Raw genomic sequence first — 144,179 nt, 5'->3', positions numbered from 1 at the left:
GTTTCTGCCTGTGTAATCTGCTTGCAGAGTTTTGTCTTCATTAACTCCTGAAATGTCAGGTCCTGCCACGTGAAAATACCATCAGTGACACAAAGTGCGGGCGCTCGCTGCAACGTGCAGCCGCTGAGAGTCTGCTAATACCGCTTCCTGCTGCTGTGGATCATCGTGTTATTACATAATGTTCAGGCGTAAAGATTTGATCCTCTGGGTGGGACACTTTATTAGAGAAATGGACTGAGATGAAGTGTTAATATCTCTAAGAGACATCACCACCCATGACAAAAAACCTGAGATGCATCAGTTGCATGCGACTAGTTTGGGTCTCCTGATTATAGCCAACCTCTCCATGGTTACGGAGAAGAGCTAACGAATTGTTAATGTTCAAAATGAACTGTTCACAATTTTCTGATTGCTTCTAAATTTTACTCTCTACAACAAAACATGTCCTCTGTGAGTATGAACTACATGTCCTTTCGTGCCCTTAGATCTTAGTCAAAATCTGTCAAATCAAAACACTGAAAAGATGAATGAAAAGTAAAAAACAAACATGTTTCCAGCTTATTTGTAAAGATTGTCTTTTTAATTATTTTATGTGCAAGGTGACCTCGTCCGCCCATGCCATCTTGCAGCAGCTGATCACTGTCTTTCCTATTCAGATCTCAGTGTTCGGTCAACGTGAGCCCTTGCAAACAGGATTTTGACCCAAAGTTAACGTTGTTTTCCCAAACACATTTCTCCCTTTGAGATTTAATTTAGAACAAGGCTGATGGCGTCTTGTGCTGGTGCTATTAAACCAAACTGATGTCTTTTCAACTAAATGCAATCTCTGCACTGACCAGTGAAAGGCTAAATTTATTCACTTTTTAAATTCTTATCATAATGCACTTTATTTATAGAGACATTCCTGACCCCTCAGCGAGTGTTAAAATACAATTTAACATATTAATAATGATGATGATAATTTAAAACAAGAAATTTAACAATTATACTTTAATTATTTACCAGAACTACAACTTTTCAAAGAGTGTGTGTAAATATCTGGTCTCAAATGTATATGTTATTGAGTGAGAGCAACTAAGGTAATCAATCCACCCATGAAACACAACTTTGCTTCCTCCTCCAGATAAGTGTTTTATTTGATAAGTGTTTTATCCTGCTGCTCTCTGCTTTTCATGCTCTGTTGATTCCTGCAGACCCCACACCACCGCAGCAACTCACTTGTGCTTTGAGGTCAGAGACCCTCTCTTTGCTCCCTAACATATAAAAAATATGTTGAGAAGGTAGAAATGGTCTCATGATGAGCAGCATTACGAGACCGTTTAAAAACCCAGCCTTGAGAGTCAATTCAATTTCATCCACTTCATGTGGATAAATTCTTCATTATAATAAAGTTAAAGTTAAACCTTCATTCATCCAAAGCATGTGATTCTACCCACATGCTAAAAAGGATTAAAGTCTTTTGGGGGTGGGGGAATCAGAATGGTGAAGTTTTATTTGCTACAGCAAAAAAACTAAAATTTGTACAGGAATTTATTTCATTCGATTATTTGCTTCAGTTTTGTTTGAAGATCCAGCATATTTTAATGTGACTCTCTTATTTTAATAAAAGGAGAAGTTAGGAGGAATGAACTTCATTTTCACAGCCTGTAGGCTCGAAATGAGGCTGAACTCCTGTGTTATTCTCATCCTCTGAATTGGAGAGAAATGTGGGTCACAGAAGGCAGAGAGCAAGGGAACAGTTGTGAATGAATGGGATGTGTTGCTCCATGAATACCTATGTTAAAATCCAGTATTAAAAAAAACATTACAAACAAACAAAAATTAGGAAAATAAATAATTTTTCTTTAATAATGAGTTTTTTTCTGACATTTCAGGTCAGCTGTGTCATGCAGTATAATTATTTTGGCCAATATCCCTACAACCTAACCACATTTAGCAGATGGCGTACCAGCATTCATCCATCATGACTACAGTTTACCCACAAGAACATGCAACATGTTGCATGAACCACCCACCAGCAACAACATAAATCAGCATTTCCAAATTATTGTTTTTTTCCCAATACTTTATCTTAATAAGACTTAATTATAAAAGCAAAACTTACAGATTTTTTCAAGATGCTGCAGTTAGGTAGCGTTTTGCACTCTTAAGTTATTATTTTCATCACACTTCAAGGAAGCTTAAACTTTTCCTTAAAACCTTTGCATTTAATACTGCTTGAAGGAGCCTTGAGCGACCAACATGTCTGACACTGTGGCATAATCATTTTGATTTCCAGCCAAGCCAGGCTCTCACAGACTTTTTTTGTCAAAATCTTTAGAGGTATGAGTACTGTAACTTTGAAATGCAACATGTTGCTGCATATGCACCACTGCTATGGAATTTATGCAAGTTCTACTAAGATATTTAGCAGCCACAACCCAGAATCAACATTACTATTATGTTTTTACTTATATGTAATTTTAAGTTCACCAGCAGAGGATAAGGTAAACGTAGCAGGAGTTATTCTAGAGGGATCATCATGACTTATTTTATTGTCATTACACTTAGACTGTGTAGGGAACCAGATTTTTCCAACATCTTACTCTGTAAGGCAAGCAGCAGATTATTATTGTTATTATTATTATTATTATTATTATTATTATTATTATTATTATTATTATTATTATTATTATTATTATTACTTTTTATTGTTGTTGCAGTTATTGTTTGGGGAATATGGTATGTACTTTACTCTTGAGTCTGTTTTGTCTGTTTAGTGTGTGTGCTTTATTAACTTTATTTATTCATTGATTTATTTATTTGCTTGTTCCTTCCACTGAATTATTCTTTTTTTTTTTTTTACATGTTCATTTTCCTTGCCTAAAATTTTTAAAAAGTTGTTGAGGGTGGGAAAAGGTGTAGTTTAAGCGTGTACTCTGCTGCTATGTTTGCATATGTAAGCGACCACTATTGTTATCGATTTCTAAAAGCGACATTTTTATTGTTGTTTTGAAACACAGGAGGGTTTCCTAAGTGTCTGGTCTTGGAAAACATTATTTAATCTCTGTAACATGGGATTTCTGTGGATTGGGCTTTTTGTTCCATGCAGACAAAATTAGATCAGATTGGTGTTTAGTGACCTTGGAGGAAGGAAGAACACATCAGATGCTCCTTTGTGTTATTTGCCAAAGTAGTGTCTGTTAGGACCCATATTTGTATGAGTGTTTTGATGATGTAATAATTCAATCAATGGCTAATAAATATGTTTAGTCATTAAAGTTACATATAACTATGAGTAGGTCTGCACAATATTTCATCTCATTACTGTCCAAGGAATGACAGATTTTAGGTTATATCAGTAGAAGATTGAACTTTAAGTGGATGAACAATTTTTAACTCCTGATATAGTTGCTGGTCACAGCAACTGGACTTTAAAACTGGTAAATTAGTAAATTTTTAATCTAAAAACATATATGGTTCTTGTTTTATACACACATATTGCATTATAGTAAAACCCATCCAGTTTTAAATGAGATTTTGTAATCCAGGTCGCTCTATCAAAGCAAAGTTGCTTGCCTGTTTTCAGTTCTTGATGATTCTTTTGGTGCTTTGTGTGCCATAAATTTAATAACATTTAACCTCAGATGCGCTGTTTATCCCCTCAGCACTCACACTGAGCCCAAACCAATGTTAGTAAATGATCGGTACTGCTAAAGTGGGTCAGCCTGATATTAGCTGAGCAGACGTAGTGACTGACCCAAGAGTGACCGATTTGGTGACGCCTGTCTGATTTCTCTCAGGTTGGAGATCTGTGTCCATGTTGAAGATGAAGTCAGACCTTGTTATGCTGGGTATAGAAATAAAATCTACTTTAATAATTTTAGACTGATTAATACTGGTTTTTGGCTTAAATCTACTGTGGTAAACATAAAAAGTGAAAATAATCACTGGTTTCGTTTTTCAATCTGAATCTCATAAAATAAAAAATCCTGTTAAATGTTTGATTTTTTCCCCCCTCTACATGTGTCCTCAAAATGAAACATTGGTGTGTAAAAAGTTGTGTTTTGTCAGACTTTATTTCTATCAATAAATGTTTAAAGAGCTTGCATGATTAGATTTTCTGACAAGGACGGAAAACAAAAGCACAAGTCGTTCTCCATGTGCGGATATTCAGCTTTGTTCAGCTGACCCCCTCTGCAGATGTTTCCTCTCTCTGTTGTTGTTGTTCTCCCTCAGCACTCGGGGTTCCCCTCACTGCAGCCTCTGGCCAAGCTACCATCTTTTTAAGGGAACACAGGTGGTTATGACAAATCATATAAAGATATAGTTGTTCCCTGAAGCCTTATTAGATAATCTGCTTCTGCAGGACAGGAAGTTACAACCTCCACACTACTCAGTTTTTCATACACTCTATTAGGAACTTTTCCTGCTCCATAGTCCAGGAAGTTGCACTTTGGAAAGAGAATGTTTGCAGGTTTTGGCATGAGCAGCTTTGAGCAGTATAAGTTACAATGTAGATACATAAAGTATTTTACTAAATTAAACCAATGAATTAAGATTAAGCTTAAAAAAAATGTGACAATGTCATCTATTATTTACACAAAAAGGCTTACCACAATATTTTGCATATATTTTTCAGCACACTGTCACTGCCAAATTTAAGGACTGAACTGAAAAAGCAGTCAATATTCAAGAAGAGAAGTTTCTAATAACTCCATTTACTAAAGACAAAAATCTAATCAAACTAACTCGGCTTTATGTGAAAATATAATTACCTCTTAAACGTATTAGCTGTTTGTGCCGCCCTTGGTGACAATAAATGTGGTTAAGTGTCTGTGGTAACTAGTAGTGAGGTTTTTTTTGTTGTTGTTTTTTTTTTTACCTCGCCTTTAAGGAAATTTGGTCCACACTTCATTGCAAAGTTATTTTAAATTAATTCAGTTCCAGTTACATTTAGTTCAGTTTATTTATATAACGCCAATTCACAACATATGCCATCTGAAGACAAAACAAGTCATTTAAATTCAGTCATGCATTTATTCCAATTGATCTTGGTTATCAAGCAGTACATTAAGTTTAGTTCATTAATCAAATTAGCCACATTGAGAGTTTGAGCACATCGGTCAGATTTCAGTCAGGATTTTGACAAGAACACTGCAGGATTTTGTTTTTGGGAGTTTATTTAACCTTCCACAGGTGGACAGGCTAGTGTACTTCAGGTCTTTGTCCTGGTGCCTTAATAACTTTGTACATTTTCAAATTCAGTACCAGATAACATTTGAAGTTAAAGTTTTAATACCTGATTGTGATCCTCTGTTCTTTACTTCATCTTCCATCTAAAAGGATTAATCCCCAGGAATAGTTTTGCAATGTGAGAGCCTGGGTGCACATGTCCTGCTCTGTCTACAAATGTGAGTGTTTTTCATGTTTTATATTTCAGTAAAGAGGACATGTTGCCCTTTTCCTCCCTCACCTTTATCAAATTTGCCAAGTCACATGGATGGAGCATGCAGAGGGAGCGTGGTCATAAGGCAAACTAGGCTACAGCAACACCCAGAGTCAGTTTTTATTCTAAGAATCCACATCTGCCTCTGTGGAGGTAAATATAAACCTTCTTTAAGTATTTATAGAAACCATGAAGGATTTTCTTCTGCATCAGTCGGGATGCGTCAGGACCAAGTGCTTCTAAAGATAGGCTTCACCAGCTGTGTGTAACAAGGTGGCCTGATTTTCTCCCACATTAGAAACGGGGACACTCTGGTGAGGTCACAAATGTGTGCCTTATACAAGAGCGTGTTGTTTGTTATTTAAAATAATTGATCATGTTCAATTTATTGCAAAACGTGGAAGAAAAAGCAGAATTATCTCTTGAATTAATTCAGACTGATGACATCTTTGTCATTGCTTATTATTTATTCCATATCTAACAAAAAAACAATAATTACTATATCAGATAGGTATATATAAAAAGATAAAATTATTGTAAATAAAACGGACAATAAATATGGACTATTACTTTTAGATATTTTGAGGCAGCATGTTTTTATGCATTCTCTTCCCACCACAGATATCAGTAACTTTCAATTAAATGTCTGCTTTTTCCCACTCAGTTTAACATTCTTGTGATTAGTATTTACTCATGTTCCTGCATTTCCCCATGTTTGTACGGTTCAATTATTTTGCCCATGTTTCTTTGAGTTACTTTGGGATTTTCCTTCCTGTTATTTCTATTCTCAATAATCTGCTGCTCGGCAGAGCAGCAGCAGATTTTGTTAATTAGACTCACCTGTTCTGCCTGCCAGTTATCACTTTTCCCTGCATCCATAGATGTGTCTAAATAAATTAGAATATCACTAAGAGTTAATTTATTTACCCGGTCCGTGATACAAAATTACCAGCTTCCCACAGTGACATAATCACATGCATATTGTGCTGGTTAAAATCATAATACAGTTGAAACCAGAAGTTTACATACATTGAATTAAAAGACATGCAGCTTTTTTCTTGCTGTCTGAAGTTAAACCAGCTCAATACTCACTTGTCTTAGATCAGGTAGAATTACCAAAATTATCTAAATTTGTTCTATGGCACTATAATGAGAGAGAGAATACATCAAAGATATATTTAGTAATCACCCAGATAGCACACGATGTTAAATCAACGTTGAAAAATAGTTAGAATCGTTGATTCTTGGTTGAAGTCGACAAATGACGGTGGATCAACCATCAAACAACCATCCAATCAAACCGTTGAAACTGTGACATTGAATCAACGTTGTTTTGTGGTTGAAATCTGATCACTGAAATGCCGAAGTCGGATTAATGGTTGATATCTGGTTGAAGACGACAAATGACGGTGGATCAACCATCAAACAACCATCCACCTCTAGCCAAGTAACCAGTGTTGAAACTGTGTCATTGAATCAATGTTGTTTTGTGGTTGAAATCTAATGACTGAAATGCCGATGTCTGATCAACATCTGATCAATATTGAATCAATGTCAGCTGTTTTGCCTCACCCCTTCCCCTCCTCTCCTCCTCATCAGAGCTCTGGGTCAGAGCATTTTATTACTGAGCGGGGGTTATCACATTTAAATTAAGCACTGTAGAGGATAGTGGGTGCTGATTCCTTTCTGTACATTTTCTTACTTGTTCATAACAATTCTCACTGACTGTGTGTGTGTGATATATTGACACAAAAACATCTACAACTTACTAAAAGGAGTGGAGCGGTCCACCCCCACCGTTTACATGAGTGGGATAGCCCAACCACACAGCTGCTTCGCTGTTGGCTTGTTGGAATATATGTTAATTCAATGTTGAATTACCATCACAAAGGTTGCATGTTTGGTTGAGGTCGACAACTGATGGTGGATCAACTATAAAACAACCATTCAATTCTAGCCAATTAACATCCATTGATTGAAATGCCAAAATTGAATCCAGTGTTTTTCAGCACCGGCACCAGGCACACTGCCCTGCAAGTTTTAGGCATTTCCCTAATTCAGCACACATGATTTTAATTGACATCTAATTAACAGGGTTTTGCTGAACTGAAAACACGCAGGTCAGTTTGATTGAGGACAAGGTTTGGGAAAGAACTACCCAGATAGCACACGATGTTAATTCAATGTTGAATTATTATCACAAAGGTTTCATGTATGTTTGAGGTCGACAATTGATGGTGGATCAACTATAAAACAACCATTCAATTCTAGCCAATTAACTAATGTTGAAACTGTGTCATTAAATCAATGATGTTTTGTGGTTAACATCAAATAAATGAAATGCCGCCAATGTCGAGTCCAGTGTGTTTCAGCACTGGTCCTCCAGGCACTACAAGTTTTAGGCATTTCCCTAATTCAGCACACATGATATTAATTGACATCTGATTAACAGGGTTTTGCTGAACTGAAAACACGCAGGTCAGTTTGATTGAGGACAAGATTTGGGGAAGAACTAGTAATCTAAATGTTCTAAAAGTGGAGGAGTGTTTATTACACCCCTCCACTTCACTCTCACATTCTAACCCCCAACCCCTCTCCCTCCACCCTTCACCTCTCACCTGGCTTGTCTACCCCTCAACCTCCCTCCCCCTTTCTACTCTCCTCCTCTCCTCCTTTGACTCCGGGTGAAACTACTTGTATTTTTTGTGAGGGTTACTCACATTATAATTTAAGTAGTATGTGTTGGTAACATTGGGTTGTAATTCTGTCCTGTACATCTTCTTACTTGTCTGTAAATGTTATGACTGACTATGTATGTGTGATATGTTGACACAAAAACACATAGACGTCACTAAAAGGAGTTAGGTGGTCCACCTCCCCCATTTCATGACTGGTATGTCCCAACCACATAGCCCCTTTGCAGCAGGATTGGTGCAACCTGTTTCTGAATTTAATTATTCAACCCCCAGCACTTTTGTGGTAAGTGTGGCCAATCTACCTTGATCTTAACCTATTTATTATAAACCAACTGCATTGTGTTGCGCTTAAGTTGCAGCTTGGTAGGGAAATAAGCAGTGATGGCATAATTATGTTGAAAAACTAACTTTAAATCAGATTTTGATAACACTAAAGTTGGGTTGTACACTTTGTGAGGTCTCAGGATGCTTGGTCCTGCTATAGTGAGGCATTTGCTTATGCTGGTATTTTAAAATGAACAGTAACTTTCGCATTATAATAATTGCCTTTCTTGATATGGATCTAATTGTACAAATATGTTTCGGCTTGTTTCATCTTGCATATTAAAATGCAGCATCTTATTCTGAATCCCTTCATCTCCTTCTTTTATTTTTCCAGCTATATTTAAATATAACAGCTTTAAAGAAAGAAGACAATTGTAGGTAAACAGGTGCAGTTTGTCTACATTAGAGTAAAGCACCACCACACTCTTTAAGATGTCGGCTTCTTCTCGGGCTAAAAGACGTAGAGTTAACAAATTATTGAAAGAGACAGAGCAGCAAATCCTCACCGAGTATAAGTTAATAGTTAATGCTAATCCAAGGAAGAAACAGAAGAAATATCATGTTGCAGCCTCTTGTCAGTGCAGGTTGGATGTACTACCTTTTCAAGATATTTCAGACTTGCCACTAAACAGACGACTAACTATCAGTGCTGTGAATGAAAATACTGACTTGCCAGGTGAGTCAGAAGCACATTTTGAAAGTATAGTGGAGGATGAGCTTGACAGTGATGACAATAATGATTTGCTCAGGATAAGTTTAAAGTATTGGGCAACATCCTATTCAATCTCTCTGGTTGCACTGTCATCTTTGCTGTCTATTTTGACAATGTTTCACCCTACCCTACCAAAAGATGGGAGAACATTGCTTGGAACACCCAGAAATGTGCCCATCACTACAATTCAAGGGGGAGATTATTATCATTTTGGAATAGTCAAAGGGGTGCTTTCACGGTTGGCATGTTTGTGTGTACCATCAACTATGACTACTATTAATATCCAGTTTAATATGGATGGCTTACCTTTATTTAAAAGTTCCAAACTTCAGTTTTGGCCCATACTTGGATGTCTGACATGTGACTACACAAAGTCCCCATTTGTTGTAGGCATTTTTTGTGGTCTAAGCAAGCCAGTGAGTGTTTTTGAGTACCTGGCTCAGTTTGTCAAAGATCTTCAGAATGTATTGTGTAATGGCATTATTTATAATGGTAAGCAATTTAATGTAGAAATTTCTGCCTTTATTTGTGATGCGCCGGCAAGAGCTTATATTAAGCAGGTCAAAGGATTCAATGGCTATTCAGGTTGTGACAAATGCTTTCAGGAGGGTGTATGGATGAATAAAATGGCATTTCCTGAAACAAAGCATAAACTTAGGACAGACTCCAGTTTCTCTGACATGGTTGATGAGGAACATCACATTGGAAAGAGCCCTTTATCTGGTTTAGTTAAGATGGTTTCTATGTTTCCACCAGATTACATGCATGTCTGTTGTCTCGGAGTTACAAGGAAAATGCTTCATATATGGTTAAAGGGGAAACATTTAGCAACAAAGCTTCCTTCCCAAACTGCAGCAGGCATTTCAGATAAACTCCTAAAGCTACGTTTCTACACGCCTTCTGAGTTTAACCGTAAACCAAGGGGACTGTCGGAGATAGATCGGTGGAAAGCTACTGAGTTCCGATCCTTCATGTTATATTGGGGTCCTGTTGTTTTGAAGGATTCACTCCCCAGTGAGCTGTATGACAATTTTATGTTGTTTTCCGTTGGAATGTACATGTTGCTGTCCCCTAGTATATCTGAGGAAATGTTAGCCTTTGCACAAAAGTTGATGGTTGCTTTTGTTGAACACTTTGGGGAATTATATGGAAAAGATGAAATTGTGTACAATATACACCAGCTTACTCATTTGGCTGAAGAATACAGGAGGTTCGGCAATCTAGATAATATATCAGGATTTCCTTTTGAGAATTGTCTTGGTCAAATTAAGCATCTTCTACGCAAGCCACATCAGACTCTACAACAGGTAGTTAAAAGGTTGTCTGAAACCTCACATGTTGGACCCACATGTTCTAGAGATTATCCAAAGTTGCTTAACATCCACATTGATGGTCCAGTCCCCACACAGTTTATTTCTTCACAACAGTACAGGAAGGTCTCCACTCATCGGTTTACTTTGTCCACAAAGAAAGGAGACAATTGTGTTGAAGTTGGAGATGGATTTGCATTGATAGAGAATATTATTAAATCAGAAGAGGATACATATATAATCGTCAGAATGTACGGACACAAACAGCCATATTACATGTATCCCTGTGAATCATCATACATTGGCACATACAAAGTCAGTGGCTTGAAAGAAAATATAGGGGTAGTTGGACTGGCCTCTATCAAGCGCAAATGCCTTCTCTGTCCAGACATGGATGGTGCCATTGTAATACCACTACTTCATTTAGCATAGTCATGCTGCCCTGCCAAAGTGCAGTATCTGTAACTGAGATGTATATCATGGCATAAATTACCTAAAAATAACATTTATCTAATTCTTACCTGTGCAAATAACATGTTTGACTGGCCAAAAACTACAATGTCTGTAGTGCACTTTGGCTTTGAAGAGTGAAATGGGGATGACCTGTAAGGAGATATCATGAGTAGTTCTCATTTCATCCCTAGCCCTTCGAAGATGAGTAGAGAGGCACTGTGGTCAGTTGTACAGTTCCCAAATGGTGGGACAGCAGTAGTTCTAGAGAGCTGGTTTAAAGCTGAGGAACAGACGCTGTTATGGCCCCCAAAACACATAACACTCAAGAAAGCCCTTCGAGACGGAATGCAACCAGACGACAAATGGATCACCTATACGGATGTACGAGTCCTCATTACGTGTGGTGAGTAACTGGTGCAACACATGCACAGCTGTTCTACACAGTCGTGCTGTCATGTTATAGATAAATCAGCTCAATATTTCCTTCTTTTCAAGTATGTTTATCTATTGGGACATGACATTACAGATGCAAAAGTTTGTTTAGGAGGCTACATTAAACCAAGTAAACAATATATATAATTATAATAAAGCGCTGGTACCTCAGAGGTCCAGCTGAGATGTTTTGTGTATGTAAAATCAGAGAAGACAAATGTGAGGAGGCAAATAGTGATTGGCCAGAATGAGATGATGTATGATAGTAGCGCTTCACACAGGTGTGATTGTTCTGTTTTTTGGGAGTTGGGAAGGAGCTGTTAGGGTAGTTCTGCACTGGACTGCAGACATGCAAATTGGCATTTACCCTCTGCTCTTTACAGAGACCCTTGATGAGGCGAAAAAACGAGAGACAAAATATAACACCACAATGTGTCCAACATCTGAAATTGAATCTCATGATGAAGGAGCTATCCGCCAAAAAAGAATATCCAGGTACATTACTAACTTTATCACAGTGATAACGTTCCCTAGGGCGTTGCAACTAGAAAATAACAACCACTGCTAAAAGGATGGCTCAAAGTGGCCAGAGTGTCCATGTATTCAGACGGTAGCCTTGACTAATAAGTGTAGTATCTTAACTACAGTTGTAATATTCATATAGTGTATTATCATAATGTTTTGTAGGCCAAATCAGCAGTTTATGCATTCTGATTCTGAAGACCATCAGAGTAGCAGTGCAAAAAGAAAGCGTTTTGCCAAACCACCTGATGTTGGATGTCCAGGTATTGTTTCCTTTATATTGACACTATGCTCACTTCTACACAGTCAAAAAAGGAATTACATATAACAGTGTACCAATAAAAGGACATTTTAATTTGATTGAAATTGTGTTTCTTGCTGAAATTGTGTATAGTTTTAGCACTTAGAGCTAAAACTAATTGTGTATAGTTTTAGCTCTTAATTATTTCCTATTTTTCTTAGTAGATCTTGTTGCTAGCAACTACCAACAATCACTAGCTGATGAAGTTCTTAATGGTGAGTCGTCAAGCAGTCTCATAAGACTGTGATGTCAAAGCAATGCTTTAAATATAGAGCAGTCAGCTGAATGTAAGTCTCACATTTTCTCATATGGAAGGTTACAGTAATAACCTCACTGCTTTGTGTATTTCCTACTTTGTGTTCAAGCTGAGATGCCAGGTTTTGCTACAGCCCACTGTGTCCAGTACCACAAGTTGCAGAATCCACAGCGACAAAGTACAAGTATTGGTATGATACTGTACTCTTTCAGTAATAGTGATGGGTATCTTAGTGATTCTGGCTAATTAGTTAGTTTGATCAAACATTTAGATTATGTATCTTGTGTTTACACTTGTAAACTATTGCGAAATGTAACTATATCTACAGGGTTGTCTGGATGCAGCTCAAGGCAGTATAACCATCGCCCTGGTCTCTCACAATGTGCACAAAATAGGCTGCCATTGGATATATCACAGAGTAACCCACTTTACTACATACATATACAGTGATCTGTGTTGACTAATGAATTCACTTTAGCTAAGTTTTTGCATTTCTTATTCACTTAAAAGCAAACTCCGACCAGAATGATGTATTGGATTCAGCGCCTAATCAAGGTTTCGAAGGTATCAAGACAGTCATCCAACATTTGTAGACATTTTGTGATCTGAATGTGTGAGGTTGTGTCTATATTTGAACTGTGGTCATTGCTCACATCTGTGTGAGCAATGACACCAACTCTTTAAATGCTTTGACACTTATGCATTATTTTTTAAAGGCAAACATAACACAAAGCCCTGACAGTATTTTCTTTTTGCCATTGTGATCTTGTGTATTCCACTCATCAGTGTTCTCTCCTGATTAGATGCAGAAATGTCCTTATCTATAAAAGATCTGTAGGAAACATTTCACACCTAAAGAAAGTCGGTGTCATTTTGGCACCTAACCTTTAAACTTCTGTGCATGAATATTTGTGTTTTGCAGATGCAACCACACAAAGGGCCAGCAATAATGGGCAGCTTTTGAGAGGCAAGTCTATTGGACATAATGTATTTGTAATGTGTCATTTTCAGGTTATTTTGATGTTGCACTTAAAGATTCTTAATGTTCTCCTGAAGACCTCGCTATCCATAAGATGACATCGATGCTTGCTGAAGCTCTTGTGATTGTGAAGGATCTATCCAGAGATGTCCAATTCATTAAGAACAATTTGGCTCAGAGTAACATTACACCAGGTAGCACACAAGGACCAGCAAACCTTGTACTCCCCTTCCAGCTGCCAATTGAAAGTGAAGAAGATTTCAGTAAAGCAGAGTCATTACTGATTGAAGAGACAGTGCGTCAAAAGATGGTAATTCATTTGAAAGACTGATCAGCATCAATGTAGATTATGTCAGTGTGAGTCTTTTTCTAAGGGCAAAATGTTAGCTCTTTAGCTACTTGAACACAAATTGTAATCTACAAGTTCTGAACATGTCACAGAGCTTGTAGATGTGCTATTTATGAAACATTTTGCAATTATTCACATAGATGATTTAAATTTTGACCTAACCCAAATTGGGACCAGGATGGTTAATAACGCTAATATCCATGACCATGAATGAACACTATGGAGTGGAATATCAGTGCATAAGCATAAATACAGTATCAAAACAAGGTTATGTCTCTGCTGTGTTTTTAATTTACATGATATAATGCTGCTGTGTAATGCTATGCCTTCATGTACTTGTCTCTGATGTAGATTGCTCGACTGGCTCTAGTAGGAGGCACCAATTCAGCCAACATGATAAGAAGAATGTTGACAACTTGTATGAGAAATGCCCTGGCAAGTCAGTTCAACTGGGCTGGGAAGAAACATAGGCATTCCCAGAGTAAAAAGCCATTCAAGGACACAATCCTGCAAGAGTGCATATTAGGTGAGCTTCCTCTACTGGAAAAGGGCTTTGAATTTTAATTGTAGGAAATGAGACTGTTGGTGAATCAGAATCTAAACAAAGTGAGGGTAGGGGATAATAAGAAATTTTATGTGAGATACCCTCCATCATAATGATGTTCTTTTGTGTCTTTCAGTTGCTGCTCGTCAATTCGAACCAGGCCTAACTGATCAAAATTACAGCGAAACAGTAAAGAAATGGTTTCGCTATGCACCAGACCGGGAGGGAGGCATTGAAAGGCAACCAAAGGGACGGCCAGAAGACTGAAATTAAATAAAATATTTAAGCAAGGCCATGGTGTTTTTATGTGGTTTATTTCAGGATGATGGTTATGATGGTTGAATAAACATTGATTGAATGCAGAATCAACACAAATGTGCGTGCAGAACCACGTTCAGATGAGTGTTGAATCAACATTGATTCAATGTAGAATCAACGGAAATATGTGTGCAGAACCACAGTCAGATGACTGTCGAAGCAACATTGATTCAATGTAGAATCAAGACAATTCCGGATGCAGATCCACGTTCAGATGAGTGTTGAATCAACATTGATTCAATGTAGAATCAACGGCAATATGTGTGCAGAACCACAGTCAGATGACTGTCGAAGCAACATTGATTCAATGTAGAATCAACGGAAATATGTGTGCAGAACCACAGTCAAATGAGTATTTAATCAACATTGATTCAATGTAGAATCAACGGAAATATGTGTGCAGAACCACAGTCAAATGAGTGTTGAATCAACATTGATTCAATGTAGGATCAACAGAAATCCGGATGCAGATCCACGTTCAGATGATGGTTGACTCAACATTGATATAATGTAGAATCAACATTGGTACATAACTGATTCAATGTACTATCAACACAAATATGCATACAAGTTGACATACAGATGATGGTTGAATCAACATTGATATAATGTCAGTTATGGTTGAAACCCTAACGTTGATTCAACATACAAGTCACCGACCACTTTCAATGTTGTTTCAATGTCAGCGTTCAACGTTGATTCAATGTTTCTGGCTGACATTGATTCAATGTTGTTTCAATCATTCTGTGCTATCTGGGGCAATTATGTACAAAAAAGAATAAAGTTGAATGCAGCTGGATCAAAGCTCAGGTGATGATCTGAGATGCTGTGGTGAAAGTGAGCAGTGAGGTAAACCTTCCTCAGATTGATGTCAGAAACTGGTAGATGGCTGCAAGAAGCATCTCACTGAAGTTATTTTACCCAGAAGTGGTAAGACTAGCAACTACTACCTTTTTCATTTGCTAGAAAATGCATTTTATTTTATATCATATGTTTCATGAATAACAGAAGTGTAATTTTTATTTCTTGTACTCTTTCTTTACTGTGTTTTATGTTTGGTTTCCATGCGTTGGACATGTACATTTGTGGGAATGAATTTGTATATCAGTTGCACACTTATGACGTCTCCGAGGTTCTGTGGAAGTACAGATTATGTAACTGTGGTATTTAGCAGAACATGGCCTCAGGTCTCTTTGGTAAACCTACAGCGCAGACCCACTGAGACCAACCAGCTCAGTGTGCGACTCTTTGTGTTCTCTCAGTGGACGGCTGTGACAGTTGGCATTAGACAGAGTCATGCTCATGCGGCTGGACTTCCTCTGTCCTGAATATAACCTGCAACCGGCAGAGAGGCGGAAGCAGCTGTAAGTTTTTAGAGATGAATTATTATCACAGGAACTACTGTTAGAAGTATCCCACTGCTACAACGTGTGCAAAGTTTACCCAATAAATGATTCTTATTATATAATAATATTGTATCCTTCTGTAAGGATGTTCAGCCGTCATTTTCTTTTCTTACCTTTGCCCAGACAACAGATGTCAGCAAGTTTGAAGCAGCTGGTTACATGCTTATATTAATGTAAAATGGAGAGTAATTATTCAAAACAGATGAAGTGAATGGAAGAATAACCCCTGAATAGTTGCCTCTGGAGATTCAAGAATCTCACTAGTGCATGAAAAAAATCAATGCTACTCCAAGGGAATAACCTTGTAGCATAACGTAAAGCTCGGAAAAGTCAATTTTACTTAATACTGGCCCTTCAATTTTAAACAATTTATTCCTGAAAGATTTTTTTTTACAATTATGTAGCTGTGATATCATGGTTATCAGCAGCTGATAACATTAAATTTTAGGGTCTATTCTCTACATGTCCCACTAATAACTGAGTTAAGCCAACAATCTAGTCCACAGCAGCTCTCATAGTTATTCATGTTTCCATTTAGGAAAATTAATTTGCAGTATACTGTGATTCATCACTTAAACTAATCTACCTGAAGATAAAAGCTAGTATTTAAAAATATTCTCTGCAAAATTGCACCTTTGTGACAGAAACTGAAGAAAAGGGATAAAAAAAACAATTAACTTTTGAACAAATAGTGATTTTTTTATTTATTTATTTATTTATTTGCTAAATATACAACCTCAAGATTTGCATTTTCTCTTCCAGAAATCATACTTACTGGACACCAATTCTCTCTGAGGCCTGTCAGGATATCACAGAGAGTCTTGGTTATTTTTTTTCTCAGTGTGTTTCCATGGTTTTTCTTTGGCTCTGGCAGGATGCAGATGTGTGTTTGGAGGTCAACTCAGACCAGTGAAGTGGCCACATTTATCACAAAAGGACACAAAGACAGCAGGGAGGACTGGAATATAGCTTAGGTGTCAGCAGGAGTTAAAATATCAGATGCTGAGCTCATTTCATGTGGCCCTTTCATTTCATGGTCATTTCATCATTTGAGAACAGAATGCCATTAAACAGTCAATAATTTGGGTTATTAAGCCTATTTTACAAAAAATAGGGTTACTTTTCAATGCATTATATGAACAAAAAAGAACATTTGTTCATTTTGAGTCCTTTTAAAAATCATAAAAGTCTTTTTAAAAATCATATTTTTACCATGTTATTCATTCAGTTATAAATGTCACAGTTCTAAAATAAATATTTAGCCAGCCAACTAAATATTTAAGTAAATTCACTTGCTGATAAGAGGAAGAGGATTACCAAGATAAAAGCTGGAATCTAGGTTAACAAGACCTATAATCTAGGTTAACAAGACCCAGCAAGAAATAAAGTGATTCAGTCTCTCCAGCTGGAGAGACTGAATCACTTTATTTCTTGCTCATTTTACCTCTTTATCAGCGATTATTTTTCCCTCAACATGTCCGACCTTTCAGTTTAAAACATAGGATGGCTTGATTTAATAGCAATACAGACATTGACCTACTAATAGATCAACAGAATCAGCATTGAAGTGATTTAATTTTATTTTTGGTAATCCACTTCTGCTATTGGGAAGTGAATTTGCATATTCACCAGCATCCTTGCATATTCCAATTTGAATAATATGGTGATAATATCATTTTGAAAAATCAACTCCCATTTTTCCTTGTATGACAAACTAAATAACTCAAAGTATTTCTGCTAAGTTAGCTTTTGACTGTGTAACTTTAAAAATATCAACCTTTAGATGACTGTCCTGAAGGTTGAAATATCTAACTTGCCTCCTCTAAGTGTTCTCCGATTGCAGAATCCCAGAAAACGTTGGAGGCTTTAACAATAATCCCTGCAGGAAACTTAAAGAGATCCCCCAATCAGCATGAAGATGGAGTCAAACCTCTTACTCAGTGAGTTTAGGGAAACCAGTTAGCCAAACTTGCTTGTTTTAGAAAGCAGACTTGTGCATATGAAGATTAAGCAAATTATTGTTACTCAAACCACAGACCCTCCTACTGTGAAGAAATAAGAGGAACATCCACCCCACTGGGCTTTTAATCATTTAGGCTCTCATAGCTGCTTTACTGCAGCCTGAGTATTACTGAAGTGGCTGTGTGTATCAGGAAGTTATGAGAATTACTTATAAATATCTTACTTGCTTTTATTCAGCAGAGCCATTTTGGTTTTGCAATGCATCATCTTGTTGCTCCTAGATGGATTAGCTGTGTCTTTTTTGAAGTTCTGCATTCAGAGTCTCCCAGCAGAACAGAACTATCCAAATAAGTGTGTTTAGCTGGAAAAAAATAAACATGTAAGAGAAATTCTTCTTTAAAAATGTGAATACTCCTTCCTTTCTTCTTATATCTCGACCTGCTGAGGGGTGAGGGTGGTTGATTTCAGTAGATTACATCAGACCGAGACAGAGTGAGTGGGTGTAGAGTTGTGTGTGCAGCATCCTATAAGGAACACAGGTAAATCCCCAGTGGGGATTTTAGGTCCAGTGGAGAAGCTACAGTTTGATTACTATGGAAGAGTCTGCTGAACTGTAAAACTAACTTTAGAAACATATATTTTCTCAACCTCTCGCAAAAAAAATCCTTGACCTTTTTCACATTTTGTCCTTACATTCTTTATAATTAAAAATATGAAAAGTGTGGCTTTCAGTTGCATTTCGCTCTCTTATACTCCTAAATGATCTATTTATTAAAATTGAGTGCAACCAGCTGTAATGCAGCCTTTTTGAAAGAATGACAAATAGAAAGCTATTGTTGAAAGAGAGATAAGAAGTCTCTTTTCCATTACATTTTTGAGAGCTACAATGTAATGGCTAAGATCAAAGAATAATCGTGTTTGATTATTCAAAGTCAAGAGCTGGTATCGATTAAGAATCTGTAACAATAAAGGTAAACTATTCAGTATGTGAAAAGCAGATGGAGATATACCCATTAAGACTGGCAGCTCTTCTCACATCAAAAGTTTGCTCAATAAATAAGTGAGCCAAACAAGTTGAGCAAAAATGCATGGCACAGGTTTTAGATCTTTTTAAATCACTGATTAGTCCAGAATTTATGCTAACAAGACATTCATGCATGGGTCTATTTTTACTGAATGAATATTCAGTACAATGGTACGAATGTGTTATAGTAGTTTTCTGTAGTTTGAACAAAAATAAAACATCTAGCCCTTCCTTTCCTACTTTCTTATTACCTACCATCCTCACACTTCCTGCCACATCTTTGTATTTTTGATGAGATTTGAGCATCTGTTTTATACTCGAATTTATTTCTGCCGGAGGAATTTTCAGCCATGCAAAGCTGGTCTCATCATACATACATATGCGTTATCATCATAAATGGTGAACTTCCCAATAGTTTTTACAACTGCAAAAATAATCTAAAATGCATGATGGCAGCCATAGAAACAAAAAAGATACTCTTATGAATGGTGTGTGAAGAAGTTAAATCTTTGAATCAGCCTAAATATTTTCCACTTGATATTGAATTAACTTTTATTTATGCAAAAGGCATTGCACATAAATGAATTTGATTTTAAAAGTTGAGTCTCATCTTCAGGTTTTTTTAAACAAATGTTCAATATGAACTCTCTAAATGACTGTTATGGTGGCCTCTTGATGAAGCCTTCCTCTATGACTGACCTTGCTATTTTGAGGCTTGGGTGTGATTTCTAGAAACAAGATGTATTATTTAATCTCAAATCAAATACTAACTTTGAACCAGACAGTGATGGCAGCAGCTGAAAATGAAGTTGAGAAAATATTTCCTACGAGTTTTTTTTTTCTTCAATTAATCATTTGCACAAAATAATAAAATTAAAATAAAATACTTGGACTGCGACCCTCATCTCTCTGTCTCTGTTTGTTTTTTTGATTAAAGCTGGATAAGATGTGGAGATTTCAGACTGCAAAACAGAGTGTTCCTGTCCACATCCTTCTTGGTAGCCAATCCAAATTGTCTTTGTTTTTCTCTTCAGTGAGTCTGGCTTTGCAACTTGCTCAGACTCTAGCTCTAACTTCCTCTTTTGTCTGCACGGCCATAAAATTCTTTGCAATTTTTGTCTGGCATGATGTTCCCACACATCCATGCTGACAGCTGCAAACATGAAGCAAAAACACTGAACAAAAGTTTACAGAAGCTGGGCTGAGTGAAAACATGGGTCACTTCCTGTTTGTGTCTTAGCTGTCCAGTTGCCGCTCTGGTATTGTCCACTGATCATGAAGAAACAGGAAACGGATGCAGCCTTCAAGACTTTTTTTTTTTGAATTGTGACTATTGGGGTGATCACAGTCTGCAGGTAAGAAGGTGAGAGGAGAAACTATCCATAAGAAAACCTTAGAAGTGGCTTTGTAAACCTTTCCAGACTTCAGGGCATATGTTGCTCTTTAGCCTCCTCTATTTTGTAAGATGTTCTAATTCAGTAAAATCTTCATTGTGTAGGTTTAGTTTAATAGTATCTGTGTGAGACTACTGTCACTGAACCGAATCTATAAAAATTTTCTTCATTACCTAACAAAGACCAGGTGGGTTTGCAAAATGTTTTCTCTCGTTGAATGACATCATTGCTTCAAAACAGCTATTTCTATTAATGCAGGTTATCTTCAGTTCAATTCAATATCCAGTGATTGAAATAGTATTTAACCGAACCCTGTTTCTTTTATCAAAACATCTTGAAAATAATCACTTATCTTTTGTTCATGTTCAAGACAAGATTATTGTTTTTATGCTTTACCATAAAGTGGTCCAGCAGCTCTTCCTACTCGGCTTCTTATCTGTCTCTGATACAACAAACATCTCTGTCAGCCAGTGCAGTGAGCGCAAGGTAAACATAAACAATTTGGTTCTACCGATTTGAGCATTATTTCTATCTTTTGGAATTAATTTCACAATAGTTTAAAAATCTTTCATAGAAGCCTTTTCCTAAATAGTGAGAATTTTTTTTGCAACATTAAAAAAAGAAATCTCTCTCTATTGTTTCATTTTTACCTAGAATGTAGCAAAAGTTAATAATTTGAACACTTGGAGCTATTTACACTTCTATTTAAAAAAATTACATTCTTTACACCTACACTCGTCTTTAAATGTTTAGATAAAATAATGCCTGAAAATGTATTATGCAGTTTAATGAAGGAGTACACTATTACAAATGTCTGACAGAATTACTTTGTGATGACAAACCCTTATTAAGACAGAATATAATTACATCCCACTGGGTCACGCAGGGGTTACTGTAGTGTTAAAAAAAGATCACTCCAGTCACTGCCCGGCAAAGATTACACATCACTTTCAGCAGAAAATTGGCAACTCTGACAGAAAGCAAGGTGGAATCTGAGAAAAATAATCCTTATATTCAAGGCAAAAAGTGGATTCAGAGCTGTCCAAAATATATGAGCTGATTGTTGTAAAGTTATTTTCTGGAGTCTTAGTCTCTTTCACTGTGAGAAACGAAAGCTAAGAAAGCGTTGCCTGTCACTGTGCGTTCGCCAGTAGGTGTTACTGCTCAGCAGACTTGCAGCAGCCTGTGAGTCAGCTGGCGCCGAATCAAGGCGGTAACAGTGATTACAGAAGTTTTCTTATAGTCAGCAGATTGTGCAAGCAGCCAGGGGCAGTTAAACACTAAAAACTCTCACACAGGTTGATGAGGGTCTCTGCAGAGAAATCTGTTCATCTGGATACAGTTGAATACAGTTGAAGGATAAACCACAGTTTTTTGGAGTTATTCTCCAGAAGTAGCGAAAAACCTAAGAAGGGTCAGGTGTAAGGTTTGTGTTTCTTTGACATTTGAATCTTTTCCAAAATGATTCTATTTTCTTTTTTCTTTCAGGAGGAATAGTGCCTATAAACAATATTTGTCCCCTTGGATGTTTTACCATTTAATTGCTTTTACAAATCAATCATGATCAACAATTTGCTTTTATGACAAAAGCAAAATTACAAAAAACCTTTAATGTCACAAAACGTATTTTACAAAATGTGATGAAATTCAAGGGTGTGAATACTTCTTTGAGCACTATGATCTACTACACACTGTAACTAAACTGCAGCTAGTTGAAAGAAAATGAGGAAAATGTTTCTTTTTGTTTTGTCTTTTTATCGGTTTTCCCACGTTGAATCACCCTCCTTCCCAGAAATAGCTGCAAAAACAAAAAAAAAACAACTTGAGCGAGAACTGGACAATAGAGCAATGTAAGAAGGAAGCCCGAAGTGGAAGTTTGGTTTTAGAGCTGCTCAACTCCAAAATCAAATCAAGTACAGGTCAGATGAGTCTCTTGCAATCACCTTTTCTCCACTTCCCATTTGTCCCTTCAGTATATCCTGTGCAGTATGTTACTCTCCATTTTGACAGAATGAGATCTTGAACCTTATTATGTATCTCTGTAAATGATATAAATGATAACAACTGTTGTCTGTGAGTAAAAGATTTTTAGACTGAAAATGCAAATAATAAACTAATCCGTCTCTTTACTTAATCTGTCAGTGACGTTTAATTACAAACATAAATAAATTCAGAAGGTATTTTTAAAGCAAGTCTGATCTATACATTTAAGGGTTTTACACGCCCAATCAATTCATCTGGGACTTTTTATTGATCAGCCCGGTCTTTATTTATAGAACATTTTTCATACAGTGAAGACAACACAAAGTGAGCTGAAACAGGAAACCAAAAGATCGGTGACATATAAAAGAAACAATGAGATAAACAAGGACAAAAAATTCAAAAATGTACAGAAACAAGTAGCTAAAATTCACTTAGCTACTCATTATAATAATGATTAATTAATTTTACAATAATAATGATAAATACAGTGAAGAGACACAAAAGATAGGCAAAGATTTTATAATCCTATTAAAATAATTTATTATTTATTGTTAAAGTATTTAGAAAGTGTGACGGTCAAACAATAATAAATTCATTTATGGCAGAAATCGTTGATTCTGGTCCTGGAGGGCTGCTGCCCTGTCATTTTTTTTTAGATGTGTCCCTCCTACAACCCTGATTCTATCAACTGAATAACCCTCTCTACCTGGCTGCAAGTTCTTACAGGAACTTTGTTAATAAACCATTCAATAAACTTGGATGTGTTCAAGCAGGAAAGAATCTATGTCATGCAAAATACCAATCATTGAGGACTGGGATTTCCCATCTCTGATTTATGGGATATACAAAAAATAATAATAGTATGAAGTTGTTACAGATATTGATAATAATAATTAACATACCACAGCAATTGCATAATTTTTATCATACGTAAGCAATAGATTCTTCAAGCCATGAGCAATGTTCCTAAGAAGTAGAAGGGAGGTAATGCTGACTTTTTACCAAGATTCTCCAAGGATCTCTCACCACCACCTGCTCTGCTGCTCACTGACACTGATAAACATCTACTATGTTAGTTTGTTAAAATGCCTGCAGCAGAGTGGAAATAATCAGTTGCTCACAGGATGCAGTCAATTTTCCAAATAGAAAACATGAGAAAACTGTAAAACAGATCAACTTTTTCTAAATATTTCTTCATTGGATTAAGATTTATAGCATGAGAAGTCAGGCCTCTTGTGCTTATCCTTGACTCTTGGTCTTCTTAACCCGAGCTGCTGCTAAGAATCCTATATTTAGACTATGCAAGCTTTACCTAGGAGACACACTCAGAACTGTGACACACACACACATGCACACCCCCATTTCCTTGGATTACTAGGATCTTCTTGTGAAATGGTCGGTTACCAAAAGCAAAACCACAAAGAGCAGAAATGGAAAAATATTTAGATGTCACAGACAGGATGTAGTATCCTGTATAAAGATGATGACAGAGCCTAGTTCTTCAAAGTAAGTATGGGTTTTTATTTTTAAACACAAATTACTCAGGAAGACACCTGCTGAAGCAAACTATTTGAAACTGGAAAACGGAGGCAGTTCCACAACACTTGGGGAGGTTTGGTGCCATTTTATCATTTTATCAAAATATCATATTTATTATTTAAATATTATATTTTATTGATATTTTATCATTTTATTTTATATTTTATTTTCATTTTATCAGCATTTTATTTTCAAACATTTTTCATTGGGGCGGGGGGTTATTTATTCAACATTAAACAAAATATTTTTCTGAAAATATTTTCATTTAATTATATTATTTACATTTAAAAACTGACTACTTTTAAAAAATATTTGATTGGATTTTTTTATTATTATTTATAAAAGATGAGCAGAAATAAGTAATGACCAGATAGATTTTACAACAATAAAATCACTTTGAAATGTTCAGTTTTGGTTTTGAGGGCTCTTTTAATAAGACTGTGAAATTATATTTAATTCATTTTGGAGTTGTTTAGTCAGCAGTACACGTTGTACTTGAATTTTTGAATAAAAGCGTCTCACCTGTCTATCCAAATGCAATGTGCCGTGCAGCATTTTAGACTGGATTAAATGCTACATGAATGTGCATTGAACTTTTTATTATTTACTGAAATGTAAGAGGTCCATGATTTTTGAGGGTGCATAGAAAACTGGTTTAAACTTTTAAAAAAATCTTTAAAGAGTTCAATATCTTCATAACACTGCATAAAAGGATTTATATCTGACTGTCAGAATGATTCGACTTACTTTGAAAGTTAATACTATTGTGTATTGTTGTATAACTAAATATTAAAAGAAGGAAATGAATGTAATTTTACAATCAGTTTAGGTGCAAGGGGTTAACAATATTTCCTCAACATCAAAACTGCAGTTCAACAAAAAAAAAAAAGCTCTGAATCAGCTAAACTGCAAAAGACATCACCTTGCAAAAACATCCTGCAACATGAATGGACCTTTGTGTAAAATTTGATCAAAAAGAGCAATCCATTACTGTCCCCTTTCAAACAAGTTTCTGGAGTTCACCACCAGGTTGTTGATTTCAACTTTAAACACCAGCGGGGTCTTTTCCGGAGTCAGTAAGGACATGAGTCAAAAGCTGTGGCAGAATAAGAGTTAGAATCTACTGCGCTCTCTCTTCTGCCTCCCTGGGCTGCAGCCCCACGCTGCGCAGGCGGGAGGCTGGAAATAGCCCAGACACACAGGCCAAGTTGGTGCTCAGCGCCTGTGCGGCCATCTCCTGCAAGACTTCCTCAGCTGTGCTGCTAATCAGCAGAGACAAAGGAGGATGCAGAAGCCAGACACAGATCAAGCTCCACAGGGCGGGGCAGGCGACAGGCGTGTGTGGGGGGTGTCTGCGTGTGTGTGCAAGTATGTAGCGTTAGTTATCTCCATGTCTCTGCTCGTTTTCTCCATGTTTGTACTCATGAAAACCAGAAAAGGGAGTGGCGCTGTTCAGCTTTCATCTTGTCATTCTCAAGACGCCTTAATAAACACATGGAAAATAATTCACTCTGACTAACCTGCATAACTATTCATTTTCTCTTGATATTGTCACAAAATTATCTATTCCATTTTACTCTAGAACACACCTTCAGTCATATCGTCAGAGTAAATGTGATCCACACATGCAGCTACACCTACAGTTTTGCTGAAAAGTTATTGGCTCCAAGCCCATTTTTGTACAAATTGTGTCACCAGCAGGTCCTGAAAGAGTGTTGATAAGATGTATGAAGCTTCCAGCTGGGATTAATGCACCAAATTTGCTTTGATGTTGAGGTGCATACAGATTACTGCCGTTTATGGCAGTAAATAAAGGTATCTAAAATGTGGGACACTGCGTAGGACACAGGAATGTGTAGATACTGTACAGAAAAATTCTCCATTTGTGCAGGGCAACACAGGAGTGATGGTACTATGGTTAAAACCAGCACAAGAAGCAACTAAAAAGTAAATTTCTCCTGCCTACCTTAATCAAACAAAGTTAAACAATGTGTGAACTTGGGAAAGCTCTTTTTTTGTGACTTCCCCTCATTTCTAGTGGTATCTAGGTTACTAGTTCAAATAGAAAGATGGTTCTCAGTTATAAGTTTACCTGCTGAGACCAGAAACATCTGGTGAGTCCGTCCTGCTGGGTCAGATGCAGGTCACAAGGCTTTTTCTTTCCATTCCCCCAAAGGTCATTACGCCTTCCTCGAAACAGACAAAACCTACCAGCATGAGCCAGCATTTTGTGTTGTGTTTGCACATAAACAGGTAGCTTTGCAAAAATCACAAAATTGCTTTTTTTGTTACATGCCACTTGTCCCATAACACATGCTTTAGATCTTACCAACTTTCTCAAGTTGGTCTGGCCTGTAAAACCTGGGAGGTTCTACAGAAATAAAGAACTGGACAAAAAAGGGAGATATGCTCTCTGAGCATTCTTGTTATGTGAGCAAAATTTTTTAATTTGTTTCAAACTGGTTTTGTTCAGAGGTCTGAGGAGAGGAACAGTGGCGAAACTCTACAAACATTTAAATGTTAGAGAATTCAGCCATGCTTTGTAAGGTGATTTTTAGTATAATTAGTGAAATCTGGAAAACCAGAAAAACTGGTCCTTAATGGTGTTGAATTGATGATGCCAGAATTTGAATAGCAATATTTGAACAAGAAGGTGTGAAAAGATGTCTTGAGATCATTGGCATACTATATTCTTATATTCTCTGTTTCAGCTTATTTGTCAATTTATTTGTGCAACAAATATGTAGCCATATCTAATTTTCCCCACGAAATGCAGGGAAATAAAACGCGACTTACAAGTTAAGTGAACCTTTAACTTGTAAAAGGTTCACTTAACCGGCATGCTAGATGTGATTTTTGATTGGCTCATAACTTCTTTTTGAAATTTCCTGACATAGATTGCTTATGGACAACTTGTCTGACAGCTGTCTGCTGCTGAGGCTCAGTCAGAGTTTCACTGGGCTGTCACACCGAATGTGGAAATGAAATATTAGCTGCTCATAAAAACCAAGCTACAGCATGAAAACTTAACACTTAAGTCACTGACAGTTTCCTGTTGCGAAATATAAATCAGGTGTTATGTTTTACAGTGTTAAATGTTACATTTATTTAATAATTATTTGAGACAGTAACAAAAACCTTCCGAGAAAACTGTTTACTGGGAATATTTTTTGCATTTCTCAGTATTTACATGTAAATATTTTGTCATCTATTAACAGTTTGTATACACTGTGCACTCCTTGTTTATCGGAATATATGATGCCTGCGTTTCTGTTTTCTTGTTTTTCATCTTCAATACCTGGTAATAAGGTTCTGTTTGTAGCTGTGTTGTTTTTGTCTAGGTAACGATATGTGTTTGGGTCTTTTATCATCTTTTGTTTTCCATTTTTCTTCTGAACTCGAAAGGAGATGTTCAAGCTCAGCTTAAAGCCTCGCAGGCATGAATGACACTTTCACACTGCTGTGAATGATCTGCTGGGAACAGCTGAGGTTGTGTGTGTTCACTCTACTTGTTTTTAAAGCATCTGTTCAGTTTGAATTTAGTAAAACATAATATCTATTTGTTTGTATTCATATATTTTGATTTCAATATTCAAGTATTAAATGGATTATCTGGGTTACTTTCTTTTGTTTGTTCGCTCTTTCTTTTTTACTTCCTTTCCTTCAGGTTTTTATGGGGAAACTGCAAGATATTTGGACCTTAATAACACTTATTTTACTGATTTTGTCATAAGAAAAGTGTTTCCAGATGCCATTTTCTTTCCTCACAGTAGCCATAAAAGACATAAATATGACTTTCTTTCCCAGATATTTCATGTGAATAACATAAACCAAATTAGTCAGACCCTGGCCATACTGTATGTGTTCCTAAATCTGATTGATTCATCACACAGTTTTAGCCCAAGTGTTAACACTTGAATCTCATGGCAATCATATTAAAATCATAAAATGGTTAGTTTTAGGAAGTGTTGTAAAATATATTTGATTGAATCGTTATGCGTTTTTCCATTACATCCACCGTATTCTTGATCTTTGTATTTTTTTATGTTTTTCCTCAGTTGCCCGATCTCTAAAATAGTTCTTTTTATCTGTGTATGTTGTCTTATATTTTTAACCTCTATACAGCACATGGTACACTTGTATGAAAATAGATTTATTGATCGATGCTGCGTCTCCTTGTTCATTTGAAAAGGCGGCAGAGTTTGAAAAACAACTAGAACGAGGACAAAGACTGAGCAAAGTGGACACAAACCCATTAACACTTGAACACAGATGCTAAAAGACGCGCGCTTTCGCTCACAAGGACAGGAAGGGTGATGAATAAAGAGGCGTCGTGGCGGATGGCAGTGGGGCCACAGCAGACTGCTGCACGGAGATGTTTCCCTTTATTTGGTGACCTGTGTTCTTCAAACTGTGGCGTGATGACTGACCTTCCACTAAATATAGAGAGAGGACATTTTTCTTTCTTCTGTTTTCAAAACTTGTCTGGAAAAGGGCAAGAAGGAAACACTGACCCTCTGCCTAATTTCCTGAGCTACTGCTGTAAAGTCAACATTCTTCATAAAACAGAACCATGTGGCACAACATACAGATTTCCCTGTAAGAACAACGGAACTTGGTGCTAATTATGAAAACAATAAAATATCCAAAGACAGCAAGAACATGCACGCCAATGTTTCAAGAAATGGATAAATGTGAAGCATGTTGTTCACGTTTGCTAGCAGAGCAGAACCAGAAAAAGGAAGAACCAACATGAATGACTAACTTGAGTGTTACGACTCTGAACTGCTCTATTGTTAAGGGTGAAGTCCTCCGTTTGAACATCTTGCAGACAGAAATAGCGAACAGGACACCGTAAACAGGAAACAGGACAGAAGTTTTCAGTATGTGTTTCAAGTGAATCTGTTTGTGTGTTACTTCAGCTTCCTGCCATCTTTCATTCACCTCTCCTCTCACATTACTGTTTTCACTTTTTTTAAACAGCATTTTCTAACCTTCATGTAGCTGTGATGCAGTCAAAGGAAGTCAGGATATCTCTTATTTACCACGGCGAAACGTTGTTTGCCTGCAGACGGACATTTTCTGGTTCTGCTTTGTTGACAGAGGACATTTTTAATATAATCTAACAAAGATGGCCCGACATAATACAACAAGCAGTCTGCAATTCATAATTTGAATTTCAAAACAAAAAATAAAAAAAATAAAACTCTGAAGTAAAAACTGATCTGAAAAAGGAAACAAGACCTGAAAAACCATTGAATTACATTCCAATTTAAATAAATTTAATAAAATAAAAACAGATGAGAAAAAATGCAATTGAAAAAAACAAATAACAGTATAAAAATGGAGCTGAAGCAGAGCTAAAACCAAAAGCAGTGCTGAGCAAAGAGACACATTTCAAAACCTTTTGCAAAATACGCTTTAGATTGGCAAGTCAAAACTAAAACGTTTTGGAAGGTGTGCCCCCATTTTGTGTACTGTAAAATTAACAGAGCATTTTGGTAGAAGCAGCCGTCATGCCTGGAGATGAGGTAAAATTTCTAGTTTTTGGCCTTAAGCTGAGGTGTACCTGTACTGTAGAAGTTTTAGAGCAGCCTAGATAAAGTCGAGATTTAAGTCAGATTGAAAAAACACACCACGGTGTTTGAATAAAACAATTTAACAAAGAAGTTGGGGCCAAAAATCCTCCAAAGTGATGCCAAAGACTCATAATCAGTTACTGATTGATGTTAATTGTTGCCGCCAAGGGGAGGCACAGCCAGTTAATAGTCTTTAGAAACTGTTAAACTTTCAACATTTTGATTTGAAAGCCTCTTTTTGTATTTATTTATATAATCTTTAAGGTCTCAAACATTTAAGTGTGTCTAAAAAAATTAAATAATAAAAAAAAAGCACAAAGTACCCAGTCAGACTCCGGGAAGATGATTAACGTGTATCTCAGAACATTACAAGTAATATTGTAGGAAATATTTGCCCAAATGCTGAAAAGTTAATCATCTTGGAGAACAACTGGGAGGGAAGTGCAAAGGAGCTCTTTAAACTTTTTATCTCTGTTTTTTTGGACTACCATTTAGTTCACAGTGTTATTTATCAGAGTGCAGCGGTGGAATAAACACCTCTGTGATTAAGCATCTGAGAAGCAAACAAACAAATCAATAAATGATGAAATGCATCCTGCAAAGCTTAAAGTAATCCAGGTTACGCGCAGGGACTGCGCTGCTCGATGCAGCTGTCCCAGGTTTGATTCCTAGGCCTGGGTCATTCACTGCATATCTTTCCCTTCTCTCTCTGCCCTTCTTCCTCTACAGATAATAATTACTAAGGACACTAATGTCCCACCAGCTGCCAGTACAGTGTAATATGATGTCAAATTTACATGCGACAGAGGAGCAAAAACTGTAAAAATCTTCAAGGGACCAAATACTTTTTCCCAACCCACTATTTATGTTTTACTTTTCATTCATTGCTCTTTTTTTCACCCCCTAAAATTATCTCATTTGGTTTTAAATGTGCTGTCAAAGCCTGCATTACATCACTTTGGATAAGCTCATCTCAGCAATTCAATTTATGTACACACAAAATTACACAAACGACACACTCTGCTGAGGGCAAATCATCTCTTTATCATCTAAGTCTTCATACCCTATTGAACTTATTAAGGGAGTGATGCATAACAGCAGACTGGTGACAGCAGCTAAAGTATTAATTTAAAGGGTGGGACTTCCTCATGAGCTGAGCAGCAGACTCCTGTCTTCTGGTTATTGTTGTCATCTGCACTTTGAATTTGCTTCTGCATGTTCAATACATGGAAAAAATGTTTCTGATCTACTTTCACCCTGTTTGTAATCTTGTTCATCTGTGACTACCTTTTATTTTTTTTATAAAAAGGAAGAAGGAAGCAGGGGAGGAAAGTGGGTGGTTTGCTAAATGTGCTAAACCATGAATAAAACTTAAAAGGCCTCATCAAAGCCTAACTGGGACTTGCCCCGACAATCGGTGAACAAATGTGTCAAGCTACTTCTTCAGATTTATGTAAAAAAAAAAAATTACAGTTATTTCCTGGCTCTAAATTTTAGCCTGCATAAGATATTTGCACCAAATAAAATGTAAAGCCTGATACTGTTTGATATGCCTTTTTTAATTGAAGTGTCGTGCATATTTTGTAGAGATCTTGTTGTTTCAGGCTTTGTGAAAGTGGACCAATATCTGACCAGTGTTGATTTAATAGCTGCTATTGCATTTTGCCAGAAACAACTACTTGATTTTTTGAGATGGCTAATTGCTTCTAGTTGAAGTCTCTCTGAGGTAAAAGAAGATATCATTGCTACTCACGCTTTACAAGCAGTAGGTGGTTCCATCGGTCTTTACCAAAGCAGCAGACCAGTGAGGAGCAGGAGATGTTTACAACCCCAGTCCAAATAGAAAATCAATTGTTCATGTGCAAAGATGCCGCCCAGCTGACTGGGATGCATATGTGCTGTTTTTCTTCGTATAAAATAAACAACTGCATGAAAGTAGAACATTGGGCTTTATCTTTTAAATCCTGTCTGGGCTTTTTAGTTGCAAATGTGTCAGTATTTCTTTCTGTTATGTGATTGTGTGTCATGTTTTTATGTAGTTTTTTTTTTTTTTTGTCTTTTTGGTGAAAAATCCTGGGTAAGAATGCAGGTGTACAAATAAGCTCGCTTTGCTTTGCTACATATTTCTGTTTTTACTGAGTTCTTGACTCTCTCATGACATCGTCTCTTTTACATCAACCATTGCACTTCCATCATGGCTATTTATACAAATTATATCATTATGCAAGTGGTAGGACGGCCACTAGCTACTTTTTCTGCTGAGCCATGTACAACAGTGAGTGATACTCCTAAGAGGTTAATTCTCAGAGCACCAGAGGCCTAAATTTAAAAGTTCAAAGTTCAAATTGAACCACTAACCCTATTGTTAAAGCTGCTGTATCAGCCAAACTTCAGCTGCTGATTTTTTTAAGTCTTACAACTTTAAAACATTCACTTATGTAACCACATTCTGCTGATTTTGGACAAATGCTGATATTAAAAACAGGTAGATTGTTGGTTCCCAATCAACATCTGTTTTTTAGATTTTTTTATAAAATGAAAATATAAATATTTGGGTTATGCAAGATATCCCAGTTCCGTTACTAAATTATTGAAAAACATTTTAATGAATGTCCTACAGAGTCAATATTGTTTCTTCAATTTTACATTGCACAGTTTAACATCCCCTGAAATTATTAAGAAAATAAAGCCAGAACCAATTAGTTTTAAATCTACGTTCTGAACCACTTCCAGTTCTTGCATTTAGTAGAGTCACCAGTTCAGGAGAAATTCCTTCTCCACTCTATAAGCTCTTCTTTTTCTGGTCTGATCCTATTTTCCTTTTTTTTCTCTCTTCTCTTCTTTTCAAGTTATAGAGGAATGTAAAAGTCCTCTGAAAAGCTACAGGCAGCTTTGCATTCCAGTCTGTATGTCTGTGTCAACAGGTTAGACAGGCTGGTGGAGGCTCGTGACTTCTCGAGTGACAGATGGGAACTGGACCCAGAGCAATGACCCTTTGTCTCCACAACCTCTAAACCTCTGGTCAGCTCAGTCCAACACTATGAGAAACTCTTGCAAAGAAAAATGTATTTCATTTTTCAGTCTTGGCTTGAAAGAAAACTTGTAATAGAAATAGTTTTGAGTACTGACTTGATTCTGATAGAGAAATCTATGGAGAAAGTTAAAGATTGGGGTGATGCTAAGAAAACCTTCCAACTTCAAAGATTTGTGTTTGTCACCAAAGATAAATAATCAGGTTTGATTGCACAAGAAAATAAAGGGCAAATGCTATTTTTCCTTGGTGATTTATGTGGTATTTTTAAACTTGTTTTATTGTCTTTTGAGAGATGTGTTTCTCATTTCCTTTCAGACACAAACTCTCTGGTTGATGGAAATTATTATTATTATTATTATTATTATTATTATTATTATTATTATTATTAATCAACCTGGGATGTGAATGATTGAAGATTTTATATTTTTTGACACAAGACGCTGCTCTTGAGGTATCCTGTTTTGATGACGGTGTCAGCTTGCCGGGTTGGCTGGCAACATCGGAGTAGAGAAGTACTGGAGAACCCTCCATCACTCTTAAACTGCTTATGAGGGAGTATTTTGGTTATTCGGTAGAAAACTACAGACAGTATGAGCAATCTGTATGAATGTTTTCATTGGCGTCATGAAAAATCCTGAATGCAAGCCCACGGATATATTTACAATAACTTCTAAAGCAATATTAGGCTAACAGCTGATATTTTTCTGGTTATTTTAACATTTATTGTTTTTTGTAAAATAGAAAAATCAGACTGAAAAAAAATGTGGAGGGAGTTTTAAAAAGGTCTGGTGGTATGTAGAATGACATTGAATCAGCAGTTAAGATGCATGTGTTTTCCCCTGACATTACATCTCCCACTGTTAACCAGCTTGCTTTTTCACATTTACTAAATTTCAAAGCACCTTAGACTTTTTAAAGACTCTGAAACCCACTAAATTTAAAGCTCAAAAATATATAAAATATAATGTATTTATTGTGCTTGACAATAAAGTAGACCACGACTTCCGGTTTAATTTTGATGCCAACTGTGCAAGACATTCACAAAATGTGGGAATCTGAAGAGCAGTTATGAACAAAAGAAAACAAACAGGAGTTGTTTTGACCTGTACATTAATCAAGATGAGATTAAGTTCTTTTAATCTATTGAAGGGTGTGTGTTTCTTCAAAACACATTTCAAACATGTTCAAGCGCATGAGGCAACTTGAGTATGTCGACACATTCTGTAAATCCAGTCAACAAGAGCTGAACTCTCGATTAAGCAGGAGAGAAGTAGTTCAGTGATTTCCAGATTCACTCTGAAACAAGATTGCACAGACTGACACACAGAGCAACAGTCTCCTTCAATAACAGGAATCCTGACTGGGAGCATTCCTCTCACCCAGTGTTAGCACCATTTGCTTATTAGAGCAAACGATGGTTTCTGTCAATTTCATTTTCGTAAGCTGAATGATTATAGAGCTTATCCTCTGCATCCAGTCCAACATGTTGCTTTCCCACATCCAGCAGGCAGGAGTGATGCATGAGACTTTATCAAAGGAGCTGCCTGATTCTTTTAAACTCTGCTGCAGATGCTTTATGGACTTTTAACACAAGCTGTTTAATGCTGCAGTGACAAATGAATTAATGTAATGCAAACACAGAGGAGTTTGCGTGTTATTTTTCAAAGGCAGAGACGATGTGAAAAAAATCTCCCTGCTTAACCTTAGGCACCACTGGTGCTTCTGTTTACACGACGAACCACCCTTGCAGGTTTTGTTGCTGCATTACAGCTGATGAGCCTCAGTTCAGACCTGCTCTGATTACTCGCTGCACCAGAAAATCTTCCCTGCTGTGTCATTTTTACATGATTGCTGACTCTTTGTTATGAACTCAGTAACTCTAGCTAAAACAAAAACAATGCACATGGTGCCTAAAATAAGGGTTGAACAAGTCAATATTTTTTCACTTTAATTATTTCAAATGGAGTCACTGATATGAGATTCACAGCAGATGCAGCATCCCAACAAATCTACACATACAAAAATTTAAATAAAAGCAAATTAGTGTGTGAAGAGGAAAATAAAATTTGAAATGTGGAAGTGAAATTTAGAAAGTGTTCCTGCTACTGCGTTCAAATAAATATATTGTTTAATATTATCTGATAGCCCATAAAAAAGTTTCTCATTACCAAAGCATGTTATTGAGTGGACCTTCATAAAAAAACTCCCGCTGTTGCAAAACTTTGTTATGGCAACGGTGGTAGCTGCAATGTTCAGGTAAGTGCCACTGGAGTCATAATAATCCGGAACTGAAGAGAATATAATTTCACTGTAAACCAGCTGCAGACAGGTGCTCCTCTCAAGAGTTTTGGTGGAGAATTTAAAAAAATAATCAAAAGTTATTTTTCCCAGAGCCAAGAAGCTTCAGCAAGACCTTGAAAGTCAGATAAAGTTTCTGCCGTGAAGATACTGGGCAATACATTCAACCACAATGGCCTTGTTCTCAACAAGATTTTGTTGAAACTATTCGAAATCGATCCCAGGAATGTAATATACACTAATATCACAACATAGCCAAAAACATAACCCTAAAAGTACGTTTTTGTCTTGCTTCCAAAGATTCTTAAAAAAAACAAACTTAAACTTAAGTCTGAAAAATAAATCATTAAATTGGAACAAAAGTATCTTTCTTAACATTTGAGTCAAGACTGGTGCAGCATCGCTGAAATACTGTTGTTTTCTTTTCTTTTCTTTCCTTTTCTTTTGAGGGTAAAAGGTATTCTGCAGCTGCAACTACATTGTGTTAGCTTGTTTTTGTCTTTGTCTGTGTTCAGAAGTATTTTCCTATGTGAGACGGGGACTCTGCGAGGTTGTTTGTGTGTTGTCTGATATTGTGTGTCTGTGTTTGTGTGTTTCCAGGAGGAGGAAAGAGGGGGCAGTTTGCAGCAGGAGGCCATCGAATGAAATGAAGGAAACGGGAAGGAAATGACAAATGTTTGCTCCATGAGACTGCAAACTGCCGTTCTCTCTTCACCGTCCTGTGTGGAAACTTCAGCTCACAAATACATACTTCCACACTCTGTTGTTGTCAACGTAGAAAAAATCAACACAGTCTGAGGCATTGATTGAATGATATTAAGATTTTGATGTTAGGAAAAAAGACAGTAGAGATATGCAGAGATAAAGTGGAACTGAAAGACAGACTGAAATAAAAGAGAGACTGAGGAACACATCAGCAGATAAAAACGGAAGAAAGATGATACAGAAAATGCTAAATGTGGTTTGTTTTTTGTCACCAATAGTATGTTACATTACAAGTCTTGAGTATAGTTTGTCTTTCATTCAGCAATCATTTAGTTGGCCTCACAACCACATAAACACCCATCAAAGCTGCTTTCACGTTTTGTTCTTGAAGACATATCTCAACACAACCGGTTTGGTGAAACAATCATTTAGCAAACATTTAGCAGCCTAAACAACTTCTCCTCAAGCCTCAGAGCAAGTCAGTGTAGGAAGCGAGTTATTCGACTCTGATAACCCAGAGATCAGCAAAAACATACTGACAGCAAAAAACACTGCAGCTCTGGATCAGATACAGCCTTGGCATATTTGCTATTCTTTGCCTTAATGAGCCAATAACACCCCATCAGCTGCGCTGGCGATTTAAATCACAGAAAGGCCGGCCTGATTCAATAGGACTTCTCTTTGACAAAGCATGATTCATCCAAAAAAACGCAGCCGAAAACAAGAAAGGAATTTCAAGGGAAGGTGAAAGGTCACTGAAAGAATGTCATCAGTACTGTTGTTATTGCAAACCCTTACATGGATGTGCATAACTTTGTGTGTGTGTGTGTGAGCATGCAATCACTTAACAATGTTGTTATGATTGATTATCTCACTCCTCAGACAGAGCTTTCCTCATTCCTGTATAAAGGAAGATAAACAGATGATCCCTCTGTTTGATTCAGATGTAATGCTTCTCATGTGCCACCACATTCAGGTAATGTTTTTGTTTTGGGTGTGTCAAAAACAAGTTGCACATTTCCTGCAACAACCACAGTATGATTTGCAACAGAATATTGGCTTCAAATTAAGCTTATTATTGGCAAACTTAAACACTCAAGGCTTTTTTTATTATTATTTGACATCAAAGAAGAGTTACTTTCATGCACAGGTTTGTAATTGGATTAATTACTGAACTTTGACTGGACCACCTTAACACATGAATATGCTTTAATCTAAGCCATTCGATAGGTTAAAAGTTTTTTCACTGTTTTTATGAACTGCATTTGATCCACTGGAGTACAAAACCTTCAATATTTAGATTAGTTGAACCTGAACTGGTTGATCTTCTACACTGAGCAGAGATTCTTGATTCACAGCTTGAGATTTACAAAGACTTTATCCTGTTATTGAAAACACAAAAAGATCATTTTAAATGGTTTTTTACAGCATGGAAACCACAATGCATATGCATTAAGCCTGGCCTGTATTAGTCTACACTGATTCTGTAAGGTTCTTTTTAAACCTTACAGTAAAGGTGAGTACAGTCCAGTACTTTACCCAGTACAGTACTGTACCCACTGCAGTACTGGACTGTACTGGGTTTATAGTCCAGAAAACCCAGTACAATTGAGGAGCCAGTTTGTCTTGGGCTGCTACATTCTTCTGGTCTGAGTTTACTTTCACAATACCAGCAGTGGTAACAAACTTTCATCTGACCACATTTCTTTACTCGCATTTAATTCACATTTCCTCCACATATGATCATGAGTCATTTCCCCTGGCAGCCTTACTTCATGTGTGTTTGCTTTGGTTGTGCTTATCCATGATGCATTGTGTTGTAGTCCACCTCCTGCATTAGAATCTGTGTAAGAGGACCAAGTCCTACATTTTAGGCAAACCAGATTTTGCTTATTTCAACCAAACAGACCAGATTTTCCCAGCAAATGAAGCAGAGAGTGAGTCAACAGCGCTAAATCAAAGTGTAATCTTTGACTTTATTTGTAAAAACAAAAGTGGAGGCGTAGCAGAAGCTTTGCCAGGGTATCATTCATCTAAGAATCACAATTGTCTCCACACATAATTTTGTATATATACCAAAAATCTTAGTTTGGTCTTGTCTGACCAAAGAAAATTTATTTATTTGGTGCCCTATTTGGCACCAAAAAGTAGTTGAATATTTTTATGTGCTTAATGAACATACAGATGTAGCTTTTTCCAATTCCAAAATTACCTGAATAATAACACTAAAGTATATTTATTTTCTTGTTTTTTGTGTGTGTTTGTTTGTTTTTCCATTAAAAACATTGTTCACCAAAAATGCCTTTTGGTGAACCATATAAGCAATAAAAACTTTGCAACACATTAGATTTTACATAATTTAAGTTTAAAGATTAGATCAAGTGGAATGAAAACTGAAGACATTTTTTTTTTCATTTGTAAGATGTACATTAAGTAAATTAGAGACAATCCGATGCATTGGCATAGCATTTCTCATTGGTAAATCCTGTATCATACATCCAACTGGTTTATATGAGTAATAGAAACTTTGCACCCTCAGTTAATAAATAAGCAAAGTCCCCCTGTATCATTAAAACTTGCTGCTCTAAGCATATGATGTAAGGTAGTTCTTTGCAGAAAAAACGTCCTGGTAAATAGGAAGTGAGCAGATTTTATGCTCCTACAATCTGCAGCATGGAAAAAAATTAATCTCTTTGTAGATGGAAAAACAAATTGAAAAAATAAAAACCCTGTAGGAAAGACAAATATCTCTGAGAATGTATGGAAACTGCTGCGTAAATCAGCTCCGATAAACCCTGTGTTCAGCACCATTAAACACCCATTAAATCATGCACTGCCACTTTAAGGCTTACCTCCAGGTAAGGTAGCAGATAATGTGAGGATAGTAGCCAAGAACAATGTGTACTTGGTTAACTGTGTGTGCCTTGAGGCATGATGATGTGTTAACTCCATGGAGGTAACGTAGCATGTGGGGTTGGGCGGTCACGGTGAGATTACAGTCTGGATGTGGAAGTCCAGCAAGGTTGCTCTGTTGTCTGCTGCGGCTCATGGTCTGTGTCTTAAGAGGCTTTAACAGGCTTGGAAGGGATGAGCTGCCATCTGGCTAAATCCCGAACAGCCAGTCACATATGGTTGGTGGAAATATGTTGACATCGCTTATGCGGTGTGATGCCTCCTGAAGCTCTTTCATCTGGTGTGTATATGAAGATGACTTCTCTTTTTTATAGTATCTATACCTGTCAAAAACCTGTACCCAATCTGCCACTCATTCAATGAGTCAATCATCCGTTTTCCTTTTCTACCCTCAAAGAGGATCATAGTGTTTCACCTGATTTGGGCTTAAAATCAACACTGCATGTAGGCATCCTAAACTTTGTTCCTTATATCTGCAGCAAAGTTTCACACTGGTTTTATTTTCATTATTTCAACAAAGCAACAGAACAGAAATGTCTCTACAGTTTTGCAGGGAGATGGATGGTTTAAACTGACATCCAGCAAACAATGCTAAAGGCTGAAGATGCTGGAAACATGGAGAATGAACCAGAGAGAAGCAGCAGCCATTGCCTGACAAGAACATGACTGAATGACAGAGCAATCTCTTTTAAGGAGGTTAGTTCACTTTTTTGACATCACAGGAAGAAGCTTTGGGAACTCTTAGGATTTTTAAAACCCACCATATTTGTGAGTATTCTAAGTTTTTCCACAAATAAAAGTGTAAAAATTGTTGCCAAAGATTCTAATTTGGAGGCAGAAACCAGGAACTGAGCTTGAACAGGGAAAGTGGTTTCCTGACAGGAAGACAACAAAGGACTAAACACAAGAACTTCTAGAAATGTTGGTAGAGACAAGAAGTGCCTCTGATTATCAATCAATCCAAACCACAGGTGTCAAACTCCAGTCCTCAAGGGCCGGTGTCCTGCAGTTTTTAGATGTGCCACAGGTACAAATGTTGGAATGAAATGGTTTAATTACCTCCTTCTTGTGTAGATACGTTCTCCAGTGCCTTGCTAATGACCTAATTATTCTATTCAGGTGTGGTGCAGCAGAGGCACACAAAGTTGCAGGACACCGGCCCTTTGAGGACTGGAGTTTGACACCCCTGATCTAAACAATCTGTCATCTGCCTCAGGGAACTGCTCCTCTTTAAGCTCCTCCTCCTGATGAACCTTAACAACTCCAGCTGCATTTGCTTGTCACACCCTGTAATGAGAAGAAGAGACACACAAATACCAATCTGCACACAACCCTTTGGACATAACAACCATATTGCCTTGTATAAAATCTATTGCTTGTCTCAGCATGATGCTGCTCTGCTTCAGAATACATTTAGTGTTTTCAGAGTAACATGCAGTGTTAGCTTTCTGATAAGCACAGTAGTTTTCATTTATACTGAAAAGCAAAATTTTGATTTTACTTTCCCAGATTACATTTTTCTGTCTTCCTTTGCTGGGTCAACGACGTGCCCAATTTGGTAAACTGCAACCAGGATTTGTTACATCTAATAGTACATTGACAGCCATGTGTTGGTAGGTTTGCAGTTGTTATCATATTCTTTCCATTTTCAGATGATGGATTTAAGATATGATAGGTTAAAATATGTCTTGTACACATTTCCGTTTGTCTGGCCTGCCTGTGTTCATCACTATTTATTTCAACCAGTTTAAGGACAATGCTTGCAAAGTACATGAATTCATCATGAAATTCCTTTTTATATCCAACATTAAACCTATATAGATTAAGCAAAATATGCTCAGATGTCAATTGATGATTTTGTGAGTTAAATGTGGTGAAGATCCACCAAACGGTCTTGCTCAGGTCTCTGCAAATGTTAGCTGGATCCCGGTGACATACAGACATGCACAGAATTGATCAATACATAAAGGCTGGGCTGTAACATTTTTTTTCCTGTTACGGGTCACAAATCCAATGGAAAATTCAAGCTGGATTTGCCTAATCAATGACTACTAGCTCCATAAATCTGCCTTGCAAAATATGTCAAGCTGTAGAAAACCAAAGGGGATGCATGAACTAATGGTTTTTCAATGTAATCTCATAGAGTGGCCTTTTGGTTTGATAATAAAATGTTGGATACTGAGATAACAAGCCATTTTCAACTAGGATATTTTTACAGCAGTCTAAATGAAAACATCCAACATGCCTGGAAAGCGAGATGAGGTCTTCATCTGTCAAAAATAGAAAATTCGCACATGTGCCCTTATTTTTTCACATTAGTGAAAGTCTGAAAAGTTCAGCCTCTCTTCAATTAAAGGCCTTTGCAAGCTGACTTCAGGCCTCTGCTTAGACTGTCAGGATTGGGGTTCACGTTATGATTTTCTCTCGCTCTTCTGTTATTATTCTGTTTCCTCTGTGTGAACGGAAAGACCAAAAATAACCCTGCTGAAATCTATGGCTCTCCAGGGGCAAAGCTTTTGTGTCAGAGCAAGTAAAAAAACAAGAGCAGAGCCAGCTGAATGGGACAGTACGAGAGCTACAGTTTCAAGGCCTCATGCGGCTTGGTCCATGGATACAGACAAGGCTCATTACATGGTCAGGCTGTGTGGAGGCCCACTGAGAAGTGTCATATGAGACAATGAGCTGTATTTTACAGATGAAACTGGGAGCTGCAGTCTGGCCTGAAGTTTAATGATGGATTCACAGATGAAATGGTTCTGCAAAGAGTGTGTGGGATGTGAGGATGGAGAGATTAACTGGAAAATTAATGGATGCGCTATAACATTTTTGCAGCTTTGCCATCTAATAGTTCATGCTAAAAGAATGACTGAAATGCATTAATATGAGATAAGGAGGTCAACTTATGATCTGGCTTAACAAACAATCCAGTTACCAGTGTAGGATTTATTATCATTTATTAGGAGCAGTATGTTTTAGGAAAAATAACTGTAAATAAACCCTCACTTTTTTATGCATAAAACAAATGCACATTTCAAAGCCTATTGCTGTGACCGCAGAGCAAATCAGCAGTGTTGAAGTTGGTTGATTTTTGTGAATTAATAGTTTTTATTTTGTAGCAAGTGCCTTGTGTGTTTTATGGTAATGTTTTCAACATTTTATTTGCACACAGGCATCTGCTGACACAGTCGATAAGATATAATTATGCTGTTTTCCACAAGGAGGAAAGCATTCTTACATGTCCAGATTAGCACCTGTTCAAACCATTAAGGTGTTGCTGGTGGAGTTATCTTAAATAAAAGTTCTGTTGACTCCCATGTGTTATTCCTACATTTTAATATTAGGATGTCATGATCAATCAACCAAAAATCAGAATAGGGCAATTTTCCCCTGATTGGCTTGGATGTCATCAGGTTGCATTCTGCACAATCAGATTACTAAATGCATCAAAACAAAAAACTTCCGTAACTTTCAGTTTGTAAAGAAATTGATCAACATGTACTTTAATTCAGTTTTAACAACAAATAAATGTTTGAAAGAATTAGTTTGATGCATAGATGAAAATACTTGGATACTGGTACATAGATTATGAAATAATCTTTGATAGATTATAGAATAATCTATCAAAGAAGCTGAAGCATATTTTTTCTCTGCTATGAGTTCCAAGAAAAAGAAAACGATATCAGGTAATTTGAAATTAGCATGTTGGACCAAGGTGAAAACAGATAATCAGTGTCAGCCTGAAAAGACCTGATTGGGTCTGACAGTCCTCACAATTTTAATTTTAGCTTACCCTGTGACACTTATTACTGTTTCATAACCAGGCGTTAAAAATTCTCTCCTTTTTGCTTCAAATTCACACCTGTCTCTCTAAACCATGAGGCTATTTTTTGTTGTTCAATACTTTCTTTAGTTATGGAGTAAGTCATAAAGCAAACAGATCTCACATATAATTGAACTTAAATGCACTCTGCTTCCATTCATCTAACTTATTCTGATTGTAGTGCTGATCAGTTAAATCTTAGAAAATATGACAAATTGTGACCTCTGATTAACCCATGTTAACTCCAAGAAACCTCCTGCTGGAATATTTTACTTTTTGTAGTCACATAAAATCACATCTTTTACTGTGAACTATTAGTAGACAATAAAATATTACATTAACTTGATTTTGTTTGAAGCCGATTAAGAAACGTTTCCCTGATGAGTACGAACACTGACGCACACTTGTTATAAGACGTCCTGTTTTAGATGGCTCCCTGTCATACTAAAAAGAAATTCCAACAATTGAAACAGTAAGTACGTACATATTCTTTATCATAACGCTGATGTTTTTTGAGGTTTTTTGCATTAATCTGGACAATTGCTTAGGTTTCATGAACCATCATATTTACACATGCCCAATATACTGAGGACAGCTGTCACATTCAACCTTACTCAGAATTTCTCTTCCTGTTTGTCCTTTTTACTTCCTCGGCTGTCATTCTGGTACTGTCACGAATTGACTAACACGCCCACACTGTGACATGTTTTTCTCATGTCACAGTGTGGGACATGAGAAAAAAAAGAGGTGAAGCACATCTTCCACCCGAAGTTCATTCCCACATAGGCTACAGTGTGCTCCACTTAATGGTATGGTTACACTAAAAATCACCTTCAGCAGCGGTTTCCATCATGGAGGATTATGATGATTACAAACTTTTGAACCACAAATTGCAGAGTTGTGCATCCAAATCCTCTTCATCTGCATTTATTTCTGAGGTAAATTCTATATACAGTATCTAATTATGAATCTACAAACCAAGGGCATGCTGGGACATGTTGCTCTGTGCTAGGCTTACATGAGATGCATCTATCTCTTTCCATCACCAAGGAAAGGTCACCACACCTCCATGCTGTGACTCAACCCCTCTGACGTCTCTCACGCTTCGGGTGAAATCGGAGCTGGGAACACTCACGGACAGCCCTTGTGCCTTCCCAGGTCCTCTCATGTATTATGGACAACAAGATTTAATGGTTTAAAATTAAACTGTGTGGCTGCCTGGCAGTAGTTCTGATCTAGAACAGTGATCGCCTGTGGCTTTGTTCAGTGAGCGGTTAATTAGAAAGCTCAACTCTTATGCCTCTGTCAGGTCAGAGTCTGACTGTCAGGCCTATTTACCGTTTGTCTGTGGGAAAACTGAGTGTACTTACACTGTATTCAGAGCCACTTCCTCTGAAAATCATAGTGTTGTTACCTTTGATAAATGGTTTCCATGTGTTGACACAGCAACTAGCAGGAACACAGTTATAACCGTATATATGACCTCTAGAATATGAACATTTATCTTTATGCACATGCCCTTTCTTTTGTCTTTTTTATGAGCATGGTAGTGTGATTTAATGTTGATTTCTATGAGATAGCTATAACACACAGCAGGTCTACTTTTTAAAGAATATTTCCACATTCAAGATTCAACATGCCCACCTGTGTTTAAAACTGAATTAATGGGTTATTAACAGACTTGTGGGTTCTGTCAATAAAATGAGATTTTGCTGCTCATCAATCATTGTTTCCTCTTTCTCCAAACTTGTGAACTTGTAATATTGGTTCCTCTGTGCCCTGAAAACCATGTTTTATATTCAGCTGTAAAGCACACATATACCAAAACACATGTGTACTACTGTGACAGGAGTTGCCTCAGTGGATCATGTAGATGGTGAGAATCTGACTTTGGTCTGACCATGCTGAGCTTTTAACAACCTTTTATCCTTCCCCACACTCCTCCTTCAGTATATCATCATAACAATGCTTCTCCATGAATAAGAAACAAGAGTCGGATTTTCTTTTTCCAGATTAGATGCTGTAGACCTTTAAGAAATTATTTCACTTAGGATTCTGCCCTGAATGTACATGCAGTAGTGTACATTGCATGTGGTTTGAATCAATCTTGTCAGTAACAGGAGCCCCTTTTATTTGTTTCTGCTTTCCATAAAATAAATCAACTAAATCCATTCTCATTTTGAGGACTAGCTGTAATAAGAGTTCAATATGTTAGCTCATCCTTCATTGGTAAAATTGTTTCATTTGTTTTTATTCTTTCCAGAACATACAAACCAAACTCATTTAAAATAATCATTTCTTATTTTCTGAATGATAGATGGCAAACTATTAAATTAAAATGAGAAGTTCACCCCAGAGCATTATAAAGATTAAATATCCTAGTTTTACAATTGTGTTGTTTGGAAACAAACTATAAACATATACTCAAAAATAATTTAAAAAAATAATGAGAACTAGAGCATAACAGAAGAAAACATATATTTGATCCTTCTTGTTGCTTTAGTCTGCATTAATATAGAGTTTTTAAAATATTGATACCCCTAATTATTACCAACATTACTTTTATACATTTTTAAACGTACAATCACAAATTTCATTGAGATTTTATATGGATTTTATATGGAAAAGATTTGATATGCACTACAAAGTAGTGCATATTTGTGAGGTTGGGGAAAATTATACATACTGTTCAAATTTATATGCAAAACATAACAGACCTGACGGAGGCACCATCAGGCTGTGCTGAAGTTTTTCTTCAGCAGACAAAGTAAAATATGTCCGAGTTGACATAAAGATGGATGGTCAGGACTGGACTGGGTGAACCTGGGAGAAAAACTATTAGGGTTTACAGACCACTTGAGGATGCTACAGAGGTTCACCTTCCATCAGTGCAACAACCTTAAACATACAGCCAGAGTTGGAACGGTGTAGATCATAGCATATTCATGTTTTACAATGGCCCAGCCAAAGTCTCGGCCTAAATCCAGTTCAGAGTCTGTGGTAAAAGTTGGAAATGTCTGAATGGATTGTTATTTATTTTAAAAATTCAAACATAATAAACTATCCACTGAGTTGTGTTGGTCTATCATATAAAATCCCAAGAAAATTCATTGTTATAACACTACAAAATGTGACAAAGTTCAAAGCATGGCATTATTTTTGCAGGACACTGTAGTTTAACTTTTGAACAAACTATTTCCTTGAGTCGTACCTAAGGCACACCCATTCAGTAGGCTGAGTACATACCTGAGTGTTTGTTTTGTCTCAAACGGGATGTGAAAAGTTAAAGTCAAAAGCTCTATTTAGCAAATCCCCTCTTATCAGCAGGGAAACTGCTTCACCTTGACAGCCTGAAACGTGTTGTGCAAACGGTTTGAGAAATTTTGTTGTGCGAATGGGCTGGCTGCACGAGTGGCTGATAGCCAGTTAACCCCTGACGCTGCAAAGACGGGACCCAACAAATCCTTTGTAAGAATGTAGGTCAGGAGAAAGACGGACCTATAAAAGCAGCAAGCGGCTGTAAGAGGCATGAACAGCACACAAGAGGCCAGTGGCTCTGGCTTTCTTTTCTCTCTCTGCTAATCACATTAAAATGGGCTTGTGCTGATGATGTCATACAGTTACTGTGGTTTGAGGTTTTGGGAACTTCAAGAAGCTGCAGCTGGTGTAGACAAGAAAATGCACCGCAGGAGGAAGAGAAATAATTGTGGGTTTCTGTGTTCAACATGCTGAAACAAACCCACTCTTGTTTCAGAGTGATGGTGATTTCAATGGCATCCGGTGGAACCATTTTAGAGAATCAATGCACATGATCATATCTACCTTAACTAACAGGCCATGAAGGGAATTTGTCAGAAAAGCAACCAAGAGGGCCGTGGTAACTCTGGAGGAACTGCAGAGGCCCACAGTTTGAGTTAGCTATTACTCACACAATCCACAAGTTATGACTTTATGGAGACTGACAAGAAGAAACATGATGGTAGCAATATCATTAGTGGGAACAGCTTTCTTTCCACAAGAACAGGGAAGTGGTTCAGAGTTTTTGGGAAGAGGGATGGAGCTAAATATGGGGCATTAGCAAAAGAACACATTAGTAGAAGAACACACAGCAAAAGGCTTGAGACTTGGATGGAGGTTCACCCTCCAGTAGGTCAACGACCCTAAACAGAAAGCCAGGGCTACAATGGAATGGTTTCGATCGTCTCTGGCATCATGCTAGTGTGTGTTTTGAGGCAGTAGCATGAGAAGTAAAGGAGGTGGCTCCCAGTTCCAATAGCGGTCCTTTTCAGGGATGATCAGGCAGGTACATATGAATGCCTACATTTAATTATGAATCTGTGGTAAGATTTGAAAAGTGTTGCCAGTTTGCATATGCCAGAAGGAATGAAGAAGAAATAAAAAGAAATATTCCACAAAAGATTTTAGGCTGTATTTTCAGCCTAGTATTGACTCAGGGAGTCTGAATACAAATGAAACAGACGTGTCACAATTGTATTTGTCACAATTCTGTGAATCATTTTTTCCCCTTTCACTTAGTTATGAAATAGTTTGTGTTGATCTATCTCATAAAACCCATGATAAAATGAATGGAAGTGGCTGATTCTACTGTGACAAATAATGAAAAGGTGCAAGGGGTGTGAATACAGAAATGTTGCCACTTAATTTGGTAATAAGAGCTGTCATGTCATTCACAGAGTTGCAACACTAATGTGAACAGAGCATCAGCAGAAAAAGATTAGGTCTGAAGAACTACGGATCGCCTGTTTCCACACTGTTCTCTTAGAAACAGCCCATTAACTTGGTTCTTTAAAGATATAATTCACAGGAAGTGACGGCTCGTCCACATTTAGAGCTGCAGCAGAAGTCGCAGCGTCACGCCCTCCTCTGACCAAAGGTCTCATGAGGTGGCGTGAGATGCAACTCTGTGGTTATATCACACATCAACGCAATGTTGTGATATCCCATAAAGGGAACTGAGCTCATATTTTATGGTCGGCATTTTCATTTTCAGTGGGGATTTTTTTTGTGTAGTCATAGCAACAGACGACACATCAACAACCACAGACTTACGAATGAAAGGTGAATTATTCAATGAAATCTACCTTGCAGGACGTGGGTTTAAACTGCTAAAGACAACCTGGGATGTCACACCTGGTTTGATATTAGCAGATCCTTGTGATGCTCTAGCAATCTGAGCTTGTACTGACGTCCTTGTGTGTGGCCTGATTGCTCTGAGGCTGGTTGAATGACCTGATGGCCATTAAGCCAGAAGCTTAGCTAAATGTTATCCATCCTCCTCCCTGGATGGCAATTGCCTAGAAATGATAAAGATTTATTGAAGCCTTTTAACTGAACTGCACATTTGCAATCCTGACAAATACCAGGGAGAAATGCCCTTTTGCTCTTTACATAATTATTCCTCAGAGGAAACCTGATCTCAAAGCTCTTGCAGGTCCTCGCTCATATTTATACAAATATGACAAAAGGAACGGATGCAGCAGGTTTAGGTTTTCTTTTTTATTGAGAATTCCATGAGGTTCACATATCAAACCACATTTCATATATTTTTTTAAAAAATACAATTTTTTTAATAGCTAAAACATAATATACAACTTGGTACATAAATGTTTCTTTCCTCTTTTGCACAGCAAAGATATGACATTTATGTCAGAGACAACATACCGGCACACATTATGTACATGTACAACAGTGCAAAAATAAAGCAGGATGTCACAGAAGCGCCCTGACAGGAAAACAAGGGGGGACTTATTCAGACCCACAGTAGCACTGAAAATGGAAAAAAAAATGGAATGCAGAATTTTTGGATCACAATGTTTCAAGTGAGAAATAAACCTTAAGTGAACAAAAGCCCGCTGCAACAAGAAATCCTCTAAAACAAAAGAGGATGGTTTAGTGCAGACGTCCTCAGACACACTAGGGGTCAAATCTCGGGTGTGCATGCATTTTTCCACTGTTTCTGTGTTTATAACATCTTAAAGTGTCACTCAGTAGCTTGATTTGGAGTTTGTGTGTGGCAGTAGTTCCAAAACCTACAGTGAGCTTCTCTCCTTTGGTTGTAGAGGCACATATCAGACAAAAGCTCCCCAACAAAGAGCACAAATGTTTAGAGATGCACCAATCCATCCTTTGATTGGAATCATAAATAATATGCAGGCAAACAACAGCTTAAAACCATAAACTCCCACTCCCTATGAAGGCATTGAGCAGCCTCATACTTTAATGAACATGAGTGAGAGAGTAACATAATAATGCAAATAATTCTTTAATTTCCATTATTATCTGTTTGAACCTGCAGCACCTTTTTTCCTCAGAAAAATCTGAACTGGTCAAAACTGGAATCTGGTAGAGGCCTGATTGGTGCATCTCTACAAATGTTGCTCAAGGAGAAAATGTGGCTCAGAAAAACAAAGCCACAGGGAGGCACAGACAATAGTCATTCAGGCTACTTCCAGCACCTTGACCTCCCCCAGCCCGTTGCTGAGCCCGGTGAGCTCCTGGTTGCTTTCTATAGAGGACTCGCTCCCTGTGCTCTCCCCAGAGAGAAGTCTGGTGACCCTGAGGTCAGCCTTTAGACTCTGCACGTCGTTCCCTATGCTCATTTCCCCCAAGTCATTAATGATCTGAGTTAACTCGTGTTTTTCGTTGACACAATCCGAGTCTAAAATGTCTTCACACTCGAAGTGCATCGCTTTCTCCTCCTCTTCCTCTCCCACCAGATCCTCGGTAATGGAGCCCAGCTTGGGCGCACTCCGGCTGCGCTCCACCGGGGGCTTGTAGTAACACTGTCCGTTGAGCAGCTTCCTGAGCGGGACCAGCGGGATGGTCTGGTCCCCGATGAGCTGCTGCTGCTGGTGCCGGGCGTCATCCCTTCGCTTCAGTCTCTTGAACTCCGCCAGAGCCGTGGCGGAGGTCTGGTACAGCAGCAGTGCCATGGCCTTCGCTTTCTCCGGCTTGGACACCAGCACGGCGTGGCAGCGCAGCATCACCGCTTTATGCTTCATCTCGTGCCTGTAAATCCACGCGAAGATCTTGGGGAGCCGCGGGTCCGCCACGCAGTAGGTGATGCGGTGCAGCAGGTACAGGTGTCCCGGCCTCTTGGCTTTATCGTCCACATGCACCATCCGGATTCCCTGCGAGCTGACGGTCAGCCGCATCTTGGTGCCGTTCTTGCCCATCTCGCTCTTGCCCCAGATCTTGCTCACCGCCATGTCCGTGCAGCCGTCCCCCTTCGACTGGATGGTGGTGGCGTTGCCCAGATACAGCACCGTGTACGTGGGGTCCTCGCTGGTGATCTTCACCTTTTTCCGCTTGGACTTGAACATGCTGCCCACCCGGTTGAGAGCGCTCTCGGGGCAGGACTTGGCGAAGGAGGTGAGCGCGGAGTAGTTGAGGCTCACCGCATAGCCCTTCTGCTTGGACTGCTTGTCTTCCTCGATCAGATCGAACTTGTTCTTCTTCCACGGCAGCATTTTACCGCTGTTCCCGTTCAACAGCAACACTGAGGGAGAAAGAAAAAAAAACTTGAAGTTACTACTAGAATGCTAGAAGCGTTTGGGGAGCCTCTCAGGGCATGTATGAGCAACTTTGGGAGTGCTGAGCGCAAAGACAACGTACTTTATCTGACCATCACCCGAAGAGCCCCTGTCCATTATCTGCGCAGCGCTGCAAATGCTCACTGCAGAGGATATATGCTGTGCAGAGAGCAGATTCCGCTGTTATATACAGGGACAGACCATTACAGCATGAGGGTAGGGGGGGGACTGGACCATTTTAATGATGTTCATTCCCTGGATAATTTGTATAAAAACTGAGAATTTAAAAATTCTTGACAAGAATATGCAGGCCATAGTTCAACAAATCTTTATATTGCGGTAGAAGGAAAACCAGATTTCGCCCTTTTGCATTCTGCTTAAATCACTTCATTTAGGATTCATTTAGTTTTGAGAATTGTGAAAACAGAAAACACAGTTTCTATAAAAACAATTAACATTACATCAAATGATTTAAAGTAGTTTTACTTCAATTTTGTTGAAGTGAAAGTAAAAATGTAATCATTCAAAGATGACTCCAGAGTCAAAAAGTGTATGATAAAAAGGTTAGTACTGAGGAACTTCTTCATAACATCTGATTTTTTTTTTAAGTATATCAGACACAAAAAGGTGACTGTGTGTAAATTCTACTATTTTATAGAATAAAATACAAAATCTGTAAAAATAAGTAACTTTTTTTTTTTCAAAATAACCAATTCAGACACAAGAAAAATACATACAATCTTTGCAAATGTAAATTTTACCTGGAATGTTGTACAATTAAATTTTTCTCAAACTGAATGAAGTTTTCAATAACTTTAGGTCATGATTTTAAAAATGGCAAAAATAGATGTGTCAAATGTATTATCGTGCGTATAATGAACTTGTATATTGTTTCACTTGTTGAAACGTATGCTGGAAATAAATCATGTTTTTGATGATCTTCTCATTTACTGTATTCAGAAAGCTGAAACGTCACAACCAATGACAAAACCTGGTTCGGTAATACATTAATAATTCTATTTTGATTGTGCAGTATTCAGAGATTTAATATAAAAACATAATGATAAAACTTAATGTAGTTTTATGAAGAAAATGTTTACGTTTGAGGTTGAAGATAAGCATTGACTTCCCTCATTCTATGCTACAAAGTAAATGTTCTGTCAATACGTAAAATACAGCACATCTGCAGAACCAGACCCTTGTTCTCCTATATGAAAATATACTTTTAAGACTTAAAGGTATATTTTTACGGGACGTGCCTGAAGGACTAAATAGGAAAAAAAAAATATGAACAATAAATTAAAGAAAACCAATTACCCTTTTTAAGTACCAGCTAATCAAGTACATTTTGAAAACAATTCTCGACAAAAAAAAAACTGTGCTGGTTTATGCTTCCATCTAGTGGTTCTACCTTGAACAGTGTTTGCTGATCTTGTGTATGAGTGCTTTTAGGGAAAATAATTTACGACACTTTTTAAGATAAATTAATCCAAATCTTCTTCAAAGGTTCATATGCCAAAAATTATTTTATATCTATATGATCAACATTGGATCTTTTTTATATTGCTTCTTTTTTTTTTTTTAGCTTGATGTACAGCTGGAACTACAATCATTTTAGTTTCCGTTTCTTCAGAGCACATTTAAGAGCTGGACACCTCATCGGAAAGAACCACTTTATTGAGTATTCCAACGACAAAATAATTTATTAAATCATATTAAAATCTTTTAAGATGTGTAGAATTTCTAATAAAATTATTTGTTAAAACAAAGTTTACTGGGAATATTTTCCGTTGTTTGAAAGTAAATACCGGAAGTGTAACTCAGTTGGTTGGTTCCACTTCCACAGCTCAGGGCAAGACAGTCCACATGTGTCACAGCTATTAGTGACGGAGACAACTTATTTACCCCCTACTTAGGTTTTGTATTTCTACGGTATTTTGCGGTGTGAACGTTTCCAGACATTGTTATGGGGAAGAAGAAAGCGGGAGGAGGAGCTGGACTCGGCAGAGCCCTGATGAAGGAGAGACTGCAAGCGAGCAGGGGAAACAAGAGGGGCGACTCATGGGTAAGACATGAGCGCAGTTAGCAGCAGATACTGGTGGAAATAGATGTCAGGCAGTTTACCATGGCTTAAAGAAAAAGTATAGGACAGCAAATTAGTGAGATCAACTGGGGTTGAGCAGTATGTAAGCTGTGTCAGGTTTGGAATTAAAGTTTTGTCCCACATTTCCAGCTACACACCAGTGAGCTGAATGATGGCTACGACTGGGGTCGTTTGAACCTGCAGTCAGTGACAGAGCAGAGCTCTATGGATGACTTCCTCGCCACAGCTGAACTGGCAGGAACAGAGTTTGTTGCAGGTACAACACAACTCAGTTCACACATACTGTTCTTGTCAGAGAACTGTATGTGTGACCCTTAATGATGCCATTGCAACGAATAACATTCTATTGAGAAACAAGAATTTGCTGCAAGCAAGATAAAAGATATAAGCTTCTCTGTTTTCATTTCTTTGTCTCTGTTTTCTCAGAGAAACTCAACATTAAGTTTGTTCCAGCTGAAGCCAGAGCAGGCCTGCTTACAGCTGAGGAGAAAAGCAGGTTAAAGAAGCTGCACGAAGAAAACAAACATTTCCTCCGAATTCCTCGACGGTAAGCTGAACATACCTGGTCCAATGTGAATATTTCACCACATTTTGCTTTCAACAGTGTTTTGCTCTGTGTATCTCCAGCCCTCACTGGGATGAAAGCACCACCCCAGATTTACTCCAGCAGGCAGAGAAAGACAGCTTCTTGCAGTGGAGACGAGAACTTGCTCAGTATGCAGTAATTTGTTTCTAAGGGAATTGTCTTGACACTAGACTTTACCAGTAAAGCAATATGTTAAACAACCGAATATTACAGAAATCAAAGGTTTTGTGGACAGCGGACCTTGTGTTTGTGTCAGATTTCCCTGGTTGTAATCTAATCTTGTGATATTTTCCAAAGACTGGAGGAGGAACAGAAGTTAATTCTTACCCCGTTTGAGAGGAACCTTGAGTTCTGGCGACAGCTGTGGAGAGTCATTGAGAGAAGGTAAAATTAAGTTCATATATGTGTTCAATGAAACATACAGTGCTCTGAAAAACTATTCATACTCCTTAAACTTTTTCTAATGTGTTCCACAAACTTCAGTGTATTTTATTGGGATTATATGTGAAACAGAAAGTAGACAGAATACATTGGGGCTCGGTTCCACAAAGTATTGGGGAACCGAGCCCCACTACATTTACATCTATTGAGATATGCCTCTACCAGCTTTGCCTGAGACTGATATTTATACTTATTCTACTGAAAACTACTTTTCAGGCTATGTAAGGCAACAAACAGATGAAATTATTCTTACCACGGTGCAATGTATGGTGCGAGCCGCCATATGTGCCTGATTTTGCTCCTTCTCTTGACTCTTTTCTTTTTGATGCCATATTTTACGGATTTTTGCTGGCCCGGGACACAAAAGGTTTTCAATGCACTTCAATGCAACTTCCATTCTCAGCCAAAAGCAAATAAAAATGCTCCCAGGAAAACAAAAAACACCTAATTACATATCGGATTCCTCCCCTTTCTGTCCAAATCACAGAGATGTCTGTCTGTCTTATCTTGGTCTTATCTGACCTGCCACATGTTGACCCCATTTGATTCACTGGATTCTAGTTAGAGATATCAGATTTACGCCACACTTTTTAGATTTTTATGTAATGTCACAGTTTCTTTTTAACTTTTCAATCAAGCAGTAATTTGTGGCGATCCGGTCGCACAAAAATCCCCAAAAAATACATTGTAGTTTGTGGTTGTAGCTGATTCATATTAAGAGGTATGGATACTTTTGAAAAGCATTTTTGCCCTTTATGAAGTCACGTTCATGGTTATGTTTTCCTTCAGTGACATCGTCGTTCAGATTGTTGATGCCAGGAATCCTCTGCTGTTCAGATGTCCTGACCTGGTGAGGCCCCACTTAATCCCAAGAGATTCAGTTAGAAAGGAAGCTAAACAGCTTGTCACCTGTTTGTCAAAATATATTAACAAGATTTTTTTTCTTACAATAAGTGAAGTAACACAATGACAAATCTGACCCAAAAATGAATTTGTTGAGTATAAAAATTGAGTGTAAGATCAGTTGAACTTTGACATCAAGGTTACAGTATGATGTTTGGGATTAAATACTAATCTTCTTCCCCAACAGGAGCTATATGTGAAAGAAGTGTCGCAAAATAAGGTAAACATGCTTCTGGTGAACAAGGCAGACCTTTTAACCCGGGAGCAGAGGAAAGTCTGGGCCAAGTATTTTGAGAAGGAAGGTGTTAGGGCTGTTTTTTGGTCTGCTCTGGCTGAGAGTAACAGGCTGGATGCAGAAGAAAAGGTGAGGAACTATAATTGAATACATTTAGTATGCTGTAACATAAATGTATCAGATAAACTGGTGGATTCGTATTCCTGCTTCCTGTAAACTCTGCAGCCTGGTGTGTCTTTCTCTCAGGGGATGGAAGTTGACGATCCAGAAAGTGTAGAAAGTGATCCAGAAGCAGATGGATCGCCACACAGTTTGGACTTAAGCAAAAGAACATCCAAGGGAGAAGAAAAAGCGCAGGAAGGAGACAAGAGTGGTATAGAAGAAGAGCAGCAAGACAATGTAAACGTCGATGAAGAGGACTGGCAAACCTGCTCGGAGGAGGAGGAAGAGGACGAAGCTGAAGGAGAGACTGCTGGTTCTTCGGGTGAATCCTTCCATAACTCCAGCCGACTGCTGCACAAAGATGAGCTGTTAGAGATGTTTAAAGCGTCACATAATGGACCCAGGTTTAACGAAGATCAACTGACAATAGGACTGGTTAGTAAAACGCTGAATTTCTATTTAGACATAGTCTTCATTTTATCTCATTTAGGAACTCTACAGCTTGTACTATATATAATGAGTCTGTGAAATAGATTAATATTTTTGATTCAACAGGTCGGGTATCCAAATGTGGGAAAGAGCTCCACCATCAACACTATTTTACGAAACAAGAAGGTGTCTGTTTCAGCAACACCAGGACACACTAAGCACTTTCAGGTATAAATCCAATCATGGCATTACATTTAGTTCATATGTTGTAAAAAGCTTAAAGTGGGTCTACTTGTAACTCCTCTCAGACTCTGTATGTGGAGCCAGGTCTGTGTCTCTGTGACTGCCCCGGTCTGGTGATGCCCTCATTTGTTTCTACCAAAGCGGAGATGATCTGCTCTGGGATTTTACCCATCGACCAGATGAGGGATCATGTACCTGCAGTCTCTCTCATATCCTTTCCAGAACATTATAGAAAATGTTATAAAGCATTACCATCTATGTCTTTCGTCCTTAATGGATTTGCCACATATGTCAGACAATCCCTCGACATGTTTTAGAAGGAACGTATGGCATCAACGTCATCAGACCGCGGGAAGATGAAGACCCCGACAGATCCCCCACTTCTGAGGAGCTGCTGACGGCGTATGGATGTGAGACCAGAACACATTCTTTCTTTCCTTTTCCCTGTTCTAACCTTTTTTTAAAGGAATTTTACAAAGTTGTATCTTTCTGGTTGCTACAGATATGAGAGGTTTTATGACGTCGCACGGCCAACCTGATCAGCCCAGATCAGCTCGGTACATCCTCAAGGATTATGTCAATGTAAGTTTTACTAATTGGTCAATTTTAGGGACTTTTATTAAAGGCAGTAAAAGTAAACGAATACATTCTGTAACACATTTACCCATACAATTTGCGATATTGTGAAGTTTCTCTGCTACTTGTGAAATTAAAGAAGTATGGTTTATCTTTCTTCAAAATCTTATTTTTATTTTAAGCCTCCTATTTACTCTGACAGCCCTAAATTAAATACTGTGCAACCAAGTGCTTTTAGAAGTCACCAAAGTACTAAATAGAACTCACTTCGTTGAATCACAGTATAAATCCAGCTATTCTGTAACAAGGTTGTTTGATAACATTAGAGAATAAATAGCATCATGAAGACTGAGAAGCACAGCAGGCAGCTCAACAGTCAGGCTACAAGTCAATATCCAAAGTTTTGAACATCCCACAGATCATTGTTCAGTCCGTCATCTCAAAATAAAAAAAAATAAAAAAGCATAGCTCCACTGAAACTTACCAAGTCATGGCTGGTCACAAACATTGACAGGAAGGGCAAGGAAAAAGTTTATTTGTGATTCAGCCAAGAGTTCATGGTAACCTGGGATGAGCTGCATAGCTCAGGTTGGAAAGTTGAGTATTCACACATTTCACTAATTTGTCCTTCATGAAAAAGTGGAAACATCTCATTTATTTTTTTAAGTTCCACTTTTTAACCAACAGGCAGCAATTCTGTGAATAAAAGTAATTTTTTTCTTTTGGTCTCTAAAGTTGATCAAACCTCCCCTTACTGACTTTGTTTACTCCTCACAGGGTAAGCTCCTGTTCTGCCATCCTCCTCCGCACATTAATCCTGAAGACTTTCAGTCTCAGCACAGCAAATTCCAGAAGAGGGCGTTGGACAGCTTGGACGTCTCTGCCGTAACAAACAGACCACAGAAAATCAAAAGGATTGAAAATGTTGTTGACAAAAACTTCTTCCATCAGGTAAAATAAGTGCAACAACTATTTGTGCTCGTCACTGGTTCTCTGAAAAACAACATGAGATAAAGCTCTTTGCCTTTGGTGAACTTTTCCTTTTAGGATAATGTCCGAGCACTCACCAAAGGAGTTAAGTCCATCATGGGCTACAAACCAGGCAGCGGACCAGTCGGCCCAGGCAGCGGACCAGTCGGCCCAGGCAGCGGACCAGTCGGCCCAGGCAGCTCAGAGTCGGAGGCAGTGGAGGGCAAGCCCTGGAAAAAACACGGAAACAGAAACAAGAAGGAGAAACTGCGACGGGTCACAAAGCATCTGGATGGTTGATGATGATTGTCTAAACTCTTTTAAACCTACATGATTTCAGATTAAATGAAACGTCTTGAAGAGCAGCTTGTATGTCATCCTAAAGGACCCTGATGTAGATGGATGCATGCATCTGTGGCTGTGGAGAGGGTTTTGATTGAAGCGGTTAAGTGCTCTGAACTGAAGATTGTAAAAGCTGAATTCATAATCTGAATAATCATGACTATAGGAGCTGAAGCACCAATTATTCAGAAAAAAATTACTTACGAACGATATAAGTCTTTATGAAGCAGTTTAATTGCTCTGGATAGGAGACTTTTTTTTTACCTAGAGTGGTAGTTGTCCCCAAGTTGAGCCCCATAAATTGGTATTCAATATCTTAATGTTTTTCTATGAAGAGAAGCTCTCATTAAAATGTGAACAGATGTTTGTCCTTGCTGAAAGACTTTCATCTAAACATTGATTTGAAATAAATAAGTTGCATCAACCTTGGCCAGAAACTCTTCATTTGATTTCTTTCTTCTATTTCAATGTATATTGCTTGTTGAATTAGATAACTAAACACATTTAGAAGACTTTAATTTAGCTGGGTATGTGAAATAACATACAAATGTATTTGTAAAACAAACTTAATTTACAACTTTCTTTGCAAAACAAAGTAGTAAAGTGTCCAAAATGCTGATAAAGTGCAATATCGTTTGCATACGTCAATATAAGTCGTGATAAATTCATCTACCGTCACTGCTTTACGGTAATTGGCTAAAAACCTTAACGTGCAGCTGCGTCCCAGGTAACCAAGCCCCTCAGAATAGTGCTGCGCCTTCCTGTTTGCTGTTGAGCGTCTCAGCTGCATGGATTAGTTAGTACGCGGAATGAGCAGAAGTTTGCAGGTAAAATGGATGGAGGTGTCTCGACCGCTGAGGATGAGCTCAGAGGAAGCTCTGATCATTTCCTCACCAGCCTCGGTGCCTTTTGGCTTCACTCGGTCGCCAGCTGCGGGTCTCCAGACGCGGCCCATCTGTGCGTCCCCGCTGGACTTACATTGCTTTCTGCTGTCCTATTGCTCCTTTCCTCCCTCTTGTAAGTACAGCGGGATCCCCTATCCTATCCCATCCGGAGATTTAAAGAAGCAGAAATGGCAATAAAGCCAATGTTACCATTTCAGGATCGTGTGTCGGAAGTGTAAATTAAGAGGAGAATATTCGAAAGAAACCATGATAGTCTTCTACAGTTTTCTGGGTAACCTGTGCAGCACTGTGGGAGCAGTTCTGGCTAGGCAGTTTCACCTACAGGTAACATAGTTTCATTTTAAAATACATTTTAAAATATATAGTTTTAAGATATACCTGATGTAAATTATATCTGTCTGTAGATTTCTATGGCAGCTTTTGCTGCTTTAATGGATGGTGTGCACTGTATCTTGTGCTGCCTTCCGGTGTTCCTGTGTTGGAACTCCAAAACTCGTAAGTTAAAATATAGCTCCATCTTTTCCAAACAATATGACCTGTTCACAGTATGCAAAAAACAAAGTGCAGCACAGTAGCTCAGGTGTGTAAAGTGTTGGCCTCACGCAGGGCAAACCTAAAAGGAAACTTATCAGTAAACCTCCTGATAAACACACAAATGAGTAAATGGAGAATTTGTTTCCAGTCTCACTTTACTTAAAGAACAATTCTCTGGTGTTCTCCTGCAGAGCGGAGGCTGAGGGTGGTGAAAAGGCGCAGGAGGCAGCATTTTCTGGCTGTGGGTGTGTTGATGGTGGTTGCAGGAGGGTTCCTAAAGTCCAGAGTTGATGAACCTATAATGATTAGATCCATCAGCGGAAGGAAGCTGCTGCACAGCTCCATTCAAATCTCCAGCTGGAGCCTGATGATGGTGATGTTGGTGTACATGTTGAATACAAAGCACAACTAATTCTTCATCATTTTATTTCTTGATCATGTTGGAAAACCACTCATTGCTTTTCTTCAATTTTGGGCTTTAATTTATGTTGGTCTGCTCCATAAAATTCTAACTAAACACATAAAAGTTTGTGGTTGTTTAAGAAATGCCATTGAAAAACTCCAGTAAAGAACTGACAGATTTGGAGAGAGTGCCATCCTTGGTTTATGTTTTCCAAGAAAACTTCTTGGGGAAACACATTCTTGATGCACAAGTGCTGTTTTTGTTGTGTTATGTTTGGTATTTTTAATAGACCTAAGTAAAGCAATGGACAACAAATTATGTATTTGTTATTTTCTGCAAGTCAAAAACTAAATTAATAATGTAACTTAAATTCAAAACACTGTTTCATCCTTGAAGTTGAGGAGCCTTGTATGTGAAGCTCAAATGCAAATAATTCTTCTCATAATTCCAAAGGACAGTAAAGAAATCCTTGGTTACATCCTGGGCCTGCTGGCCTCTGTCATTGCCTGGACCTCCAGGTTCCCTGCACTCTGCAGAGCAGTAAGAGACAGCACCAGAACGTCACAGAACCAAGTTCCTAAAGCTCAACTGCTTCTATAAACTGTGTTTGTTTCTGTCAGAGGAGAGGACAGAACCTGACTCAGACGTTTATTGTCTCTGGAGTTTTGTGCTCCGTATCTGGTGCCCTCTACACTGCAGCCATCCTCTTACATGACGTCCGGTTCAGATTTCTTATCAGAGTTATGCCTTGGCTGCTGTCATCAATTGGCTGTGTCATCCTGGACCTGCTTGTATCCTTTTGCACAAGCACCTGGATACCGTTTGTGATTTGTACATTTACAGAAATTACAATTATAATTGCTCCTTGTTGCATGATTTGCATGTTTGTTTTAAATGTTGACTTTTAACTCAGATATGACAGATTTTAGTGATCCACTGGTGCAAGATAGGAACCAGGCAGAAGACAATGAAACTATCACCAGATATGGAGGGACTTTTAGGCATGAACACTGAACATACTGCTGTCATGAAGCAGCAGACAAAACAGCAAAAACCTCCATCAGCACAAACTAAAGTAAGTTTGTTTAATTATTTATACATTAATTGGGCTTTTTTCTTGCGGTCAGAGTTTCTAATTGATTTTGGTGTAAGGGTTATTTAGGTGAGAATAAATAAACCCCATGTTAAATGCAGTTTTAAAGAGTTATGATATTTAACTGAAAGATATACTTATTTTGTCTATAAACTAGGTTGACTTTAAACAATTTAGATCTTTGTAATGACTCTCATGAGATTAAGGACTAAACGCTCATCTTCTCTATTTTGTTGTCACTCATTTACTAATTTCCTGACCAACATGGCAGTGCATTTTCTTTCATATGTTTTGCTGTTAGAATAATTAATGTTTTGTCATGTGTCATTAATTTGTTTTTTACTCATATTGTGTTAAATATTAAAGTTTTCAGTCGTTTCCTCAAAGACAAAGAATGTACAGAAGATGACTGAGATGGGCCAATATATGGACGTCAGTGGTCAACAGACGTCTAAAGTATGTAAATAATGTATTGATCCAGACTCAAAACCATAGCAACACAGATTTAGCTAATCAAATTTAGTGTTGATTTAGCTAAAAACTAAATCAACACTCCTTCTTTACTGTGTGATTTTTATTTTATTTTATTTTCTCAGCTACTGTCCCTTAAAGAAGTGACGCTGTCTAAAGATGGATTAGACGTCAGACCTCCTCACAGGATGGTGCGAGTAGTGAGAGTTGATGGTCTTTGTTCCTCTGATACATCCTATAGCTCTTCATCAGACAGCACTGATCTGGAGGTGGGTGGAAATTTGGATCAAAAATAACTTATATGAACTAAACAATCAAAGCAGACAATTCAGACATGGTTCAGGTCAGATATTTTCCCCTTTTTTACCCTCATTGTGCATTGTTGACTCAGTAATGTGCCCTGCCAAAATTAAACGTGCACCTCAAACCTTTCCACATTTCATGTTGCAACCACAAACTGTATTTTGTCTGAGTTTCCCCCAAACTAGATGAATGACCCTGTATTTAACTTCAACCATCTCACCCACAAACGTCTGACTAAACCCACAGAAGGATGCTTTCACCACCATGTGTCCCCGATTCAATAGTGTGTGTCGGGTGATGTTCAGCTTTAGTCTATTACCAAACATGATATAATCTTTTGCATGGACTGTAGGCCAAAAGCTTCAGTTTAGGTCTCATCTGGCCAGAGCACCTTCTCCCAGGTGTTCCCTGCTTGCCTTGTAGCAAACAGGATTTCTACTACAATGACTTTCTTCTAGACACTGTTTCTCGACTATTTTTCAATTTTATATAAAAAAATATATATCGATTTTGAAAGCTGCAGACCTCTTTTCTGTCCGCTTTGCAGTTTAACTCTACCTTATGTTTGTCTGTCACATTAAATAAAAAAAAAATTAACTTTGCTGTTATGTAGCAAATGTGAAATGTTTAAGGGACATAAATATTTGCAAGTCATCATATTAAAAAAACACCACAACCATTTAAACACTAGGCAATATAATGCACTTTTTACAATTTACCACTAGGTGGTGACAGCTTGTGGATATTGGAACTATGAAGTCTGCTGAATATGGTTGAAAATTATAGTTGTCAGAGTGCTCATGATTCTGTCACCTCAATTAAACTTTAGTGTTGACTCAATTCTGAGTAAAACTTTAAAGTGAGTAAAAGTTCATACTTTGATTCTTTTTTTTTTTTTTTGGACAAATTTATACTTCCAGATGTTACCTTCAGTGCTGCTAGATTTCTTCTGCGTCATCTTTACAGTGTTTTTGGTCACTTGTTTTATTAGAAAGAGATTAGTTTAAGGGGCTCATGAAACTAAGAGATGGTGAGTATCACTCATGCTTTGTTTCTTTGACATGTGACTTTAGGGGAAGTAAGTCAGATGGTGATTAAAGTTTCTTGTAAGCAGACATTGGTCAGCATGTTTAAACATGGAACTCCATGGATGTGGTGAAAAGAGCAGTGCAGGGTTTGGATTTAACTGTGCTCTGCAGAGTACCATTATGCCAAAGGGTCAGTTATTGGCAACACTGCAGAAACCAGTCCTGTGTCAGATGGCTGACTTTTATGTCATTTACCATGTCTCTCTTTAAATTGCATAAAGTCTGCAAAGGAAGTGAAATTTCAAGATTTTCATATCAGCTAGATTCCCACAAACAGTGACTCCTGCTGCAGGAATATGTAGGAGGCAGTTTATCCAGAAACAAAGGCAAACTGGGCAAGCACAAACAATTGAGGGTTGATGCTTTTTGCCAAACAGGAAAAACACAAATAACTTGAATGTTTTTAAGCTTATGTCTTACTTTCAAAAATGGAGGGAGGTTTAACAGTGTCCATAATATATTTTTAAGTGTGCTTAATGCATTTATGCACACACATAGATTCATTTTCCAGTGAAGAATGCTAGTGGCCTGCTGCTGTAGATTCCAAGCAAACCTACTTGTTTTTAGGACAAGACATTTGGAAGAAAATATAAAATTGTGTCTTGAAAAGAATCTTGACTGATCAGTGTTTAAAATGTGTGTGTGTGTGTAAATGTGTGTATATACTGTATATATACAGTACAGACTAAAAGTTTGGACACACCTGTGTGGCCAAAAGTTTGGACACACCTGTGTGGCCAAACTTTTGGTCTGTACTCAATACAGACCAAAAGTTTGGACACACTTTCTCATTGTATTCAATATATATATATATATATATATATATATATATATATATATATATATATATATATATATATAATCTTGTTCTTTATATATATATATATATATATATATATATATATATATATATATACAGTATATCCCGTAGCTCTCTGAATAAAAAGTACTGGAAGTGCATTCAGAGAGTACAATCTTGTTCTTTAAAACTTCCAGCTCCTGGTTAAACTTAACAGAGGCGGTTTACTTGGTGACATAATGTAGAAAAGGTTTCCATTCAGTTTGACTTTGTGTCTAATGTTTAATCCTCATGCAAATAAAGTGGAGAGGGAGATTGTTTAATTTCATTACAGTGCTTTAACATTAAGTCCTATTCAAAATGTTGGCGACAACATTGTTTTATCGCTTTATAAACTGGTCTGTCGCTGCTGCCAGCAGCTTGGTATTTCTTTTGTCTTGAATGTTTCGTACACATTTCTGCTGAGTGCTGCGTCTTGGCGGGAGTGAAGCTGGGGGCTTCAATGATGGGTGGAATTGTTTGAGATCTACCATGTGGTCCAATTGTTCTGCTGTAATGCATCTTTGATTAAAGACCACCACTGGGCTGGGTCTGTCTGCTTAGGAAGTGGTGCAGAATGGTTGGCTTGTCTATAGGGGGCCAGAGCTACCCCCTGCTATTTTGGGAGATGTTTATGGTCTCTTTTCTGATGCCTGCTGGCTGGGAATTTAGCGGTGTGGGAACAATGCTTGACCTCCCATGTTATAGGTGTTCACCTAATACTTTTTTTTTTTAATGAAATATGATAAAGGCCCTATTTAAAGCTTGAGAGAAGCAGCTGAGGTTTCAAATCATTTTCAGAGATTAACTGAAATATATCTAACCTAGAATTATGTGACCACTTTCACACAATGAGATTACATGTTATTTCCCAAATCTTTAAAAATAAAAGGAGCAGGAGATTGTAAAAATAGTCATCCAACAAGAGTTCTAATTAAACCAGCCAGCTTAGTTGAATACAAGTCTTTAACTGCTTCTTTTTTATAGTTTTTTTTTGTAGATAATCATATTATCTGGTTCAACAATTGGAGACACGTTGAAAAAGGGGAAATTGGATTTTAATTGTCCCACTGACATGGAATTCATTCCGGATGTTCACAGCAGCCCAAGTAATTCAATTAAATAAATGGAAGTAAACAGATTTGTTTTAAACTATGCTTGATAAAGTGAAATGCACACAGAGTAAGTAATGAAAACATAACCACAAAAAGAGAATGAGGTTTTAAGTGGAAAGCAAAGAAAGTGGCTGATATTTGTTAGAGCTTAGAAAACAACCACACTCTGTTGGATTTCTACCAGCTGGTTAATCCTAAATTATAGTCTATGAATAAGTTTCTGCCAGTGTATTGCACAAAAAACGTCTCCCGTTGGGTAAGTGCAAAGTGCTTTCTCAAGACCTTTGCAACCTTATTTCTGCAAAACATACTGACATAGATGTACTTCTGTATTCTAATGTTTTAGTGAGCTCGCTCGGAGCCATCGAGGGTTATTGTGTTCTTTCCACCCGAACCCTCGTTCAAGACACCTGGATCAAACAATGGCTCATTAGCAGGCCTCTGCAGAACATAGACATGCTGTGGAAGTAGTAACTGTCCTTGAAAACTGACAAATGACTAGGGTCATTTGCACTAATTTTGAAAAATACGGAGTTGATTCATTTTTTTCCCCATGAAACAATAAGTGATGTACTTAACCAGTAATTGCAAAGCCTACTTTGCAAACTTACTGCACAAGATTCCACTATGGGGGGGAGCATGTTGAAGCTTATTGAAAATATGCAGCCATATACAGTATTTGTTGATGGTGTCCTGTAAGCCATAAACAATAAGCCACCTGAAATATCTTGCCTTTCCCCGTGTAATATGAGACCCTTGCGAGAATAAAATACTTGCAACATGGATCAACAGCTATTATGGAGGTTCAGTTTTTGGTTTGAGTTTTGAAGGAAATTATTAGTTAACAATTGTTGATTGTCTTTGCATCGCTAACCTTTTATCAAAAAAAAAATCACAAATTTTGTGACTATATTAATCTAAATACAGAAATGTTTCTTAAATAAAACATTAAATTATTTCATGATACTAAAACTTGTGGTTTTGTAACTGAGAGCTTCATGACGAGTTGACATGGCTGAGCAGCTTTGTTCCAGTCTTACCTCAACGATTACATTGTAAAGCATTGGATTCCAAGAGTAATGAATCATGCCTTATTCTTTGGCAACTAAATGAATAAGTCTGGCTTTGACTGTTCTCAGGAGACCATCACTTGCTGGAGTGCATTGTGTTGAGTGCAAATTTTGGTGAATAGGGGATTATGGTGGTCTGTTTTTCAGAAGGTATGCTCAGCCGGGGTTCAGCTGAAAGAAACTTTTAATGCTTCAACATCCTAAAACATGTTTCTTCCTCCCTGCTTTGTGGGAAAAGTTTTGGCTTGGTCGTTTCAGTTCTAGAATGACTGCATGCTGTGCACAAAGCAATGTCCGCTTTGACTTGAATGAGCAAGTGTTCCCTGATTTCAACCTCGTAAACATCTTTAGGATGAATTAGAGCAGAGACTAATTGCTCCACAAACGTCCCATGGCGGTGCCTGACCCCATAAGCGCAATTCTGAAAATAAGGGTTAAAAATTCTCATTAACACTTTCCTAAACCTTTTAGAAAGTCTATTCAGAAAAAGTTTGGCCCTGTTCATATTAAACTATGTATGAAAAATGGGATGTTCCTTAATTTCATATTCATATGAAGACAAACCAGTGAAAACTTTTGGCAATGTAGGGTGATGACTTTATGTATATGTAATTTTTTGTCTCTTAGTGACAACCATTATGACCAACAAAATGGATATGTGATGTCTTTTTGAGAATTAAAAAAAAAAAAGTATATATTTCTGATATAGCTAAAGAAAACTTCTACCAAAATACTAAAAACAAAAAGGGAAAGATTGAAATAAAAATGGGTTATCTTAAAAGCTCTGCATGTATTTCACAGCTTTGGGTTGCCTATTTGGGTTGAGTCTTATTATCCCTGAATGAATTTCAAACATATTCCTCTGAAAATGGGCAGAAATTAGACTGGAAAAAGCAGGAAAAAATGCACAGAGATCTTCAGTGAGCCTGAATAAGTATTTAACTAGACCAGTATAAAAGATTAAAATAATGCCTGTCTTACTGGGAGCAAAGTCTGAAAAACCCCCGGCACAGGGAAACGACTTGGTGCAAAATTATTCTGTTATTTGTAAGAAGATATTCTATACTCTGTAATCGTGTGTCATGATTGCAAAAAGGTTCAACCAAAGAACTGCTGTTATTTATTACACTGCATTTTAACTTGGAGGAACATTACATAACGCAACCCTTCTCCTGTAATTCTCTGTTTTCCAGTGGGACTTTGAAGCTGCAATTGCACAGTGGAGTAAACCAGCAGCAGAACCACAAGACGGGGACAAGTTCCCGCTCCAAGACTGGCCAACAAACCCCAAACCCTTCAGAGTCTGCTTTTGCTCGATGGTTGGACTCCCGCAGAAGAGTCAGTGTTCTGCAAATGAGAGCAGCTCTGCTGTGAGCTGAACTTCAGTGCAAGCACATCTTATATAACTGGTTTGGAATTACTAAAAACAAAAGCAACCATTGACTGTTTTATGATTCAGTACGAATTGGAAAGCAACTTCACATGACCTGTTTTGAGTTGTGATACAAAAAAGTTCTGTCACTTCATAAACTTTACTGTTTGTTCTTGGGCCCATTCATAAACACACAGGTTCATCCTGGAAAGGTGAACTTCAGTAATTTAATCCAAGTATCCAAATTAGAAGTATTACAAACGGAGGGATGTATTTCAACGGTCTATTTCTCTTATTTTTAGTTGTGGTTTAGCGACACATTTGTAGTGGTAAATACAGTCACCCTTGAGCTCCTGAGAACTTTAATCTTCTTTGAAGGATTACAGAGAACACCACCCCAATAAACAATATATCTCCCCCCTACCACAGTGTAAGGTTATTGGGTCACATCCTGTATTTTGCTACTCATCCGGGTTATCAGGGCTGGACTGGAGAAAAGAGCAGATAAGGACAGGACTGGAAGGCCAGAGCTTGTTCGTCCTCTCCATTATTCATTAGCCCTTTCTGTCTGTCTGTGGGCTCAGGGGCTTTCTAAAAGACGAGAGAACAACACACTTGGTCATTTATAACTGAGGGGACTTTATTACGAGCTGATAACTACACAATACAGAGAACAGAGGAAAGGTAGGAACCACACAGAACCCCTCCCTGTTACATTTCCAACAATAACTTATCTGTATTAGGAAAAAATAACTAATGAGACGTAACAAAGTAATTGCTGATATCAGCAGTAGATACTATTGTAACCTAACACCTCGTTCTTCTCAAAAACATGACCCAGAAGGTGAACTGGGTGAAAAATCTATATTGAGGATTCTTGGATGTCCATAAATAATTGAAACACTGCTTTGAGATCTACTTAGGAGTTTAGTAGGGTTTTTTTTCTGGGTGATTTTAACTAGATCAAAACATAGATTGGACCTCAAAGGAGTGAGATCCCACATCAAAATCAGTAGACATTGCTCAATCCCCGGGCCTCATCTCAGAGATGGGGCTAAAGCAAAACAAAATGTGCGTCACACGCAAAAAAAGGTGGAATTCTATTTGAAAAAAATTGAAAAGATTCTGGATTAACACATTCAAAGGAGCAGCGGGGAGCAGGCCTCTCTGTTTTTCTTGGCCCGTGCGTCACTGTTCATCCAACTGAGGAGGACGTGGAAGATGCAGAGCTCATTTGAGCCTGCCGGACATTTTGTTCACCTTGCATGTTGGCTGGGAGAGGAGGAGGGCGTTGGAAAGATGTTCATAACTCACACCATTCCTGGAAAAAAGTTCACCTGGAGCAAATCAGAAACGAAGCACTCATGAATCAATACTTAGCTGTTGCTGAATAACTCAGAATGTAGAGTTATATAATGGTGAGTTGCTGTAAGACTTTGGTCAAAAACACTGAAGATGAAAATGTGACTCTGGAAGATTTTAATTTAAAATGTCTCTGGCCTTGATCTCTTGTGTAAAAATTTATGCTATTTTATGTTCAGCAATCACAAAAAACATGTACAAGTAAAAATCTGAAAATATGGGAGCATTTGTATTTAGCTCCCTTTAGTCTCATATGTGTAGAAAGAATTCAGTGCATTCAATTCGCTACAGAAATCACCTTCTAATTAAAGAATGCCCACTTGTGTGTATTTTAGTCTAAAAAGTCATGTGAAGGGCTTAGAGGTTTGCCAGAGAATGATGGACATTTTCTGACAAATTGCATCAAACTGAGGAATGGCCAAGAGGACGATATTAACTCTGGAGGAGCTGCAGATCTGCGCCTGAGGTCTAAGAATCTGTTGACAGGGCAACTAGTTGTGAGCTACGAATTTGACCTTTATGAAATAGTGGCAATCCTTTGTTGAAAGAAAGCATGTGAAGTTGTGTTTAAAGTTTCTCACAAGCAATGTAGAAAACATAGCAAACATGGAAGTGGACAGATTAGACCAAAATTGAACATTTTTCCTCCTTGCAAAATGGTATGTAGTGTGGTGGAGAACTAGCAGTGTACTCTGAACACGTGACCACCATGAAACATGGTGGTAGCATCATGAATGTTCTGCAAAATAGTCATTTAGAGGGACTGAATAAAGAGCAACACCGCTTTTTATGTATAAAAAATCTTTAAAATCCTTCTAGATGATACCAAGATCATGTAAGTAGGTAAAAAAATAATTAAGAGTCAAAACACTGTTTTTCTGTAATATTTGTTTGTGTTAAACATGTTGATGTTTAACATAAACATCCCCATCATGCTTTAGGGTTGGTTTTCTTTAGCACATCCAGAAAAGTGAGTTAGAGTTGGTGAGAAGCTGGATGGAGCACAATTCATACCAATCCAAGAAAGAAAATCTACTGAAAGACTAGGTTGAGGAATACTTTCCAGCAAGACCACACCATGTATTGCTGCTAGATGTGCAACATTTAGTTCAAAGCATAATCCATGTGTTAGAATGGCCCAGTCAAAGTTTCTTCAGAAATACTTACTTGAAATTTAATAATTACAGAACTATTTTATCAAGAAGAATGAGGAAAGAGTTCAGTCTCTAGATGTGCACAGCTAGTAGACTTAGCCCAAGGGTGCTTCTAGAAAAAAACCCAAATACACGCCACACTTTTCAGATCTTTATTTGTAAAACGTTTGAAAACCACAAATCCTTCATACACTTTACATTTCTTCATGTTCATGCATTGATTCGAGCTGATCCACACATAAAACGAGAAGCGTTACAAAATAAAAATAAAATAATCTAAATTTTATTGCTATTTTTAGCTCATACTTTATTTGCATTAGATTCGCAAATAAAGCTTCGTTAGTTTATGTCAACAACAATGTTGAAATGTCATAATTTCCGACACTCCTTTTTATCCAGTATTGTAACGCATGTTGCAGTGAGTGAACGATGCCCCTGTTTCGACTGTACTAATATTTACTTTCGGCCGCTGATTGCGTGATTATGCGTGATGTCAGGATATGTCACTTCCTGCAGTCAGTCAGGCAGCCAGTTCAGTCCAGTTCGCCGCTTCTGTAGTAAAGAGCTTGGTTCTGTCTGAGAGCTGTCAACACACGGCGCGCTATCCTCCTCCACTCCGGCTGGCTCTCCGCTGCTGTGGAAACATTCTTCTATTAAACTCGGACCGCTTCACGTTTCAGCAACGGTTCCCTCCAGATAACAGAGACTCCGCTCTCACTATGACACGAAGGTGATCTTCAGAGTTTCCAGGTGGCTCTGGGTGAGTGTGTTGATCTGAAATATGTTGGCGGGTCGCCTTCTGCATTACCACCATGTGTTATTTTCTCCGAAGCGCAGCTAAGGCTAAAGCGGCAATGTTAGCTCAGCGATGAGTGTTCAGGTGTCTGTCTCTTCCGCTGGGTTTGGCTGATGAACAGCATGTGTTACTGAAACGGTGATTCGTTTATGAGAGAATGAGACTGAGAAGTAAGAGAAGCATGGACGACACATGGACCAAGTGGAAGGCTAACATCTTAGCTTGGCTAGCATTAGCCAGCTAGCACGGTGTCTTCCAGTTCAGTGAGTCTCAAAGTTGATCTCAGGACCCCAATGTTGGCCCTAAAACGCCAAGTTTTGGTCTTGAAATCTCCACAAATTTTAATTTGACTGATAAAACGCTAACATGTGAGCTTATTTTTTTTGTTGTAAATGTAATTAGGTGTTTTAGTAAACAACTTAAAGGAACTTTAAATCTTCTGAATGTTAATAACAGCATGTAAATTGGTTAAAATTGAGAAAATTACAGCCGTTCTGAAACTCGGGAATTTCTGATGATTTCAGTTTTCTTTTTAAAATTGTTCTACAAATTTGTGACCCAAATTAGAATATTAGGCTAGTTTACTACTGCTTTTCTTTTAGAGGTTTAATGCTGTGGATAAATACTCAGCAGCTTTCTTTTACTAGTTTTTAATTTTAAAACGTTTTTTGAAGGTTGCAAAATATCAGTGAGTAGGATCAATATTAATCAGTTCAACTTTAATACTTTACTTGAAAAGGAAATACAGTATATAACAGTAGTGACAGGTTGCTTTTGACATGGACACCAGCTTTTTCTGATGTCAGAAATATATTTGCTGACACATTTGGTATATTTTTTTTTGCTGAATTTGATTTTGACCACATTAGGAAAGTGATAGTTGGGTTGTTTTAAGAAGTTCTTCTCATGTCAGCCCTCTATCAGCAGTAAGACTTTTTTCCCTTCATTGTTTTTTTTTCATTGAAGGAATGTTATGGGGTTCAAAAATAACTAATCCAGTGATTAAAAGGTGGATGGCAGCTTTAATTGAATTTGTGAATGTAACATATCTGTTGTAAGACATTGAAGGGTTGCAGAGCTTTAGAATTAGAATTCAACTTTATTGTCATTGCACTGTCACAAGTACAAGCAACGAGATGTAATTTGCATCTATCCAGAAGTGCTCTACAAGATATAAATATTTATTTACAGATGTACAAGACTATGTACTGTATGTATGGACTATAAGGGGTTATAGCAAAGAGATATAGATATTGTGTATATCTCCTTTGGTCCTTTGTATTTTTAGATTTGTTATATAGAAATATCTGTATATGTTGAAATATTAGCAAACATTTTTTTTATTGTCAAAAGAAAAGGGCTTTTAAATGGCATCAGTATCATGTTTGAATGTTGTGTTTTAAACTCAGATTTTTGGATTCCTCAGTGACGTTTTTTATATTAAAACATATTGCATATTGAGTTTTTATTTTCAGTGAAATGTTCAGCAGATATTGCATAATGCTTAAGTGGTTAAGATAAATGTTAATCTGTTATTTTTTTTAACGGTTTATGTTAAAAGTGTGCCCTTGGAAAGTCCGAAACTTGCATAGGAATCCCTCTGAAAGGCGCTAAATGAAGATGTCAGTTTTTTTTGAGCTACAAAGCATGTGTGATTAGAGGATCTTGCTCTACAGGAATTTAAGATAAAAGGTTTTTGAATGGGGAAAAATAATCTAGCTGACATCAACATACCATAGTGGGGATGGAGCTGCCCGGTTGTGAAATCACAGTCCAGCGATTGAAGCAAAGATACCAGAGACTTATCATATCTGTTGTTATGGCAGAATAAAACTGTGTCCATAAATGAATAAAACCAGTATTGCAGTCCAATTGGATCTCTGTATTGTCCTTGTTCACTTGGCTTATTAACAGTCCTTGTTTAGCTGAAGTTTCAGTCGTTGAGTCCTGAGTCTCTGCCGTTCTTACTTTGTGGGTCAGACGTTTAAAGATTTTGGAACCACTGTTCAAATTTATGCTGAGACATGTTTCTACCTCATAGTGGTTTGTGGTAATGATTCACAGTCAACATGCACCTGCCTGGTGTCATGCTACATATTTTTAAAAAGAGTAAATGGAGAATAAATCTTGATAAATTTGTTTCTTAAAACCATTTAGCACTTTGATTCAGATTTAACAGGTGTCATTCATCTGATGACTTGTTTCCAGGCTTGTAATTTCACACTAGTTGTTCTGCTATAGAGATCACCATTTGTTTAATCTTCCCATTGCTGTGACACCGATTCCGTCTCTACATTTGCTCTTAATACATAAACCAAATCTCCCATCAAAGGAATATAATTATCTCACAAATCAAAAGCAGCTGCAAGAATATTTATGTAATAAAATATGCAAGAAAGAATATTTTATTACATAAAACAACTTGATTAGGATTACAGGCAGTTGAACAAAACTGTAAACTCTGAAAAGAAGTAGATTAATTGTCAGTTTTAAAGGTTCACCATAACTTAACCTACAATGATGATGCCTTAAATACAAAGAAATATTCCAGAATATTTGTTTCAACTATCAATAGTTTCAGGGTGGAAAAGGATTTTTTAAAATGCAGTTAAACAATTAAAAAGAAGCACAATATGGACATGTTGCTTCAGGCATATGTTTTCCTGATATCCCTGTTTAAAATAAATCAACAGAAAGGTGTCAGTCCAAGTCATATTTGTATTTTTGCCAAGTTATGCTGCTGTTATTGATTTGAGGCTGTTTATTTTAGTTCCTTGTTCATGTAACCAGGTTATTATTTTGACATTGTAGATGTGGTTGAAGTCCACTTAGCATGCTTGATTATGAAAAACATTGTAAACACCATTATTTTGGTTAGTAATCACAATTATTTGAGATGCTTAATAATCGATGAAGTGATTATTGAAAATACGAAACATCTAAACTTCTAATAAAAAAGACCAAGTTATTCTGACAGATTTGCTCTCATTTTAGTGCAGCTACTGAAATATTCTGTGCATTGACTGATCCTCAACCTGCTACAAATATCTTAAAAATTCTTGCAAACATTCATTCTCACAATTCTTCCTGTTGCTTCTGTAGAGGTGCTATAGACTCTTGACTTGTCTAGTCTGATAAAAGTCTGGTTTAATATTTATGCTTAAATATTGAGAGTGTCACAATATATTGAATCAGAAATGGAACTGCACTTAATCCTGTTGCAACAAGGTGTTTTTTTTTTCATTTCTATTTTATTGTTTTTGTTTGTTGCCAAAATGTCTTCCAGTTCCAGGGTTAAGGGATCTTTATAAAATGAAACTTATTGGTCTTTGAAAGGGAAATGTGCATTATTATGCCATTATCAATATATTACTTGAAAATGGTCTCAAAATGACAGTACCACCCTGTATTGCAATAATAAAAGATTAAATGGGACAATTGTGAAAAGGATTCTTTCACTGCCAGTCTATGTACCATCACAGTTACAAGGGACTGCTTGGATGTAATATCAAAAATATTACAAATTTATTGTTACTGCAACATCACTGTAGAAATATGCATATTTCGGGGTACTGCCTGAACTGAAATGAGCGTTAATTGATTGTTTGCTGCTACGATGCACTCAGCCTCTATATTTGTAATAAATTTGTTTTCTTTATTGCAGCATAAAACATAATTAGAAGATTAACTGGTAGTAAGATGATTTTAGTAATTAAAAAAAACTTGATCTAAGTTGTTTCAGTTCCAAAACAGGTGTGGGCCATAAACAGCTTGAAATTCAAATAATAGTGTTTTTTTTCTCAGTAACTGGAGTCTTGTGTTTGCAATGAACCCATAACGGATTCGAATTTGCTTGTTTATCGCAAATCAGTGTTATTGCAACATTTATCAACATTATTGCCTGTTTTCTAATATCCTGCAGCTCAACTGTAATACATTTGGCTACTTATTTGATTATTTGACATGTCACAAAAGGCAAGCAACACCAAAAAATAACTATGCAATTTTAATTAACTGTTTATTGAAGATTGCTACAAACATGTTTATTTATAAACAAGTACAATAAATAAAACAAATGTCTGACAAAATCCTGTTTAAAAATTTGTATTTCCCCTCATTTTTACTTTGTACCTCTTTATAGATCCAGTTTGTAGGTTTGTTGTTTCCTCGTCCTGATCGTTCTTATTTTCAGAGATACATTGTTGTTTTACCTCTGATAGGAAATGACTCTTATCTACATGCAATTTAGAAACCAGATATTACACCCTTGCTGCCTCTAATTACATAAATATAACTTATCTCAAGTTGTGCCTGCACAGCAGTAGGTTAGATGTCTTCCTAAAGATATTTAAACCTCTCATATTTCACATAATGTTACCCTGTGGTCTTTCTGAACACTTTCTGCTACAATATAGTTTTAATTAGCTTATTTGAAATAGAGACAGATTCAGATTAAAAGGCTGAAATTGCCTTTTTTTTTTTTTTACACTTGATCTAGTTTCTTGTGAGAGCTGTCATCTTTTCACAAGAGGCATTTGGAAACAGTTTTTTTTTTCAGTTTAACAAATGTGGCATCGATATGCCTCTGGCCTTTTGGCCAACGCTTTAAGACTTTTCTCAGTTGAGCTCAAACACATCAGCCTGTGATTTAAGATCTGCCAGGTGGATTCAGAGTAGAGATGAGAAATATCCTGACATGACAGAAGCCCTCTTGACAACCCAGCGTTTTTTGATGTGGGAGCCCCAGAGCAGGGTGATAGAACAACACATCTTTCTGGAGCTGGTATCACAGTTTGCCTCCACAGGATAACCCAGAGGGCCTCATCAGTGAAAGTGAAAACACATTCAATAAAAACTCAAACAACTGCAAAAAGTAACAGCTCTGTATAAAGTAGAGATAACTCCAGGGTTGTAAAAGAGTTTTATGGCTCTGTGTAGCCTGACATTTGAAAGTTGCAAACTTTTTACTCCGAAAGTTTGCTGGCAGACTGAGATTCAAACTCGATACCATCCTCACTCGCGAATTGTTTTTCCAAAGCTCAATTTTTCTTGTTGGTGGTAATTGTCCCTTTTGTATTTTTTGGTATGTGCCACATCTTTTGAAACCTTCTGCTTCTTACTGGTTTCTGCGCTAAAGGAGCGATATGTACATCGCTGTAGGGATGGGCCAGCCGCTGGTATCAAGTAATATGGAGCTATTTAAAAGCTGGTCTCCCTAAAAAGTAAAAAAAAAATCCCTTATACTGTTCCATAGGGTTTAAAATATATTAAATGGGTAGTGCAGTGTTGCCCAATCCTGCGTACTGCCTGTCAGCTGTCTGAAAGAAGACAAATTTGACTGTATAAACTACATCAGCAACTGCAACCTGTGGTTCCAGAGCAGCAAGGGGTTCTTTAGACCTTCCATAATGGCTCTTCAGAACTTTGACTAATAAATGCTACTACACATATGTTTAATAGTGTTTTTAAATATAAATGTGAAAATAAATGCATGCTGTCAGAGGTTTTCTGTTTTTGTTTTCACTTAATACTTGCATTAAATTTTCATCCTAACCCTATGACACTAAAATTACCAGTAATATTTTTTTGATTTTTCTTGTCATTAGGTTGAAAACTATGCACTTTATTTTTAGATAATTTTCCACGAATGCAACATGAAAGAAAATGTTGGTAGTTTGTTTTCTTTATTTTAAGCCCTAAAGGTAGTAAAAATGACATTTCTTTACAAATGACAAGAAAGTTCCACTAGAAGATGTTAATAAAAAATTACAAGTCGTGTAACATTTGGGGCTTTATATGAGTCCTGAGACTTTATTGCATATTTTTGAAGTTGAGGTAACCTTTTTATTTCTTAAAGCAGTTAACAGGTTTTACCAGCTAGTGATCATTCTTTACAGTCCGTATTTGTTTTTAGATTTTTGCTTTACTGATATTTCCCATTGCAGCACATGCATTATCTTACTGAGGGGAAAAAGCCTACTCTTTGTCTGCACCCACCCAGCAGTTGTAGAGGAAAAAGATAGAATAGTAGTCAGGTTCTTAGCAGTCAAGTTACAGCTTTGGTAGGATAAGGTAAAAAATTTATATAATCATTCAAACAAATTTGCCATCCTGCATAACATCCCTTTAACATCACATTACAAATCTGTTTGCACCTCATAGATCTCTGCATTCAGTAACTGTTCTCTGGCAGAAGAACAAGGCCAGATATCTGACAAACTTTATTTTCAGACCTTTCAAACAGTGTCTTATTTATAATAATGATTATTTTCTGGTTGTTGAATGCTAAAAGCTCCAAACATTTTAGTAAGCTTTGGTTATAGACTTGGCATCTCTCACTCAAGATCAGCTTTCATTGGGAAAACCCTTTTTTTTAAATCAAAACATGTTTAATCTCTCTTACAGTGGGAAAAGCACGTTTTTATAGATCGTCCAGCAGTTTTTCTGTTAATCCAAAAGCATGTGGTCAGACTTAAAGGTTTTGATCAATGGGATTAAAATTTTTTCCCAATTTGTTCCCTTCAGCTTTTTTCTCAAGGTGTCAAATTGTGAGACGTTAACATTCTCCCTTTTTCAAGTATCGATACACTTTGAGATGCAGATCCTGTAATGTTTGAAAACCATTAATTAAAATCCATATTTTGGGATAAAAAAAATGTGTGCTGTTTCATTTAGGGACATGTGTGGGGTTTTTTTTCAGCTTCTTACTACATGAGCTTCAAAGTAGAGTCTTTATTATGTGTTTGCAAAAGTAGGTGTTGCATTTCATAAACAAATTCACTGTTTTAGTATTAACTCTATGGGATATTCAAATTTTTTTTTTACTTTTGAAAAGTAATTTTTTTTTGTTAATTGGAGAAAAATTCCATCAGTCTATTGTTTCTGTTTAAGCTGTCAGTTTCTCAGTAGCCAATGGTGAAAAGGCAAATGAGAAACTTTTAAGGAAGTCCAGAGGCAACAGAGATGAAAATCACAACCTCACTGGTCCATGGAGGTAAACAAAGCTTGGCTGTAATAGTCTATGAGCGAGACGGGAAGTGATAAAGAAAGCACATTGAGTCCAGAGTATGATAGCAACAAAACGCTTTCCTCCAAATGCTTCCATGAATTATAGACCTCTGTCATTAGGCCATGACTCATTGTTTACTTTTCCTTTTTTGTCTTTGAGTTAAAGAGGAAAGGAGAATATATCTGGTCTTTAATGAACATATTGCTGACAATATGGTGGTGGGCATTTGTTGATTTAAAGGTCAGGGTGATGACATCACAGTCGTTGCTAATTAATTATTTTTATTGATTTAATGTCATCTTTTGTAAAGGTTTAGAAAAACTACAAACTCAGAGTTTTATATTCAGCAGATAGTTTCACTGATTGCATTTAGTGGGTGTTTTTCCCCTTTTCAGGAAAAGTGATAAGAATCTTGTTTGACAAATTATAAACAGCTGTCTATTTCTAAATTTCCATCAGGCCAGCATTGCTTATTAATACAGTAGTAGACTAATCAAACAAGAGACAACAATGTAGCCTTAGGCTGGCCTGCAGGACTCTATAAATAACAGAAAGGTCTTACTGACTCCTATGGACCTCAAACAGGCGCCTCCAGTTCCAGTAAAAGCCGTGATTTTTTTTTTCTGCTGGCCTTGGCTGTAGAACATAAAACTTATTTAAGGATGACTTTCTTTGCAGGACAATAAAATTGCAGTAATACGTCAGTGGCGTTGTGGTGAGACAGCGACTTTAAGGCTTATTTGGATTAAATCACCTGACAGTTTCCTTTGTCACGTTATTATTGCCCCATGATTAAGGTCTTAGGGCAGCGTTCATCATCTTGGCAACTACATTGCAGATAATTTCATTTTACCCTTTTGGGAAACTGGAAATATGACCTCTGTTTAATATTAAGTAATGATTGGACGAAAACAAATAAAAGTTACCAAGTCTAAGTGTAAGAGGATTTTAAAGAGGATTACAGTGCACTTCAGTCATCTTCTTTTGGGAAGAAAAAAACAATAGCTATAAATTTTTTCCCATATTTCTTTAATGCCATTGTAAAACTAGCGCTGATCGCCTAATGTTATAGTTCTTCCTACATTCACAACACAAGCTGTTAATTTCTTTCGCTAATTTCATGCATTCCAAGTGTTTGGAATGCAGCTACTCTGCTGCTTACAGGCTTGTTCTTGGTGTATTTCCAACAGGGAAGCCAAATAACCCAGTACAAAGAAAATGAACCATTATACGTAATGCTGTATTTGTGTTATTGCTGTGTTTTAAATCACATTTTGTCACAATCAATGGGTTCTCCTCATTGGTGAGTACTGGGTTCAGAATGTGAAGCTAAACTTCTACCTTAGTTTATTTAATTCATCAATATGTTGGGATTTATTCGGCTGTGGAACAAAATAATTTGTGCAGTGTCATCATTGGGATTATTCTAAATTATCAAGCACCAAATTAAAAATATAACTTATCATCCAGGTGTGCTTTGAACAAGTTTTCTATTGCTTTATAGCATGGGTTTCCTGTGACTGTTGCAGCATATAATGGTGCACAGCAGCTGCTCCTCAACTTGTTGCTGCCAACTGATTTTGCTCCACTTTCCTTCCAGTTACATTGAAGAAAATTAAAAGAAAAATACAGTCATTGTCTGAAAACTACACTCTCCACTCTTATTAAAGCAACACTGTTTCATGCTACATTTGACAACCTGCTAACCAGCTGTCTGCTAAGCAGATGACTACAGACAGCAGGTAGCCTTGCAGATTATCTGCTTGTGACAGCTGTTTGTTCTCCTAGAGTTATTCTAAAAGAATACATTTCCCAAGACATAACATTATGCACCATATAAAATTAAAAATAAGTTTTTTGTAAGTTATTAATTTTTATTTAGCCACATGTTACAATATTTATAAATGGTTGTCGCTTATTTATTTCTGTATAAATAGAAAAGTTATGTTATACAATTTTATTTGTTTTTGCATTAATCCCATTAGATTTTCATGCACTACAAATCCTGCAATAGGGCCTGAAATAAATGTGTTTTGCCTCTAATGTAAAAAGTGTGTGGATATGAACATTTTTACTTTAGATCAGAGTCAGACTTGGTGTCGATTCTGACACCTCGAATACGGTAAAGTTTGATAAAAACTAACTTTTGATAGAGAGTTGTTCAAACTGTCACCCATTCCTGTTAATGGTTTATAAATGTTCAACAGATTAAACCAATTTGACATGCAGGACATCCTGTGGGTTTTCAAAACCTGTTCATTTTAACCAGTCAAGATAAAAATTAAGTTAACTGAACTCTAGTTGAATTTCAGATCATACAAAACACTTGCTCAGATGTATTCATGACACTGGTATCTGCTTTGACATTGCCTTGTTGGTTCAAAAAAGGTTTTGTGACTGCTCAATAAATCACTGATTGGTCTGTTACTGTTTAAGGAAAATCTCACGTCAAACTCAAGCTTATGGAAAATGTAATTCTATTACTGAAATGTTAAGAAACCTTAATAAAATCATTTTCTTCTCTTGTGTTGCTCCCCTCTCAGGGTTCCAGGTTGGTGTTGTGAGAGAGCAAGCTACCTGTGGGGAGGTGGACTGCCTGGGGCATCGTGTCCCTTGTTCTCAAGGTAGGAGCGAGTCTTAGACTGAGTATCGAGTTGGTCTAATGATCAGGCCAGTTATTTATCATTTTAACATACGTAGCCTTTAATTGTTTGCTTCGTAAAACTTTTAGTTTATAAGTCTAGAATAACTGAACTGAAAAAAATGTGCAATGTGGTCAAAACAGAATGTGTGTAGTATAAATACATCTCTGTGGTGCCAACATTTAGGCATTTATTTAGTTTATAGAAGCAAAATAGGAACTTGAGCGAAAGAAATATTGCAATACTGATATAGCAAAGGGCTGTCCGACACTGAGCTTAATCAGCATCAGTCACGGAAAAAAACATGCTGGTCAATCTTTGACAAATGCAAACAATCCAATGAGAAACTTTAACCTATTATGAAATAATTTGATCCTCTTGGTTTTGTGCTGTAAAAATGGAGCTCCTGGATTGGAAAACGCCGTCCAATAGCATGCACTCAAATCAATCAATGAAGTTTATTTGTACAGCATATTTCAGCAGCAAGGCAGTTCAAGGTGCTTTACATGATAAAAACTCAAAAGTAGCGGAACTACTTCGGCTATCCTAAATGCACTTTTTAAAATTTTATATTTTACACATGCTTTATGAAAAACTCTACGAAAAGGCAGATTTTGGCAAATAATTTGTAGCTGCATTCTACAGAACAGTCTGTGAATAGGTGAGACAGATATTTGAAATCACAGATCTGTTTTAGCGTTTGCAGTAATCTTTATTTACTAAAGTAACATAAAAAGTGAAGATGAGCAGTGATGAGTTAACTGGTCATATAATACATTGCTCCCTAATAAACCTTGAACTTGTAAAGTAATTTTTGTTTACTGTGACTCTATTCAAAATTCGTCTTTGTTGGAGTACAACACAATTGTGTGAAAGACCAGAGTGATTGTTATGGACGTCAGTGTGTCTGAAAAGGGCTTTAATGTCAAACTTGCTTTTTGTTTACACTCTGCACTTGCCATGTTTTTTACTGTTTTTCTTTATTAGAGCAAATTAACAAATATGACTAATTCTTTCTAATTTCATGCTATATCTATATCTGTCCTCAGGGTTCCTAAGAACTGTTCCGCTAATAATGTGAAGAAACCTGTGAACTTTAGCTTGAGTTAATATGTAACTTACTGTTAATGAAGGTATATCCAGGGGCGGTCTGACCCAGAAGTGAACCATCAGGCATGCAGCTAAAATCCCTCTGTGATCCAAGCCGCCTCAGTTTATAGACAGCTAGGATGGGATGATGCTAGGGAATCAAAACAGATGAGATATTTACAGATTAATACTTTCTATAATTACTACCTGTATCTGAGACTATAGTAACAGTAGTGAGATATATTTCTCTATTTTCTCTTTCTTGTTTGTGCTTCCAACTCAAACTTTTAGTAGTTTTTCCTGTCAACTTTGTCAAGTGTGAGGATTTGCTTCAGTTAGACTCCATTTAACAATCTGAATATTATATAGCATGTAAAGTGTGAGTTCATGACCTTCATTTCCATTTATACCACCAACCAGCCCATGATTCCTTGATACTTTGAAATTCAGTTTTGAATTCGGTTTTTTCTGAGTCACTATTCCTGAATAGAAACTTTGCAAATGACTTAATCAGTGATGCACTATTGTTGGTATTTCCACTCATTGCAGTAGTTTGGGAAGGAATGTTGAGCTTGTGTTGCACCCACCGTGGCCAGGGGGAGGGCTGCCATTGGAAAATACAAGGAAGGGCTTGGTCCTAAGTAAAATATCCCAGAGCATGCCACTGAAAAGGTTCTCCTGGGTGTAGCTGCTTGATAAGATCTGAGTTTTAATGCAATCACCGGATTTTTGGGTGTTTTAAAGGGGGAGTGGAGGACAGCGAGTGGTCACCCTGTAGCAAACATGTCCAGATATGATATGGAAAGCCTTTGCTGCCTTACAATGGGTGACGATGCCAGGACTTTCTGTGTTTTCCTTTCATTACATTTAACTTTTATTATCTTGTAGCTTCACTCTTATTTGTTATCAGGTTATTTTTTTATTTCATTTTGCATTGATGTACTATAAATTACATCAATGTTTTTTATTATTTCAATCTTGAGCCACTGAAAAGTTTGTGTGTGAACAAAGTAGCAAGAAGCTGATTTGAATCTTATTTGTTATTTCCTGCTTTTCTGCTGTGGCATGCTTGGACGTTATGGATAAACTTCCTCCAGTGTTGGTTGCTGGGAGTTAAACTGTTTAATTGTAGGTTTCATATAACACAGTGCAGCTTTTGAACAACACAGAGATACAGGAAGCATCACCGTATTATTTATTATCTTACTAGTATTTTCAAGACTCAGTGTTTTTTCAATTGTCAATATTTTATTAGTTTTTTTAAATAGCTGATACCAATGTTTGTATATAATCCTTTGAATCATTTCAAAGGATTATGAAAACAAGCAAATGAAAGTGAAATTAAATTTTTGTATATCATAATTTGTAATTCATTGTCCACTGTTTGGTTCTCTGTTTCCTCCAATGGTTTAGTGGTATTTATTACTTATAATCTGGCTGATTAATGTTTAAGGTTTTAATGACTAAATTTTGATGAACATCCATAATGTGTTTTTATTTAAATCAGAAAATCAGTGAAGGAATTTCTAAAGAGCCATCTGTCCATCCTCTTTTCAGTCATCATTAGTTCTACAGTAACAAACAAGTGGAGCTGAAATGTTGCTTTATACTGATATCTCTGATCTTTCTGGCTGCTTCTAGTGACTAAGGAAGAGGCTCGACAAACTGTTCTGCAAAATGGAGAAGGGTGAGATGAAGATCCTCAACAAGGGGGAAGAGGAGGAGATGGTACGCCCATCTGATTTAACATCACTAGCTATATTTCCATCCAATTGTCATGCAAATTTTCAGTGAACTTTTAAAATGTTGCCAACAAAGAAAATGTGAATTAGGTGTGTTTCGATCTTCTTGTTGGGAGCAAATCAACCAGGCTATGCGGAGTGTAATTTTGTCAGATGTTGGTGCAACTGAGAAACACATGGCTGTAATAAACAGGAAGTAAAGGTTTCAAAGTAGATGAACCGCTCATCTGAGAAACAAGGACAGTCCTAACTGCCATGGTACACGTCTACCAGTGGATGGTAAAGTTTTTACAGAACTTATTTGGCAAATGTATTTCCATCTTCCCTTTAGCACATTAATTATTTTTCAAAAAAGCCATAAATCACCTCAAGCAAGCATGAAACCTTTTTTTATCCTTTCAAATTTTACTGTTCCCATCAAGCATTTCTAATGTGATATTTCAAAATGCACATAAACAAATCTTGATGGAAACATGGTTACTGTCTATACCAGAATTTTCTCTCTCCACATTACAAACTTTCCCCTGTCTTCACGTAGGAGCTGCAAGGCTACCGTCTCTGCCGTTGGCGACTGGCCCTTGTAGGCTTTGGTGTACTTTGTACCGGAGGCTTCCTTCTCCTGCTGCTTTACTGGATGCCAGAATGGTGCGTCAAGTCCACCTGCACCCGTACCACAGTCCGTGATGCCGAAGTGGTGTTGCTGCGCTCCACGGTAGGAAGCGAGTTCGTGCTGATTAATCTGCCCGTTTGTATATTTAATCTTTCATCTATCTATCCAGTGACTGTGATACTGTTTGCCACCTCCTCATACGTGCTTTGTGGCATGTGCTGAGAGATCCAGGAATCCTGAATCAAATCAGTTTTATTCAGTTTATTTATAAAGTGCCAGTTCACCACAATGTAATTTCAGATTAATCCAATTCATTGCAATGCAATGTATCCAGTCTATTTCAGTGCTAACTTATAATACAGTACAGTCATATTCAGTTAATGATCTAATGGATCATCAGATGATCTTACTGGGGTGATTTTTTTATTTTTATTTTTTTTTTTTAGTAAAATGTCACCTCTTCAATGAAGGCCAGCCTAATGCATCTAGTTGATGCTCCTCCTACTGAGCAAGCATGTGGTGACAGTGGAACAGAACAGCTGGTGTTTAACAGGAAGAAACCTGAAGCAGTACCAGTCTCAGGATGAAGGCTTTTCTTCTGCAACCAGCTGGGGATTAAGAAGACAGGAAGGGTTTACTGGAAAAATAAAAACACAAACGCACTGAGCCAGGAGTATGTTTTAAAAAAAGCAATCTTTTATTAAAACTAAAGTAGTAATAATAACTCTAATATAATTTGACTCAGTCAACTGAAGATAAAATTGGAGATAATCACTGAGTCATGTACGATAAAGCCTGTTACCTCATATGTGTGGGTTGCCTTTTGCTTGTATTGCCACACCCACTGCTCAAAGGCTGCAACCTAAAACATCACAGCAGAATAATGATAAAATTGCTACTATTTGATTCTTGTATTATTTTGGAAAATCGGGTATTTAAATTGTTAATTTTTCCTCCAGCTACTTAAGTTGCACCTGATTCTTGAGGCTCATAGGCTTAAAGCCTATGAGCTTTAAGGACGGCTGAAATCAAGTTTCAGATGAGTGGATTCATTGAGACCAACTGATTATTACACAATCACAGATGCATGAATGCAAAGGAAATTCTGTGTATTCAGTCCTATTTCTGTTAAATCAGTTTTATTTTCCGGTGTGTGTGTTTGAGGGGGTGTGTTGGTGTATTTACTGACTGCTGGTTCTCTTTGCTGCTGTTGACCAGGATGAGTTCCGGCGCTGGTTCCTGGCCAGGGTACGAGTGATGCTTGCTCCGGGGAGCAACCCCTTCCACAGCCTGGAGACCCAGACCACCTCCCCTCTCTCCTCCCCCTCTTCCCCTTCCTCCCCCTTCTCTAGCCCCTCCCCTTCACCTCTGGCCAACGGACACACACCTCATCCCTCCGATGGCAGCCCTGCTCAGGAGCTCATTAGAAGATTTTCTTACTACCAGCCCACACAGGTAACTAAATCTCTCATCACAACAGCATAACAAGACCTACTGAACATGAAGCTGATGTTGAACATAGAGCAAAGGAGCCCCTCACTGCTCCCACAGTTTTTTCACCCTGAGGGTTTGCTGTGGTATCTGGCACCAAGACGTTAGCAGCAGACCCAATAGGCGAGGAGCGGCCGACCATGCGTGGAATTTGGAGGCCAAGTCAATAGCTCAAACTTGTTGCTGTAATCATTCCTGAACCATTCCTGCTTTGTGACAGGGTGCATAATCCTGTTGAAAGAGGCCACAGCCATGAAAAGATGTGTGTGGTCTGCAATAATGCTTAGAGGGGTTCTATATGACGGTGAGAAGATTCTACGTTTGCAATATGCATATTGTACAGGAATTTACAATAAATGTCAACTTATTATTTAGGTGCCATTGATATCCAGTCATTCTTTATAATGTGGTGCAATATAATATATTTCACCTGTTATTTAAAGGGGTGCTACTATGTATCTTCTAGGCACACAATGTACCATTTTATAGCACAGTCAAGTAACTTTTACCCTCAGTTGTTATAAAATTTTGTATATAGCAAACATAGCTTAAAAGAAATGTAATTTTCCAATTTAATGCCTTGAAATTCTCTCTAAGAAGGTCCTACTCTTTCTGACACTCCACCTTCAAGATGTCTCCACAACAACATTCCTCCATTATGCCGTTTACAACCAAATCTGAACTGAGAAGTAGTTATTTAAGCTGATCAGATTCGCAGTTCCACCAGGTGTTTAATTGTTGCTGCCGCTTGTCTAGTGGAGCTGAGTGGGGAAGGTGTGGGGCAGGAGCTCGACTGGAGACTGCAGCTCCCAGGAAGAGCTCTGTGGAAATAGGCGGGTGATCAGGCACTGAACTTTTGGCATTAAAAGCCATTATTGCATCCAGAAATATTAGGTTAGATTAGGTTGGCGGTGCAAGATACAAGATCCTGGATGCAAGCGCATTAATGCTACACAAACAATAGCAATATTCCAATCAGATAACTTTTGATTAACTTTTTTAATGGGTGGAGTGATTCTCTCCTGTTCGACTTTGCTCCTCCACTCTAAACCACAATCAGGCTCTAGTGATGTTGACTGCACATTTGTGTTTGGCTTCCAGTGTCTATCAGGGATGTTTTATATTTTAATCATGTGGATATTTGTTTTATGATACAGATTTCATATCACAACTGTTAAACATTAACTTGAAGTTCATATTTAACCCTAAATTATCCATCATCCACTCAGTTGTTTTTCTGTTCACTACATGACATATTATGATGAGCTCATAATAAGGAAGTAATTAATTTGCAAGTTTTTCCCCACTTTAGATTGTGTGGCTACTAGTAACTCATCTTTATTTTTTTTCCCTTTGTTCCCTTTTCTCTCTTAGATTCGCTATTTCACCTTCCATAGCACAAAGTATTACTGGAATGATGAGATGCAGAACTATAAAGTTTTAAAGTAAGACATTTTTTTTTACAATCTACCCCGATCGTATTAAATAAGCTGGAGTCCAATTTGTGATAATCATAACTGAAAATTGATCAAATGCTTTGCTGGCAGCCATTTGAAACATTTAACTTCTATCATCTGTTTCCCTATGTGTAATGTGTCAACTTTGTCTTTGTTTTTTTTGTTTGTTTTATTTTGGGGCACACATTATTTAGCGGCCTGGAGGATCTTGAAGTCAGTTGCTCTACCGTCCACTCAGAGCACAGTGCAGGCCTGACCAGGAACCAGCAGGAGTACAGGTACAACAGATCAAATAATAGGAGGATTCCTTACCTTCTTTTTTCCTCCTTTCCTTCTTTATGTCTTTCCTTTATTCTGTGCCCTTCTTTCTTTGCATCTCTCATTTCTTCCTTGTGTTTGTGTCTTTTTTGACCTTCTTTCTCTTGTGCTTTTTTTCATTCCATTCTTCCTGTCTCCCTCTTTGCTTCCTCCCTTTCTTGTCATTCTTTCCTTCTTGAAATCATTCACTTTATTCTTCCTCGTGTCCTACCTCCATTCCTTCATTCCTTCCAGCTTCAGTTTTATTCTTATGCTATTTTAACCCATTTCCACCCAGGAAACGTCTCCCATAGGTCCATAATGTACCTTATTTTTTGTATATTTTGAAATAAAATTGAAGGACTTGAACTTCAATTCAAGTATTTAGCCTGGAGAAGTATTTTGTTCAAATGGAGACAGAATATTTTTGGAGAATTAGTTAATTTGAGGGTTTTGAGCTCACAAAAGTAGTTGCTTATATTCATAGATTCCCAAACTAGTGAAAATATTGTGATATATTTTACATTCTGTAGCAAACCCCAATAAAAACTGCTCTTTGGTATATTGTTTGCATCACTCTGCTGTGTTTTGTGTATGTTGCTTTAAACTCGTAGGTGTGGCTGAACTCATTGTTTCTCTCTCCTTTTGTTAGGAGACTGTTCTTCGGAGTGAATGAAATCGCAGTGAAAGTGCCTTCTGTTTTCAAGCTGCTTATCAAAGAGGTAAAGACCAGTTTCAGTCAACATAACCTGCGTGTTTTTTAAATTGGTCTGAATTCCCAGTTATTCTCACTGTGTGTAAAACTTGACTGGCAGAGTCAACACAGTGGTAAACTGGTACTAAATGAGTTTAGTACATTTGGACTTTAAATCCTGAATATGTGATCCTCTTCAGAGTCTGGACCTTTTCTCTTTGTTCTCCCTCTTTATTACTTTAAGACCACCTCATGAAACAAGTTATATCTACGTTATCTCTATATCTTCTATCCTTCTCAGTTTATTTTAATAAACATGTAATCAATTGATTAAATAAAGATCAAATGGTGGATTACTCTTGAGTAACTTGCATGTTAGGAGACTGCAGAAACCCCAGTTATTTTCTTACTCCTTGAAACATACGTTTTCTGTCTTTTTCATGCAGAATGTCTTTGTTGACATGCAACTCTTCTCTATGTCCTCCTGCAGGTCCTCAACCCTTTTTACATCTTCCAGCTCTTCAGCGTAATCCTGTGGAGTACCGATGAGTATTACTACTATGCTGTGGCCATTGTTTTCATGTCGGTTATATCCATAGCTACCTCTCTGTACACCATCAAAAAGGTAAGACTTACTAATTAACTTGTCTAAATACAGTTTAGACTTGTTCTACAAGTTGGTGTGTAAATATGCAACTATGAAATCACAGACGAGATACTAATGCTTAAAGTTTAAAACATCTAATAACTTATTGATGTATGATTGAAAGTAATCTTGAATTTTGCCCTGTTTATTTTCATATTCTGTAGCATTGATTATTACTGTACAAAAGTTTTTTTCAGGTTTTCTTCTTTGAATCTACATAACATTAACGCATAATGACAGTTTTAGAGGATTTAGTAGTTTTGTATCCACCTATATTTCTTGTATCTTTGCCAAAAGTCAGAATTATTTAGTTTATCTTTCTACATTAGACTACTAGTTTCTGTAAAATTAGTCAGAAATGTTTGATTTTTCTTCTTTTGGTGTTAATCTATTAAGTTTCCTCTTGAACTGATTTAAATGTTCAATTTTTTTATTTTCTTTAGACATTTTAAAATCCCCAATTAGACATTTATAGCATGCCTTTAATAAATCAAAGACCCATTAAGTTAATAAGTTTCATATGGGTACAAGAAACAACTCCAACATGACATAAATTAACAATATTAAGTCCTTTTACTCATAATTTAAAAACAAAGAAGCAGCAAATTGTTTTCATTACTGTTAATCTCTCCTTTCTCCAGCAATACATCATGCTTCATGATATGGTGGCAGCTCACAGTATTGTCCGTGTATCTGTTTGCCGAGCCAATAATGGTATGTCAATAAATTATATTGTCTTTTTATGGGTTTTGTACACTTTTATCTATTTATTGCCCTCTTAAATAGATTTATTCAAACCAGAATAACCCCATATGTTGGAAATTAAAATGCCTTTATTTAATTTAATTTTAGTTTTAATGTAAATAAAATATTTCTATGGATAATCAGCAAATTTGCAGATCAACCACCTCTGTGCTCACTTTTTGTTCATGTTTCAAACTTTATTTGCATTGCAGTTAAATGTGTTTTTTTCTAACTCCTGCTTCTCCTGGCAGAGGTTGAAGAGACATTGTCTACTGATCTGGTACCTGGTGATGTGGTGGTCATTCCAAGCAACGGGACCATCATGCCATGTGACGCAGTGCTGATCAGCGGCACCTGCATCGTCAATGAAAGCATGCTCACAGGTAAACTCTTGTCTAACAGCAAGGTTCATTGTTCCGTACAGCACAATAACAGGATTCCCTTCATCAGGTGAAAGTGTTCCTGTGACAAAAACCAACCTCCCCAACCCACTACCAGGAGAGCGGGAGGGGGCAGACAGTGCCTACAACGCCGAGGAGCATAAGAGACACACACTGTTCTGCGGCACCAACGTCATCCAAACCCGCTTCTACACAGGAGAACTGGTCAAAGCCGTGGTGGTCCGCACAGGTCAGCAGGGGGGCCTGGATGCAGGAACTTGATTGTTTTCTGGATGTTTTTGCTGTTACTCTGTAGTACAGAGTAAATAATATAAATTATTTTAAAAAATAACTTAATGATATTCTATTCATTCAGATGTAACTCTACTGACTTATTTTTATTCCTAAAACAATTTAAATGTTAGCTTGCAGCACAAGTGGTACACAATACTGCTCAACATTAAAGAAAACCTTTTTAATTCTGGTTTCCAAAATATTACCCGATTCTTCTAAATCTATGAGTCACAATAGACTTTTTAAATTATAGTGTCATCAGTTCATTTTCTCTTAAGCAAATGTAGACTCAATCTGATAAAAAAAAAATATTTAGAATAATAACAAATATATTGTTTTTCTTGCAGGTTTCAGCACAGCCAAAGGCCAACTGGTGCGCTCCATCCTTTATCCCAAACCCACCGACTTCAAGCTGTATCGTGACGCCTACCTCTTTCTGCTGTGTCTGGTGGCTGTGGCTGGAATCGGCTTCATTTACTCAATCGTCCTCAGTATCATGAATGGGGTAATGCACAGGGAAACCAGCAGAGCAAGCTGTTTTCTTGTTTCTCAAACAATTCCTTATGAGAAGTTTTTTTTACTAGCAAGGCTGCTAATGAGAGCATTTCAGTCTAGTAGTTGACCAGTTCTGTGTCTAAGCTTTAAAATGAACTAAATAGCAAAACCAATGTAACAAATCGATAAATTTTCATTCTTTTTTTGCTAATTATAAAACATTTTGCTTGTTGCTAAAACATGAAATTTAAATTCAATTGGCGTGATCGTCAGTATCTGCTTCTTTCTTCCTAATTTTTAGGATGCTTCGTTTGTTGTTTTGTTACACTTTTCTTCAGCTTACTGTTTTACTCTTGAAAAGTGCAGTTGATCAAAGACTGTTTGCTTAATTTAAGGATTTTAGATTTATTCCCAGCATCACAGAACCTTTTCTGTAGCTCTTGGTGAACAAAATATACAGAGTCTTGAATTGTAAAAGATAAACAGTAGACATGGTGAAGAATTCACTGCTTTTGTAGCTCATTTTGGGAAACAACTTTACTAGTATAAAAGATCCTTGAAACACTACTAAGGATTTGAGCACATAAGAAATTATTCCAATGGGAAAAACTTAAATCTTTTGCATTTTCTTCTATTCCAGGAGAAAGTGAAAACCATCATCATCGAGTCTCTGGACATCATAACCATCACTGTGCCACCAGCGCTGCCAGCAGCCATGACAGCTGGGATTGTGTACGCCCAGCGGCGTCTTAAAAAGATTGGCATTTTCTGTATCAGCCCACAGAGGATCAACATCTGTGGACAGATTAATCTGGTCTGCTTTGATAAAGTAAGTCTTCTTAGACAATACTGAAAAAAAAAAATACAACAGCATGAACGGTTGCTAGACTGGAAAATATATATTTGTTTTACATTTTTCTTCTTTAAGACGGGAACTTTAACAGAAGATGGATTGGACATGTGGGGAGTTCAGAGAGTTGAAGGAGGCCGGTATGTGGATTTGATTTATGAAATATGGAAACATCAGAGACCTGAGTCCAAATTGCATTTGCTCTGGGATTAGTTTGAAAACAGTTGTAAAAGTCCAGGCACATTCTGATATTTGCTCAGGACAGAGTATTTCTGGGCCATAAATCAGAAGTGAAAGTCACAATCAAGGTTAATAGGAGTGTTGTTGCCTTTCCTCTCCCATAACCACGTTTTCTTCCTTGATCAGTTTTCACCTATCAGAGGAAAGTGCCCACAAGGAGAATCTTGTCAAGTCCCAGTTTGTGGCCTGCATGGCCACCTGCCACTCGCTAACCAAAATAGAAGGCCAGCTGTCTGGAGATCCACTGGACCTCAAAATGTTTGAGGCTACAGGCTGGGTGAGTTGCTCTGAGTATATCCAGTAACACCGTGTTGATCCAGAATCCTCCTCCGTTTGAACGCTTTCAGTGTGAGATTCAGTAAGAACTACAACTTCAATTTCACTTGATTAGATGAGGTTATGTTTATGTGTAAATTAAAACGTAAAACAAACCTCTTTGAATGCTGAATGGCCAGATTTGCTCTGAGATGCCTCCGTATGGTGGACAACAATCCTTCTATGGGGGGCTTTTACATCAAGAAAAAAATCACTTCCGAACAAAAAGGTTACATTTTTAATATTTCATTTTACCTCATTAAGTTTGATTGTAGATCAAATTTTCTCAATAAGCTGCTACAGTGTCACGATTTTCTTCCAATGTTGCATTCACTTTTCGCCAAAATCTTGTACTGATGATGGGAGCATGTTTACATGTTTTATCTGCCTGATTCATGGCAATTATGTGAGCCTTCCTAAACAGGTTAACATCTTTTCCTCAACTAAGAGATGTGTCTTTTGAAATTCTTATTTAAGAAATGAAAAGCTACTTATTGCAAAAGTTGGTTGAACAACTTTTTGTCGTCTGGAAGATAATCACTGATGCAGTAATTATCCAATAATAGGCTTATATCTGTTTGCCTAGTTAAATCCAGGTGCCATCAGTTTTTTTATTATTATTTTTATTATTTTTTGGCACCATGTGACCATAATGTTTAATGTTGATGCTTTGTTTGGCACAACCCAGGTTTGATGACTATTGGAACCTTAATGCTCAGGTCCATATGAAAACAACATTATTGTTAAAAATTAACTAGTCTTATGTTTGGAATATAAAAATGAACGCTAAATTAATGTACAAATATTTATTTTTCTTTAACTTCATCTTCTCCAGATCCTGGAGGAAGCCACTGAGGAGGAAACTGCTCTCCATAACCGCATCATGCCCACCGTTGTCCGACCACCAAAGCAGCTGCTGCCCTCCCAGCCCGATGAATCGGCCGAGCAGGACATGGTACGTACAGAAACTTAACACTTCAACAGCTGAGCCAAGTCAGTTATGTATCAATAACTTACTGAATAGAGAAGATCTCAGAAAATGTGTCCAAATTTGTAAAGTTATCCATAAAAAACTTTCTGACTTTGAAATTTATTTTCTCTTGTTTTTTTGTTTTTATAGGAACTCGCTGAGCTTTCAGTAAGTAGTGTCTGCATATTTTTGAAATGTTTGATCACCATATATAATAATTTTCCTCTGGATTAAAGTGATGCTTCAGGGTTATTTAAATAATTGAAATTTGAGGCTTTTCTCTTGTTCAGGTTTTGTAGTTTTTTTTAAACACCCGGCCTAAAAACAATAACTGACCATTAATATCTTAAAACATACATAAAACTGTGTAAATGTCCTCTACTCATAATTACTAAATAAATCAGATACTCTTCTGTATGTGTATGTAATTGTCTGCAGTCATTATACGAGATCGGTATCGTGCGGCAGTTTCCTTTTTCCTCGGCTCTTCAGAGGATGAGCGTTGTGTCTCGTACTCTGGGGGAGAAGTGTATGGATGCCTTCATGAAGGGAGCACCAGAGGTGGTGGCCAGTCTCTGCAAGAGAGAGACGGGTGAGGTGACCAACATGAGTTTCTGCTTAGGAGTCGAATTAAATCATGAAGCTGTAAAAAGTTCCCACAAAAAGACACACTTGAAATGATTTTGACAACTCTTTGTATATTTGTTTTTATACAACTTCTGTAAATTTTATAATGTTCGCAGTGTTGCAATAAAATAGTGCTGTAGAATGAGATGCTTTTCCTTTGAATTCACTGTCTAACCAAACATTTTTCCCAGTTCCGGAAAACTTTGCAGAGGTTTTGGAGGATTACACTAAGCAGGGATTCAGAGTGATCGCTCTGGCTCATCGGCGACTCGGATCAAAACTCAACTGGCACAAAGTCCAAAACGTCAACAGGTAGTTAAAAACATTATGCAACTTGTGAAGGATTTAAGATAAGACGCTCTATAAATGCATCAAAAAGTTTAAGTGTTTGACGCAACAAAGTTTATTATGTATTTATTTAGATATTTTGTTGTATAATTTTTGTTGTTGTTTTGCTACCAGGGATTACATAGAGGCAAACATGGAGTTTCTGGGACTCATCATCATGCAGAACAAACTGAAGGCTGAAACTCCAGGAGTGCTGCAAGACCTCTATCGAGCAAACATTCGAACTGTCATGGTTACTGGTGAGAGCAGAAAAAAAATCTTCAAATATTACAAAAAACACATGATCAATATAAAACTAGCTCAAGTCTTTGGTTTTGCCTAAATATCTGCTTGATAATATGAAAAACACATCTCGAGTTTTGTGAATGTCTTTCTTCCACTTTCCAGGCGACAACATGTTGACGGCAGTCTCTGTGGCCCGTGACTGTGGAATGATCCCTGCCGGGGACACGGTCATCATTGCTGATGCCCTTCCTCCTCATGATGGACAAGCCGCCAAAATCACATGGAGATACGCTGACAGGCCCAGCAGAACCACACGACTCGAGGTAAAGAAAATAAAGACTCTCCACTGAGCTCAAGTCTACAGCTCCATCTTCTCAAATTAAAACTCTGTAAAAATGGCTTTTTAGTTGTGTGCAGTAGTTATTGAAATGAAAATAATTGAGGGGAAATTAATTACCATCTTGGATTTTTAATTAGAGCTACTTTTATTGCATGTGGTGACATTATGCCTCTTATTTCCCAAAACTTTGTCATTAGCAGAAAATTTTAGTCAGGGTTTATGTAAGTGGAGGGTTACATGTAGCTTTTTTCCAGTATCTCTAAAATGTATCTGTTGTAACTAAGCCACACTTGGTGACTTTCAACAGGAAATTAACATCAGCCTGGAGGATGAAGGTCATGCTGAGGAGCCCAAAACACAACCACTCTACCACTTTGCAATGAATGGAAAATCATTCGCTATAATCGCCGAGCATTTCCCAGACATGCTTCAGAAGGTACGACAAATCTTCTAAACTGGAAATCCTGTGTGTATTTATTGAAACAGACGCAGGAATGTTGAAACCGATCCCAACGTTTCATGAACGTTGAGCCTTGTGTTATTGTTTGCAGCTTGTGCTGCACGGGACAGTGTTTGCCAGAATGGCGCCGGACCAGAAAACCCAGCTTGTCGAGACACTACAGGGAGTAGAGTGAGTCTTAAAGTTTTACACTGAATTATGACAACACAGGCGCAAGAATCTGGATTAAATGAGCAAATTTCTTTAGATAAAATCATGGTGTTAGATCTTTTACATCAACTTTTTGATACTAACCAGTGACTATCATTTGCTGCCAGCTACTTTGTGGGAATGTGTGGAGATGGTGCAAATGACTGTGGGGTATGTAATACTGTCTATTTATAACAGCAACTTGGTGCAGCTCTACCTGTAATTCAACACGTTTAAGCAGTTTTTCTCTTCAACAAAAGGCGCTGAAGAGGGCACATAGTGGGATCTCTCTGTCAGAGCTGGAGGCCTCAGTGGCTTCCCCCTTCACCTCCAGGACCCCCAACATCTCCTGCGTCCCGAGCCTGATCAGGTTTCTGTTTGTTCCCTTTTACAGTGCCTCGTGGCTCGTCATTTCTCAGCATGCACATTCTAACTACAACCTCTAATATATTTTATTGCAAAAGTTTCCTAGTACTGCGTAACTGAAAGAAGAGGATGAATGATTTTGCTGATTAAAAGAAAAAGTAGGGCATACTTTTTACTCTGATACCTCTGGATGAAGCCCATTGGAACCAGCTGCATTCAGAAGGCATATAAATATTAAATGGAGCCCACTTATGTTGCTGCAGAGATCTACTGCTAAACATTAAGTCCTGCGTACACCACTAGTGTAGTTTTCATGAGATGTTGGAAAGAGGAAAATCATTGTGCAAAGCAGAGGGCTGCAACCCGAAGCTCCAGATTCACAGGTGTCTCTTAGGAGCTTCCACAATGACTTTTCATATCTTTATCTAATTTTTTTTTTTTTAAACAACTAATGTTTTTTAAGAATAGATATAATAACATGCAGGTTTAGCATTTTCTAAATGAGAGCAAAGCTTGTAAAATTTAATATTACAAGAAAATATTGCAAAAAAAAACTTCATTTCATCCTGAACCCACTATCTAAACTGTGAAACATAGTGATGGTAGCATCATGCTTTGGGCTGCTTTTGTTCACCACTCCAAAACTGAACAAAACCAAAAATACTTCTTTGCAGTATTTTAGCAACATGTATTTAGTAATTACATGAAAGCCCACAATACAATCTTCTGATGTTTCTTTATTCCTCTATTGAAGAATTTTCTCTTAATTCAGTGATATCATTAAATACTGCTCTGTGGGAAGTGAAGCATTTTTTTCTTTCTCATTATGTATTTTATAGTTGGAAATTGTTTGTTTGTCTTAACAGGGAGGGACGCGCTGCTCTGATCACCTCCTTCTGTGTGTTCAAGTTTATGGCTCTCTACAGCATCATCCAGTACATCAGCGTCACTCTCCTCTACTCAGTAAGTAGTGTGGCTGCCTCACTTATAAAACAACGGTGAAAACCAGGAGAAATTTAAAATATTTACCAATCCATGTTCGTTCTGTGTCTTAGGTATCAAGTAACCTTGGAGATTTCCAGTTCCTCTTTATTGACATTGCTATCATCCTCCTAATTGTTTTCACCAGTAAGTTTTGGAAAATTATTGCAGAAAAAGCTCGACTTTTCCTTAAAAACATAAACTTTGTAATTAATATTTCTCCTGTCTCTTCAGTGAGTTTGAACCCAGCTTGGAAAGAACTGGTGTCACGTCGTCCCCCATCAGGACTAATCTCAGGGCCTCTGCTGCTCTCTGTGCTGACCCAAATCCTCATCTGCTTGGGGTTCCAGATCATTACGTTTCTTTGGGTCCAAAAGCAGCCATGGTTCGAGCGTTGGACTCCTGCTACAAAGTAAGTGTCCAGCATAGAGCGGCTCATCAGGGATAATGCTACATTGCTCCTGTCAGCAGTTTCTAATGACACTGTTTGATATATTTCTGTCCACTCCCAGCGTCTGCAATCACTCGAATCACCTGAACGTGTCCGGAGTCAACACAACAGAAGTGGATGATCACAACATCCAAAACTTTGAGAACACAAGTCTCTTCTACGTCTCCTCCTTCCAGTATCTCATTGTCGCCATCGTTTTCTCCAAAGGCAAACCCTTCAGGCAGCCGAGCTACAAGAACTGTGAGGCCCGGTCTTCTCAGTGCTGCCTTGCTGTAATATTTAGCATTTAGATATTCTAATGGATGACTGACTGTCTTTTCAACAGGGCCTTTTGTTCTATCTGCTGTGAGTTTGTATTTCTTTCTGCTGTTCATCATGTTTCATCCTGTTGAAGGCATTGATGAGTTTCTAGAGGTAAGTGAAGATAAATATCAGATACTCAGTTCTGGTACAGACTGCTATAGCAAGCCAACTTTTATTTTCTCTTCATACTTTATACACACTGCATTTATTCCCATATTAATTAAATGTAATCAAATTAAAGATGCTTTTTTCAGTGTGAGAATTTTCTACTTCAATAAAATATTTATTTTAAAGTCTTTTTAAAACTCTCTTTAAGGGGTCCAGTCATATTTGTGTGTAGTCGCAGGCGTAGTTTGAACTGTTAACTTTTCTGCACATGAATATTTTCATCAGTTTATTATTTTTGTTCCGTACAGATTGTTTGTGTCCCTTTTGAATGGAGGCTAAAGGTTTTCCTGATAATCGTAGTCAATGCTGCTGTGTCTGTTTTGGTGGAGGTAAGGTACACACACACACACACATGGTAACACTTGTTTGTTTTTGCCATGTTCAGTTTTCATTTTTTCATGCATTGTGCTCATCTTTGTCTTATGCAACTTTACAGCTGGATCAGTCTTTTGTTGTGATGAGAAAATGTTTTTATAAATGGAAAATTGTCCCTTTGACTGTTTTTGATAAATGTGGTTATTTTTAGACCATACATTTTTTTTCCTCAGGATTTTACATATGTTTAGAGTAAAGTTTCAATCATTGGCAGAGGCTTTTTAGAAATAGAATAAAGTTTAGTCCGTGATCAGTAGTTTATGCTAACCTGCCTTGAGCAGAATCAGTTTCTCTCCTTCCATTTAGATGGCTGCCCTCAAAACACGCACTGCTTAGCAAACATCTCAGATTTCCCCGCCTCTGAGCTACCAGTGCAAATTCTACTGATCTTTGAAGCGAATTAACTAATAAAGCTTAATTGATTTTGCATATAATCAGATGTTTTCAGTTTCTCTAACACTGAAGAATCGCTATATATATACTTCCTTCTCACATAATTTTTTTTATTCCAAACTTAATTACTGTCTCGCAGCCTTTGGAGAATTCATCTTCGCAAATACATGATTTCTTAAAGCTCTGTTGCCAGATCAGCTTGAAGACCTTTGTGCCAAAATAAAAGCAGGAGCAGTGGGGAGTCAAATTCGCCTCTCTTTAATTCTTTCCCTGCCCAATGCGCTGTTATTCCTTAGACCTTCATCCTTGACATCATCTTATGGAAGCTTGTGCTCAGCAGAGACAAACAGGCCAACTATGGCGTCACCCCTGCCGCCCCGACACCACAGGTTGGGAAAATCTGACACCTTCTTCTCTAGCCCTTTCTTGTTGCTCATGTGTGGTGTTTCCTCTTTCTGTCCTATCTCCTTCTTTGTCACAAAGCGCATCTTTCTGATGTAACTGCTACCTGAGACATGCATGAGTGCAACCCCGATGTTATTACCTCCTTGTGGACGGTCTGTCTAGGAAATATTACACAAGTTCAGTCAAAAAGTGCAAATATTGCACTATTTTTCCTAGCTTCTATACAAACTGAGAGGATGCAGGAGTTTGAACTCCTAGCATTGTCTGCAGATGTACACATTGCAGAGAAAACTTATTGGATGCAGACTTGTTTATTTTTATTACAGCCTTGTTTTCTCAAATAAATAGTAACAGTCCTATGTAGAATAAAACAATAGGTTTGCGATGATTTGCAATAGATAACAGTTTTATTGACAAAATGTTGACAGAATAACAAACTTTTTAAGTTGTCTTCCAAAAATTGAAAGATTTGGGGAATGTTTGAAGGGCTTTACCCAGAGGCCAATAAGGATACGATTGGTCAGATGTGATTTGACATTTTATAGTATCTGTGGTTGCAGAGGAAACTTTGTACTGCATTAAAATTCATGTTCAATGTCAACATTTTAAAAGTTTTTAGCCAAACATGGATTTAAATTCTGTTCAAATAGTTGCATTCTTTTTTTTAATTATTTAACTTCCAAACTTTTTGTGAGAAAGGCTGTTTTATATTTAAATAATCTTAATTTGTTGCCAGACTTGAGTATTTTTTCATGCTTGCTACTGTCCTTCCCTTTTGCTGTGGTGCCAGCTTCTTGTTTGAAGATCTAAAGCTTGTTTGGTGCACCTATCCTAGTTTCTCTTAGATTCCAACCAAGCATGTCAGTCACCACTATCAGTGTATGACCTCAGGAATGTCATGATTTAAAAACAAACAAGAAAGCCTGACCCTTTATTTGTCATTATAGAGCTAGCAAAAATACTCTTTGTTTGTATCTTTAAAGTGTGTCTTTGTGGCCATCTTTAAAGATCTTTGTTCAGTCTCCATGAGCTTGTTTTAAGGAGTTCGCTCAGCCTTTTCAACTGTTGACAACCAGTTCCTTCAAGTTAACTTCATGCTAAATTTTGGTTTGAAAAACATGCATGTATGGATTTTATCTGTTTATCACAGAACTGAATCCCTGAGTTTGATGTTTGGCATGCAATAAATGTAGCAAGCTACAAACACCTGATCCACAGATTTTTAGATCAAGTCAACATGCATTAATGCCCTTTTCTTTTTCTTCTTTTTTCCTTTTAATGCATCTATTTTATTTTTTTTTTACAACCTGGGAATTTTTAGGGGGTGATTGACATGCAGGCATACAAGTGTCTGTTCAGGTTGTGTCCACGCAAGACGACGCCCAAAGCTCGATACAGGCATCTTGCCCAGGAACTGAGTTTGGACCCAGACTGGCCCCCAAATCCGACCACCACCACAGAGGCCAAGCCCCGCCCTGAAAACGGCTCTGTCTATGATATCATAACCCACTCCTAGCATCGCCACGCTCCCAAACACTATGGGGTCCCCAGCTCTCTAACAGGAAACTTGCATATGAGGAGTACTAAGGGAAGTGTCCATTCTCATTCTCTCCATCGCCTTCACTCTTCATGCAAAAACTCCGAAATTCCTCACAAATACCAAAACAAGTACCTTCATAACTTTCAAACTACTCCTGCTTTCTCCATCACACTCCATATTGATGCTCTCAGGTCTTATTATTATTTGACATTTCTGTAAAAACATTATTGCTCTTTTACTCATACGCCATTCCTTATGTCTGTTTATAAAAGCAGAGTAGCATTCAACAATGACTTGCAATCAAAGTGAAAGTTGTGCAGTGACACCTTGTGGTGCAGGTTAAACATCCTGTCAGTTTGAGGAAGACCATGTGAAAGGTCACTTCAGAAATGTGTATTCACTCGCAAATATAAAACATGTTTCATAAGATTGTTATAAACGTCAGGTTCTATTTTACACCTTAATAACCGATGCGTGATTGACAGAAGCTGTGAAAATCTTTAAAAGTACAAATAAACTCTGAGTGAAGCTGTGCAGCGTAGGATTGACGACATTTTGCTCTAGGAGCGAGGCTTTCAGATTTACCCTTTTCTGAATAAAAATATTGATTTTATAAAAAGGTTGTAGTTGAAATGTTTGGAGGATAGAAGAAAAGAAATGCACTTTAAAAAAGATTAAGTTAATGGATGAAAATATTGATTGACTTGATATAAAATGGTTCATCTCTTTTTAGAAGATGTACTAAAGTAATTTGATTATTATGGGCTCTGATTACTGCTGTGTAACAGTCATCAACAACTACTATATTAAAAATTAGGAATTATTTTATTTGGCTGAATATTTCCTTTTGTGCAAGTGTGCATCTTGGCAGTATGTCTTATACGGTCTGAATGCCCGTTTATTTCTCATTACGTATTGACACATTTAAATATATTAGTCATTTGTAGGGAGCACAGCAGAATTATGCCCACAAAGAACGTGTGAAATGGAAATGGGGATTGTGGCTTTATTTGGTTCTTATAGGGCCCTCAGTGGTGAGGGAATGCATTGTTAAATCGGAAATGAATTATTCAAATATGTCACCATTCATGGGCAAATAAACACTTTCTAACAGTAGAGGATTAATTGTTCAGAAATGGTATTACCACAAAGAAATAATCAACCAAATGCAAATTTCCTTAATTTTTCTCTTGTTCTTTTCACTATTAGAACTTCCATTCTGAAGCGCCACTTGTTGGCTCTTAAGTATAGTGTGTACACCAATTGAAAAAAGCTCCAATTTGAGTTTCAGACTAGACATAGAGAGCCCATTTAGCCTAAAATTGGCTGACTATGATCACCTGCTAACTCAATGCAGCCCTAAAATACATGTCTATTCAAAAATACATACTAACTAATTTATGCATTAGCTTAGGGACATGAAAAAGAAAAAGTACTATTACATTATAGCAAGTGATTTGTTTGTGCAGAATGATCTCCTTCTAGATCAGCATAAAGCCTGTACTCTTTAGCTATTTACAAGAATAGATTTTTTTTTCTGTCTTTAAAAGGCACAGTGCATATTTGGAAAGGTTTTAAAATGGCATGACTTGTTTGAGGAAAGAAAATAGTTTGAGCTGACGAAGCTGATTTATGAACTGACGAAGCTGATTTATGAACTGAATACTTGTTCTCAAATGCCTACTAATTTTGTGTGAGCACAAAGTTAATTTAAATCCCTTGAAGAATGATAAAATGCTTTTTGTTTTAAGAAAATTACCTACTCTAAACTGAACAACATTATCTTTAACAATTGCATATAAATAACAGGATTGACTTTGTGTGGCTTTTTTCTTACATTTCTCTAAAAACAGTTTCAAACTGTTTGAGTGTTTTGGCTCATTCTTGTGGCACTGTGTCTGCTGTAATTGTTGATGTTTATTTGTAGGAGTTTAATTCTGAGCAATGAAAACATGGGAGTAAAAGAGTTTTTATTTATTCTATGTCCATATCGGCCACCTTCTGTCCACAATATTGAATAATTGATCAAGAAATGTCAAATTTAGCACAAACTGTTATAGTTTTGGGATTTTGGAAGCATCTTTAAACCAACAGCCAAATCCTTGTCAACTCTGACAGCGATAACATTAATCTTTGTCATTTCTTACACATTTAATGCTAAAATGTTGACTTTGTGTGCTTCTGACAGAATAACAGTTTACCCTTTAACTAAACCTTTATGAAAAGCATGGCTGGTTCAACACTTCCTCCATCAGTTTAGTATGCAGTGATCTCTTTGCAGACTGAACTGGTGCCTGCTTGGTGGTGAAAACGCTCTTCAGCATTCAGAGACTTGCATGAAGCCAGCTGCCTGTGGGTCACCTGACGGTTCTGATGCTACGCCTTTGACTTCAAGCATGTGGCATAACTATAGGAATTAAGAAACATTTAACATCTTACATTGTATATTAGAGGCGTAAATAATAATGCAAAAGTCCCAGAAACAGCATGCATCTGGTTGGTTATTGTAAACTGTTAACCAAAAGCATGAGGCTAGATGACTTAAAGCTTCCTGCATCTTTGGATATGTTCCTGAAATCAGAAGTACGGATTTTTTTTAGCAACATTTCTTCCTGTGGAAGATTGATTACAGTTGAAATTAGTGAATAGGGTAAAGAATTGTGCATCTTTTCTGTGTGCTGCCCCTGTTTTTTTCTTCTCTCCTAAAAAATTATTTATGAATGATGAAGCCTGATTAAATGGCTCCCTCCATGTCCATCACATATCCTCCATGCATAGAGTTAAGGGCTATATGTTGGGTTCAGTGCTCTTTATTCAACATGTAAAATAAAAAAACAGCAGTAAGAGCTTAAATGTGAGCATTTTTGTGATTAGAATGCATATTTATATTTGACTTTGAAATAGTTTAAAATAAAAATGGATTTGCTGCCACAATGACATGTTTAAATAAGCAGATTACTCATACCCAATACTTTTGTTTAATCTATATAGAGTATTTATTGTGACCAGATATTGGCCACTAACATTTCTAAGAGTGCTCCATGATTTAGAAAATTCATTATTTTTCTAAGACTGAATGTAGTTGAGAACAAAATGTAATGCAATGCAAAACCACAATTACTGAATTTTATTTCCAAAGATATTTCTTCATATGTTTACTGGTTGCTTAAATTTAAAAAAGAGTGAATGAGAGAGAAGAAAAGTTAGATTTTTAACCAGTGGTCAGGTGTGTCAAATGAGATTTGATGGAGCACATCAAGTAGACATTTAGTGGTTAAAATAATACAAGGTTTTGTTTGTGTATATATGGGTGTACATTTCTCTTGTCTGTGGAAGAGTTTAAAGATTTAATTATAAAGATATATGGATTTTGAATTATAAAAGGGCTGGTGTGTTTTATTTTTTGCTTTATTTTCTACTTTTGGGTACTGTCACAATCAGTTGTCAGTCTTTAATTTTTTTCTGGACTGTTTTGTGTTTTAACTTGTGTAATGTAACCATACTGTCTGTGTTCTCTAATTGGGTATCTTGGGCATTTACTTCAGTCTGGTGAGAACACTTGGATAAACAAATTGCAGCCAATGTCTGTTTTCGAGGTCTAGATTAAATAAATCAAACCTGAATAATTCGATCCTGCAGGTTCCAAAAGTCTGGACAGATTTTTGTCTAGTTTCCCCTTTTCTTTATCTTGAAGTTTCCTAACTATTAAAAAGAAAAAAGCTAACCGGAAGGGATTTCAACCCGCTTCATATTTTTAGTTTAATCATCCAAGGTGTGTCTTAACATTTTCTCTGAGGTATTAAAAAAAACGCATTATTTTGCTTCCATGTGAAATGTAGCTGGCAAATAAAATGTCCATTGCTGTTTATCATCTTGTTGTATCACACTGCTGCTAGGAGCAAAATGATTCACTCATCTGTATCATATCTGCACCATTTATTTAGAAAAGAGATAAATTTGTAAATGCTACTTTTGCATTTTTCTACTGTGTAGTTTTTCTTTTTAATTCAACGAACCTTCAACAGAGACTTCTGAGCACCTTCACCATAGAGTTCATATTAAAATAATGTTAAAACATGTTTTCTCCTGGCATTCGCATAGGGTCTAGGTGTGGATGAATAACTTGTATGTTAGAAATAAATAAATTGGACTTAATGCTTCACCCAGAAAAATGCTGTTAATTGTATCTTTTTAACCAGTCTACCTGCAACTTAGTTCATAGTTTTTTTTTTCTGTGCTCATTATTTTCAGCTCCCTCACCTGGGATACATGTATTTTTTTTATTGTCAGTGATGTATAATATTTTGACAATTTTCTATTTTATAATTTATTTGTATTTATTTTGATTTTTTTTTTTTCCTCCGAAGATTGTGTTATAGATTTATGTTGATTTGTTTTCTTTACAATAAATGTTCTATAAGCAACTTCTTTTAGTCTAAGTTTTTTCATCAACTTTTAATGTAGTGTATTTATGAGATAGTTGTGCAGAAATATATATTTTTTGTATATGGCAATGTATATATAAATTTCTAGCTCACAAGTGTCAGCTTGACCAGTTTTAATACAATTAGCCTTAAGAAACTGACAGTTGGGAGAAAAGAAAAAAAAAACCTGCCCCACAACTGGGCCAGTACTGTTTTATATCAGGGAGGGGGGAAAAGATTATTCAATGTTATTGGCAGATAAAGTGTTGTTGATGACGAGTTGCAATGAGCCAGTAGTACTTCATTGAAAAAAAAATAAATAAATGAAGGAAAGCATCAATAGCTGCGTCGGAGGAATTATCCTTTTGTTGGGGGAATATGCCGATGTTTTCATTATCTGTAAGCAGAAATCACAACAGAAATAAAAGCTTGAAATAGTAGTCTGTTTAATAATCTAAAGTGTTTCCCTCAGTGAGTTGAGTTACTGAAATGAACTTTTCAATAATTCTAATTTGAGACGCATCTGTACATCCTCCAGAAACTGAACTCCACAGCAGCATAACTGGTTCAGGATCCTTCACCAATCTTTCTGTATCCTAATCAAAATAGAAAGGTTTAGGCTTATTCTTGAAAATAGACTCAGAAAAACCACAGATTTATTGAATGAGTATAAAGGAAATGTCAGCCATATAATTTATGAAACTTAGGCCAGCGGCAGCTAAGAGTCAGATCAATCACACCTATCTTGGTCTTAACATTAAAAGAGCCCCACATTTTTTTCACCAATTCATATTTTTTTCAGATACAAGTTTACTATTGATAAGCAAGACTTTCATCACCAAATATACTGTTGGATAAGTTGGTTTCTGTAACAGAGGTCTTACTTTATGCAATAAGTGTCAACTTCTTCCTATAACTTGCATCACCATTGCAAGTTAATGGTGATGGAATTAACTTGCAACCACCAACACATTTTCATGACAGATTTGTGCTTCTGTTAGTTCTTAGCCTTCCCTGCAAAGTAGATTGTCCTTAACAATCTGAAGTGCACCTGTTTATTCAAATTACCACCAACAGTTGTGTTATCAGTTTTCACATTTAAATGTCCAGTTTCAGAAAAGTGTTTAGCCCTTGCAAGTTTAACCGGTGCTTCTTTGGTTTGCACAGAAGTTATCCTTGCATCAGAAGTTTTGACATTAAAACCCATATAGTTTTAACAAACTTTAAATAACCAATTAACTTCGTAGTTCAATAGACGTGAGTGCACACAAAAATGTACTAGTAGGTTATATGGGACTTTTGTGCCAGAGGCTTCCAGGTAATATCACTAAAAGTAATTTTATTCCAGTAATTTAATTCAAAAAGTGAAACCTGTATAAAATCATTACATACTACGATGTAGGTATTTTAAGCATTTCAGAATTTTTACTTCAATGACAAAGATGAGAGTTGTGTATGAGGAGAACTCTTTGGAGATGTATATTGAATTCAAGTGATTTTTTTCCCTCGACAGGTCGGAATTAAAGTCAGAGTTCTTTTTTTCAGAGGCCCTTATGTTCTTCAATTTGTTACAGCTTTTCTCAGATAAACACCTTCATACACCGGAACTATAGGACTACGGTGTCTGTCAGTGCACATTTGGAGGTAGTACCACTCACCGGAAGTGGAACTGTCACACTGCTTGTGTCCTTGTTAGCTAACGGGCTTGTGAGTTGCCATTAGAGGCAGGCAAATGTGTCCTGATAGGAAAGATGTATTGAGCTGTGACGGGAGATAAAATCTGACAGAGAGCTACGTTCACCTGTTTGTTAGCAGCACCATGTTGCGTGTCGGGAGCTCAGCTGCCTGGTGAGTCCAGTTTTACTGAAAGTAACGGTAGCACAAGCTAGCTTGGGTGAAATGAAGCGGAGGGGTTCCTCTGACAGCTGATGACATTATAGTTAGCTCTGTTTTGAGACTGGTAACTAATGTCCTGGTTTAAATAGATGTAAGCCTGGAATCCCACGGATTTGCCGGCTGTGTATTATGCTAAATGTGCTTTAAACCGAATTTCCACCTGGTTCTGTTGGTGCTGAGTTTATTTAACTGCTAGCCGACAGTAAGCAGCTAACCCGAGTGGTTGGTGAGTGTATTTCTGTTTAATCTGACTTTAATAACCTACTGTTACTTCATACTAAACTGACCTGTTCATGGACCTATTCAGTATACGCTAGTATACTGAATTCTGTATACTAGAACAGAACTGTAAGAATTTGAGATGTGCTGTACGAATACAGTATCAACAAATCAACTATGAAGCTACCTATAACTACACTTTAACTATAATAATGTAATGTAGAAAACCTCTTACTGAGAGAATCTGCAAAATTTAACTAAAAATAAGAACCAACTATTAATGTCTAAATGATTTTATGCAATGCACAGAAATAAATACTGCGACATTCTGTTAGGACACCCAGGCACCAGACACGTTTGTTTTTAACAAAAAGCAAAACCAACAGCATTATTGGGGTTGAATATGGCAGCCGGTAAGGAATAAATCAGCCAACACCAAACTCCTCTGACAGTAAAACAGTGTAGCAGCATTAATGAACACATAATAATAATCAGTAACAGTTTTTCACTTTTTATTTACTAAGAAATATTTGTGATAATTTGGGAATCAATGTGCCTAATGGATACAGTAGAATTTTAAGATAACAAATTAATATTGTAAATAACAAAAAAATAAATTAGTTGGACAATAATAATACCACAACAAAGTTTTAAAAGTGGTGTGATATTCCAAAATTTTGTTTGTTTGCCTTACTCTTGGTCATAGCTATGTGAAGCACAAATGTGGTGCAATTTTTATAAACAAAAAAAGGTTCGAATCTACATGGAACCTCTGATCCAAAACACTGTCATCTACAGTTTATAATTACAAGTGACCCAAATTTATTACTTCCAACATGTCTCATATCTTGAACATTATTGTGCTTTGCTGCCTGCAAATGACCACACCTTAGCTATGAGTCAGTGGATTCCAGTGCTAGAAGAGAGAGCTTTGACTGAGCAAGATCCTGTTCTCATTTACACTTCATCATCTTCCTCACTCCAGTTTCAGAATATGATGACAAGGATTGACTTGGCAATCATGGGCCTATATGTTGCTGCATCTTGCATTATTTTTACTGTTGTAACAATTGTCAACTTAGTTGTTAGATTTTTTTTGCACTGCAGACTTATACACAAAGTGTACAACTTGTAAATAGTAAATGTGGTTGTGAGTATAATTCCTCTTCAGTTGTTTATTAAGGAGATAAATCAGAAGTTGTCTTTACAGTTCTTGCAGGTGGTCATAATAAAAGTTCCAAAATTATAGAATCATAAAATGGAAACAAACGCCGCTTGTTTCTTTTTTAGTTTTTATTGCCATATTCCTCTGTTATTTCAGCGTGGCTTGTAGGAGCCTCATCTCAAACAATATGGGGGTGAAATTCCGGATCCCACTGCAGAAGCTTCATCCTCTGTCTCGTGCCATTCACCATCGTTACTCTGGAAACAACAACCCTCACCGGACTCCTCATCGCACAGCAGCGCGATATTTTACCTCCATGTCCCGGTTGCCCATGCGACCTTTGAAGCCCCCTCCGGGTTCTGGTGGTCACAGGCACCAACAGCAGCGCAACTTCTGGGTAGCCCGCCTGGCAGCCCGGCTGCTGAGGCTCCGATACATCCTGCTGGGAACAGCAGTTGGAGGAGGTTACACAGCTAAGAAGGTCAGTGCTAATTATTATCACTATGTTGTGTCAAAGTTCATTCTGTGGTCAATGAAGCAAAAATCCTTCATTATTGGTTTTAATTTGGTGAACTGATGCATATTTGTAAACACACAACAGGTCATTTAAATAAAAAGTCTCTTTTAATTCTTAGACCTATGAAGAGTGGAAAGACATGCTGCCTGATTTCAGTGAGTACAACTGGGTCATCCCTGACTTTGTGTGGGAACTGAGTGAACATATTGATCTTGGTAAGTTTCATTTTTTTTATCGTTGTTACCCTTCAATCACATGTCAGATTTTCATACCTCACCAACATTTTTGCATTTAAGATAAACTGGCAAAAGCGTTACCAGAGATGGAAGAAATCGCTAAACTTCTGCCTGACTTTGAGAAGATTGGAGAGAACTTCACTTTCCTTAAAGGCCTTCTTTCCTCTGGTGAGTAAACTGAACATTAGCTGGATGCTGTAAAATAAGAAAATAAATGCCGCATATGGGATGAATTTGAATTTCCAGAGGAAGGCTGCTGTCTATATTTTGGTTGTTATTTTAATTTAATGTTTGATTTATCACCTAGCTTTGGGTGCCTTTAAAGGAATATCTTGATCTACATTCAGTATTACAAACATGTTATTCGGCCTGCTTCCTGAATAACTTTCTCTCTGCTGTTTTTCTTACTAGAGTCCGTGTTTATGTACTGCTGCTTTGTTTGACAGACTGACATGAAATCAAATAGTTCACTCTTCATTCTCTCCCTATGTTGAATTTTCTTTTGTGTCACTGCATGTTTGTAGTGTTGCAAAGTTTTCTTTGTCATTAAACTCCAGATTTCTTGTTTCAAATGCTTTTGCTCGAATTTACTGAGTCACTGAAAAACATAAGGGAGTAGTTTTGATGTTTTTGCGAAGACTTTAGTTTTGATGCATTTTTCAGAATGGGGAAATAAAAATATATTCTTGACCAACTAATTACTGATCTGAGCCATTTAACCCTCTATGGCATGACTTTTTATTTTTGTGGGGAAGAAATATTTTCCTGCATTCTTTGGGAGCTTGGTGGTCCCTAATTACATGTCAATCATAAAATCGGACTCTGACACCTCCTGGAACCAGATTTGGGTTTGTTGCCTCAGGGTAACATTGGTCTAGAACACCAAGATTGTCTACACTGATTATGAGAAATGAAATACAAATCAAACAAAAACTATATTCATAAAAGAACTATTTTTTGGACAAAAATATGTCAAAAATCATGCCCCCCAAAAAATAAAATAAAGGAGCAATGTGAGGTACAGCTATGTGGTTTGTTGCCTGAGGGCAACGCCATGCCATAGAGGGTTAAGAAGACTATTATGTAATTGATTGGTGCTTCTTTAATATCCACTGATCAATCTTTCCACAGACTTTTGTGAGTTCACAAATACTTTGAATAACATACTTTTTTGTAGTAAACAAAAAAAAAGGTCAGTCAGAGATCAGGTCCAGTTCAGGATTTAACTCTTTTATCGGTTTCTTAAGTGACTTTTTCAACTAAAGCTTCTGCTCAGCCACAGCTTTTCATTATTCATCATTATTGTGCTGAATTCCTGGTTTGACAACCATTCCTCTGTGTGTCTGCTTCATGATTTACATCTCGTGTTCTTCGTTTCTCCTCTTCTCCTGTCCTCCAAATTCTTCACAGGTGTGAGTTTGGGTAGTGAAGTCAAAGGAGCCTCTGGCCTGCATCTGTTAGGTGTGTAAATCCCGTATGCTAGTAGAACTGTCCGTACCCCTTTTTCTTTCTGTCACTCTTCAATGACATCACACAGGACTGTAATTATCTTAATGTTTAGATTTAGCAGTGAGCAAAGTCGGCAACCATATTCCATATGTGCAGAAGGAATTTCTCACAAAAGGTCTTTAAAAGACTCTCTTGTTTGTCTGTTTTTCTCTTCCTTTCTTACTCTATCTTTTACTTGCCTCTCTGGCTGAATATTGTACAACCTTTTTTAGGTGTTTGCCTCCTTTGACTTCAAGCCCTCCTCTCACCTGGCCTATGTGGGTTTCTTTTAACCACATGCTCATTACTAACCTTTTCAGCAGTCTTCCTCTGTCTCTGCTTTCTGACACTCAAATCTTTGAAAAATTTAGTTTTTATTTTGAATTTTATATGGCTCATTTATGAAGCCAGGGCACATCAGACCACACCTTAGCTATGAGTCATAGAAAAGCACAGCAGCGTCCCTTGCAATTATTATGATCTCTTCATTGCTCTTATGGCTGTCAATGGCTTCATAAACATATCTTATGTAATTTGCACTAATTTTACATTCTGTTTGTTAAACACATTTCTTATGTTGATAAGCAAAGTGGTAATGTTTAAGATTTAAAAATGATTTAGTCATTCAACCAAAAAAAATTCAGTGTCGGTAATTGTTTTTATTTTTGACATCTTTAGCAAGTGTGATTTGAACAATGTTGCACCACAAAACTAATATTAATCTAAAGTCAAATAATATTCATCTAAATATGAACCCAAAATATAATTCAGAGGAAACCTATTTAGATTTAAACTAAACTATTTAATCAGCAATAAACATATCAGTGTTGTCATTAGGATATCTCGACTAACTAATGCATATTTTACCTTAGAAAATTTGTTTTACTTACCTACAAACTCAAGGATTTCAGCAAAATGTTTCAAACATTTAAACTTAATCACAAATTTGTGGGCTTTTTAAATCAAGCACCCCTTGAAGCCTTTTAGCATTATCGTTTCTTTTTTTTGTCACTACCTTTTTATGTCCTGTTTTTGTTTCCTCTGTTAGAAAATTCCGGCGATCCTGCTCTAAAAGCTACAGATTCTTCAACTGGAGCTGCACATGATCCCAGTGACAAGCAGTACAAAAAGGCAAGTGTTTAAAATCTGTTTTACACTTCACAGCTTTTATGCTCTCTCAATGCCAGCACCACTCTCTATCATTTAAAGGGCCTATATCATCATTTTTATATATTTTTTTATCATTATTTGTCTTCAAGCTTATATCTCATAATCAATGTATTCATTTTTATGACTGAAGTCAAATCCAAGTTGAGTCAAGCGTGGATTTTTAAGGAGACTTAACTGGTGTGGAATCTGAGAGCGGTGGGTTTGAGACCTAACACACAAACACCCAAGGAGAGATTTAAAAGCTCTTGGTGGTGAGCCCTGTCTGCCTGCAGTTCACCACAGAGATGAATGATGACTTGTTTAAAACTTGGTTGTTCAGCATACGGTGATTTTTATTTTTTATTCTTTTGAAATTTGTGGCCTTTGTGGCTCTGAAATATGATGATATAGTCCTTTAATTGTCTGTCACCATTTCAACCATAGTTAGTTCAATCAAATGGCCATCAATGATACATGAATATACATTTTTTAAAAGTTACTTTATAATAATACTTTCAGACATTGTGCTTAGAATATTGCACATTAAATTCAAAATGGGCCTCAAATAGTAAAATTTCTTCTTTCGGTTTATCCAAGTGATTTGATGTGATGTCCTTTTTTATTTAGCACTTTTAAAATCTGACATTATTTTCAAATTTTCCAGAAATTATACAACATACCGCTTAGATTTGGTATCAGTCTTACTGAGAGCTGGAAAACACTCAGGTTTCTTTACCATTGCCTATTCATACATATTTAGCTCTGATTGTGAATAATAATAATAAAAAAAAACATCTAACTGTAACGTGTAACTTATACATGATAGTTGACTTTGGTTACTCTTTTGAATTTTAATCCTTTATTGTCTCTGCAAAAAATATATATATTTTGGTATGTATTCATTCCTCCTGTCTTCCTTCATACTTTCTCATGTTTTGTTTTAGTGTCACCATTTTCTATCTTTTTGTGTTTTTTCATAACCGTGCGAAGTTAAAACGAATAAAAACAACCTGAAAATCTATGAATTAGGAAAAGGTGCATTTTAACCCTCCCGCGGTCTTAGTGCGATGCTCAGGAGGAGCGCTGCAGATGAAGATCGGACAGCAGGAAAGCGGAGTGGGAGGGAGATTTTGCGTCAGACTATCTCGTCTCATAAAAGCTCACGCAGAGTTGCCGCGACCACATACAGAGTAAAAAACTGTTGAGGTTCAAATGACACCATCTCTTAAGACCACGGGAGGTTTAATAAACTTTTCTGCCGTTTTCCCTCTTTCTACCTACAATCAGAGTCTCCAACATGAACACAACTTTTATATTATATGCCTTAATCCAAATCCAATGGCTAGAGCTCTAAAATGAGACAAACTCTGTGTTTCATGATGGGGATCTTTGAAACTAGACAGATTCCACCTGCTTTTTGCTTCGTCTCAATAGATTTTAATGCTTGCTTTGTTGATTTAGTTTTCATTTTGAGCATTCACAGATCAGGTGAGTTAAAACCACTTTAATGTTTTGTTTTAATACATAAACACCTAAAGAGAATAGTTACAATTATGATGCTGTCCTTAATCTGCTATGGTGCATAAGGAGCACTAGTCACTGTTGCTGCCGCTTGCTGGAAGGCACTGATTGTGGTATTAGTTGCCTTTTCTGCCCTCAGTCTGGCAAAGTTTGTTTTGAACAGAGACAGACTTTGTTTTATTCACTGATGATGGTGGCAAGATTCTGAAAGTGAAAGATTCTTCTTGATTCTTTCAAACAAATCCTGACTGAATTTTGATTCTTCCACCTGAACAACACCAGTGCCAGCTGCCCCGGCTGGGTTTCCTACAGTGGGATGCAATCATTGGTCCACATGGCATGGATCAACCCGGTGGCCGGTTGTTGTTCTTGGGTTTTTATTATTATTTTCCTCCTCCTTCCTCTCTCTCACGTCTCTCTGACGCACCCAGCAGGGTCTGCTCGGAGAGCTGATTTTTATTCAGCAGCAGATCCAGCGGCACGAGGAGGAGGTCCAGCGGGCCGCTGCAGCCAATAGTGCACGTACGTCACCCCAAGAGCGTGCTGCGAACCACAACCCCTCGACACAGACACGCAAGGTGAAGGTCCTCCCTCACTTTGATCCCAATCCCACCAACAACTCCCAAAAACGTCCAGCTAAAGGACAGAGGAGGGACAATTTGGTTCAAGTGAAGTGATATTAATTTGAGCTGGAGTCAAGTTTTACATAGATTGGTTGCTTAAATGTAGAAAGTTTCAACAGTGTTTATTTAAAAAAAAAAAAAAAAAGAATTTCCATTGCTTTTGTCATGCAAAACAAACGTTGTAACTGGAAGGTTTTAACCCTGGCAGATTAGGTATTTATTTCATATCTCATGAAAAAAAAGATACTTTATCCTTTTTTGTTATATTTGTAGAAGTGATGCCACAAACCTGGAGTGCCTTGCAAACATATTCATATCTTTAAACATCTTCACATTACAACCATAATTTTCAAGTGTATTTTATTGGGGTTATTTAAAAATGTGGCATTTATATGGTTTTAGTCTCTTTTAACTAAAAGACTAAAACCATGTAACTAATCTAGTAGTTGATTTTTGAACCCAAGAAATCAATTATTAGCATCCTAACTTCATCTCAGTATAAACTCAGTGGTTCATTAAAGGCTGAATAAGTTTGTCAGAGACCACAGAAAACAGCAGGCAGGTCAGGGATGAAGGTGTGGAGTTTTTAAAGCCGTATCGAAATACTAAGAACACATCACAGAGCTCTGGAGCTGCTTTAGAGACCAAGGTTCAGGTGGAAGAATCTGTCAACATGACGATTTGTTGTACGCTCCACAAATCTGACCTCTTTGGAAGAAAGTTGTTACCAATATGTTGCAGCATTCTTTGTTTGGCAGAAAACTAGAACTGCAAGCAAGCAAGGATTGAGCAAAATAGAGGACCATAATGGTGAAAAACAAAAACTGTAACAGTAAAGATAAGGCCAGAGCTACAATAGAATGTGTTCCCAGTTAAAGTTCAGAACTAAATCAATAACCTGCTACAAATTTCTATTTTATATTTTCAGTCTGACTCAGCTTGAGTTGTTTTGCAAAGATGAATTAATAGAAAGGTACCTGCAGCAGTGATTGCAAAGTGAAGCTGGCACTCGACTCAAGCTGACTCAATACAAATGCATGCCACACCTTTCAGACTTTTAATTGTGAAGAAATTTGAAATGTGTGCTTCATTTTCCTTTCATTTTCAGTTTTTGCAATCCTTTCTATTACATAAGATCTGAGTAAATATGTTGAAGTTCATTGCTGTAATGCAGGGGTGTCAAACTCCAGTCCTCAAGGGCCGCTGTCCTGCAGTTTTTAGATGTGCCACAGGTACAAAACACTGGAATGAAACGGCTTAATTACCTCCTCCTTGCGTAGATCAGTTCTCCAGAGCCTTGCCAATGACCTAATTATTCTATTCAGGTGTGGTGCAGCAGAGGCACATCTAAAAGTTGCAGGACTGCGGCCCTCGAGGACTGGAGTTTGAGACCCCTGCTGTAATGTGACAAATTTGAACAGTAAAATGAGTATGAATAGTTGTGCAAGGTGCTGTATCTCGACATATTAGCCTTCTCTGAAAAACTTGACAACAGTCTCCACGTCTAACTAAATGCGTATCACTGGGCCTAGATTTTCCAGTAATTCTTGCGTGACATGCATGAATCTTTTACAGCCTAGTTCTAGAACAATTACAACGGATTTAGTTTCTCATGACCATAGATGTAGCTGGATGATCATAAACTGTCTCATTTAATATTTGGGAGCACAGCATGAACCTGTGTGGCAACCAGCTGCATGGTGTGAGCTGACCTCTTTGAAAATCTCTGGGATGAACTGAAGTTTAAGTCAAGATTGCAGTTGTTAGTTCAAGAGGAACTGGTTTGTTGCTGTGAACTTTTCTGCATATTGCTGGAAAATATCCCAAAACCGTTTTTTAGTGAAGAAATAGTTCTGCTCACGTAGTTTGCTGTGTCTGTGTCTTTTAAGTTAATTTTACCTTCTCCCAGTTCCATTTCTTCATGTTTCCTGTCTTCTGTTTCTGTCCTGCCTCTCATGCAGAGATAACACTCGGTCATACAATTACTATAACCTAATGGGATTTAACAAAATCAAGTCTTTTGTAACAAAATGATTTTGTAAATAAACCTGGCTTGATTTTTACAGGATTCACTCTTTAATTTCTGCTTGTTTGTGGATCCCTGAAATTAAAGCTGGGTTATACTAGTCATATGTGAACTGTCTGCCTGAAATGTTTAGATCTTTATGCATTAACATGACTTTCCTTTTTGATTCTTTATGTAAGACAGTTTGCATGTATTGAAACTTTGCGGTGATGGTGGGAGTTTTCTCTTCTGAAAGAGTACTCTGAGAATAATGGAAAGCTACAAGCCAAAGGCTGAAAGGAAGTGTGAATTTTACCCATTTCTCTTGTTTGTCTTTGTTTGTGCTGTGACTTTCAGTCATCAGACAAAGAAAAGATTGACCAGCTCCAAGAGGAGCTTCTTCGAACTCAGGTAGTGCATCTCCAAAATAAAAATAATAATAATAATAAGACCTTGTGATATGCCTGCTAATATGATTCTTTATTTCTTAGTTAAAGTATCAGCGCATGCTGGAAAGACTAGAAAAGGAAAATAAAGAGTTGAGGAAAGTGGTGCTGCAAAAAGATGATAAGGGGATTCATCAAAGGAAGGTGAAGGTGAGTCACAGACCTTAAATACTTCAATACTGACAATATTTTAAGATTTCCATCTCTGCCTGTGGCGTGGCTGTTGTTAAGGTTGTTTAGTTGTGAACCCATTACATTTGTCACTATTAATGCCATTTAATGAGTTTTTAAAATAAATTTGTTTTGCAGAAATCCCTTATTGACCTTTATTCTGAAGTCCTCGACATCTTGTCTGATTATGATTCCAACTACAACACCCAGGACCACTTACCCAGGGTGAGGTGCACAATTTATAATCCTCAGACAGATTTCAGATTATTTCTTTAGCAACATTTTGGTCCTTTTTTGTTAAATTTCCTTATTAGTTGAATAATGTTAGCATTTTATACTCCTGAAAGTTATGAACTAGCTCTTTGTTTGTAATTTATATCACTAAAACACTAAATATTAGTTCCCCATGTTTTTCTATTCAGTCTTATTGCATTTAGTTGATGCCATTTGTATCATGTAATTCCTCATGGTGTAACTAATGACCTAATTTGTAGTTTATCCAACGTCTCTCCTGCTCTCTGTCCTTCAGGTGGTTGTGGTTGGCGATCAGAGTGCTGGGAAGACCAGCGTGCTTGAGATGATTGCCCAGGCCAGGATCTTCCCCAGGGGATCAGGAGAGATGATGACACGCTCTCCTGTGAAGGTGGGTGAAGGACGGAGTGGTTTTATGTCTGGATTCGATTCCTTCTTTTCTTTAGAATAACCTCTATATTGTCCTAATAGGTAACATTAAGTGAAGGTCCCCATCATGTGGCCATGTTCAAAGACAGTGGCAGAGAGTTCGACCTCTCTAAGGAGGAAGATGTAGGTCACACATGCATCTGGTTTATTTAAGGATTAACTGTAATCTAGTTGCTTTTTCACACAACATGTATGTTTCTCTTCTTGGTTTGTGTGCAGCTGGCTGCTCTGAGGCATGAGATTGAGCTGAGGATGAGGAAGAGTGTGAAGGAGGGACAGACGGTCAGCTCTGAGGTTGGACAAAGTTACATCTGGATTGTTAACAAAAACATTCTCATTTATATTTAGAACATTTGATAAAATACTTTTATTTGTTCCACAACAGACAATCTCTTTGAGTGTTAAAGGACCGGGTATTCAGAGGATGGTTCTTGTTGACTTACCTGGTGTCATCAGTGTGAGTAATAAAACTTTCTCAGACTGACACAGATGTATTATTTAATTTTAATGAACTTGAACTTTTATGAACTGTGCTTTAAAGCATTTTACTAATCAGTTGATTTTTAAAACAAAATTGGTTTCTTTTGCCCCCCAAAAATTAAAATAACCAATTTCCTTTTATCCCAGTGCTGAATTGAAAGCCAATTTCATTATCATGTTTCATGACTTATTGAACCAACAAACAAAAGATCCCAACTTTTATATATAAACATATTTGTGTGTGTATATATAGGTTTCAAGGTGCAAGATGAAATTTTTCCAAGAAAATGTGGAGGGACGCTATAGATACATGTTTTTTTAATAAAACAAAGATTTTATGTAATTAATGTAATTAAACTACTTTCTAGACGGTGACAACAGGCATGGCATCAGACACTAAGGAGACCATCTTCAGCATGAGCAAGGCCTACATGCAAAACCCTAATGCTATCATTCTTTGTATTCAAGGTGAGACATGAGCGGGGTAATTTGCTTTTCCATTGCCTGATGTAGAGGGAACATAATATAATAACTAGGAACAGTATTTGTGGAAGGATCTTGAGATTTCCACAAGCAACAAAAAGCTGGACTCCAGGTTTGTTAGATTCATTTTTGATCTATTTGTTCTTCCTCGACCCAGACGGCAGTGTGGATGCAGAGCGCAGCATCGTAACAGACCTGGTCAGCCAGATGGACCCTCATGGCAGAAGGACCATCTTTGTTCTAACTAAAGTGGACTTGGCTGAAAAGAATCTGGCCAGTCCAAGCAGAGTAAGAGATCTGAGCCGTTCGTACACAAGTGGTGCTTTATATTTATAATTATGCAATATTTGTCATTTTGGTTTAATTTCTTGGTGGAGGCACCCATCCAACCCCGCAGTCACTCTCTTATTGATCTGGTTCAATTGCTGAATTAAAGATAATGATGCTGATGCTGCATTTTAGGCCAGTAAAATGTTAGTCACCAATATTGTTCTATATCCAGGTGATCCACTAGAGGGAGCTCAATCTCTTTTAATGGCCCATACACCAATCAGGCATAACTCTATGACCACCTTTCTCATAGTGTATTGGTTTACTTTTTGACCCAGGCGTCCAACCATCAAAATGTAGTCGTTGCAGATTTGCTAAAATCTCCACACTTGCCCATTTTTCCTTCTTCTAACTCACCAGGTTTGGGTATAAAAGGTTCACTTTTTGCCTCATATATACCACCCACAAAAGTATGCAATGGTGAGATAATCAATGGTATTCACTAGACATGATCTTATACACTGTTTATGTATAGTGAACTTTGTAATCTAAGTTGGAGTTCTTGCAGTTTGATCTGTGCCTTTTAAAATACTTTTTGAAAAAATATTTTTTCTCTTTTAGATTCAGCAAATTGTTGAAGGAAAGCTGTTTCCCATGAAAGCTCTTGGTTATTTTGCTGTGGTAACAGGAAAAGGTAAAAATTCATCCAGAGTTTTGCGACTTGCTGTGTTTATTTTCTTATTTTTTCACAGATTTTTACTGACTGTATATGTTCCCATTCAAAGGGGGCACTGGGGAGAGCATAGATGCAATTAAAGATTATGAAGAGGACTTTTTCCAGAACTCCAGATTGCTGAGGCAAGTTAAACTACAACAAACAAACTTTCATGTCCCTTAAAGTGAATAATTGTGAAATTGAAAGTAATGTTTTTGTGCCAAAAGGGATGGTATGCTGAAGGCTCATCAGGTCACCACAAAAAACTTGAGTCTGGCTGTCTCTGATTGCTTCTGGAAGATGGTCAGGGAGTCTGTGGAGCAGCAAGCTGATGTTTTTAAAGGTATGCTCGCCTGACATTTACTAAATGTTTATCTCGACCAAAGGTTCTGAGGCAGTAATTGTAAATGAACCAGACAATACTTCCTCTTCACCCTAAGAGTCTTCTGTCTCCAGGTCTTTCTCAGCCCACCCTGCCACACTTCCCTGGTCCCTCCCTTCTGCCTGCTTCAATTAGTCTAGACAATCACAAGCCATTGCTAACAGCAGAGGAGATTTATAGCTGTGAGACTAAAGTTCCCATAGACCCATTGTGTTTCATATCGATCTATATCCTATCAAATCACATACAGCCGGCTTTCATCCTCCATTCTTGGCGCCACAAAGCTGCAATTAGACTAATCTGCAGTGTGGATAGGGAGCTGAGGGAAAAGGCACCAGGCTTGCTTCACCTGCGTGTGTGTGTGTGTCTTTGTGCATACGTTAGAGCTAAAACTCTGACTTTTGATGAAGCGTAGGCTACTGGCCCCATTGCTTCACCTCCTAAGGGACCAGTTAGGCGAGAGTGTGCAAAGTGTCCTCAGCCTCTCTTATTAAAGGATGGCCACCATTAGCAACCAGAAAGTGTCTTTTACATCACACTATGTGGAAATTAAATGAGCTGTGTGTGCCGATAGTTATTGCTTGTTGATTGTGGAAATCTACTGTTGGATACATCGGAGCAGCTAAAATTAGAACGCCGTTAAATGGCTGTCAATCTCTTTATGAGGAAGTTCTTTATTAGGGTGTATATGTCAACCCATCTTGAAATCATCATTTAGTGATAAATATCAGATAATCTTTATAACAGTCCCATCTTTCCACAGCATCACGATTCAACCTGGAAACTGAATGGAAGAACAACTATCCTCGTCTGAGAGAACTTGACAGGGTAGTTTCTCTATGCTTCTTTCATACAAAAGATTCTTAGTAAACTTATCTTAAAGCTCATTTGATTGGTTATTTGCCCTGTTAATATTCTTGGAAAAGCGATCTCAGATTTCTTTCTGAAATGTGTTCCACTCTGCTGTGATTCCTCATGGTGTTTTGTCTTTTTGCAGAATGAACTCTTTGAAAAAGCAAAAAATGAAATTTTGGATGAAGTCATTAGTTTGAGTCAAGTGACTCCCCAACTCTGGTAAGTCATTGATAAAGTTAGATTGTCATTCATTTATAGTGAAATGTCAATGGATATATTCCTAAAAAAAAACTGATCTCAGAAATGTAATCAGAAATGTGAAACATTTCATAAAATGACTCACAACTAATGAAACACCAGGACACAATTTCCAAGAAAATTCATATAATTCTTTAATAATATTAGACCAACAAATATTTTTAATACATAACTTTTATATCATGACCACACAATGCTGACTTGCAGTTATCTAGCAGACAGTCCCAGACACCGTCTACAAGGAGAATCAGCCACAAAAGGTCATTGTTAATTAAGCTGGTTGCTCAGCTACATCCTGGTATGTTATAGAATGTTGAGTGGAAGGAAAAAGTGAGTTTGAAAAAATGTGCACCAGTAACAGGGATAACTGCAGTCTTCAGAGGATGGTGAAACAAATCCCATTTTAGAGTTTGGACATGGAGTGGACAACAGCTGGAGTCACTGCTTTAAGAGCCACACAGACATAGCAGGTGCATGGGTTAAAACAGCCATCCCTTGTTAAACCACTCATGAACCGTATACAAGGTCAGAACCATCTGACCTGGTCTAAAAAGACTGGGCTCTTGCTTAGTGGTCCAGAGTTCTCTTTTCAGTCTAAAGTACATTTTCTCGGGAAATCAAGGTCTCAGAGTCTGGACAAACGGGGAAGAGGCACAGAATCCAAGCTCCTTAAGTTTCTTAAGATTTCCACATTCAGAGATGATTTTGCCTCTATGTTATCTGCTGGTGTTGGTCCACTATGTTTTATCAAGTCCAATGTCAGTGCAGCCATCTATCAGGAAATCTTTATGCTGCTGGTGACAAACGTTTTAGAGGTGCTGATTTCATTTTCTAGTAGTTCTTGGCACGCTCCCTCACTGCTGAAGGTTCTAATAGCTGGTTCAGTTTGTATCAGTCTGCCTAATTGGCCAGAAAACTCCGCTCACCCTAATCCCACAGAGAATCAATGGATTACTGTCGAGACAAATATGACAGACACCAGAGCCAGCAGTGTATTGTAGAGACTGGGCCAGAGCCTATTCCATACAGCACCTGATGACACTTTTCAGTCTGTTGACTCTATTAAATTTTCTGTATTTCTACATTAAAATTGTTTCTTCTACTCTCATATAACTTCTTGTTATTGGGAAGACTTGTACTTTGAGAATTTCACTTTGTTAGCTGAATGATTAAACTGTCTTTACTTTTTAAACATATTTTAGATTTATCTATATTCTCGTTATCATCTCTTGCGTTGCTCCTAGCATTTATTGCTCCCTTCATAGACTCTCATTTATTTAAAATTGTTCCTAATAGCAAAGTTGAAAGTTATTTATCCCACATAAGGAGATCTCATGTTTTTTAAAATTTCATTTCATGTTCATTTATCTTTGTTTATACATTTTATATGACTTTACAGCTTATCTCATCTAGTATGAGGAAAAAGCTTGCTTTAATGAGATGTATGCATTGTGCTATGGCCATCCCCTGTGTGCGTGCCTCTAGTTTACTTTTATCAATAATCTGATGAATGGCCCGTGGACAGGAGCAGGGGTGGCCCTGTTAGCCAGCCAGCACAATTGAAGATAGCATTTATTGACAGAGAGCAGAGCCAGCTGGAACAAAGGGGACACGGCATGAAATATGAGGAAATGTTTATGATTAATGAGAAAAGGAGCAAAACTGCTGTGGTTACAGGGAGACTCAGTTTTGTTCCTGAGTCGCCATGCCATAAAGGAAAGTTGCGATACTTTATGCTGCCAACAGAGTCATCGTAGTTCTGGCTACAAAAATAAAAGCATCCCAGCTGTGGGTTATCTCTCTATTGTTGTTGTCTTTCTGTCCCAGTGGGTTACTTTACTGAGCTGTACAGGAAACATAGAGGTTTTTGATTGGCACATTTATGTTGGATCAATGCTACTAAATGCAACTAAAAAGGACAGTTCAGATCTTGAAAATGTTAACATGGTTTAAGCAGAAAACTGAGACTGAAACAGCCATAAGAACTGTGTTACAAATCAACAAACAGCTGTTATTTAGCTCAGTAATAATGCCTTCCATGTTTTTGCTCCACACAGGGAGTCTATTCTGCAGAAAAAACTTTGGGAACGTGTTTCCACTCATGTCATCGAGAACATCTATCTGCCTGCTGCCCAAACAATGGACTCTGGGACCTTTAACACAACTGTAGACATCAAGCTGAAGCAGTGGACTGACAAGCAGCTTCCACATAAGGCACTGGAGGTAAAATATTAAAATAAAACCTACATAAATGCAAAAAGTCTTTGATTCTTGATAGCTGTTCATCTGATGTTTGTAATTAGGGTTCTGAGTCTGATTTAATACTTAAGTTTGGAAAAATTTTAGTTTTTTTGGTAATGCTGTTGTCCGATTTTCTTTGTGGTCTGACTGGGAAAATCTGATTTGAACCTTTTTTCTAGTTTTTAAGACACAGATGAGAAGCAGAGGAATAAAGAAAATGAGTATATATTACAAATCAAATAATCATCACAATATTTACCAATATTATCCCATCATAAGATGTTCTAATATGGCACTGCTGTTGGTTGATGCATTTACTTTTGATTTTGATCAGTCAATTGCTGATCCAAGGAAAAAATTACTATCTTCAATTGGTAGCCGGTTGATCGGTTCATTTCCTTTGTCTTAATTCCAAAGCTTCCCTCTTGTTTCTTTAATTACTACTGCTTAGTTAATGCTGATCACTTTTGGCACTTTGTAGGAAGCATTAAATGCATTGGTTGCAGACAGACCCAGCCTTTTCTTCCATCTGTTTTGCCAAATCTCCCCCCTTCAGGTTGCCTGGGAGACTTTGCAGGAGGAGTTTGCTCGCTTTATGGCTGAATACAAAGGCAAAGACCAGGACGACATCTTTGACAAGCTGAAGGAGGCAGTGAAGGACGAGAGCATCAAGAGGCACAAGTGGAATGAGAGAGCCATGGACAGTCTGGTAAACACAGAAAGTCAACTCATTTAGGGTGCGATGCAGAAACTCCCACGCTTCTCGATTTAACTTCTCAAATAAAATTTTTTTCTGATAATCGGCATCTGCTAAAGAAAGATGGTCTTTATAGCTTTGATCTATTCTGACTAAGGCCACATATAGCACTAAATGTATATTTCAGCTGTAATACTTTTCGTCCCATTTTGTAATGTATTTATATTTCTTGCTGCTTGTCAGAGGGTGATCCAGCACAACGCCTTAGAAGACCGATCCATCACCGACAAACCTCAGTGGGATGCTGCCATCCAGTTTATGGAGGAAACACTGGAGTCACGCCTCAAAGACAGTATGTCAGCCGCAACGTCCTTCTGTCAGAACCACTGTTTTAGGGATCTGTATAGATTGTGGAAGGTTAAACAGAATTCAGTTTAGAACCGTCAGTGCCTCCTGAACCTCATACTGCAAGAAACTGAAACTATAGAACAAATTATAATCTCCACATACTTTAAAGTCAGAAAACTGTTCTAAGTCGGTATAATTTATTGATGTTTTAAATGTGATTATTTTTCCCCCACTGATTATTGCTGTTACATAGGATTAGTTTACTTTCTGTATTGCATCAGAATATGTCTGTCTCCTTCTGCATCACTGGAAATCTATAAATAGAGTTCACTCCTCCAGATTATTGAACAGCGGTATCTATGCTGCAGCGCGTCTCCTTCATAAATCTGATTAACTTTTTATGCACACATCGAAACATACAAATTAATTTATATTTATAGACGTTTAATATTTTTCAACACTGTCCAATTAAAATAATGGCTTTTTTCTAACTTTAGTATAAGAAAAAACTATTGGATTCACTGATGGTCAATAATAAACTGATATTCCATTTATTTATTGTAGCAGCATTTTTATAGATGATCAGCTATTTATATTAGATGATGAAGCAACAAAAGGTGTGTGTGAGAAGATAAACCGTTTTTTTAATCAACCTAATTTTTAAAAATCTCACTGATGGTAAAAATGGATAACTGGGTCTTGTTCCCTCAGTAACAACTTTAACACTGAAGAGTGTTGTTACAAGTACAAACCAGTGTGTTTGCTGACTGGGAAGAAGATAGAATTTTGAAAATTTAAATAGATTTTATATCTGAAAATTAATTTTCAGATTGATTTTTATCAAAATGAAAATCAGCGCATTCTGGCACTCAGCACAAAAACTCTTTAGGACTTTAGTCCTAAAAAAAAGGATTAAAGTCCTTTTTTAGACCTTGCCTTTGACCTAGTCAAAAACAAGGTCATAGGCAGGTCGGAATGTACCTGCCTTTGACTAAAGAGTCTTTATGACTCAATTTGTTTTCCATGTATCTTTATATTTTATTTGCTATTCCTCTTTAAGATGAATCTGTGATCAAAGACATGGTGGGCCCTGACTGGACAGAGAGGTGGCTAAAGTGGGTGAACCGGACACCAGAACAGGTAAGAACCATGTGTTGTTATAAACAGGTGTGATGCTGGAAAGATGAAAAGTTGCAATAGACCCTATAATGTCCAGATCCAGAGTTTCACAATTACTTTGTCTATTTCTAAACGAGTTTCAGCATCATGATGAAATGATCTCTGGTCTTGCAGCACATTCGTAATGAAACAAAAAATGAGCTGGATCGCTTGCTGAAGCTGCATGATGACCACACTGCTTACCTGGCCAGTGATGAGGTCACCACAGTGAGGAAGAACCTGGAGGGACGGGGCGTAGAAGTGGACCCAGTGCTGGTAAGATCAAAGACAAATGATCTAACCAAGTTTAGGTTTAAATAGCACATTTCTATAACGACTGGAATACTTCCTACCTGTTCAGATCAAAGACACGTGGCATCAGCTTTATCGCAGACACTTCTTGCAGAAAGCACTGACTCACTGCAGCCTCTGCAAGAGAGGTTTCTACTACTACCAGAGACACTTTGTTGACTCTGAGGTCAGTAGGGACAGTGAATGATAATGTACCTACCTTTGTTTTTCATGCTAACACCTTTAATACATCCATGTGTTTTTATATGTTTTCATCTTAGCTGGAGTGCAATGATGTGGTGTTGTTTTGGAGGATCCAAAGGATGTTGGTCATCACCGCTAACACACTCCGGCAGCAGCTTACCAATACTGAGGGTGAGGATGGTTTATAACCGAGAGTGTCTCTAAAATATCACTCATCAGAAAAGGTTTAAAGTGGAAAAAACCTGGTTGACAGCAATTTATCTATTTGTGTTGGATATTTTCTAGAAACATGTTTTTTTTTTTTGTTTTTTACTATTTTGAAGTTGTAGTTTATTTCTATTGAAGTGCTTTATATTTATCAGAACAAATTTACATTGTACATACATTATAAAAAGGAAAAGTATGCAGCCAGTTCAGACCTGCAGCTTGAAACTCTTTCCTTTAGTAATGATATTGATTTTGGAATCAATATGTTCAAATAAACACCTTCTGTCTTCTTTTTTTTTAATTAATAAAATGTCTTTAAAAAGGAACACCCCTAAAAAGTCTAAATTAGCATTGGTTTTATGTGAGGTGTGTTGGTTGTTTGCAGTGCGGCGGTTGGAGAAAAATGTCAAAGAGGTCTTGGATGACTTTGGAGAAGACTTGGAGAAAAAGACTCAACTCATCACTGGCCGCAGAGTCCAGCTGGCTGAGGATCTCAGTAAGATAAAAACCACACAGTAAACACTTCAGTTAAAATGGAATATTCCTGCTTTCCTTTTTATAATTTTGTTTGCTTTTTTACATTTAAGTTGACTGCTTCTGTAGCATTTAAAGCACGGATACATTTTTTTTAGCTGCTTCCTTGTCCCAACACACCTAAATCAAATAAAAGACTGAGTATCAAACCTCTGCAGATCTTTAACATGCTGAGGATGTAAAAGTAGCAAGATTGACTCTTGAGGACCGGTTTTTGAGACCCCTATAAAAAATGAAGTTCTTTCAGTGGTCAGAAGGGGGCAGTAGTGTTTCAGATAACTACTCCAGACTTAACGTAGTTACAGCTGACAGTGCAGTCAGGTTCAAATAGACAGTTGCTTTTTAAAGAGGGTTTGCTTCAATGTCCTTTCAGGTTCTTGGCTGATCTCTGATATGCCACAATCACCTCAAATTAGGCACATTTTTAAAATATCAAACTAGTGGGTAGAATTAAAACTAAAAATACCTTCCCACGTCTCTGATGAACATGCTTATTACATGTGAAGGTGAGTTTCTGTTTTATAGTTGGAGGCTTTAATTGCTGCATATTATATAGGGTAGTTACTCGTATCTTAACAGTATCACTGATGGTACTTACTGCTTTATATGTGGTTAACTGTTTTCAGAAAACTTGGTTTAAATGTTGACATTTTAATAATTGTGTGTTGAATGAAATTCTCATTGTGTTTCAACTCAAAGTAAATATTAATTGTTTCATTTTGGTTATATCAAAATGGTTACATAAAATTGTATGTCATTATTGAAATGAATATTTTAAATATTAATTGTTTCATTTTGGTTACATCAAAATGGTTACATAAAAATGTATGTTATTATTGAAATGAATATTTTAAAGCCTAATTAAAAATAGAAATGTTAAAATTATTACTTCTTATACAAGAGAAGTTAGGAGTAATGGGTTAAGAAAGCTATTATGTTTTGACAATGTAACTCCTAAAACAGTCGTGGCTTTATTCATTTAGTTTTAAAGATCTATCAAATGACACAAATGCTGTATTTACTCACATTTCATGTCTTTCTCTGGCTGCCATGTTTTCATGTGGAACAGTTGTAGTTCCACAGTAACATGTTTAGCCTTTTTATAACTCAACTCATATGTTTATAAATCAGCTCATAACATATTTCAGAAAATATGGCACAACCAAAATAACACAAGTTGTTCTCCAGCTTCATAAAGTTGTGTGTAAATAATATAGACAGACTCTAGTATTTATATTGTCATTGTTGTTCCTTTGGAGGGAGTTGAGTAGAAAGAGAGAACTAGCACACACAGTCCTGTGTCCGTACCACACTGCGTGTAAAACCCCCTAAACCTGCCTGGCCTTGTAAACCCTAAAAGACAAGCCGATCCCAAACTTTTCCAAACAGGCGTGGCTTTCCCACTTCCCTCGACCAAAGCCTCCCGTGTCTGATAGATGTGGGAATTTGGTTTGATTCTGTCACGGAACCTTATTAGATGGAAACACACCTTAGCACAAACTCTGCACTTGCTTACAGTCCCTCACAACAGCTCTGACATGTAACAACCAAAATTAAGGATTTGAACATCTTTAACTAATTAAGAGCTACCAATTCCTTTTACAAGTGGCCTAATTACTAAAGGAGTCTGTTAGTGTGTCATTTATTCTCGATGTAAATCCAGCTTTTGGCCTCAGGTTTAATTTGAGAACAAGATTTGAGAGAAAATTTAAGCAGTAAGACAACTGAAACCTACCCAGTCATGGCCATCCACCTAAAGCATCAGCAGAGCCGGAAGAGTCCATTGGCAAGACGGCCATTAGCTCTGCACTCCACAAATCTGTTGAATATTAGATTGTGTTTTAAGAAATGCAGTGGCATATTTTTCTTCTGATGGAACAGGGAAACATGTCAGAATTGATAGATGAAGCTATCTACAGGTCTGTCCTGATATAAACCTGTTTGGTACTTCGAAAGACTTCAGACTGGGTTTACCTTCCAGCAGGAAGATCTGAAACATTCATCAGATCTACAACAGAATCATTAAGAGACTCTCCATCTGATCTGACTGACCTTTAGCTGTTTTGGGAAGAACTATTGTAGATGTTAAAGCTGGTAGAGGTTAACCCCAAAAGACATGACTACACAAAGGCACTCCATGACAAAATGTGGTATAAACACTTTATGGCCAGTATATAAATTTTATTTTTGGCAACTGCTTTTTTTAATTATTTAAAATGAAAAGGAAGATAAAATATGAGTTCTTAATTTTACCAAAATACATCTGGTTTAAATTTGCATCACATGGCTTGTCTACTCTCTAATGTCAGTGTTTTATTGTCAGCTGTTAGCAGACATTGGATCTGCTACCAGATTAACCACAGCAGTGGTTTTTTGGTGTTTATTCAGATCTGGGGTTAAGAGCCCTTGACGGGACTTACAACCACACCTTCTGAGATGAGCTCAGCTCTACGGGAAAGGAGACTTTCCCTGTCTGGGAAGCAACTGTTTTCCCGACATTATGAAATCATCTCTCCTCAAAAATGTTGCTTATCTCTCTTTTTTAAAGACAGCAGGTCACTTCGCCTAGAGCTCAAACTATGGCTTCACCCCCACAGGTCAGCAGGTTAAGACAAAGGGTTACTTAATCCAGGTGTCCTTTTTTCTTTTTCTTTTTTTTAAACTCACGCTATCTCCCCACATTCTCCTTCATTATTTCAGCAACTCTTAGATTCTGTTTTGTCTCTTGACAGAAAGAATAGGATATCAGAGAGGATACCTTCACCTGACTTCTCTTTCTGTTATAAAGAAGGAGGGAGCAAAGAAGGAGAAAGACAGAGAGATATGAGACAGAGGGGAAAGGATAAACACACTTAACAAAGGCAGAAATATTCTCCCGGGGGCAGGCTCCTGTTAAGCTCTGTTTGCCTGCTCACAGACAGCCTCAACACCACTCAGGTTACAAATAGAGGTCAGGTGCGTGCGTCACTGAGGGAGTGTGAAGGAGCCTTTTAATGAATGAAGAACAGTGTACGCTGCAGAGAGGTGTGTGTGTGTGACGGTCAGCGTGTGCCAGATGGACTGCATGGCACAGCGCTACCTCTGGAGCAAAGCCCAAGTGTGATGTACAAACCCAGAGCAGAAATCACTGCTGCCTCTTCCTTTGCCCAAATTTGGAAACTGTCCTTTGTGTGTTTGTGTGGTTTCAGTTACTTTTACTGTGCCTGATGTGACAGAGCGCAAAGTATTACTGATAGAAAACATGAGCTGTAGATATTGTCATTTCAACTATTTTGTGTTCATTTTGACCTTTTGCCTCCATTCACTTTGCTTATGAACTTCCTAATATGTTACTTACCAATCACCTAAATTTGACTGTGTGTGAGCAGGAACAACCCATCTTCTTCTCAATTTCTTTATTTTTATTGTTTTCTCTGCTTTATCTTAAATATTGAGCTTGTGATCCTTTCACAGACACAATCACTAGAATAAATAGAGCAGATAAATTAAGACAAAACAACAGGATTTAATAGTATTAACAGAAAAATCTGAAGAAATATACTACATAACTTGGTGGAATAGCTTTCAATAATATATCTAACAGCTATCTGTGACATTTATTACTGGATGAAAGCTGATCAACCAGATATGTTTTCATCTTCTTGCAATCCTTTAAGTTCAGGGTTTCTATACAGACTGGAAAATCTTGTTTTTAATTTTTCCGGCTCTGGAAATGTACCAAAGAAGAACATGGGAAAGCATTTGTATTTTCAGATGAAATACAAATGCTCTTGTCGTAAATTTTTCGGGCATATGAACAACATTCTCTTAATGCTGCTGTACCTCCTCAGATATTTAGAAGCTGGGTATAAATATCTCAATTAATTAAAAAAAATTGATTAGTCATTCTGTCTTACTTGAATCAGCCTTATTGTTAACAGTATTTTCACATTTTAATATATTTGCATATGAATCATTATAAAGTACAATCACTTTAGCAGTTTAAATTAAGGATTTTATGCTTCTTGCATTTTCACATCTCAAAAATTAGTATCACAGTTGAGTTTCTGGCACAACTCACAAGAATTGATTCAGAAGAACACCTGGCCACTGCACAACCTCTCACCATAATCCCTACAATCTTCACTGGAGGCTTGTTGGAACTGATGAATGCAACAATTTGTGGAGAATCATGGATTTGAGCTTACGTGAAGCGGGGTTATCTGAGGGTTAGGGAACAAGAGGTGTCAACAGAGGTTCCTTTAAAAAGAAAATGGAAATAATGTGTGAAGTGCTTGGCTTGTCTGTGCGTGCAGTAACTTTCTCCGTTTGCTGGTGTGGAAGCAGGACACAATAAAGCTGTGGTTGTCTGGGCTTGCTCAGCGGAATGCCCTCTCAGCCTCACGCTCACTTTGTCTCCTTTCATCTCCTCCCCCTGCGCCGCCTCCTTTGAGCAGCTTCCTTCACGGTGATTAGTGAGGGCTCAAGGAGAAGTGCTCCTCTGTTCTGCCCCAGCTTTAGGGGTGACGTACGATCTTAACGTATGATGTGGTTAACATCTTCCTGAGAGCAGGATAGATGGAAGCAGAGAGTGTTAACATTTACTCTGACCTTTTGCCACATGGACCAAAACCGCCAAATTGAAACTCTGTGGGTGCCACCAAAGTGTTTACAGCTAAAAATTGCAAAAATCTTTGCGATTTTTGCAGGTGAGCACTCCAGGCTCATTTATTGAGCCATTTTTTAGTTTCTGCTCTTAAACTGTTGCTTTTCCACATTACCATGTTCTACTCAACCTGGATCAGTCTGAGGTATATCTGAACTAATACACAGTTTTGTCTTTTTCTAACAGAGAAAGAAAATTGTAAAAATTTACCACATTTATATTGTCTTCCACTTTTTAACATGCTTCTATGGTAAATATACTGAATTTACAGAGCACTTTTCCAGACATACTGACCACTCGAAGCACTTTACACCCATCCACACTCACTACTGCGCACACATTTGTACACAGATACACAGATCAAGAGGCAACTTGGGATTAAGTGTCTTGCCCAGGGGCACTTCAACATGTGTCAATGGAAAGCTGGAATCGAACCCACAACCTTCCAATTGCAAGGTGACTACCTACTGGGTAGAGTAGTTCTCAACTAAAAGCATGGAAGAGCTTTTAGTTATATTTGCGTTTGTTAACCACATTCTCCTCATGTTACTTTTGTGATAGACAAAAAAAGTTCTTGAACTTCTTTACCAAATTAAGATTTTCTTCTACATATGACTCTCTGCCCTCCATCATCAGAGTGCTGACTGGCCAGCTGCTGGAATTTACCAAAGTCCTGAGCTGCTTCTCTCTCCATCATTTCCATCATCTGTCTCTTCTCCTTTATTCCCCAGACCCTTGTTTCTTTTTTCTCTCTCCTCACTTCGGCCCCTCCATCCTGACTCTGGTGTCATGATCTAGGAACATCTTTCTCTTGCAGCAATACAGTGTATTATAATAACACATGCACATTAATAGTTAATTATTTCAGAAAAAAGAGACTTGGGTGGACTTGGGGTAGCTTGTGTTTTGTATGACAAACCATTAAAAGGTGACAACTAAGGTGGTGAAATTGGAATAAAACCATCTAAGAAATATTGAAGCCTTCACGTTCCTGTAGAGGGAAACAGGAAGGTCAAGTGTGGGAAAGACAAACGATGAGGAGCAATCAGAAGGGAAACTCATCCAGGTTTCTGTTCACACATTCCCAGCACATGTTCCTTGTTGCATGTCGATGTTTTGCAAAAGTGTGTTTTTTTCACACTCTTGTACAAAGAGGAAAGAGGAGTTCCTCTGAGTAATAAAAGTGGATTATTACCAGGATCATCTGGGACTCAAGAGGGACAACTTCAGAGCCCAGACCTTCTGTAGCGTCGACTTTGAGTCACAGGCTGACCTCTGCGCCTTCAATCACTTTCCAAAAACAGAAAACCGGTCTGTCTGGGTGTCGCCTACACGTTTGGTTTAAGATAATTCCTTAAAACTGGACAGAGTTCAGCTACATCCAAATGACCCTCCGACCATCACCATCTGCAACCCAAACTAAAGTTTTGCCATCTAACACTTTGGAGCTATAAACAATGTTTGTCAATACAACCAGTTAAATCACTTGGTTCTTCTCAAAAAAAAAAAAAATTTCACCATAAATGTTGGTGTTTTCCTTTGGTCCGACCTTTGGCTGACCCCAGGCGCTGACCCATTCAGACTTATGCGTCCCTCTCCCTGGGTCGGACCCGTCACTCCCAGGCATCTGTTTTCTAGATAAGACCCCTGAGTGCTGGGGCTGATTCATTGCTCTGCCACTGACATGGCATTCTGGCTGCTGACAGACTCACTTTCCCTTCATCCACCTCTCCTGTGGCTTAGATTTTATGGCACGATGATTCAGATTTAGTAAAGAATCAAGCAGCATGCTGGGGGAAAAGCTTTTCTGTTTGTTACATTAAAAGATCCTGTTTCAGTGGCGGTTTAGTTTGACCTTGGCAGTGATGGGATATAAAATGTTTCTTCGTGAATCATGACGGGTTTGGACAAGAAATTTCTCCTTGTCCTGCGAACTGCTGCTTTCTTCTCAACAACTTCTTTGTCTTTAATTCTTTGCACATCCTGTGAGGAAGCTTCAGTCAAAAAGGATTAGTTTGCAGACCTCCCTCTCTTTTTTTTTTCTCACATCTTTTTCTTTATTCTGTGTTGGTCATTTGTCCAGCAGGACTGCTTCGTCTAATTACTGTTCAATTAAATGCTCTTTGGCTCAGCGCTCCTTCTGCCAGCGCTCCGGCCGCTGCAGACTTATGGGGCAGTGAATGAGATATCATTTCATGTGGAGATCAGCAGAGGAAAGGCCTTAAAAGAAAGGATTTGGGGAAAGGCTTCTCACTTTTTTTTTTTTCTCCACCCTTTGCAACTCTCTCTCACACACACACACACACACACACACACACACACACACACACACACACACACACACACACACACACACACACACACAACCATCTGAAAGAAAGGGCCTCTGGGATTGAGGGTTGAGGATTATGGGAATATTCATGACCAGATAAAGGGGTGAGCGGCTGAATGACTGTTTTGGGGCTCATCTCTTAAGTAAACAGGAGCCTAAATGGAGACTTAAACCGCTACTCCCTTTTTACACAGTGAGAAACGGACAGCGGTGACTCTGACCACTGATTTTTTATTTTCTGTTTGTTTTGTTTTGTTTTTTTCTTTTTGTTTCATTTCCACATGATGGTGAAAAGAAAGGCCTGTTATGGCCTCTTCTTTATCATGCTTCAGTCTTTTGGTTGCAAACAGATGCTGTTAGGGGGAAGAAATATCAGTCTTTCACAGTTTTTAGTCTTCAGAAAGCACTTCATACTCGGCCGCAACCTCCAGGCTCCTGAGAGCTGCTGGGGGCATCAACCTGTAAGAAACTGCTAACGGTATTTTTATTTAATTAAATAAATGCATTCATGCATAAACAATAAATATAACAGAAGAAGGGAATGACAATTCATAAACAAGATATACAGTATATATCATATTGTGATTACAGTCTAGACTACATGTAGTCTAAGACAAATTGAGATATTTTTCGTAACAAGAATTGTTCTGCAAGATGTTGTGACACAAAGGTAAAATCTGTATACCACGACTCATCATGGTGGTCAGTTGGACTCCAAAAGTGGATCCCCACCTAGACTGAAACAAGTCCTGATGGATTTATCCTTCAGTTAGGTTTGAAATAGGCAAAAGTGAAACTTTGTTCTGTTTCTACCTTTCTCAGTTATAGCGCACAAAACAACAAACAGAAGTCTGAATTTTGTGGCCGTTTTCCTTGAGCTCCCGCCCAGCCACTCATTTTTCAAAGCCAAGCAAGCTAACAATTGGCTGATTGTGATGACCTCTCTGCACATTTTAAGATGAATCAATAGAAAACACTTTTTCAGTTTTTCTGAAACTTTAGGGGCAAAACTAATGTAGTATGACGTTATGTGATAGGACGTTGAGGAAGTCCTTGTGTATGACAGGATTGGATTGGTGATGCACCTCGAGTTTCCTGAAAGATCCTCTTTACAGCCTGTCCAAGCTGTGTTTTTCTCGCTTTTTAACTCAACCTCTAAGCTCACTCTGTGCCCTCCATTGGAAGGATCATTAATGGCCGACCAGTTTTGAGCGTTCTATATTTGAAATCCAAGTCGAGCCATTTTATCAACATCCACATCTAAAGCCAATAACAAACTTTGAAGCCTGAGCCAGGGGATTTCCCATGTTTTCACGATTTGACAGTCGGTACCCTCCTCCCCTCACACCATCCGCCCCCACATCCCCAATGCCTCGCAGCTCTTCTCCCCAGGTCAGGCAGATGTCTGTAATCCTGTTCTTATTGGTCCTGGATTGAGTCATGTTGCCCTGTGGTCGGGGCTCGTCGCCTAATCTGTTTGCTGCGTTGAGCCAGGCCCTGCGGTGGGCTGCCTGTCGCAGTGCCGTACCACAGGTTTAAGTTTCATTCAGCTGCACACCTGCTGGTGTGACTTGTCGGCGTTCCCCCTCCACAGGCCCCTTTAATGCCTCCATAAGGTGTAGTAATCCCCTTCTTACACCCTGCCATTTTGTCTGAGTGTATTATAAGAGTATCAAAGGCTGGGAATTTTTTTCCTGCCACCTGCCAGTCGGGAACATGTTGGAGGGTGAACGGAGGTGGAAGTGGCATGACTGTACAGCACTCCCAGATTTGTAGGACAGCAGTTCACAGCCAATGTTTCTGACTCGGTTTGGACCGGTTCTTGTGTTCTCTCCACCATGTCTCTTGTTCTTACGCCAGTTTTGTAGGAGGCAGGTGGCGGGGTGGCTTTCTCTCTCCAAATATCCATCCATCAAGAAAAAGATACCTTAGTGCGCCTATCAAAGGAGGGCTTCTCAGAAGTCCCCCGAGTATGGTATTCAGTTTCCCTCTAAGGAACATCAGGTTATCACCTCTACACTGACATTATAGATGCTTTGGGCGGTGCTGCTCTCAGTCCAAACATTTTTGATTTATGTTCCTGAAAGTAACTCTTAGTTGTGTATCTTTCAGAACCGACAATAGTCCTCCTGTGAATCTCTTGCTGCTGATTGATCAGGATGGAGCGGTGCTGGTTTGTTCTTCAAAGCCAGTGTTTGAGTTTGTGCTTGGAGGAGATACAGACAGATTAGCGAGGGTGACGGGGAAGCTGGAGAGTCAGCCAGGCCCCGGAGGTGCAGCTGGCATTGAGAGCTACGGTTTAGTTTTTTTTCCTTCCTTCCATCGTTGGCCCACAGACTTCCTTCAGCCACTGTTTAGTCAGTGATTAAGACTGCTTTAGACATCTCGCTCATCTCGCGTGACGCTACATGTTTGGTGAAAGGATTGATCGTATTATGCTCTATGGACAATAGTAGTTATATTAAAAAAGTGAGGTTTTTTTCTCCCCGGTTTCGCCCCCTCCATTCCCCTCTGAGATGATGTTAAGGTGTCGCCTTCCGTCCATTAGCAATGTGCCCAGGAGGTACTTGCCATAAAAAGGAGAGTGTGAGAGCTTTGATGTGGGTTCATAAGTCTTCATCATCAAATGTGTAAAGTAGGTCTGCCTTGAGGTTTGGCTGTCACTGTCAAAGAGAGCTGTTTGGTTTTTTATGTGAAAATATGGGGGATTTTTTTACTTCTTATTTGGAAATAAACGTCAAAGTAAAAAATTCTGGATATAGATATTATATATTAGAAATTACTACACATCCTGGAGTTACTTGTGTTTAATTACTTTTGTGTCTCTTTCATCACCCAAGACTTAACACCCAGAAATAAATATTCCCAATCATCCTGGAAAAGAGGATAAGTTGATATGCATCAAGTCTAATCTTAGTGTTACTAAAAAGAAAATATTTCAGTATTAGAGATCAATATCAGTATCAAAATATATCAGTATCAATATTGGTATATTTCAACAAAATATATCGCTATCAATATCAGTATCAAAGATTGTAAGTCAAATAATTATTAAATATAATATTCTGCACAATTTAATGTTATAATTTATTTTTTTAAAATTTATTGATTAATAAAGAAAAAGTAAAATATACACATATAGGTAAAATGTATTTATTTGTATATACATCCATAATATTCATATTAATGACATTTCTGAATTAATTTTTGATTATGGCAAAAAGTTATTCTTAACTCGACTATAAATTAAAAACTCAGGCAATACATTAAAAACTTTTCAAATCTTTTCTTATGTCTTATTTGTTCAGCAATAATAATAATTTAACAAAATGTTCTTTCTTTATTTTCACGCTGAACTATTTTAGATTTGATTTTGAAATTGAAGCCATTTATTTTCTTCCCTTTGCAGAGAAAGTCCGTGAGATTCAGGAGAAACTTGAAGCTTTCATAGAAGCTCTTCATAAGGAAAAGTAACGAATCCAGGTATTTCTCTCTAGGATGACATTTTCATCCTAACAAGTCAGTTTACTATTTTTTCTTCTATTCCTACAGATTATTGCACTGAACAAAGACAACACATCTGTAAATTTCCGCCATCGCCCCTTTCTGGCACTATCTCCACAGCTCCCTGGTTTCACTATCGGTGACTCTTAGACAGTGATGGAGCGATGGATATGAACACAAATGAAGAACAGTTCCTTTTCTTTTTCCTTTATTTCTAATTCCTCTGGCTGTTTCGACACCAGAGGAGCACAACAACCCAACCATACTGAGATTGAAGGGGAAATGCAAAGCTAAGCAGCACCTGTGCCCCATAGTTGAGAACTGTTGACATGTCCTCTTGCTCTTTTTGATATTTTGGATTTTCTGTCTCATCCAAAAATTATAGCCAGTTATCTTCTAAAATATTGAATAGTTGCATTTAGGATTAACAGCACTTGATTCCACTTTTAAGCTCATTTGAGTGTCCAGCTCTCCATTCACCAACACTCTCCACCATCCTTACTCGTGAGCGTCCGCATCTCATAAAGCTGGATCTATTTTTATTCAGTTTATTCCCTCATTAAGACATCTGTTTCATCCATCCAAGTGCACAACAAACTTCTCAAGCAATTTTATTTTAATTTCATGTCCCAAATGTAGATCTTGCTCTGTTACTGAAACGCTAAATAGAGGAAACAAATTATAAAATGTCTTTTAAAAAATTAAATAGTTGTCATTGAGGTTTTAAAAAGGCCCATTCAACACCTGTGCAGTTAAATTTGATTAGATTTTTAGAGTCTGTCCCACTATAGTTAGTTTTCTGCCTCTGGAGCCAGTTAGAAAAGCTGATCTAATTCTCAGTACTGTTTGATTCAGTGGGCTCATTTACAAATGGACTGGGTTTTCTTCCAGATGTTTTTTGAATTTGCACCAGGTTTCTCATCTTTTGTCAGCCATTTGCAGTGGGTCGAGATGTATGCAATACAGAAGCTGTTGTACTTAAAATTACCTTTGTGTCTGAATGGTTTCTAAGATGGCAAAATGATAGAAAATCTTCCTTACTATAATTTCTTTCGTTCCAGTCACTGTTCAGGACTCACTGTTCCACTCGCTCCCCAGATTCTCATCCTTTTGCACCTTCTTCATTTGAACCTTTAAGAATCTTCGCGTCACCAACATCTTGCTCTCTTCTTTCTGTATTTGCCTGAATGGAGGCGTGAGAATACGTTACCCATATTCCTTCACTCCTTCATTCACTCAGATGTGTATATGGGTATGTGTACATAAATATCCAGACCGTGCTTCCTGCACAGACAAAGTGAGTGGGCAGTCGGGGAGCCGCTATCATGTACAGCACCAGGATCCAGAGTGAGACACCTGCGCAACAGAGAGCTAAGAAGCTGGTCCTAAGACATGTTTTATGTTGTAGAAAGTAATGTGTGCATGGTGTACCCCCTTACAGATGTGCTTTATTTATTTAATTTGTGTTTAAATGAAAATAAAATTGACGTCAATAAATAAATTTCATTTTTTTTATGTTGTCAGTTTGTTCTTTTATTGTTTCTTTAGTAAAGGCTGATTTGTCTCTGCAGTTTGCAAATGTTTGCTGATATTCCAATATCTGCTGGTTAAAACTTGGCAAGAATTTTATTTTTGACATGGCTATAAAACAAATTCCTTAAATTAAAAATAGGTACCTAAAGCAATTAGGTACCTATTTTTGTACCTAATTGCTTTTGCCATAAGCACTGCTGCTCCTTGGTGCCTCATCTGTCAATATTTTCACAAGATCTGAGCAAACAGAAGGATCTTTAACGAGTCATTTCTGTAGAATCTCTAGATAATAATGCGTTGTTTCTGATGCTCTCCTCAGTTTAGCCAACAGGTTTTATGTTAGATTTAGATCAAAGACCTGAAATGAAACGCTGCTGATTTGATAACCATGTTTTGAATCAATATGATGGTCCATTTTCAGTGATGTGACAGATGCCATCAGACTTTATTTTGAAATGTACTGATATTTCTAATAGTTAATCACTGTTCTTTAGACTTAATAGTGGCAATGAAGTGGTTTTGCTCAAATTCATACTTTTTTTCTTTTACATATCAGACCAGTGTTTATCCTGATTTGACAATTAAACATAAAGAGTAGCAAAGGGCTCACATTTATATCTGTGATGGTAGGAAAAAGGCTGTTTACACAGTATGCCTCCCATGCAGCTGGATGTCTTGTAGATAATATCTAATGATTGTTTAGAAGATTTGTTGGCTGAAGCTACCGCTTACTGTAGCTTATGCCAGATATTTTTTATGTCCGCTGTCATCCCTTTCACTGACTGGTGGAGACATGAACTCTGGTCCCAGTTCAGGTTGTTTAAAACTTGTAATTCTTGTTAATTGCAGATATGCTCAATTTTAGGTGAAGAGCCGTGGTGTGTTTTTGTTTTCCCCGTTTTGAAGAGTCTGTGGGAGAAATGGACCTTTGTGTCTTATTCACAACCCCAAGGTAAAAGTGGAGAATTCTGAATATAAAATGAATGCTCTACAAAACATCTCTTATTCTATTTTTTTGTTTGTTTCTTACTTTCTTGTCAGGTCTAAACTGCTATAAAACTGCATACACTGATTTACTTTGTCAAGTATCTGTATTTAATATAGGAAGCAATCTCACAGGTGACAGAGCTTTTGTTGCATCTTAATTTACCATTTTTAAATCTCTTTTTTTTAAATACATTGAGCCCAGTATGAGATGTTGACTGAACTCATTTTATTAACTTTTTCCACTTTAAAAAAAATTACATCACTTGTATGTTTTGTGTATTTCTATGACTTGCGTTTGTCTTTTAAATTTTTCTTGTGCAACAACTGTTTAAAATGTTTTATACAAAAAGAATTTAACTTCTTGTTTATTTTTGTAGGGGAATGTGTATTCATCATTTATGTAAGTAATCTGCTCATACACATACTGATCCAGCTGACTGAGGAACTTTTTTGGTGATGTAATAAATTGTTGATGCAGTAGTAATGAAGTACTTGTTAGTAGAGCTTGTTATGCCTGTTTCTGACCACCGGAGGACAGCAAAATCCATTACAATCCTTGGTATGTGTTAAATATGCATCAACAGGCATATAAGCAAAGCAGTTTGCATTGATTTTTATGACAGTAGCCTAAAAGTGCTTTATCTCGTGCTGCACCATGCAGATGTTCTGTCTGAACTGATACAGGTTTACTCCATTTATGGAACCGGCGACTTCCTGACTAATACAGCTAAGCCTTATTTAGCCACCTAGCTAAATAGATCACAGACATCCCTAGTTGATTAGGTTCTTGGATATACATGATACAAAACAGGTACAGATTTCAAGAGACAAACCTTTGAGACGTGATTCATTTTGTCACATTTCGACTGTCCCAAGAGATGGCAAGTTGTGGGATAGAGGTTGACAGCACATGTACTTTTCTAACATATTAAATCTTGATTTCACAGAAAGGAATTACTGATTAGACAACGAGTAAAATAAATAAAAAAAAATAGACAGAGAATTATCTTTGATGTGTTTGCTCTCAGCCCTGCAGTAGAGGATGCTGCAATGCTGCTGCAGGACTTGGTGAACTGTGTGCTGATTAGCTGAGGCCTCTGCTCCAGATCTGGGTAAAACCCTCCCAGTATGTAAGTCTTCAAGGTGTTATCTGGTCCCAGAGCAGGCTGAAGGCACGCTGCAGCCTGAGGCACGCAGCTGAGGGTCTGGCTGATTAATAAGTCGGGAGTCCAGAGGTCCGATACTCCCGGGCATCATCTCTGCTTTCACAAGAGCCTGGCTGTTACCACAGCTCCACATTACTCAGAGGGGCTTCACTAGCCTCCTCTTCATCACCTGGGGCCTTAACCATAAGTATAGCTGCTTCTTATGAAATTGTTTCATTGTGCGCTTCTATTATATCCCCCTGATTCTCAGAAATGACTTTTTTTAGCCTAATGACTTTTGTAGCAATGATGAAAAGAGCGGGGGGAGAAGTCAACCTCGAGCAAAGGGTCTTTGTGCCATCAGATAGCCACGCTCTGTGTGGAGGAGGCTGGACCTGGATGCACCATAAGCCATTAGCATCTGCAAAGGCCATCACGTTGACTAATAGCCAGCTCACAACAGCACAGTGGCTCAGTTTGTGTTTTCTGTCAATCGCCTTTATTCTGGCTGCACAAAAGCAGCCGAGCTAGACCTGTCAAATGTGCCACAACAGCGGACGCACACAAAGCACCATTTCTAGTCTTTTGGAAGGAAAAGAAAGGCCTTATTTTGTTGTTTCATTTTATTTTATCCCCTCCACCTAATCATACGGACCGAGAATCTTTTGGCATGGGGGAGTGGCGGGTCGGTAGAAGACAAAAACCTTGAATAAGTCTTGGAAAAGAGGCAATAAGTCGCAGGAACGGGCGTTTTCTGGCAAAAGAGGCGGTGTTAGCATTTGTTTGCCTCCTTGTCCGTGTCACCAGATTTGCTGTTCTCCTCTGTTAACATCCTGATGTTTGACATCACAGCAGAGGCAGGAACTGAGGCGGCCAGATAAATGAATGTGGTGGTCATCATCAGATCAGATCTTGTCAAGCACCAAAAACATCCTTTAGTGTCCACCAATAAGTGGTCAAAGATTGGTCAGGACATTTACATTATTTGTCATTAATAACAGAAGGCAGGGATTTTCCCAATAAATGTAAGATGTCAAGCAAATACGGAAAGGAGAGATGAGCTTGTTTTGATACATGTTGAAAACATTACCCACATCATTTCAGTAGACATCATTGAAAATAGAATTTTGATGCTTGGTTTTAGGTCAAAAAAGCTAACTTATATTGTTTGATGGACTTTGGATTTCTCGTTTAATTGCTCTGATATATATCAATCAATCAATCAATCAATATATACAGTTCTGGAAAAAATTGAGAGACCACTGCACTTAACCCCATTGAAAATCTCTTGGTTATTTAACCAAACAGTGATTTCTGAACTCTTCCTGAGTTAAAACATTAGTATTATTGTTCTAAATTAATATTAATTTGTTTTCTTTGCTTTATTTGATGTCTGAAAGCACACTCTTATCTTTTTCGTTATTTTGACCATTTCTCATTTTCTGCAAGTAAATAAAAAAAATTTGCTTGGAATTTCAAAGACATGTTCTCAGTAGTTCATAGAATAAAGTAACAATGTTCATTTTATTCAAACATATACATATAAAAAAGTAAAATTGGAGAAACTGATCATTTTAAGTTACCTCTTAATTTTTTTCCAAATACTTGCAAATGTAACTAAGCATAAGTATAAAGGTCTATGTTACTTGTGTGATTTGGGATGGCTTTATTTTTAAACAATGAATATTTTCTAAAATTTTGATGTGTGTGCATAAGTTATATAATTCCATTTCTGATTTCTACCAAAGACAAAATAAAAATCCGGTAGAATGTAATTTGCATGCATTTTACAGATAGTAACTGAAGCTGGTGCAAAATAAACTGTAAAAGACTAATTTGGCCCTTCAGAGTCACTTATCAGCACTTTTGTCTCCAAGTGCAGATAAATACAGTGCATGTAAATCTAACACTTTGTGTCCCAGGAGACAAAGTTCTCCTGTTGAATCACTTCTGCTGAATGTTATCAGAGACGTGTTAAGGCAACAGGCTTCCTTCTCCGTTTCAGCCGACAAAACGTTGTACTGTCCCCGGGGCCCGCTGCTTTCTGCCCCGCAGAGAATAGCTTCACAATTGGCCTTTGTGCTCATTATGTTGGAGCCATCTTCCCATTGCGCTGTGGGGTCCATTCCAATGCTGAACTGGGCCCGTGGGGATTTTAGCCGAGTCACTGAGGTCAGTGACCTTCCGTGTCCCGCACACACATTCATGCGGAGCCCTGCTCTTACTCCGTGAGAGCTATAAATTATCACAGCAGCTAAAGTTTAGGATCTGAAGGAGGGTAAAGCGTGTGAATCCTGCGGTGGTCCTGTATCTCCATGAGTGTGTTGTGTGTGGCTCGTTCTCACCATTCACGGCTGACATCCATCCATAAAGTGACCTCATCGTCCCGCATCGCTGTATCAGGACGTCGTCTGTGAATCAGGCCATTGTGGAGCCAAACAGACTGCCGAGGGTAAATCCCTGAAGGATGAGCTGTGTTTTTCTACCTCGCTCCTACTCCGCATCGCATCTGGACTAGTAACAGGAGAGGAAAAACTATATATTAAAACTATATATTAAAACAGTGGTTAAAATATGTTTTAACCACTGTTAAATTATCATCTATTTGATTCTATTTTCTGCAGGAACTTTTTTTTTTAAAGAAAATTCAGCAGTAGCCTATGTTGTAAAGTTTTGATTTAGTGAATACTGCATCGACTCCTCTAATAAAAACACTAAGGAATGTTGGAGTGCAGGTTTTAGGGTGCAAAATTGTGAGAGATATTTTTTGGGGGGAGGGTCACAAAGCTACAGAAGGTTTATGATTCATATCATACAAAGCATTCCTGTTACATAAAGTTTGGCACCACTACAAACCTACTCAGACATGGACTGAACGGTTGGGCAAGAGAACCATCAATCAGAAAAGTTGGCAATAAGTGCATGGCTACTTTGGGGGAGCTGCAGAAATCTGTAGCTCATGTGTTTGAACCTGGTGCAATTTATAAATCTGGCCTTTATGTTGGAGTTGAAAGAAAGCTATGATATACTTTATAAACTGAGCTACTCTGACTGAATAGCAATAATTTAATTAATAATGTGACGTGATTCATCTTCAAACTATTGATAACTTTAAAAGTAATAAAAACACAAAAAAAATTTAAATTGAGTTTAGATAATCATAAACCTCTTTGCTTTGTTAATATATTTACTGTTTGAAGAACAACTGTAGTGTGTTTACTGGTGTGATCTGACATCTATAAGTTAAAATTGTTGCCTAAACAGGCAAGAAATCTGAAATTGGGGAGTTACAGACATTAAATAAAATCTCTGTGTGTTTTTCTGAACAAACATTTTCTAAATATATGCAAAACCAGCATGGAAAAAAAAAACGCAGTCGTCTCACAAACTGAATCAAGTGGAGGGAGGGATGTGGAGCTTTTTGCACCAGAAGCAGCTCTGATCCTGTGTGGACTCAGAGAGATTATGTGGTCTCTCATGGCAACCAGTGAGGCCAGCAGGTGAGGTCTGGGCTCAGCTGACTTCAGCCTTTAGGTAAACAGAGAGGAGGGTTGCCAGATCCTGGCTGTGTTGCCGGGCTGAAATTGTATCCGTCCACGCCACTCACGTCAGTCAAGCTGAGCTGCCTCCTCTCATGGCGAAGCGTGGAGAGGGGGCTGCACTTGTTGCCGGATTGGTGGGACTCTGAGGACCCAGCTTTCATCGCCTAAGTGCCACACTGAGGCCAGACGAAAAACAGTCGGGCGACATTACTTGACTGGCCATCAATAGTATCTTAGCAGGCACTAAACCTAAAGTAAACACGCAGCAAGGCCGAGTGTGATTGTTCCAGGCGAGGCTCTGTTATCGATGAAAAGAAGAGCAGAAATGACAACACATTTGGGAAAGTGATAAAGCTTTTGTCTCTTTTCAGGAAGTCCTGATCTTATTTTCTCTCAGCTTATGTTTTTAATTAGATCTGCATATGCAAGCATGCCTGTTTTACATGTGTTGCAGAGTAAAACAGGCTTATGCTACATGAATGGCTCGGTGTGTTTTCCCAGAGCATTTGGACTTCAACCTGCCTGGCGTCAAACCAGATTAAGACAAGAGAATTGCCATGTTACATGGTCACTGCTTTCAGGAATTCTCACACTTCTGTTTGACACACACAAAATGCTCTTAAGGCTGTTTTTTCACATGACCTTTGAAAGAATGAGCTGCAAATCAGATTCGAGAAGAGTTAAGAAGATGTTGAACTCAATGTTTGACAGCACAGAGAGAGAGACATTTCATCAAGCATCTAGTCCTGATTTTCATGAAACACTTTTTATTCCTTCTTTTGGATTTCAGTGCGTTCAGTGTCCTGCAAAAGTACTCCACACTTCATCTCACTGCAACCAGAAACTTCATTTTTTTTCATCCAAATTGCCACAAAGGAAATGTTTTCCGAATTTTCCATTTTTTTCTGAAAACCCAAACCATGCTGTGTTTGATTCAAGCAAAATCAAAGCTGGCTTAAAAAAAATAAGACGCCCTTTGTCAAATGAACATTTGAACATGACATCCAACTTTTTGCACATCAGCAGTTTTTGTGCAGACAAATTTGCAGTTAATTTCCAGTTATAGAAATCATTGACTGGCTAAATAAATAAGTAGATCACACTTGTCAGTTTCTATTTGAAAACAAGGAACGTGTTTTTTCCTTCCACTTACAAACCTATTAAAATATGCTGCGGTTTGTAGTTGTAAAGCGACAAAATGTGATAAAATGACAGGGGTATGAATACTTTTGTAAAGTACTGTATACTCCTAATGTGACACAGTGAGTCTAAAATTGAACTTTCCTGATGAGCTCCCCCTTAAGGTCAAGTCTCAGTGTTTGCTCACCTGCTGGTCAGTCGTGTCTGAGCCGAAAGGCCACAGTTTCTACCCACCGACCTTCTGACCTCCTGCAGCCTCCACACGCCTACTCTCTGGACCGACAAATATTGAACCAGTCAGTCAAGTCTTCTTTGCTGTTTGGCTGTTGCCGGAGAGCAGCTCTAACGCCACTGTGCTTCAGCGGGCTGGGGCAGGTCCCTGATGATGTTCGTGTCAGGGAGTTAAAGCTCGCACTGCATCCATTTGAATAGAAATTCATTTTAAAGCTTGCGGTTAGTGTTTTGTTGCAGCTATCTCAAGTATCCATTCAGTTATTGTATTTAATGTTTTGTAAAACACAAATCCTGTAAAAAGCACATATATCTTTAGCTTTAACTTATTCATGTGTGGGAGGAGTTTGTGGAAGACGCAGTGGCGCATAAAGCAACACATAGGGGCGCTGCACTAGAGGGGGCGCAAAGGCGATGTGAGGAATTTTGTTTTCTAGTCAGCATTTTATGTACTTAACAGCTGTTTGTGTATGAAATGATCAATAACAGGAACAGCACTGCAGAGGCGCCCCTCCCCTCCCATACAGGTATCTTGGGCATGCGTCCCTGAGGCGCGTTGTGTTTTTCTTTTAAATTTGAATTGTAGGAATGCACTCGACAACAAGGAGCTAAAGATGGGGCAGCAGAAAAAAACTCCGGGGCACAAATCAGAAAACGGAAAAGCGGGAGGAATAAAGATGTTGGAGAGACGAAGAAAAGCTTTTCAAAGTGGTTGAAAGACAGCAGGTAAGTAATGTCAGTATTTCAGCAAGAGAGCTGTAAATATTCAGGTTAGCTTAAGCTAGCCTAAAATGACAGGTGGTTGTTGTTGTCTCCGTCCCAGTATTGAACCAATCCGGGACGCGATTTATTCCGTATTGCTATAGATGTCTGATAGACACATCACATCTATCACACACATCTCAACAATAAGTGTAATTAAGAAAACAAAACAAAACACGAAAAATATTAGGGTCAGCTAAATTGTTGTTGCGGGCCCTAAATAGGAGCCT

General features: G+C 37.6%; 6 protein-coding genes across 13 annotated transcripts; 5 read left to right on the top strand and 1 right to left on the bottom strand.

Annotated features, from left to right (window-relative positions):
- Positions 1-11,552: 11,552 nt before the first annotated feature.
- On the top strand, positions 11,553-13,506 carry LOC111609731. Its single transcript, XM_023339798.1, has 8 exons — positions 11,553-11,850; positions 12,043-12,140; positions 12,340-12,393; positions 12,544-12,624; positions 12,763-12,852; positions 12,945-12,998; positions 13,357-13,405; positions 13,491-13,506. Exons 1-8 carry the CDS (start codon positions 11,615-11,617, stop codon positions 13,504-13,506), a joined length of 678 nt encoding a protein of 225 aa, XP_023195566.1. The 5' UTR covers positions 11,553-11,614.
- A 34,286-nt stretch (positions 13,507-47,792) lies between these two features.
- fam43a (family with sequence similarity 43 member A) lies at positions 47,793-50,003 on the bottom strand. Its single transcript, XM_005800300.2, has 2 exons — positions 49,917-50,003; positions 47,793-49,800 (listed from the first exon to the last, which is right to left on the bottom strand). Coding segments are annotated over exons 1-2 (1,062 nt in total). The 5' UTR covers positions 49,918-50,003; the 3' UTR covers positions 47,793-48,739.
- A 1,676-nt stretch (positions 50,004-51,679) lies between these two features.
- On the top strand, positions 51,680-57,253 carry lsg1 (large 60S subunit nuclear export GTPase 1). The gene is made up of 14 exons (XM_023339111.1): positions 51,680-51,899; positions 52,068-52,194; positions 52,365-52,485; positions 52,566-52,652; positions 52,822-52,908; positions 53,755-53,815; positions 54,056-54,232; positions 54,350-54,700; positions 54,821-54,922; positions 55,003-55,146; positions 55,224-55,347; positions 55,440-55,519; positions 56,291-56,464; positions 56,561-57,253. Exons 1-14 carry the CDS (start codon positions 51,801-51,803, stop codon positions 56,780-56,782), a joined length of 1,956 nt encoding a protein of 651 aa, XP_023194879.1. The 5' UTR covers positions 51,680-51,800; the 3' UTR covers positions 56,783-57,253.
- Positions 57,254-57,583: 330 nt separating this feature from the next.
- On the top strand, positions 57,584-66,427 carry tmem44 (transmembrane protein 44). The gene is made up of 10 exons (XM_014469243.2): positions 57,584-57,841; positions 57,927-58,053; positions 58,134-58,224; positions 58,455-58,636; positions 59,120-59,206; positions 59,287-59,457; positions 59,589-59,741; positions 60,126-60,215; positions 60,356-60,499; positions 65,838-66,427. Exons 1-10 carry the CDS (start codon positions 57,657-57,659, stop codon positions 66,021-66,023), a joined length of 1,416 nt encoding a protein of 471 aa, XP_014324729.1. The 5' UTR covers positions 57,584-57,656; the 3' UTR covers positions 66,024-66,427.
- A 2,611-nt stretch (positions 66,428-69,038) lies between these two features.
- Positions 69,039-102,888, top strand: atp13a3 (ATPase 13A3). Of its 3 annotated transcripts, XM_014469236.2 has the most exons (34): positions 69,040-69,292; positions 78,881-78,961; positions 81,710-81,796; positions 82,349-82,522; positions 83,639-83,875; positions 85,286-85,356; positions 85,563-85,646; positions 86,318-86,387; positions 86,850-86,984; positions 87,647-87,719; positions 88,001-88,132; positions 88,200-88,379; positions 88,771-88,928; positions 89,559-89,747; positions 89,847-89,908; positions 90,135-90,285; positions 91,159-91,278; positions 91,444-91,461; positions 91,732-91,885; positions 92,112-92,232; positions 92,383-92,507; positions 92,656-92,816; positions 93,141-93,269; positions 93,385-93,464; positions 93,611-93,653; positions 93,743-93,852; positions 94,715-94,811; positions 94,904-94,976; positions 95,064-95,241; positions 95,342-95,520; positions 95,606-95,694; positions 96,000-96,080; positions 96,816-96,908; positions 98,246-102,888. In XM_014469236.2, exons 3-34 carry the CDS (start codon positions 81,746-81,748, stop codon positions 98,438-98,440), a joined length of 3,813 nt encoding a protein of 1,270 aa, XP_014324722.1. In that variant the 5' UTR covers positions 69,040-69,292; positions 78,881-78,961; positions 81,710-81,745; the 3' UTR covers positions 98,441-102,888. The 3 variants fall into 3 exon arrangements, with proteins under 3 accessions (XP_023194885.1, XP_014324722.1, XP_023194884.1); XM_023339117.1 differs by having other exon boundaries at positions 69,039-69,292; positions 96,816-98,335; XM_023339116.1 differs by lacking the exon at positions 96,816-96,908.
- A 1,654-nt stretch (positions 102,889-104,542) lies between these two features.
- opa1 (OPA1, mitochondrial dynamin like GTPase) lies at positions 104,543-136,119 on the top strand. 6 transcript variants are annotated; one of them, XM_023339816.1, is made up of 31 exons: positions 104,543-104,736; positions 106,325-106,649; positions 106,804-106,900; positions 106,982-107,089; positions 108,332-108,382; positions 109,458-109,540; positions 111,514-111,657; positions 114,065-114,118; positions 114,199-114,303; positions 114,463-114,549; positions 114,854-114,967; positions 115,048-115,128; positions 115,225-115,299; positions 115,391-115,462; positions 115,854-115,953; positions 116,126-116,256; positions 116,860-116,932; positions 117,024-117,096; positions 117,181-117,296; positions 118,099-118,163; positions 118,333-118,409; positions 120,506-120,671; positions 121,246-121,398; positions 121,630-121,738; positions 122,795-122,874; positions 123,028-123,168; positions 123,254-123,370; positions 123,465-123,558; positions 123,980-124,090; positions 134,515-134,575; positions 134,658-136,119. In XM_023339816.1, exons 1-31 carry the CDS (start codon positions 104,708-104,710, stop codon positions 134,668-134,670), a joined length of 3,105 nt encoding a protein of 1,034 aa, XP_023195584.1. In that variant the 5' UTR covers positions 104,543-104,707; the 3' UTR covers positions 134,671-136,119. The 6 variants fall into 6 exon arrangements, with proteins under 6 accessions (XP_023195584.1, XP_023195583.1, XP_023195585.1 ...); XM_023339815.1 differs by having other exon boundaries at positions 111,511-111,657; XM_023339817.1 differs by having other exon boundaries at positions 111,511-111,657; positions 134,515-134,588.
- Positions 136,120-144,179: the final 8,060 nt, after the last annotated feature.

The sequence above is a fragment of the Xiphophorus maculatus genome, chromosome 9 (genome assembly GCF_002775205.1).
Source record: "Xiphophorus maculatus strain JP 163 A chromosome 9, X_maculatus-5.0-male, whole genome shotgun sequence".
NCBI lineage: Eukaryota > Metazoa > Chordata > Actinopteri > Cyprinodontiformes > Poeciliidae > Xiphophorus > Xiphophorus maculatus.
This window is presented reverse-complemented; position numbering and strand designations above follow the sequence as displayed.

Coding starts and splice junctions, on each gene's coding strand:
- LOC111609731 (XM_023339798.1), top strand. CDS start 11,615: ATGATAGTAGCGCTTCACACAGGTGTGATTGTTCTGTTTTTTGGGAGT. Junction 11,851..12,042: donor CGCCAAAAAAGAATATCCAG/GTACATTACTAA, acceptor AATGTTTTGTAG/GCCAAATCAGCAGTTTATGC. Junction 12,625..12,762: donor GCGACAAAGTACAAGTATTG/GTATGATACTGT, acceptor CTATATCTACAG/GGTTGTCTGGATGCAGCTCA.
- lsg1 (XM_023339111.1), top strand. CDS start 51,801: ATGGGGAAGAAGAAAGCGGGAGGAGGAGCTGGACTCGGCAGAGCCCTG. Junction 52,486..52,565: donor TTCCTCCGAATTCCTCGACG/GTAAGCTGAACA, acceptor GTGTATCTCCAG/CCCTCACTGGGATGAAAGCA. Junction 54,923..55,002: donor GACACACTAAGCACTTTCAG/GTATAAATCCAA, acceptor AACTCCTCTCAG/ACTCTGTATGTGGAGCCAGG.
- tmem44 (XM_014469243.2), top strand. CDS start 57,657: ATGGATGGAGGTGTCTCGACCGCTGAGGATGAGCTCAGAGGAAGCTCT. Junction 58,225..58,454: donor GTGTTGGAACTCCAAAACTC/GTAAGTTAAAAT, acceptor GTTCTCCTGCAG/AGCGGAGGCTGAGGGTGGTG. Junction 59,742..60,125: donor CTCCATCAGCACAAACTAAA/GTAAGTTTGTTT, acceptor TAAATATTAAAG/TTTTCAGTCGTTTCCTCAAA.
- atp13a3 (XM_014469236.2), top strand. CDS start 81,746: ATGGAGAAGGGTGAGATGAAGATCCTCAACAAGGGGGAAGAGGAGGAG. Junction 91,886..92,111: donor TCTCTGCAAGAGAGAGACGG/GTGAGGTGACCA, acceptor CATTTTTCCCAG/TTCCGGAAAACTTTGCAGAG. Junction 92,233..92,382: donor AAAGTCCAAAACGTCAACAG/GTAGTTAAAAAC, acceptor TTTTGCTACCAG/GGATTACATAGAGGCAAACA.
- opa1 (XM_023339815.1), top strand. CDS start 104,708: ATGTTGCGTGTCGGGAGCTCAGCTGCCTG. Junction 117,097..117,180: donor CAGAACTCCAGATTGCTGAG/GCAAGTTAAACT, acceptor TTGTGCCAAAAG/GGATGGTATGCTGAAGGCTC. Junction 121,399..121,629: donor AGAGAGCCATGGACAGTCTG/GTAAACACAGAA, acceptor GCTGCTTGTCAG/AGGGTGATCCAGCACAACGC.